At 35.1% G+C, this 144,179-nt stretch overlaps 1 protein-coding gene and 1 long non-coding RNA gene across 3 annotated transcripts; one reads left to right on the top strand and one right to left on the bottom strand.

The window, feature by feature from the left end:
• Positions 1 to 47,496: 47,496 nt before the first annotated feature.
• Positions 47,497 to 120,964, bottom strand: LOC149789203 (omega-amidase NIT2-like). Of its 2 annotated transcripts, XM_089975361.1 has the most exons (9): positions 120,608 to 120,963; positions 92,040 to 92,158; positions 78,719 to 78,842; positions 66,960 to 67,054; positions 56,622 to 56,715; positions 55,879 to 55,953; positions 53,859 to 54,036; positions 53,141 to 53,196; positions 47,497 to 52,364 (listed from the first exon to the last, which is right to left on the bottom strand). In XM_089975361.1, the coding sequence occupies exons 1-9, from the start codon at positions 120,615 to 120,617 to the stop codon at positions 52,261 to 52,263; spliced, it is 855 nt and encodes a 284-aa protein (XP_089831487.1). In that variant the 5' UTR covers positions 120,618 to 120,963; the 3' UTR covers positions 47,497 to 52,260. The 2 variants fall into 2 exon arrangements, with proteins under 2 accessions (XP_089831487.1, XP_089831488.1); XM_089975362.1 differs by lacking the exon at positions 53,141 to 53,196 and having other exon boundaries at positions 120,608 to 120,964.
• An 84-nt stretch (positions 120,965 to 121,048) lies between these two features.
• Positions 121,049 to 139,120, top strand: LOC149789202 (uncharacterized). Its single transcript, XR_016424321.1, has 4 exons — positions 121,049 to 121,203; positions 127,621 to 127,770; positions 129,857 to 129,936; positions 134,441 to 139,120. It is a non-coding gene; the product is annotated as an uncharacterized LOC149789202 (long non-coding RNA).
• The last annotated feature ends 5,059 nt before the right edge of the window (positions 139,121 to 144,179 follow it).

Below are 144,179 nucleotides of genomic sequence, written 5' to 3'. Positions count from 1 at the left end.
TTGTATTTACGGCGTTACAGTTCTGAAGCGGTAGCTTTTGTAACATAACAGTTTGTATGGTTTGAATATCTTTAATGCATTACTAGGTCCCATCACTTTATGATGAACTCCTTCAATGAGTTAGCCCTACTTTTCTCACGTTAATGCTATTAATGTAACAACTGGAGATACCTTCCAATGCATATATTTATAAAATGTGGCACCTGAGTTCTCTTTACAAATTCCAATGACTCATTTGATGCTGATGTAAAATTGCTTTGTTACTTCCGATTGCGATGTGCCCATGTGTTTAATTTTTTTATTTCAAGCCATTGCCGGTTTCAACATCTAATAGCACTTCGATCATTTCTTTAGATCATATAACTTACAAAACAAAGCATGGTTCGGATGCCGAATCTCCTCAGATAAGAGTTCACTTGGCACATGTAATTAGTGCCAGTGAATACATTATTGACAGATATTGTAAGGCAGGAATAAAGCTTTTCTTATTTGTATAGCAACGCAAAATCAAAACAAAACTAACAAATCGTTTGCGCTATAGAGAGCTATTCGTGCGATCTGGATGGTTGTGGCGTTCTATGACGTTCTGTTATGAGTTGGGGTGGGGTGCTCCCAATATTTTATTTAAATTACTATGGAAATCCCACCCTGGCTCGTTTTTGTCGGAAGTGAAATTAGTGATAGAGAGATGTAAAGCTCCGACACCCCAGTCAGCAATGCCGACAATTAAATTATTGAGAACACAAAGGTGAAATTCAAAAGAATAACAATTTAATACAGTTTAAACGTTATTAATTTCTCAAACAATCTTCTTCCTCTCGACCACGTACCAACCTATTTCATCACGTGATTATAGTGTGCGATGGCTTTCCCCTGTACTTGGTTTCTACTCATCTGTGTTCTACTCTGCCAATTCCTTTCCTCCTTACGGCGTTCTCCGTGATACGATTCATCCTATACTCTTCCCCTTCTTGTCTCCTTTTCTCCTTCTCCTCTCTCTCTATCTCTCTCTCTCTCTCTCTCTCTCTCTCTCTCTCTCTCTCGCGACTAGGCTTGTTCTCTGCCTACTGTCTTGTTCTATCCTGTCTCCCCTCTCTGAGACTCGGGACTTAACTACCCGGTAGTTCTGTCCCCAAAAGTTTCCTGCGAAAAATACAAGGACGTTAGCATGTTTTGTTAGCCATCTCGCCTCGCACTAAATCAACAATCAATCATCAGAGAAAGACTATCTACATCTTCGGTCACGCATTCGTGCACATCGAAAAACCCACACGTTCTTATAGAAAACAACGTTGCAATAAAGAGCGGTATCCTACTTATCATGCAGACATCACTATTCTGCGTCACATCTCATTATTCTGAACAATATCACAACAATCAAACGCATTTCTGTACATTACACTCCCACAAGTGTACACAAATATTCAAATATCCATATTATTTAATTGTACACACTGCAACCATTTCCAAAGTTACAATTCAATTCAACGGTTGCAAAATCTAGAATATCACATGAGTAAATATACTAGTTTACTACGAAGTAACCAAATAGCGAATTACAATATTAATTCTGACTACGAGCTAGCAATCTACATAATCATAGCCCATTTCTCAAGTACGCATGTAAATTAAACAATACAAAGGTAATTCTACGTAATAACGATTCTAGTAAGTAAATATACATACTGCACAAAATTACAATTACAATGCCATAACATTCTGCAACAATCGAGCAAATAACTCACTGACCTTTACGAAGCTTTCTGTCCTTAGAATGTACTAAGGGTTTTCCCGCCAGTTCACGAGTGGCTTCCTCGGAGTAGATAGCTGTTTGACCAGTACGATGGCTTACAATCACTAATTCGTTCCTAGCCCAAATGACTGTTAAATTCTTATTCAAACTGATGGCCCCAACCTTCCTCAGTTCCTATTGGATATCAATTCTACCCTAGTCGGTTCAGATTACCAGACGAGCCTCAGACCATCTGTCAACGAGGGGAGATTTACAACTGCAACAAGGGTCCTTTGTTCTAGAACAAAGCTTCCAACGTCTACATGTGAGTTTTGACACCCAACGAAGCGGGGCTCTTGTACAAACACGAATCGCTACGATAGCCGTAGGGTCTAGATGTACACATGGCTGCTGACCCATTCCTTTGCTCCTGACTTACGTAATCGTGGGCAGGCAAACGTGACAATGGTGCCAGCTCTCGTTCATGTATTTCAAGTCATAAAGTATTGGAGGTTTATTAACCTGAGCTGATTTAAACTTATCCACTGGCGCTGAAAGTCAAACTCTATACGTATACGTAACGTGTTTTAGACATTATAATGTGGAGCCTCTCTGACATTAGCACTAGCCAAAGTAGTATTTTTAGAAACTGTAGGCAGCATACGATCGATAATGAAAATGTATACCACATAAAATATTCGAAAGTATTTACCTGGTACAATTACAATCTAGCAGCTGAGAATTGTTTAACACCTTCATAGCATACAAATTTCAAACTATACAATTGTACGTCTGCGCAAACCTTTGTTTTTTGGAAAAAATAGTAGTAGTAGTAGTAGTATTGTAGTTGTTGTTGTTGTTTCTACATTCCATATTATTTTGAAATGTTAGTCATTTTGCTGACACGCCAAATAATATCCAAATATGACTTATTATTTTTTTGTTGCATTTATTGTAGATATTTGGAGTAGAATATAACAAGGAAAATAGAATATGTACTGTACATACATGGTATTGTTAAGAATAAGATAATTTTATAACTATGGTTTCATCTCCCTTTATTGAAACTGTAACCGTTGCAAAGACATGCATCTTGTAAGGTGTATTCAGTATACACGTTCTGACTTTTATCGCGTTCAGGAGATGGTTTGAAATGTGTACGGCATTAAATGATTTAATACTTCTCAGCCATATTGTAAATGTGCCAAGTGAATATTTGAAGAAAATGTAGTTTGATTCGAGAATTTGTGTTTCACTCACTGTCATTGCTTTTGGCATCATATCGTACAGTATAGATCGATCATGGCTATATAATGTATTTTGGGTAGTGAGTTTCGCAATATGTACTAACCTGTAATGGTATCCTACTCTGCTCCAAAACTAGGTGCTACGAATGGACAAGTGGTCTAATGCGCTCGCCTTTACCGACAACTGTTATCTCAGCTTTGTCCGCTGAGGTTTGAGTCTTGGGCTTGGTCAATGTCGGTATGTGAGAAAGCTTGCCAGCTTCACGTGGCATTCTTCCTCCAACAGTAATACTGGCTGCCATATATAGTCTACCATGTGCTGAAAATTGGCGTTCAACACACAACAGCAACATCAACTCTACCAACAATAGTGCGTGTCATCCGAATTGTGTAATATAGGATTTTGAAACCGGATGAATTTTTTGACGCAAAAGGTGATGTTGTTGTGTTAAATAGCTGATTTGGCTGATGTCACAGGTCACACCAGTGGCCTTCAATAACCTTGTTTCAAACCTATATCAGTGACCGGTTTCATCAAGTACATGACATTTGGGATTGCTGACATCGCGGGGCACACCTATCTGGCCTTGAAAGACCTGATTTGAATTAGGATCCTGACGTAATTGTTATGTAAAAGACTCCAGAGGGCAACACTTGTTGAACACTTTTCAATTCTTCAACCATTTTTATTTCTTATTTTACTGATTCTCATCTCACCATAAAATTATGCAACTGCGTCAGTCGGTAATTATCTTCAGGCGTAAGAAAAGACAATTTTAGTGACAGTTTCAATCCCCAAAGGGGCAACACGCTACCCAAGCAGACGTAATGAACATCCAACAGATATAGTCTACCTCTTGACGGATGCGGTGTGAGATTACTGTCATTCATTCGTATCAGCGGCGGTGCTTGTAAAGTTTTTGTTTAAATCTGCAACATTATGCCACGACTGTAAAATTGGCATGTATGTTTTCCCTGACGCGATTCATTCTTAATGCGCAGTAATAGCTTTGTGTATGCTATCAGAAAACAGTCCAGTGTTATCCAGTATTATCACACCCACATTGTGACTCATATGAGTTTCAGTGAATAGAAAAAATATATATTCTGGTGGTTTCAAGCTAGTATAAAAGCCCGTGTATTGGTCCTGAAGTCGAGAACTATTAATGAGTTTAAAATCCTGATGGTACCGTATGAGACTTACCTGCCCAATCACTTTAGCCTCAAGCTTAGTGTAATTTGCTGTTTAAAAACATGAAGGATTCAGCACAAAGAGAAATTGACAAAAACAAATTAACATTACTGTCTTATTTTGAGTAATTATTCTGGTTACCCTCATATTTTGGAAGCTTTGGATCAATGTAAATAATCTCAAGAATTGTTCCGACTAGATGCACATTGGAAGCTCTGACATTAGACGTGAATGCTTCTTTACAAACAAGAACTTTTCTCGCTGCCGTGGTGACATAGATAATTTTCGGTTATCTTTTTGCAAATTCAATGTAAATCAGACACCTGCGTGGACTTTATCTTAGCAAATATACATTTTAATTGTTTTTACAACGAAAACATTTTGGACATCTGGACACAACATCTAAGGGACATCAATTACGCGATTCTTCCTCCCTTGTCTGAAGTGAAAATGTTCAGATGACGGTGAGAGAAAAAAAAAGTTAAGCACGGTTGTATCACATACCGTTCTCCTAGTTCAAGACGAAATAACTAGGACAATACACGTGTAAGACTTTATTTGGTCCCAGCCGGTCTACGAGCACGCTCAAATACATACATACATACATACATACATACATACATACATACGTGCGTGTGAGCGTGCTTGCATATGTGCGTGCGTACGTACGTATGTGCATGTAGTCGCGAATTTTTTAAGTATAAGTGTGTTCAACCATGGTTTTATTTTTAAACTTAAGCGTTGATGTTGTTGTTCGTGTTATGTCTTACGTAACTGTGCCACGACTTGTCCAGACAGACAAGCAGAGCAATATCAGTACAGTGGAAGTATATTCTCTCTCGCTTATTATATTAATAAATATTATTTGCTATGTAACACTTAAACTATCAAAAAGGAGATGAATAATCAACTGAACAGCAGGCAGATGTGACGAAACTCGTACTATATGAGAATAAAGCTGGCGTGCATTGCACATGTGTACGTCAGATCATATTCGCATCGAAACATTTTAATCACGGAAATAGGAGAGTGACTCCGACTTAAAGACAAAGAATCTGAACCACGTGGATCTCAACTGTCTCGAGATCAGGACTGTTGAAGTCGGCTATTCCAGCCCAAGGAGGATCCTACAAACCGTGACTCAAGCGTTAATGTTCCAGGTTTTACAAAAGATTGAAAACAGAAATTATATCAAAAACCTTGAATAAGCTGCTTGTTTCTGTCTTTGTTGCTCTTTAATTACTGGTTATTTAACTGTATGTTGAAATTCACTTCACGAGGATTCCCTGTTGTTAGGGTTGTACAATTATTTTATGCTGCGTTTTTGTTTGGTCGTCGTTATCTAGGAGATGATCGACCACGGCATTATTGACCAGATCGAGTAATTAATGAAATAAAATATATAATAATGGATAGAATAAAAGCGATCAGAGCAGAAATATAGAATAAAACAATACAAGTCTCCATATGTAAAATATAATAATTTAATAAATTACATAAACAAAATAAAATTGAACATAACATTCAAAAGATACACTTTTTCTTAGAAATAGAATTACAAAATTTACAAAATATGCAATTAAATGTTCTTATGCACCAATAAAAGAAAATTCATCAATCAAATGAATGTTCGAATTCATTGCTCAGCATGCGGGCATAGCGTGGTTGTTCTGGTCATTTCCAGTTCAATGTCGATGACAGATCAGGGTCGTGCTATTTCTTTTCCTCTTCTCTCTATTTCTCCCGCCTATTCCGTCGTCAACCGTAACTTGGCTGTTTCTTCTTCATTCCACATCACGATACAGATATTGAACTATTTTTTCCTTCAAATAAATTAAATACAACCTAAACATTTGTCAGGGATTTTTCCTGGCGTCGAGCAATACTCCAACTCTTGTTGTTATGTTAGATGTCTTCTTTCATATCCTAAAAGGCTAAGGCTAATATGGTCATTTCACTTCCTGATATACACACAACCCTATACTCATGAAATTAAACTATTTTTCCTAGATACTAACTGCATTCCTAACTGGAACCATGACATGACTAGACAGCCTAGTAAATCACTAGCTGAACTATCTCTGTCGCCATGCGCCGATTTCTCACTTGAAAAGAATTTACAACTTAATTTCACGAATGAATAATTGGACTTCACTCCTCGTCCTAACTGCATTACTTGCTAACTAGCAATTCTATGACATAACATTTCCAGATGGAATAAAAATCAATTTTGTATACGTGATACGTATCATATAAGACATATAAATTCAACTATTAACACAATTTATATCAGATGTAATGCGTGAAATCCTTAGAATACATAAGTTAAATAACATTCCAGACAGATACTTGAAAACCATTGACCATCAAGGAATTTGGATGTATGAATTTAGAACAAATAAATGAAACAAATAATTACAAACTTAAATCAATGAACATATTATAGGTGACTGAGACTATACCTTGTTCTTTTCATAGACTCTCTCCGTTTTCTATGAAGCCGAATCTCTCTTTTCCATGTCATTCAACTACCAAGCATATTACCGTTGGACAACTAAACGTGAAAAGCAATTTGTACTGATCTCGGATTCGCCGTCTTGGCTTCCCACATAATCTTATACTAATTTATTGAGGAAGTTACTTAAATTCTTGAATTTCGTCCGGGAAAGCGACACCCCTCATTGGCTTAACCAATCAGGATGAACTCTATCCAACCACCAAAATTTTAGATTTAGAATAATTTTTTCTATTCCACTTGTCTGGAGAAGAAACAAATAATTGTATAGCACTTATTTTACAAATAAGGTACAAATTGTCACTAGATTGTCTTTACTTTGACGTTTTCCACTACTTAACCCAAGTTAACATACTGTCGGACCATTATCTTAGATTGTCCAAGTGAAAATTCAAACAAGGAACGTTAATCATCACAGGCTGGCTATTTATTGCGGGCCTAGCCCAAAACGTCAGAGTTAATTGCTATGTGTCCTGCTGACCACTACAAAATGTGCCGAGAGAGCATCTAAAAAATATTTTCACCATTACACCTGTTTTATATTGTCCATCTATCTTATTGTCTATGTTAGGAAATAATGAGTTCGGAAAAAATACTGATGGTAAAATAAAGTTGGCCCGATTACTCTGCTTTCAAACTGATATATTTTGGGATTACAGATGTGGCTTGACCGTTAGAAATGTCATAAGTCGGATAGTTTATACAATCTTGATGAAACATTTTTCCAGTCTGACTCTATACTCAGTTACGCTTCAACGGTTTATGCTCAACTGTGCTTTCATGGATTTTCAAATTCAGTTTGTCAGTGCTATGTGAATGTAATTGGAGGGGTTGGTATGGTCCTTCACATCCGTGGATATGGGTATTACGGTTCACACTTGCCTTGAGGGTTGGAATTCACCAGTTTCCTGAACTTTATTGAAAATGTTAATCTAATGAGAGTTTTCTCAGATAAGTATTTCAGAAGTTGATATTGGATATCATCTGGACCAGTTCAAGTGTCATGGAATCTATCTAAAGAGTTGTTAAGTTCTCTGAGATTAAAGATGTATTGTATTTTATGCGTAAGTAGGTCTGCACTTCTTTCAGGATTTTGACGAGGATCAAGTTTCACAATAGACCTCGGGTTAACTGTTTTTTTAACATGTTTAACCAATTTATTTAAAAGAATGGTAGGTTAGTGGTCGAATTAATAGACAGTTCAGATGTTTCTTACAGCTTTTCCCGTCCTACACATATAACTGGCATGCCGAATGAACAAAACAGTTGACAGAGTTGGAATACATAATGCAACCCTTTCTTAATAATAATAATAATAATAATAATAATAATAATAATTAATAAAAACCATAATACTAATAATAAAATAATAAAGAAGACTTAGTAGACGCCTAATCATTAGAGCTCTAAGCTCTTACAATATTATATAGCACATAAAAACATACAACTACAAGATTACGAAAACGACCATCAAGAAATGACAAAACGAAAGCATGCTAATTAATTAAGGAAATAAACATAACTAAATATTTTAGTCTTTTCTTGTGATCGAAGTCTGAAAGTTAATAAAATCGTTCGGCACACATTGATGCTCTTCATACCGCTCAGTCTACAAAAGACTTCATCTGATTGGCTGAAAAAAATTAGCAATTATCGTAGTAACATTGTGATCAGAACATAAACCCTAAGCGATTGCTATCAGATCGTCAGGACAGTAGAGATTTGAATTTAATCGTAATGTGTCTATTGAGTCACATGCCGCAGACAGGTCAAGGAGCGTGATGACTGTAATCTTTCTACTGTCCAAAGCAGAGAGAAGGTCCTTAACTACTCTCAGAAGGGCAGTTTCAGTGCTCTGGCGAGAGTGATATACAGACTGCACATTGTCAAGAAGACTATGAGTTGGTGTTGAAAAACATTTTTAGACTTTTTTAAATGAATGAGAGGTTAGAAAACTGGCGGTATTGAGTCAATTGAAACTGTATTATCAAGCCTATCTCTAAAGATTGAACTTTGTCAAGGAAGAAACTTGCAAACAGGTCCGGAAGGTCGCAGGAAATGGTGTACATTTCTTGCTTGGTATTAGCTTGTTCGTAATCTCGAAGATCTCTTTACAGCTGAAACTTTCGGTGATCTTAGTACCGTAGTAGGCTGATTTTGCTACATGAACTATGTTTATATCATTCTTCGTAGCAGCCTTATAGATCTATTTATGAATAGTGAGGCTGGTGGAAAGCCAAATCATCTCAGCCTAACGGCGTTATCATTTAGCAGTGCGAAAATGGTTCCTAACACTACTATACCATGGATAACACTCTTGAATTGATTCTATGTACTTGGTTGCTTGAGCATGTTTGACAAGCAATAAAGGCAAAACCAACTGCCTCTGCTATTAAAGGAACCGAAGTTGTTTGGCTTGTTTGGATGTTATGCATTATTAGGATTATATGCATCATACGGAGATTTTTCTTAGTAACAAAGATGGAGGGTTAGAGACTGATGCGTTGAGATAGCAATGACGCGGAGGTGATTTGATGCAAGTTCGTGGGACACCAATGAAGACAATAGAATATAAACATAAAGTCTATGAAGAATCCATTCCAAAATCTGACCATGTTTATATATGGATTGGCCAACTGAGAATTTGAGGTTGAAAATGGTTGAATTAAGGATCTTTTATGTTCATGGATTTCCAATATGGTCATATTGAAAGTTGAAAGCTCCAAGAATAATCAGGCTACCACTCAACGAGGTTAGGAAACTGCTTCAAAAATATAGAATTATTCAGCTTTCTTCGACTAGAAAAAGGACGGTTTAGGCAGAACAAAAGATGGACTGACCATTGTTCCATTGTGAGTGAGGTTTGGATCAGTTCAAAATGATGTGTGTTCGAAATTGAACCTTGCAGCGTAGCTGATACGGTGAGTTCTTTGCGATGACAACAATATCACCTCAGTAAGTGGCGTGGGAACGACTTAATGGAGCAAACAGAGATGTTATATACACACACTTTGGCTCATCTCCTGATATGTTTATCCATGTTTCTATTAAGAACAATACACAAATATCCTGACCGTTGATACAGTTAACTGTTTCTGTGCGCCTTCCTGGTGGTCCTGCTGATTGGGCGTTGAATAATGTGCAGTAGTGAATCAGACTTCAAGGTTGAAGATTTAAGATGAATGTGAATGAAATTTTCAAAATTAATAGTAGAGTTTGCAAAATGCTGTGAAGGAAAGGGGGAAATAGAGATAACTGGAATTCTTCCCCGTCCTCTACACCGGTCGCCACTGAAAGAAAGTTTCTTTCTACGTTGCTGTTTACATTTAAGTAAAAATGAATGTCGACTCCATGTCCCTTTTACCATTATCTCCACGTGATCTGAAAGTTAAATATCACAGTCGATGATAACACTGGGTATTTGTCATTGTATCACATAATATTTATTGAAAGAACCGTGCTTCACAAGAAAATAACATAAAACGTGTCAAAACTTTACGTTATAGCAAGAATGTAGCCCTTTGAAGCATAATTTGAGTGATAAATGACCTTTTCGTCAATGTCCAAGAGCTTTGTTTCGAGAAAACACTGGAACACTAAAATGGCTGCTCTCCTTTCAGGTTTTAAAAAAATCGATTATAAATCATTTACCTTTGTATAAAATAAGTACTTATTATTTAATATTTATTTTTCATTTTTATTATGTATTTGTTGATACCCAAAGTTTCAGCTTTGAAATCTGGTAGTTATGAGGTTTGGATCAGATAATGCATGTTGCATAAATTATTTGATGTCATTTTTTTACACTTTTGCTGGCTCCCGAGTAGTTTTTCCAAATAATTGAGTTGAAATAGCGCGCCTCGAACTCTCCATCAAAATACTTAAAAGAAAGCGTGTATTTTGAATCTGCATGGCATGATACAAAATAAGTTCTATCGTTTTATTTGTAGCTATCTAATGACAAGAATTATGGGGCAGATCACCGTCAGTTTCTTGTCAGCAAAAAAATTTAATCTACTTCAATCCGTATCAGTCCGTGTAGTATCGATGATTAGTTATACTATGATGCATTATTTTCGGTTTCTAACGTGTTTTATCTGTTTTGGCCATGTTGAGAACAGTATAATACGTGTTTCCAATACTAAAAAGACGTGATTTGCGTTTGCACTTCTTTTCAGATAAAATTAATTATCTCCACTTTTTCATACCTCTTTGTCATGCAAATAAAGTTTAAGTTCTTTCTCTGCAAGACGAACTGTAGAAATCATGTTATTTAACTGCAAAAAATATTGTGTGTGCAGTAAATGCGTAGTTCTGGGTAAAAGTTAATGATAGGAGATGCAAATATTTCGATGTTGAAGCCGAAATTACAATTAGAATTAAAACAATGACTCTGGCTTTTCTTAAAGAATCGATTTCAACAAAATTTCTTTCCCCTTTTACGGATTTTGAATCGGATATGCTTAAATTTTATCTTTATGTTTTTTGACAATAATTACATTATCTTATTATGTTACGTAATATGAGATTAAGTCTACTTTTATTTTGAAAGGTTTATCTTTCTAAACGTTTTAGATATTGCTACCTGTTTACCGTTTAACCTTTAATCACCACTTTATGGCCAGGATTTTTTTATGTGCAGTTAAACTAAATGCATATTTTCATACATAAACTCCATCCATCCATCCATCCATCCATCCATACATACATGCATACATAAACTCAATGCAATATACATACAAACATAACCTCTATGTATACATACATGTATAAACTATATGCATATTCACATACATAGACTAAATCCATACCTACATACATAACCTCTATGCATACATACATGAACAGCCTCTATGCATATGTAATACATAAAATATATGCATACTCACATACATAGACTAAATCTATACCTACATACATAACCTCTATGCATATATACATACATAATATATATGCATACATACATAAATTCTATACATACTCACATACATACACTAAATCCACACATACATACATAACCTATATTCATACTTACATACATAAACCCTATTCATACTTACATGCATAACTTGTATTGCTGCGAATTTAAAGTGAATCCCCAAATCCCGACTCACACTACAATTTATTTTGAAATGCCACCAGCACCTTGCCCTGATAGCATTCATGATTTGTTTTGTAGGGTCCTGTCATTGTAATAAAAGGCAAATCGCGTGCTAAATTGTCTTCCTCAAGAGTACATATTTGATCTCTATAAATGTTAAGGATAAGCTCCGTTGCCTCTCCAGCAATTCTTGAACGACAAAACTGTTCTATGTTATATAGACAAAGGAATAAAATTCTAAAACATTGTCTCTAGCTGTTGATCAGTTTGTATTTGCGGGGTGCTGTGAGAAGGATTAAGAGCAATGATCTAGCATAAGTTCTGGTCCATGAAAATGGACACGCAGCTAACTCATCCGTCATGCTGAAGTTATTGCTGTTCGAAAGCATGTCTTCTCAGATAGCAGCTTCACCTAGGCTTTAGCTGAGTGCTTGAAAGTATCAGTGTTGCCATGAATGATTCCACTAGGAAGCAAATCGAGTAATTCTAGAATATTCATGTCGAATTCGACCATATCACATAGGTTCCTGGCTATATTTGTTCTACCGTGATGTCTGAAGGTTTATGTCAACTGATAGTAACTGGTGATGACGTTTTTTCCTCAAAAAGCAAATAAACGTTTGCTAGCTAAGAAATCGGGAACCATTCTTGACAGAAAATCGGACAAAATAACAAGTTTACCGGTAGTGTGTCTGATGTGGGCTGTTATGGAGCACAAGAGCAGAAACTCCCATACCACAATCCGGGAGATATGACTCCCCTCCCACCCCACCCCCGTTTGAAGATATAAGTGACCTGTGCAGAATTGTCCGATATTACTCGGCTCACATTTGATCCCGCACATGTGATATCTACAAGAATACAAGTTATAGTGTTTCATTTGTAACAAGTTTGTTTTATATGCCTTCTCCATTTGGCTCCAGTGGCCATATACCGTGCTGTAGTGAGGCAACAGTTAGCCCTTCAGCTGTACCAATTTACAAATTGTAGCTAATTGTTTTATCTCAGTGGAGATGAAAACGTGCTGATCCAGACGGCCTGACAATTGACGTCATTGAGACAGCAGTGCCATCTGCAGAGCGCACATATAACTGTGGTTAGGAATAATTAAATCCATCGCTGTATTTAGTAAACCAACATATTGCAGAAACTCTCTTGCATAAATACACTTCCTGTTTGAAATATACATTAAGAGCTTGGTAATTCGTGACATTTTTATTTCATGAAATGAACGAAAATCAGATGAATCAGAAATGCCATGATCAGTTGCATGGAGTGTTGACAGAATAAATATAGGACTTCTTCCAATTCTCTAAAAGACCCAGGTGAATGAAACAAGGTGATCTTTTTCAAGCAGCAAAATAAGTCAGATTATTATTTTTAACATTATGAAAAATAAGAAACAAAACAAATAACGATCTCTTTGCTAAGTATAGTATAATACTGACAGCTGATGGACGCATCAACCAAAATATAAACATTAAATGTTTATATAAAATAATGCTCTCTTTCTTTGTGGAATATGTTTGGATACCAGCGTGCTGCAAAGAGTATTGAATACACTGGAGAATTTCAGTTCAATGTCTACGTGATATGAAAGAATACATCTGTTTGACAGCCAAATATTTCCAAGTACATGACCTTATATTGAGAAATTTACAAAAGGAAAACGTGTAGAGTTGATTTAATTGACTGGGACAGTTTACATATGTACATTTACAGTGTTATAAAATTTGTTCCTGTATGTTCCAAACTCACAGATACCGATTAAACTTTTCCATCCCAGATCCTGTTGTTGTTGTTGTTGGGTTTAACGCCATTTTTCAGCACACGATAGGCTATACATGGCGGCCAGTATTAATGGTGGAGGAAGAACCCGGGAAATCCCCGGATTGAACCACCGACCCTCGAGAAGCTACTGGCAAGCTTTCTCACATATCCACATTGGCCGAATCCGAGACTCGAACCTACGCAGACAGAGGTGAGATGGCAGTGATCCGTAACGGAGAGCGCATTAGACCACTCGGCCACTCGGGGCCCAGATCCCAGATCCCTTTTGCTTAATATTTCGAGGCAGTCGAGCTCCGGTAACGTCAATGTCGGTGTGGATTTTATCAAGCTTATCTTTGGTATTTCAAGATTTCAATTTGAAATATATATATATATATATATATATATATATATATATATATATATATATATATATATATATATATATATATATATATATATATATATACAAAATCAAAACGATAGAAAGATATGTAGAGAATTTGTAAGTGTGAAAGCAGGAGTTGTTACTTTATATGAGATGTTATCTTTTTTCTCTCGTTTAAGAGATAAACTGAAACTGCATTCTTTTGAAAACATTGCTTTGATTATAATGAGAGAAACGTGGCATAGAGAATTATTCAAGGCACGTAAAACTATAAAGCTCATCTTGCGGCCATTCAGATATAATCTAATTAAGTGTATTCAAGTTAGTTGTTTTTCTAAATGCCTTAGCATCCTATACTGTTATGTAAACAGAAAGCTACTTTGTCATAAGGACGTTTGTAGTTTTTATCTTAATTTGCTATTTAGATAAAAGACAATGAAAAGAGTTGCATCAGTATTTCGGACTCGGGGAAAAAAGCAACGAGAAGTACAGAACGACTCTTTGAGCTTCAGATGTAGTCGGTATTAAAAATCAGTCTGGTGGCACGGCTCCTATTCCAATTCTGGGACACACTACGCACGGTTTGGTAATCATCCTCTGCTGTTCCAAAAAAGAATGACTCCCTGGTTTTGACAGTGAAAGAACCTTATTTTTTGACCATATATTTCTGACACAATAGACCACAGACGGTCAAATTTAGTGTAAGATGAACTGAATGTGCATGAAGATGGCATTATTCTTATTTGATGTGTCAAGTACACTTCTAATTATTGTTTCAAAAAATGTTCCATTTTCAGGAAGTTGTAGCTTTTCTGATTTTCTTTAAATTTTTATGTATTTTTAGCGTAGTGGTGTGTTTCAAAATGGGTAATTAGAATTCAATTATTAGATTTAAATACAAATCTTTATCTTTTCATGAAATATTCATTTATTCGGGATTTCCAATTTTCATAGTTTGTGTGAATTGATACTCTTGCCAAAAACGAAATATCTGGTCAAAAGCAAACCAAGGGAATAAGAGGTCAATGAAATTCAAGAATAGGGATGACTGACAGCAATTGTATTTGCAATACAGTCATATGACTGAGGAACCTACTAACAGATTTCTAAGCATTCAAGGGGGAATAAAGATTTATTCGCAATGTCCCGCAAAGTACATTTGTCAATGAAGCACTGGTGAGTTCCATGCAGAATCTCTCATTTCTAGGACGAGTACAGTATAAACGTAGATCTGAGAATGAATTGATTTTATTATTGACAGGAAATTATTTACACTGCATGAACAGGGGTAAAATTACAATTACATTTCAACTTTTCCGGCGTTGTATTGAGAGAAATGAATTACACCTCACACCTAAAACAATGCCTCTTTTAGAGAAGATTTTCTGATAATTAGTTTTTTTTAAAAATTGCTAAAATGGGTCATACGCTCTATGTTCATATCAATTTTGCGTTTAACAGCTAGATCTGAATGAATATTCTTGATTTTGAAATAATGGGATGAGTTATATCATCGACCAATGTGACTACAATGAAATTTACTCCAATTTACTGTATTGCATTCCGCAAAGAAAATGGAATACTTGCGGTTTTTTGTAATAAGATGCTAAAACAGGGCCTCGTCAATTGGGATGATAGTTCATGGTATGTTTTATTACGGATCTAAGGGTAGTAATGTTAATCTCGACATTCAAAAATATATTTATGTTTCATTTTATTAGTTTCGTCTGATACGAATTTTAAGTGTTTATGTCATCAAAGTATATCAGTGTTCATTATTTTACAATGTCAAGGTCATTTATCTAGTAATATTCTTCTGTTCGTATAACCAATTTTTTTGTCCGAAACAGAGTCACTACATGAAGATAGGAAGCACGAAGTCCAATCATCTAGCACATAAAGTTAGCGCACAGTTAATCAAATAACGTCACTGAAAATGCTCTAACTTAGTTATTACAGTAACTTTGGCCGCTATTCCACAGCAATCAAAGTCACTCCTAGCAGAATATCCAGAATCCTTCTCCATTCACGAGCTTCATAACCAGTTTAGATGTTTAACCGCTCATCGTACTGTATCAAATATCAACGATAAAAGATTATCAATCACTAGCTAGGTTTGCAAAAGATATCACAATTATAATTATTAGGGTAAAAACAACTGGAAACAAAACTATTGCAGAGCATCTTTGCTATATCACGCACAGTTAATCCTCGTGTAATACTATTTTTATCCAGCAGGTACACAATGGCACTTCTTACGCAACAAAATCTATTCAGACACGATGAATTCGTATGCAATCGTTAAAAAGGCATTGATTTGCAATCCAGCTCAGGAAAATAAATTTAAAGTTGAATCTTTACATAATTCGAGGAAACTAAATCGTTTCACGAAAATGAGCAATTTTTTGTCAGAAAACACGAAAGGTCTCTACTGGCAAGCGTAATTTAAATAAACGCTGTCTTTTGGAGATGACTTGTAGTATGTGAAGCGTAAATAATCGTAGTGCATGCTGGTCTTGTTTCAATCCATAATCGTCATAAGCTTTGATGGCGACAGGATTGGATGCTTTAACGAACATAGTCTCTATTACCAAATATTCTGATTGTTCCATTGGAAATGCCAGTCTGGAAATGGAGCGCAAAAGTTACAAATGAGAGCGCCTTCCGGACAACTGATTAATCGGAAGGACGGTGTATAGGATTTCGGAAATGCCTGACTAGAGATATTCGCAGTGGACACGCATACAGTTTAGCGCAAGGAAGTGTAGGAGTACGATACAATTTAAAACTTACACACAACAAAACAAAATATTTCAAAATTACCTCCATATCACGTATGCTGTCTGGACTTCACAATGTTGAACAAAAAACCGAGAAGTAGGCTGGAAACAATGCAGTTATAATTGGGTTGTATGATCAAGGAATTTGAATAGATGACCCGTCTTTAAACTCTTTGATAGAGAAAACGATCATTATCTCTTGCTTACATAGCAACCAATTCTGTTTATAATAACGTCTAAATTTAACAGTTATTATTGCTCTATAAAAGCAGTCCATGCTAAGCATAATATTTATTGAAAGTTTCAATAAATATGCCTTTTGGTTTCTAAATAAAAAGGAAATAAAGGTAACATGAAACCTAATGGATAAATCAAGTACAAATAATTGCAAGTTAACTCGATCACCAGGCCAGCCTTATGAAAATCTATGTGCAAAAGTAGCATTTTATTGTGGGATCTGGCAATATATATATATATATATATATATATATATATATATATATATATATATATATATATATATATATATATATATATATATATATATATACCCAATACCTATTTGGTCCTGTAATTTCATTTTTAATCCGGCAATTCCATTTGTTCCGGTAAATGTAGGGACATGACTATGACATAAAAGAAGACAACCTAATTAAGATATCTGGTCTTTTCTTATCGCTTAAAAATCTAAAATTATATCAGATCATTTGTTCATTCGCAAGTGAAATGTTCTTAGCTTGTTTGATTTAACTAAAGCATTCATTTGATATCTTAAAAAATCACAACGTTATAATTTATTGGAAAGAACTGAGTTCTGATTTTTTTGTAAAATTATACGCTGAAAATTTACATAGGAAAACATAATGAATAAGAGTATGAAAGTATTTACAAACTGAAAGATTAAAATTGTAATTGGCAATAGGATCCAACCAATACATATTTCATAATACAATACACTTGGAACATTGCGCACACAATTCAATGTTTCAATCGTCATGTGATTTACTTAAACCTCACTTGCAAGCCACGTGATCTAGTTATGGCCAAGTTGGAGTTCTTGAACCCAGCTAGAATAATTTGAACAGAAATACTGGATTTGGTACCTGAAATAATTAATCAGTAATATTCATCGAATTTCGTTTATGAATTATTGAATTATTTACAATTTGCATGAACAAAATATCAAAGTTCTTGTCTTTCGAACGGCTATTTATTTCAATGATTCTGACTGGCTGTTTATTTTAATGATTCTGAATAGGGCAGCCAATCCAAGATAAATTAAGAATACAAGCTTAATGATAATATGACCACTTCTATGCAAATATCTTTCTTTAAAAGAGAAACTATGCTAGTAATTTTCAAGTTATAATGGAAACATTGCAATAATTTAAAAACATTACACCAAGAAATAAACAATGTACAAAACATATATGTGGAAAATATAAAATAAACGTATGTATACATAATTATATTGCAAGTAAAAAAAATGTGGTAATTTACAAACTTTAAGCTAAGCTAGAAGCGATGTTCATATATAACTCTTTCAGAAGGGAAACCTTCTAATTGTAGATAGACTTCCATCTTTATAGATATAAAGTTCTCCGATTGGATGATTGATATTTAGGGAATTTTTTTCGGGTATGCTTATACTGATAATTACCACTATCCCACAAGACATTGATGGATTGTAATTTCCACTATCCCACAAGGCATTGATGGATTGTAATTACCACTATCCCACAAGGCATTGATGGATTGTAATTTCCACTATCCCACAAGGCATTGATGGATTGTAATTACCACTATCCCACAAGGCATTGATGGATTGTTCAACCTTTCTTTTTCTCCAGTAACTTTCTTATCCCCTCGCCACTGAATTACTGAAGGCACTTTTCCTTTTGTAGAAAAGACATATTTAATCACAGATTATTATGAACTCAAGATTTCAGCAGCAGATAAACCATTCAAATGATATGAATGATAAGTATTGTATATAGTCCTGTAATTCATGGGAGAAGGTGAACTTGAGCAATTCGCGTATACTTGTCTCATTTTATCCATATAGTCACTTCGTCTGAAGCTGTACGATGCAAATAAGGGAATCCGTACTAATTTTTAGAAAGGAATTGTGTCAATACGGTTGTAATTTATGATAGGTGATAGATTTACGTCTCTTTACTTTGGCAGAGGGCGATAAGCGGGATCACTATACTCATATTTCAGCTTTCACAATTGTATACTTTCATAATAATGATTTTATAACACGGCTTTAATAATTTTCTACTTTCATACTACTGCAATCAAAATTTGGAAAATTCTTTAAAAAAATAGTTCTGTGTTACAGTATCTCATTGAAATTCAAATACGGTTATGGTGATAGACTATGGTCTCTATTTTAAGTCTGAAGCTGCACTTATACACTGTAATTTATTGAAAAGTTCTGAAAAGATATGTAATCCTGCAGATGATATATATATATATATATATATATATATATATATATATATATATATATATATATATATATATATATAGCTATTTACGTTCGCGATAGGACAGTTATGAAAGGTGTGATTGTGTCTACAATTTCCCGCCAGATTTTTCGTGTAACATGCTGTCAAGGGCCAATATATTTAAAGTTTCCGCCCAGCCACTCGCAATACTTTCCCACCGGCTGCGCGCAGAGGGATTCTCTCTGCTAGGGACGTTGGCGTCACTTGAGCTAATTTCCTTCTGGGGTGAGGACGTCTAGTCTTTTTCTATAGAAATTTTCCCACCTTTACCCCATCATACCTCCCTGTATGTAATTGCTATGTGCCATTTTGTTTTTAACTAGTTTTTTTTCACCATTTGTTCCGATTTTAGGCGGTTGCATCCGCAGTAATGTCTTACAAGATTATACGGCTTCTACAGTCTCGTTGTTTTGGCGGTTGCAGCCTCAACAAATTTCTGTATTATACGCTATGTCTCATTGTTCAATTTCTTAGCACGTTAATTGTATAGACTTTGTCCACATAGTTATGTTATGCTTTAAATAGTTAGCAAATATTTGGTTCGCTAATACCATTTATGATCAACACAAAGCCACGAAAGTGGCCAGTATTATACACAACGTTTGTCTTTGTTTTAATTATATACCCTTATACTTTGACTTTGTAATATTTGCACGAATGACCTTGGGAATTCGGTCTTTTCACTCTCTATCTTCTTTCGACTCTATCGATGTCGTAAAGAGTAGCTTTGTGTATGCACATTTAATTTTGCAATCTCGTCAAACACGTTAATAATACAGAACCCTGTGTTTTCATTCACTTTGTTTCTGACAATAACTTGCACCCGTCTTCTACATGCGTAAGTAACCATCACATGTGTGTGTGTGGTTTCCAAAAGAATATATTTTATGCTATCAAGGTACCAACGAACTAATGAAATATTTGTTTTGAATATCAGTTAATACATTTTGCTTGTCATATACAGTAGCTATTCAACTGGACAACTTCAAAAGATCTTAAATGGAGTGGGTTTATATCTTCGCATCTGATTTGAATAGTATTTAGCCTATAAATAACCTTTTCTCAGAGTTTTAGTATTCCAGTCACAATTGTTATCATTGTTTATGAAGACCATTATTTCCATTTGCATTTCAAACGCGAAAAATAACATTGTTTATTTGATTTAAAGGGTGGTTGGAAGCAACTTCGTTGGCATCTGTCTTTGATTAAACCTCGATAGGACTTGACAGGAATAACGCACTAATTTCGTAAAAGTCAGTGCAATTTATATTCGTTGCACCATTTTCTTGTCATCACATAAAGATTAGAGTCATAGTTCTGGGCATTCATTAGACAAAATAATGTTGTAATCACTGCAGCGCATTCTTCTACAAGTCTGCTGATAATGCCACGATAATATGGAAGTGCATAATTCTTTGCTTAAAAGTGGCAAGAGAGCTTCACATTTAAGTAACACGGAGGTGGTATCCTGTATATACATGCGGTTGTTGAAATTAGTGGGGAAGGAACGAATTGTCCGTGATATTTATGTTGTAATTTTCAAATGATAATTTCCTATATTCGGTTAGCATCTAATTATATTAAAGAGTTAATAGTCATGGAGAACAAATATGTTTTAAAAAATCCTTGAAGTTACCCAATGTATTAAAATCTAAAACTGGAATTGTAATGTCACTGAATAATTGATCCAAATAAGCCCCAAATTCTTCTTCAATCATTTTATAACAGACGTTTATATTAACGTAACCTGCATGCATGAACCTATGTTTATCATACACTACAAAGCTCATTTCACAGAATGAAAAATTCGACAAATTTACTTGTAGAATTTGTATGTAGGAGGTGATATTACGTAATTTGTGGGCAGCATCATAACTTTATAGAACACCGTGCAATTGTGTTTACATGCATTTTATCAGTAATTAAATTATGAACAAGTGGGGGTAGGGATGGGGGGGTCATTTTCTTTCAGACCATTTATACCCCTCTCATGCCGTTTAACGTTTTGGGAATCCTACTGTACTTTTACATGCGGTGCTAAATTGTTTCATTTGCATATTAAAATTAACAGGCGATTATTGCTGTGACAGATAACGAGTTTCCTGCATCTTTGTAAATTAGTACTAGTCAACTTTTAAACGTTAATGTGCATCATTTAAAGATTTGATTTGATCAGAATTGTACTATATTAAAGTTAGAGGTAGGCTGACAGCAGCAATATCTTACAACTTTATGCAGCCCAGTTTCCTTTAACGTCCAACTGCAATGTAATAATGGCAGCATGGAACGATTATTGAAAACATCTTGTACGCATGTCTTAAAGCCATTCTGAAGCAAATAATTTCTGCATATTTGTATTATTTTAGACGACTTATTCCGCTTACACGTTTTCCATGCAAAAGCATTTTAACAAAGAAACATTACCCCTTATAAGCATGTTTATGTTGATTATACCTACACAGATTGTGAAAAAATAATACCTATTTTGATATTTTAATTATTTAATAATTTTGGCAGCCATTTGTACATCTGGCCTCTGGCACAAGATGGTAGAAAGAGTCATTTGAAAATAGATTGACACTCACAATTAATTTGTTTTGATAATTTAAACATGATCTGGATAGTAGGATTTTACATATGAAACAATTTCAGGCTTATTGACATACGAAATGTTTTTAAAAAAAATTTAAAAGATTAAATGCTGACCATAAGGTACATAGGAAGTTTATATACTATTTGTTAGAACTGACAGGTCACTGTACACTGGGAGATTTTAATTTTGTTGTTATTACTTTTTCTCCGCTTGAACACATACTTTAAGTTTTTAACTATGCATTGAATATACTGAAGTTTTATTCAGTCTCATATCTTTTGATACACAGTTCAACAGACAATAAAAAAGGACAACTTATTTGCAAGTGCTAGGAATGTTGAATGAAATGATAGTGATGGGTAGACGTATAGAACAGATTTCAAATTACGTTTGTATTTGGATTCATAAACGTTCATTTATAGCTTTATTAATCTGCATAATAATTTATTTTAAGACAAATCAGGAATGTGTATATTTTATTGTAACGGCGCTTTGAACACAAGGTTGGCTATATAATGACGTTTCCAATAGCTCACACATGCAGCCGACACAGGCTTGTCAGGGCTAATAGTGAACCGCGACACTTGTATTATGAGCCCGACCCTCTGTCTACTTAGCTACTGCAGCTGCCACAAGACTGGAAGCTAATATATCACTACAGAAAAGCACGTTTCAGGATAACCGGCCTACAAGTGGTGTATGAAAGAATAATGTACAATCAATGAGAAACTGTCTAGACCAATGGGCAGTGATTGCTAACAAAATAGAAGGAATTAAATATTTTCTTAACAGTTTCAAGCTGGGATTTCCTAAAATCCATATTTCTCATTGTTTTTGGAAATCAGATCTGTATTAGAACTCTAACATATCTGCAATCCTCTGTACAACTTAATACATTCAGCTTAGTTTGTTTTTCTGTCTCGATATACAGAAATATACACGCAGACCTTCCTATTCTAAAGAAACAACCTACATATTCGTCACTTTATTTCGAAATCTCATAATTGTCCTACCATCATAATTATCATTACCACCACCATGACTACAACAATCACAACACAGATATCCAGAGTAAAACAATTGAATATGCAATTAATTGTCCAATAGGTGTTTTACTGGCGGTGTTATCTAATATGATTTATCAAATCAAAAAAAAGTTAAAAATGAAATCAAAATAAAATTAAAGCATCAGTAAAAATACGTAAAATAAATGACGTAAATTTGTATTTAATTTTCATAACACATTTGTTAATGAAGGAAAATATAGTGGATGCTTGTTTTTCTTTTGCTATGGGATTGGCATGCAGCACTCGAAGCTCATTTTAATCAGTTAGCAGCGGAACTAATGTATTAAGAATTATGGGAGCATCCAGATGCCGCCCATGTAAACAAGGTTATATCTCAATTAATCAAAAGGGTTTGCTAACAAAAAAGACATTAATTTTTAAAGTAATCTGACTAGAATGAATCGCTGCAAATAAAGAGAGAAACTCTTGGAAATTGTTACTATGAGTGCACAAATATCGGGGAGTGACTTTTTTCGCATGCATATACGAATTCTCATTTAGTTCCGTCATAAATGGCGTAGCATTCTCAGATGCATTAAATGAAACTATCAATTAGATGCTACGGCATCGAAAACAAAAAACGTGCTTTGAAATATTCTTTATCTGCTACAGTCAACTTATATCTTAACAGCCATTATCCCAGATCAAGATAAGAAACTCGATAAAATAAATGTTGTCTCTTCTCCTTGTGTCAAATACAGCTTTCAAAATATTTTTATTTTATTTGCCATTTCTAAACTTTCAGGGCCAATCGATGAATATAAATAAAGAAAATTGTATATTGTCTGCCTTGCTCTGATTATATTAAATATTTGAATGAGTAACACAGTACAATCTACAATTCATTTTCGTGAAGAAAAAATACTCGATGGTTGAATAAGATTAAATGACTACAATAAATAAAATCGCACTTCTTTTAAATATAGCTAACTCAAGACACGTCCAGTATGTAATGCATTCACACTTTCATATGTGCGTCAAAACATGGAAAATAAAAAAATGCAAATTAAACGATGATCGGGATGACATGACGTCCATTATACAGTAGTGTTCGGAAGAAGAACAAGCAAACGGCAAAAAGTCAGAAAAGAAAAGATAATGGTTATAAGTGACTTTGTAGTTTGCATCTTTTTATATTAATAATGTTGGCCATAAAATAAAACGATATGGCATTTGTATTTACGCATGTTAATTAAAATAATAAGACTCGGGGCGTGAAGGGGGTGTTTTGATTAAATATTTCAAAAACAATCCAGCAGCAAGCGAAACGCCAGATTTGGGGATAAAAAAGAAAATGGGAGAAATCTAGAAACAAAAGATGAGTTTTAGATATTGTCTTTTAGCGAATATTGATTGAAAGAAACGCAAAGCATTTATCTACTAGAATTTGGCAGAATTTGGCAGTACATGAAGATATGTAATAATGTGAATGTGGTACAGGTAGCAAGCAAGCTTCTTTCGCAGTTTGTCTCGTTGTTCATACAAATATAATATATGATTTGATAATCATTACACATTGTAAATTAGAGAAGAATGTGGATTAATCTCATTTCAAGTCGTATCCTGTTACATGGAAGTGAACGCAGTTCCGACTAAAGTAACCTCAATTCAAAACACACCTTATTATAAGGCATTGAACGATGTTCCCACGAAAGTAACCTCAACTGAAACTATATCCTATTACAGGCACGTTAACGTTGTTCCCACTAATGTAATCCGAATTAAAAGTAGATCATATTGCGGTACATAGCAGTGAACACATTTCCCAATAAAGAGAAACAGTGTAGCCAAAATTTGGAATAAATATTGATATTTATGCCCAGACATTAGAATTTCCAAAAATCAACCTTTTCAGCCGTGTAACTATGACGTACTATGAGCTGAATACATATAATTAGCCGCTTACAACAATGTTCAACACAAGTACTCAACCACTCGACATTAGGTTTGACATTTATTAGCGTTATCGCTACAATTGAACATAATATCATCAATGCTCTTGCTTGGAATAAAGCACTTCAAGAAAGACTGGAGATAAATACCATTAGATGATCCTTTGTCATGCATTCTGTATTACAAATTGATCGGTCAATCAGCTATGAAAAGATGTATCGACTTTGATGGAAACTATTCATCACAGATTGTCAAAATAACTCTACGATAGTGAATAAATACTTCACACCGTAAAATATCTAAAGGGGGAAGTAGTTTGGTTTTATTATAGTTATATTAACTGATATGAACACTTCATACATTCCACTAACTTCAAAAATGATATTCAAGCAGACACAATTGTGTAACAAATTTATGACAGTTGTGTCAATTACCATTAAGGTCACTGTCCTCTGTCATCAAAGATGTTTAATCAAAGTTATGAATCAGTCTAATGTAGAAAGTATAACAACTCTGTGTCGTGCTATAAACAGCAACACAAGACAATAATAACTCTTTAATCCATTCTTTGGATAAATGAATAAATTTACGATTTATCAATTAATTTTGCTATATCTTCATTTAAAGATAAATATATATTTGCATTAAGATGATCAAGAGAAGCTAGCGATGCCTTTGTAACCGAAATGAAGAAATTTTGAATAGATGGCAGACATTAGGGCTTATTAAGACACATGATATTTGATAACAATAACTATGACTGCCAAACTGCATTATAACCCTAACCCCCAAAAATTAAATATCGATCTTCGGTCCGTACTTCATTTGATACACGAGTGGATCTAATCTAGTTAGATGCTGTAGTACTGTGTTGTTGATATTGCCGCTATTAACTGTACATCAAAATTTGGGAACAGGTGTTGACCATTCAAAACTTTATTTTCTCCTTTTCTACGTCTCGCAGTTCGGCGAACTTTAAAACGTACTTAGAAGAAAATTAGAAAATTAAGCAGTTAGGTGGTTTTGTGGCCGCAAAGAAGTCGCAAAAGGGGAGGAACTGTATTTTTTTAAAACATTTGTTTATACCCCATGTCTTTCATGTCGTTCTATGAGTGATCGTCATATTTTCATCAATATGTGTATACAATTTGTTAGTAATTATTACTCATTTCCAATCAAAGTCAGTTCAACCAAATAATTCTGTCACATTCTAAGGTTGAAGTGGGGGAAATATGTATTCGAATGCAGTTAGAGATTTGACACTTAAATTTGGAAAGGTTTGTTTTTCAGGCAACTAGGAACAGACAACATTTTTAATTTCCTTTGGCTTCTCGATACGTCTTGGCGCGGAATGAACGTGGATACTTGCGTCTAATTTAACGTTAATAATAAACATGTTTTTAATTATTGCAAAATAATTCAGTACTTTATTAGTATATTCATCTGAATTCGCATATTATTATGACTAAATCGTTTGTAAAAAGAATATGGATTTTTTTGTGTGTGTCTTAAGTAGAACGTTTTAAATCATAGCTAGCATTTCATGTAAATTCCAAGCGATTCTCAAACCGAAAGAATTGTTTCATTGTCATGATTCTAAAACGTCTTCCTCCAGTCCAGTTATGTCTTATATTTAACCATGAAAAATATGCTTAATGTGGATTTCATGATGTGCCCGTTTTAGAATAACGCTGAACAGATCTGCCTCTTGTGCATATTTCATTTAGAATTATAGTGTGTCACGTGAGCATCGATAACGATGATGACAGACACTTCAACGTTACATATTGTATATAAACTGCGTCCCTTGGTCGATTAGTATCTCTTCGTGTACACCAACTCTGGACCAAACTCCTAACAAAGCTTCAGCCACCGTTACTGAATCAATGTTTTTCAACGCAACGGCCTCTGATTATCGGGTAGCATAATCGACAATCTGTAATACATAACGATTACCACTTTCCGACGCAGGCTTTATCGGACCTATCAAGTCCATCGCCACCCTCGAGAAAGGTTCATCAATCAGAGGGGTGGTTCCTAGTGGACTGGGCGATGTGAGGTCTTAGCTGCCACCCGCTGACACTTGTCACACGACAGACAAAACCTCCTTGCATCCCCATACACACATGGCCAGTAGAATTCCCTCACTAACCTATCTCTCGTCTTTGCTACGCCCATGTGACTACCAAGTAAACTCTCATGTGCTAGCTTAAGCACTTCTTCGCTCTTGGATCGAGATACAATCAATTGCTTATACCTCTCGGATCCCTTCCGGGCGCATCGATACAAGATACCCCGTTTTAGCACGAACTCTACCTCACCGTCTGCCAAGTTCCGCACGGACTCCTCCTTTGCATACCCGCGTATCATGTTACCGGTAGAATCTTCCTTTTGAAGTCTCCTTAACTCACCAGGTAGCAAATTGTCTATGGGCGAAGTCAAGGGGTTTAGAAGTTTCGACCCTGATCTTCGCTTCATAAACCACGTCTCTACGGACCCCACGTGTATAGGTGTACACGTCATAGGATTAGGCTGTGGCAACACATACCTACATCCTAGAATTACGTCGTGTGACAATGCGGACAAGCACGCTTCTTGAATTCGTCCTTTCACGTACGGCGAATCAAGGTCGATGTAGACAACTGGGAGAGAATATTTAGTCCTATTAGCAAATTGCACTTCCACTGTCTCACCTGTATAATCTGCAGATTTGACAATTTGCTATCCACCAAGGCTGGATAACTACATCCGGTGTCATAAAACACGGAAGCCTTCTCTCCATTTACCGTAGCTCTTGCTGTATTAGACCATTCTACTGGTTTACACCTTCCACCAATGCCTGATGTCACTGCATTTATTGTGGGACGATATTTATTGCAGTCTTTGAGAATATGGCCAGATTTGTTGCAACTGTAGCATATCACTTCAGCTTTCTTAGTAGGGGTTCCCTTATCCACCCCTTGGGTCTTTCCTGGCCACGGAACTGATCACGGCTGGGATTATCAGCCCCTGGCTTCCCACCATTTTGACCATTCCGCTTATGAGGTGCCATACCGTTAGCTCTTCTAATGTCAGTGATGCTGCGTCGATCCCTGCCACCCCAGGTGGTTGGATGGGAGTGTTCACACTCATATCGCTCCGGGATCACACTGATATCTTCTAAGGTTCCAAAATCACGCTCCAAGATAAGAATACGATCAGGTCTTTCCAATACGTACTGAGGACATGTTCTTTCAAGATCTCCTCCCGTATACCTTCATAAGTGAGTGCGGTGTCTGTCATTTTAATCCATTTATCAAAAAGCACGCGTACTCGAGTATGAAATCGCGCGTGTGTCTCCGTTTTTCGCTTAGACGATCCTCTGAAACGTTTGCGAAAACTTTCAGCCGACAACTGGTAGTGCCTTAACAGCGCTTTCTTGAGAGCCTCGTAATCATCTACTACAGTCAGTGTCATATTATGATAGACATCCTTGGCAGCTCCTTGCAAAAATGCAGAGATATTAATGACCCACTGGTCTTTGGGTACACATGCATTAAAGCTGACTTTTCAAACTATATTTTGCTTGTGGGTCCGGAATGTTCATTCAGTCCTTCACCCCACCTAGATTCCGTTTCGATCCTTAGTCTCTCCATGGCTAACATATGTTCTCTCTCCCTGGCTCTTTCTTCCGTCTGCAATCTGGCTGACTCGATTCTTTCTCTCTCCTCGGCTTGTCTGATTCTTTCTCTCTCCTCGGTTTGTCTGATTCTTTCCTTCTGCTCGGCTTGTCTGATTCTTTCTTTTTCTTCCTCCTGTTGTTCTCTGTATTCTCTGAGACACCGCTCTACAAATTCCGCTAATTGGGTCCCTTCATAACCTAATTCGTCTCTACTAATAGATTTAAACTCTTTGACCAACTGCCTATCAGTTGCCATTCCAGTACACGACTGTATCACCAACCTATTTACTTAGCTTAAGTATGTACTAACTCTTATTGCCTTACAGGAAACAACTTCCTTAAGAATACTTACCCGTATTCTAATCCAATAAAGTCTTAACCTACGGACTCACTTAAATTACTCTAATGCAACCTAACAGCGTTTGGCAGTACAAAATTCTGAATTTCTCTCTAAATTCGGCTTGCTCGCACCAACAATGTGCAATAGGTCCCTCGGAAGTTCCTAAATTATCTCTTCTCGCAAGAGTAACTAAAGGCAATATTTCTTTCTGAATTACTTTAATTCAGACAACGACCACGCTATCAAAGCAGTTCAGGTACTGAATCTTCATTTCTTACAATGTCATAACATACATTAAAGAAATATCAAACAATGGCAAGCACTAGCTACATAATCCATCGATTCACTCTCCTAATTCCTTGCTTAAACGATAACCAAATCTACCACTGCTACGGTACTCTAATTTCTATCCTACTCAGCCTCTGTCACTCATACCGTTCAAAATAATCCCGGACGATAGACCCCACTTTGTAACGTCGCCCTTTAATTGGATTTGGCTGGCATTATCTAGAATATGACGTCCCTCGATATTATAGCCCGGCTGGAGTGAAAGAAGAATAGAATTTCAACAGAGAACTGAGCGAGGATACTGGAAGAAAATAACAAATTTAATCAGAACAAATTAATAACGGCAATTTCAAGTTAGATTATATCAATAGAATTTAACAGGTGTCCAATTTGGATTCATTTCATCGTCATAACGACAGGTGAAAAGAGAGCAATGTCCACGATTGATTTGCATCACCTTCCTCTCTTTCGACCGTATATCAATGTCTCCTAGTTCATCCTTCCTAAGCTCTATGATTTGCCCCCCTCATGGACTTCATGGTCCTTTTATTCTGACCTCGTCCTTCTTTCCTCGGACTTCTGTCTTCAACTGTCCGGTCTCTCTCTTCCAGACAGCTGTTCCTTAAAGGACAAAATTACCCCATAACTTTGTATACCCCACTGTCTAAGACGTACATAAAATTCACCCACATTACTCAGAGCATTTTGGCTCCACACACTGCGTAAAGTCTGACTTTGTCCTCGCTTCCAGCGGAAGGTCTTAAATTACTACGTGAGCGTCTATCGAATATTACCGTATTATTTTACATATGCTACTACATGTTCGAATACTTCTGCATGAGATTCACAGATTGTAACTCACAGCAGTCCTTAACCTACACGATTATTCAAACATTACAAAATCAGATATAATTAGGTAGGTCTCGTTAACTCACGATATCTGTATAATCGTAACAAACAAAAGAAGTTATTTCATATAACCCTATGAAATCATACACATATGAACATTTGGATCGCATGCAATCAATTCTACCAATGAACTAATAACAGTATAATTAAAAGGTAAATTGCATAACAATTCTAGCATCAACACTTTCCATGAAATTGAACAAAATAAATTGTATCAACACATTTCCACGAAATTGAATAGATACATAACATGGAAACCTAGCCATATCAAACGTATGTGCATAAAACAAACAATCAAATTATAGAATATTACGTGAAACTAAAATTGCGCACCTTATTGCTGTTCTCTTTCAGAACTTGTTCGTCCCAACACTAAAACATGTCTTTCTTTTTACAAGACGGCCACCTCGTCCCTTTCTTGTTTAACAAGGAAAACACTATTCTCTTTAGGCTTTCCACGGAGTCGACTACGTTTTCTCTTCCACGAAATTTTCGACTAAAGAATTTCGACTAAGGTCTTCACTTTAAAATCTGATTGCTCTAAAGTGTACGCCCTAATTTATTCTGCCCAATCGTAGGCAGTGGTCCCTAATTTTTCCCAAAGAAATAATTCTTTTCATCATGTTTAGACAGCTCAGAATCTGTGAACGATCGTGCGTAACAATATCCCTTTTAAAAAATGATAAGTGGACATAGTTTCCTATCAAGCGGTTAGGGTTGGTAGCTCAAATGTTTACTTTCTAAGGACCGTGTTAAGATACCCCGTCAATTTCACTCATTTGGAATGATGCCCCTTTGAACATTACACTGACATGGGGCGAGATGAACGAAGAAAGGTCGAAGTGATCATTCACAAAGACTTTTCTGGCTTAAATGCGATATATTTTTAATGCTCAATGCATTCAACTTTATAGTTCACTGCAATTCAAAATTTGACATTTCACATGTGGATATTGCTTAATGGTGAAAACTGTGGATATTGCTTAATAATGAAAACTGGATATTTCTTAATGGTGAAACTGTGGATATTAATAATGGTAAAAACTATGATACTAATTTGTGATGGAACTATATTGCTTAATGGTGAAAGTGTGGATAATGATTTATGGTGAAAACCGTGGATATTATTTAATGGTGAAAACTGTGGATATTATTTAATGGTGAAAACTGTGGATATTATTTAATGGTGAAAACTGTGGATATTGCTTAATTGCCATTGCTAAACATTTAGGAATTCTGATTGCAAGCTTCAGGCATCATCATTTGAATAGCTATTTCATCAATTTCATACTAGACGAGTGGTGAAATTCTCTCCAAAAATGCTAATTTTTAATATATATTTTCGGTATTATTGTTGTATATTGTGTCTGTAACATAACCAGATATGATACACTTTTGTTGTATGAACTGACCGTATTTGTCTTAAACTCTTCAAATGAAAAATTATCAGCATCAAAGCAGGGTTGGCACACTTTTAATTAAATAAAACTTATCTTATCTGCATTTAAATGTTGGCGTTAATTCCAGTTAACAGCAATAATAACTGGCTTTAATAAAAGCAACAGCAGCAGAGATTAATGAGAAATGGTCGATGGGAAATAACTCAAGTTTATACATCATCGTAATTTTAAGAGTTAGATCCCAGCAAACAATAGTTTTATTGCGGTCGAACTATTTGCATGTGCAATTAATTAAATTCAAGCTGCTGGAAGAGGGGAGGACTTTATCTTTGACTTTTGGAATCAGAGACACATCTATAGACAGTGCACCCTTTCATCCAATCCTCTTTTTGACCATTTGTTCTTTACCTTGTATAAGGTAGTGCTATAGATTGTTTTCCTATTGCAGCGAATATTCATCATGCTTTCCAGATATACGGTATTCTAACGCTTTCATGTTTTTTTTGTGATTTCCAACCCCAACCGATTTTATAAACAAAAGGCATCAAATATAAATATGCAGAAAATTTAGTCACTTCATTCTTCAATTTATAATTTCTCACCTCGCCGGCGGTGGGGGGGGGGGATGCCCCAAACATTGTCAACTTACTGGCCTTTCAAACCAAACGGAAGCTCTCGATGTAAACACGAATAAGTTATTCGTGCATGTGTTTTACCTCAAGCGCAATGTCAACCAAATATCACCCTAACAAACAAACTATTGATGCACTTAATCTTCAAATGTAGCACATTTTCTGAAGACAAGAAAGCGATGATTGGGTCAAATCTAAGTCTTAAGTGTGTTAAAACTTGATGCCTATTAAAGATACCTAATATAATTGGACATGTGTATGTGTCATCTGCATTTTATAATTAACACACGCATAACACATACGTCACATTCACGGATTTCTTGTAAGAGTTTATTATCGTGCATAAAAGCGATTGGTGGATGAGTTAGAAATTTCGAAAAGCGCAACATTATTTATCTAACAGTTGATACACTATACACATCGTATACACAGTTTAATATTTTGCATATGTTAACATATTGAATATTACTTTATGTGAATCTGATTGGTTCAAATAAGCCCATGATTTTCTTATGCAGTACTCTCTTTAAGGATTTGCTGTGACAGTGAGAACTTTCCATACCCCGCCTTCTAGAACTTTTTAATACTATAATTACCCGAAAGTGCGTTGGGATTAAGAGGTTACTTCTGTCAGAATATAACAAATTTGCCCCATCTTGGCTCGTTATAAATTAAATTAAGGATATTGGTCAATTGATGGAGGGTTCGGGGGTTGGGCCTGTAACATGGAATATACCATATGACAAGCGTGGTTTAAGCGTTAACTTACAGGAGTAAAGAAACTCACCTCCGTTTAGAGAACAATTCGGACACATGCCGGTCTCCCAACTGACAGAAATTTATTCAACCATAATATTTATACGCAGTAAAATAGCTCCAACAATGTTTATGTTCATATTATGCAATTCCGACTCTAACTAAAATTTGTTGATGTCTATGTGCTTGCCATCCAATACTTGCAAAAGCTGGATATAATTCAGCTCGTTTCGTGAATTCAGTATGACGTCATTATCTATCTGCGATCCTCTAAGTACTTACTCAAGCAATAACCCTGAACGGTATCCCAGATAAATAGTGGCTTTCTTGTTTGTTTATTATCAGTTATACACTAACTGATCGTCGTTGAGGCAAGATAGCTCTCTAGGTGATCAACCAATATGACATATAAAGGGCAGCTTATTGTATCGATCTTTGCACAGACAGGGCCTAACGTATCGAAATGTTTTACAATAATTTCATGTTTCATGGTTTATCAACGGGTAAATTAATCGGTCCATTTCTAGAGTGTTGTAAAACACATATCCCCACTCTTCGTCAATTTATCTCGCACTCCTCCCCCCCCCCTCCATTGTATGCCAACATTATCATGCACTAAGGGGTAAACATGAATCCAGCTATAATTTATGTTGTTTCATACTGGAATAAGTCGTCTTTCCTTGGAAGGTTTGTATATGGCTAGTTGGTGTGGATGTCAATAGTTTTTAAGATATGACCCAGAATAAGGGTCAATTGGGGTGCAAATAAACATATGAATATGGTTGGTATCATGAGCAGTTTAAGTATTTGTCTTTGAAATTGTGAATAGTCCATTTTCAACAACTTATCCAGACCAAAAGATCTCTGTGTGTCTCTCTCATATGATAGGTATATAGCGCTCACCGTTACGGATCACAGCCGTCTCACCTCTGTCTGCGTGGGTTCGAGTCTAGGGCTCGGCCATTGTGGGTACGTGAGAAAGCTTTTGGTGGGTCGTCAGTTCTTTCTGGGGTGTTTCCGGGTTCTTCCTCCACCTTCGATACTGGCCGCCATGTACAGCTTATCTTGTGTTTTAAAACCCTACAACAACAATAACTCTCTCACATGGGTACCATACGCACGCTGGTTCAGCTCTAGAACCTTTTATCCGCTCTGTATTTTTAAAAACAATGTTTTTAACAAAGCAATGCATGTCAGAAAATAGGTAATAGTACCTAGTTAAGACAATAAACTAAAGCTGAGAAAAAATGAAACTGTACGAAGAAGTAATATGATGCATGAGGCACAAAAAAGAGAGAGTTTGCATGCACTTGTTCATTATAAGTTATTGTTGTAAGAGGGTAAACTTTAATACAGTAATACATGTACCATTATTAAACTTGTAAACATTTAGATTTTAGTTTTATTAAGAATAAAACCAAGAGAGAATGAGAGGTACCTATATTAAGTGGTAGATGCTGTTTAACGTAACTGAACATTGCCACTTTTTCACAGAAAAAATACCGTAACTAACAGAAAGATAGGTCAGTATAGGAGGCTAAACAAATCAATGTGAGTGAAACTACCGTTTTATTTACTAGACCCTTACTATACAATACTGTCTTTCTTCAAACAGTTGACACATAGAAGGCCATCTTGAAATACAACTAGTATTATCTACTGAGTAAAGCAACAGTCAAGTTATGTTTATGAACATTTTATTCAGATGACGTGTCTTCAAAGTTTTAAAACTGCGTCGTGTACTGTACTGTAGTACCGTAGAGTTCACAACTAAAGGTTTGCTTGCAGATGTACGATACACTGTACAAATGTATAAAGTGTCTGCAGGAAAGAAAATGTTATGCATAGATTTATTGAACAAAAAATAAAGACAACAAATAGCATCATAATAGTACGATAGTCAGCAAAGTTAATGGCTCTTTGACAGAAATACAGAAACCTATATAGTGTAAGCCAAAATATATCTGCAACCTGTATATCTAAGCAGCATAAGTTTGGGACCAACATGGCAGAACGTCTGTCTTCTAAGCCGAAGAAAATGGTTCGAGTCACAACTGTTTTGGTAGTGAACATTTTTCAGTCCAATACCTCCAGCCTCCTTCATTATCCATTTACATGTTCGAAACTCTACTGAATGTTGTATATTTACAAGCTGGTTAAATCATACACAACATTTATTTCTATAAACAGAAAGGGAAAGAGAGGTAAATGCTTGATGTGCTTGGATCTGGGCATACAGCATTCAAAATTGCTGCCTCTCCAGCACACACACTCTTAGTATTGTCATATTAGAGTGGTCACTATTTTCGAGGATATTCCTCATTGTATCAAAAGTTGCTGGCCGTACGTCCAGCAGTTTCTGAAATAATTTTTGAGAATTAATAACTGGTTTCTGAAATTAATTTTGAGAATTAATAACTGGTTTCAATTTTTTCCTTCTTCTTTATTTCGTTGTTGCATACATGTCACAAACAGTGATTGGGTGGTTTTGATTTGGTATCATCTATACTGGATGTTATTTTACGTGTGAGTGAGAGAGAAAGATTTTTGGGGATCCTACAAGGAATATATATATATATATATATATATATATATATATATATATATATATATATATATATATATATATATATATATATATATATATATATATATATATATATATATATATATATATATATATCTTATTTCTAATATTCTCATTTATTAACATTTTACTTCAATCTTTGGCAATCGAAATTCTCGCTTGTGACAAACGCGAAAGGCGCAAGTATCAGCTTGATATACTGGATTGTTTGCAGAATTGATGGTAATTTTATTTAGTATGGTTATGTCGTTATTAGTGTCAACTGTTTATTAGAGTTTAGAATTTAAAGTAATCTCGTTTTCTTCGGAGAGAATGCCATTTGTGCGAATGAAATAGAACTGATAGAACTTGACGAATTAATTATAAATGTTCATAGATGGTCAACAATTGTAGAATGTTTTAAGAAAAGCATTACGTGAAAAGGGAATATCTAGAAATAGCTCAAATGAATAAACTCAGAACGTGGGGAGCACAGAAATGATTATTTGGCATGCCAAGACGTTCTGTGCTGACTCACGTGCAATGCTTGGATAGAATGAAATGCAGTCATTGAGTGTATGTGTGGTATTGACTCAGAAGTACAGAGTACAATGAGCCTTTATCATATGCATGACTTGTGATACTGGTAATTCTACTTTTAACGTAATAGACGCATTATTCAGCACTATATTCGCTTTTTAACTGATACTCCATCTTTTTAACTCGATACTTGCTTTTAGCAACTACTCACTCACTCACTCATTACCTCGACGCTCGCCTTTGTAATAAGATACTCGTTGATTTTTCCAACATGAAAATCAATTTTCTCTGCTCCACACTTGCTACTGTTGACTGGTTAGTTAATACAAAAAGAAAAATATGGATTTATACATATAGCAACGCTCTTGAACATGATAATTTCTAGCAGCAGAGAGGGCGAACCCAAGAACTTTTTTGAGGGCTCACCGTCAAGAAATAACGTATCCTAATAAAGATGTCGAACCTTACAAATGTATTGGAGTGCTCACCGTTAAAAGGTAAGGTTTCCTAATAAAAGCAAAATATATGTGATATTTGATGAGAAAACTTCTTGAAATATATATTTTTACGTTTTGTTTTTTGTTGGGTTTTTTTGCTCTCTAATTTTTTTTCGTCGCCCTCTCTGCTGCTGTAAATTAACCAACTATTTTATCAATTCCTGTTCTATATCTTGTTCTATGATCATGTAAATTTATTGTTGCAAATCCGTGTGGAGCAGCTTGTGCCACTGAAAAAATGTTCTTGAACTTAATCATGTCCATATCACCACTACACCAAGTTTGATGAATATTTCTTAAAGTATGTGTGTCAACTCCATTAAATTCAACTAAAATATTGCAGTTATCTCTTATTACTTTTGGTATTTGTGTGTACCTTTGTGTTACATAAATTATATCCGTATTTGTATGCCTACCTCGTGAAATTATTCTAGCTGAATTTGATTGTTTATCTAACATTACATCGTCATATACAACTAAATTATTAATAAATCCATCTAACGCATCAATACTTAGTGCTTCATCAATATCAGTTATAAAACTAAAGATATCATCGCCATTTTAATTTAATAATTTTGCATTCTCATTAAAATCTTTAAGAACATCATAACATCTACAGATGGTGCAATTAAATATAATGTATCCCATTTTAACCATCTCATTATCAAATAAAGTAATAATTGTATCTTACCACTTCCAGATGGCCCTATTATAATCATCCTGATATAATTTGGTAATGATGAGATATGTTTTACTGGCTCTTGTTTTCGTGTCGCTGAAAAATCAATTACATTCATAATTATAAATATACATGAATCTATATTGTCTGCGCTGCAAATTTAAAACTCCAACTACAGATTTAATTACCGTTTTGACAAAAAGTAGAAAGAAAGCGCATGGCGGATTATGTGCAATATGTAGCAGAAAAAAATCTCGTTTTCACCCGGAATGCAGCGTAAAGATGGCGGTAATATTGCTTCATTAATGTCAAAATTTCCAGGAACTCCATGGGTTAAATATCCAGGCGATAAACATCTTCCAGGATATAATTACTGTGGTCCTGGTACCCGACTTGATATTCGACTTGATAACCAGGATCAGCCAAAATCTGGTGAATATTCAATAAAGCATGTCACGTTCATAACGTCACTTATAAAAGTAAAGATCTACAAGATAGACACATTGCAGATGTGAAATTGATTCATTCGCTACATTCCATAAAAAATAAGAATATTAAAGAACCACTCGCTAGTTGGTTGATAAAATCTGCATTGAAAAGTAAACTAGCATTAGGAGCAGGTAATTAATCAACTAATTATTAATATAATGGAATCAATTTATTATGGTCCAAGAGGATACTGGAAAGGTAAAGCAGCAATTAGTAAACTTGCTGATGCAGCAGGTGTCAAACGTTCCACCGCTGCAAACTGGTTATCACGACAGGCAATAAGGCAAAAATTATCTACCACCACCTAAACGAACTCAGCATGCACGTTTTGATGTCAGCACTTCTAATGAAGTTCATCAACCAGATATTTTATTTTTACCACATGATACTATCAAAATTGGCAGACGTCAAATAACATACAAATACGCGTTAACTGTCGTTGATGTTGCAAGTAGGTATAAAGAAGCAGAACCACTATCGGTTAAAACAGCTACTGAAGTTATATCTGCTTTTGAGCGAATTTCCCAACGAGGACCATTACGATGGCCACAACTATTACAAGTTGATCCTGGCAAGGACTTTTTTGGTGCAGTATCATCTCTGATGAAAAAACATGATGTCAAAATTAGACGAGAACATACTGAAATACATCGTGATCAGACAATTGCTGAACGATTTAATTGAACACTTGCTGAACGATTATTTGTATATCATTATGCAAAGGAAATAATTCAGGATAAAAGAATGGGTTACGAGATTACCAAATGTGATAACTGCATTAAATAACGAGATTACTCGAACAACTGCCATGAAACCTGTTAATGCATTCACACACACAAAAAAAAACATGTACCAATAAAAGGAAATGATTTCTCAAAACAACTAGTATTAGGCAATGTTACTGTCTGGTATTTATATGAACCCGGTGAACTTGAAGGTGGTAAAAAAAAAGAGAGACTGATCCTATTTGGAGTGTAACAACACATAAAATATCTAGCGTGGTAAGATTTACGGGTAGACCTGCAATATACAGATTAGATTCAACTGCTCCTCAACGTGGATTTGTGCGCTAAGAATTACATTTAATTCCTGAAGACACACAATTACCACCTCATTCACTTAACTAGCACCTCTACGTCGATTACATTCAAGACAGGTTAACATTACGTTTTCATGTGTATGACCAGTCTCATTATTAATTCTGTCTACGGTAAATTGCTTTGGATTAAAACTTGAGTATCTCCACATCATTACTGTATTACAATTCGCACAATTATTATTTTGCTGCTGTTTCATCGTTATTATAAGTTCAGCATCACGATCAAATTCGCGTTTGTTTGTTTGTTTGGTTGTTTTTTGTTGGGTTTTTTTTTGTCACACTAATTTTTTTCTTATTAAATCATTGTCGATAACATGACCAGTGGTTTCTGTAAAGTCTATAATAACCCTCCGCAATTGAGATATTTTTCAAGCTCTAGACACTGCGAGATAAACTAAATTTGACCATTCGATACGATCATCGACGACCCAAACTCGCGTATCAAAAATAGTTAACCCTTGAGATGAGTGAACCGTCATCGCGTATCCTTGCGTCCACGGAGATTTGTCAATTTTTAGCGCATCTTCAACAATATTGACAGAAACCAAAACAATATCATTTAACACGAGATTTTGTTTTTCTGACGATTTTGGTGTATCAGCTTCGATATTATGTTGTCGCGTATCTGCTGGTCGATAACACAATCGTACGGGTAATTCTGGAAACTTTTCTTTATGTAACGTAACTAATTACTGCTGAAGTTTATCACGAACTATCTTTCAACTTGCAACTATCAAATCATCCGGTTTCCATGAATTCCAGAATTTATTCATAGGAGTTTCTGAGATCATTTCGCGCATCATTACACTTTGAACTTTATCCGGTGGTAGTCCTTAAATTCTGCTAAAATTGGATCAAGTGATCTATAATCATCATTTATTTCTTTGTAATAATCCACATAATTATTTAACCGTTTGTGTGAAGATAATCCAGCAAAAGGCGGTGGTTAACCATGATCACCAAACGTTATTATAGCAGTATTCTTCAATAATAACCAATTAAGAAATGTTTTTAACGTTTTTAAAGATACCGTGCATATTTCATCCCAAACAATTATTCTTGGAATGTATTTCTCTCTCTCATTCGATCAGGAGTCCATTCTTCTCAATTCCATTGAAAGAAACAGTGATAAGTACACGATTTAATATTTTTCTCTCTCATTTCTCTTACAAGTCAGTGCGTGGGAGTTAAAACAATCATATCAAAATTGCGATTTAATTCAATCACCCTCCTAGTCCATTAAGTTAACTGTTTTATGTCTAGCTACAGGATCATACTCTGACGGCGCAGATGATATCTTTAATGTCTGATATTTTCCGTGATACATATCCTTAAATTCAACAACAGCTGATTCAGTATAATCAAGTATATTTTCATTGAATATTCTCAATTTGCCACCTGATTCATTATTATCAATATTTAGTTTTTCCAACAATCCTGAGAATTTTTGATTGATATAAAACGAATATGTAGCAACTCTGACGGCAAACTTAGGAACCATGTTTATCATCGATAATAGATTTATTGAAACATAAGCCAACATTGAGGATCTTAAATGAGTAAATTGCGGTGATTCACCATCAATATAACTCACAATTGTACCTAATTTAGTTCCATTTGACCAGAAAGCTCTTTCTCGACTTACAAATATCTTTTTCTTTGTTGTATCAGAAATGATGTAATCTAACTCAGCATCATCTATAATTAATCTTGTACAATGACGTTTATGATCTTACGTAAATTTTTCAATTATTTTTCTACCAATATCCTTTGCAACTTTATTTTCGTGATCAGTTTTATCAGGATTTTCATCATTAGAATATTTTTGTTGCTGTGGTAACCAAACTTCGGTTTGTTTTCGGTATGATATGATTGCTTCATTCACCGTCAGAAATGTCAGGATTTTTACATCAATCATATATCGTAATAAAATTATTGGTACCCACATTTTTTCTGAGAAATGTTTACCAAGCCACACGTAACAAATTGAATGAAGTTCTTTAGTAAACTCAAATGATTCAACACAAGGCAATCCAGTTAAAACAAAATCAGGTAAAGAAGATACGTTTATCGATACTCTGGTCATTTCGTGTGTCGGATGACCGAATCTATTAAAATACTCAGAATATTCTCCCATCCCAAGAAAACTTCCTGGATAACATGCAATCATATCGACTGATTCAGAAATAACATCTCTGTGATAGTATTTAATATTCCATAATCCACTATGTCCAAGTTCAATACAATTCGATATTATATTATCAAGAAAATCGAACCGAGTTGGTTTCCGCGAATTTATCTCTCTAGGAAAATGCCCCGCGACTGAAGGAACGGTGAAGCAATTACTTAATAACTGTTCAGCATCATCAACATATCTTAATGCAAGATTTTTCATTTTCGCATGAAGAGAATCTGTTCGATAAATAACGCCATCTGGTCGTACAAATTGACCAAACTTACTTCTTTCTTCGATACAAATACTTTCATCTGTTCTAATAAATTCATTGTCATTTTCAGAACTCTGAAATAACTATACTCATATAAGTTTATTTTTACTTTTTTCGTTAATAAAATCGAAGATATCTCCTTGATAAAATTTAACATTTCGATTTCGTGGGAATATTGTTATTGCGCTAGTCCACGCATGAGCATTGTGATTAATAATTTCAATTGGAGCTCCATTTTTCTTATGCTTCGACTTGTACAAAATCTCTCCTGTTATTGTTTTCACCATTAATGGAAATCAGAATGTTGTTTTTTTCTAACCCAGCGACATCTTTGATAGATGCTCCGGTATCTTTAACTATTTCTGCCCAATCGTTTATTTTTTCCATCTTATATCTGTTAAACCATTTCCACGTATCGCATTTGTAAAATGTTCAGTTACTCTTTCGGCCAAACAATTTATCTTTGAATATCTCATCGCCATAGGATCTTCTATGCTTGGATTATCATTCATTAAATATATTCCATAAACAACTGCAGTTACAGGATATGCTTGATCATAATACGGTTGTGAAAATGTGAACACGTTTATCACACACAATCCAAATAACTTCTACGTTCATAATGAATTTATATTGTACGGTCTATGGTATGTGTAATCAGAAACGTCTTTGTAGAAAACTATTGTTGGGCCAGCTGATCTTGTATAATCATCAGAATATCTTGCTAAACATATTATCTTTATAGCAACATCAACGTCTTTTTGAATTGATTCAATATTTATTCCATCAATCATATACGTGGCACTGTCAAATAACGCCATAATACCGTTGTGGACAAAACCAACTCTAACATCAGCTGCGTATTCAGTATCATCTGTTTTTATAATTTCACTTTCTACTTCAATAAATAAGAATATCTGCTTGTATCTTGAACTTGTAATTCAGTTCGGCCACGCTGATTTGGTTGTTGTGCATCATAAGAATAAAATTGATTATCACGCAGATTCATCCTTGCGGACTGGTACGTCTATGTCGAATGCCGGATCGGATACACGTTTGAACATTTTATAATAATTGTTATCGTCTAACACAAAGACCACTTCCTGCTATCAAATTTGAAGCCATATTTTTTTCTGCTTCACCAGACAACTCTAATAGTTTTTTATTTGCGACTTGATTTATTATCCTACTGACATTCACAGTCATAACTTCAGTGCTAGGTAATTTTAATTGATGTAGTTATGTTAGTGGTTGCGGTTTTCTTTGTATTGATCGAGATATTCTGTCCTTGACTGTTGAAAACACTTTACCGGCAAGATTACCAACAGTATTAATAGCTTCATCACGAATAACATCAATAACCTTCATCCCTAATTGTTTTACAATCGGTATTGCTTTTGGAGTCATCCTCCTAAAAAAATCCCATAATAGTATGACTGAGTCCATCTCCGTAAATCGCCTTGTAAGTTGGTAGTCGTGAGTTTACTAACCTAACCATTACAGGTCTGCGTTGGCATTGTGTATAATCATTTTTATATACAGATTAAGTAATTGTTTAGTCGCAAGGATAATTGTCAGCAATTTCATCGATGAGAGAACGATAAATGTTGCGATTCATAATACCGCCAGTAAATAATCTTCGACAAATATCAGATATTTCATTATTTCCGGTGAATTATTTCCAGCACGTTGTCCTCCAGTCAGAACTTCTAATCTATCTACGTCAGAAAGAACAAGGAATAAGGGCGCTTCCTGTTTTTGGACCAAAATATTTATCATAAACTGAATCAGTTACTTCTTCTGCTGCAGGTTCTCGTTCTTCCTCACTTGTTATTTGTAATTGTTGCAGTTGTTGTCGCTTTTGTGATTGTTGTAAGCTTTTATAGATGTTTATTAATATATTCAGTATATTCTGGATCATCATTTTTGATATTATCAATTCCATAGCGTATTTTATAAATCCACTTATGCCAGGTTTCTTGACATATGTTTATTAAAGTACTCAGGTTTCAGAAATACTTTTCTATTATAATAACTGTGCATGGCAAATGCAGGTAATCTTAGGAATTCAATACTTCGTATGTAAGAAATATTCATCTCGGAAAATTTATTATCTGATTTCGTTTTCATTCCTGCTTGTTTTTTTTTTTTTTGTTTTTTTGTGGGTTTTTTTTGGTTTATTTTTGTGGTTCTGGTTCTCAACCAACAGTACTTTCAAGTTCTTCTTCAAGCTGAGGAGGAGGTGGAAACTGAGCAGCAACTATATCAGTAGGAAGATCTCGTAAAAATCTTCTTTGTTTGTTAAGTTCTTCCTGCTTTCAGTTGGCTCTCGCTGTCTGTTTTAAGATTGGAAGAAGATCTTCAGTAGCTTCCACAGTAACTATTGTAAAAGGATTGAATAACTTTTTTGTATCTCCCGCGAGTTCAACTTCCGTTTCTTGAGGCTCCTTTAGTTTTTGTCTCAGAGAATCACGAACAGGTAAAAACTTTTTGATTGCTTTTAATCTTTACCTGGCTAATTTAGCCGTGCGATATTCAGTGCTATGTGCCATTATTTATATCAATACTAATTTAATTTACAGCAGCAGAGAGGGCGAAGACAAATATTTAGAGGGCCAAAAAATAAAGCAAACGTAAAAAAAAATATATTTCAAAGTATTTTCTCATCAAAGATCACATATTTTTTACTTGTATTAGGAAACCTTATTATTAACGGTGAGTACTCCAATAAAGTTGTGGAGTTCGATATCTTAATTAGGAAACGTTATATTTTAACGGTGAGCACTTTAAAAATTTACAGGATTTAATATCTTTATTAGGAAACCTTATTTTTTAACGGTGAGCACTCCAATAAAGTTGAGGGGTTCGATATCTTAATTAGGAAACGTTATATTTTAACGGTGAGCACTTTAAAAATTTACAGAATTTAATATCTTTATTAGGAAACCTTATTTTTTAACGGTGAGCACTCCAATAAAGTTGTGGGGTTCGATATCTTAATTAGGAAACCTTATTTTTAACGATGAACCCTCAAAAAATGTGTAGGGTTCGCATCTCTGCTGCTTTTCTGCATACATGTCACTCCGTGCTAATTACTAATTTTAGTTTCTACCACGAACCGAAACAATGTTTTTACCTCCTAGCATAATACATTACCAGAAAAAGCAAAGCTCTTACGAAAGTAGAAATGCTGATTTATTGAGAATATTGATACCGGTAATATAGATGAGATAGTAAAAACACTAACAACGCACATACTAGTGGACATCTACATTCATCATTCGCATCATTATTTAAAGACACTGCATCAAAACGTTTGTAATAAATCATAGCAAGCCAGTTTGTAATAAAAATAACTAACGATCATTTGGAACTAAATACCAAAAGGTCAACAGAAAATATCACTATATGAGACATACACTTAACAAGATCCAAACACAAACCAATGGAATAAATCTTATGATTTTTCTTATCTATCCCGATTTAAGTTTATATGTATCAGGCAGTCCATTATAGTCTCTACCGCCATTTAACTTTTGCAAAAAGCAAGCACGCACTTCATTCGGTGATATATTTGCATGATATTGTCTTGTTCCTTCGCTGCCATAGTATAGTGGTTATGCCAACCAGATATTTGCACACGCTTAAGCGCGACTTCAGACAGGGATTCTCCGACGATCTATAGTGGTTTATATAGACGATACAGATAACATCTGCATTTGACACAATCTGACTATAGGTTTCATTTAACATCAGGCCAGGGATGATTCTCATGAAATGCTTTCTCCAAGGTCTGCTGATTTAGATGATAGCCTGAGATGAACTATTGTGCAGGGGAGTCAGCATATAGTTCTAGCAAGAGATCAACCGTTCCGAATCTAACTATTCTAGAAAATGTATAATTTGCGCAGTAGAAATGGAGATGTGGAGAGAGAAAGAGAGAGAGTAGTTCTAGAAAGGGATGAACAATTTCAGATCTTAATATTCAGGTCAACTGGGACATTTTTTAACTTACACAGTAGAAATTAAGATGTGATAGATAGCACAGAGAGAGAGAGAGAATCTGTCTTCGAATTTTAGCACATACTCCGATATAAATCTTGTTTCTATAGTAAAAGATAGGGAGGAATAAGCAAGGTAGCTAGCAAGTTAGCTGTCAAAATATTATTGTTGACAACCAATTAGGCAACATAGACATCTAAGTACATTTCTAAAGCACATGTCACACACACACACATTCTTGTAAAACATACGAAACGCAGACACATGATTAAAATTCGGGACATGTTTGTTTTAACCGATTTCTGGAGAGTTACATCGTTTTTATTATGCTTTGTATATATATGTGTCCTTTGCAATCAATTTGTAGTCGAATTCCAAACATTACTGCATTTTAAGTTTTACAATCAGAACGGGGACTCAGAACGGGGGACACGCAAATAAACACGCAGTGTAGGTCAGGGACATTTCATAAATATGCATTTTGATTCTACACAACTAAAAATACAACCTAAAACTTACAGTGTGACATGATGAAACCGGGTTGGGGATGGATTTAGTGAAGATCCAACAAGCAGTTTCGTGAACGAAGTGTTTGTTTGTCATATAATTAATTCAACGATGCATAAAGTCGACGGCATTCTCGTGTACATCAAGTCCAAAAACGGATTCAATAATAATAATAATAATAATAATAATAATAATAATACACTTTCTTTAACGAGGATAACACATTTGGTCATGACTTTCCCATCTGCTCTGTGGTCCTCAATATTTGTAATCGGTTATATTTATATATAAAAAAGAAAAAAGAAAGTAAACAAAAACTTCAATTTAAATATCGTACGCATACTCAGATATAATCGCACACTCATTGACACATATTTAAAATGAACGAATATGTGTCACTATACTGGGAAGCAGATACAGATATGAATAATATAATATACACAGGTACATATATTCCAACATAATATGAAGTTTCAAATGACATCAAGTTGCTTATTTATTCCTCATTTCCTATGTTTACCGACTTAACATCGGCCAGATTCGCCAGAGCAACTGGTTTCTACACGTGTGAATCTTTCATTGGATACAAAAGACAAACTCAGGACACCACATGCTCGTAAAAAGACAAAATGATATAATTTGGATACTTTACTTTTTCTGCCTGTTTCCAAGCTTTTTTTAAAACAAATCTATGCGCCATTCTTGCCTGAGCATTGTGTATGCCAGTCTTGCCTGAGCATTGTGTATGCCAGTCTTGTCAGAGCATTGTGTATGTCAGTCTTGTCAGAGCATTGTGCATGTCAGTCTTGTCCTTTTCAAGCAATATTACATACTGTTCTCTGGTTTTAGTGCTATTCCTAGCTTGTTTAAGCTATGTCATGTGTCCACTTGATCTCTCCCTTTTCCGACCTTTCGAAGTTCTCCAAGTGCTTTATTAGATTTTTTACATTGCATGAGATGTCACAGATGTTTTATGATGCATTCCAAGTTATTCTCATTGTATAAGTATGGCATCGTGTGCTGTATCCATTGGTCGATCTGGCTGCTAAATTACCTCTGGATTTTCACCTTTTGTTTTCAATATCTTTTTCGGCTTTCTGATCTTAATCACTTGTTTGTGAACTCGATACCTTATATCACTGACAACTGCTAGCGTACGCCAGTTTATCATGCCGATCTTATAGACACACTGGGCTATCTTGCCACATTCATTCTGATTAACTGGCTCCTCCTTGCTCGTGCGCATTCTAGACAATAGTGAGAGGCCATGATTTTATAAGTTTGCTTTCATCTTATAACATGACTGTCAATGTATGTACTTCCGTTAACCGATCCAGTGGCCTAGTGGTTAGTGCATCCGCTACAGATGCGGCAGGTCGCTGGTTCGAACCTTGGCCGAGTCATACCCAAACAAAACTTGTAAAAATGGTAGTAACAGCTGCCTCATTAGGCGCCCAGCATTAAGAGGTTAGTGTGGTGTCATGATGCTACATGTCTACAGCATGATGACCCAGTGCTAGACATAATTATAACCTGTCACACTGCAGTCATCTTAGCGATTTGACTGAAAAAGTGTTAAAGCTACGTTAACATCTCTCTCTCTCTCTCTCTCTCTCTCTCTCTCTCTCTCTCTCTCTCTCTCTCTCTCTGTACTTCCATTACAATCCTTCTGTATCTTTCCATCTTTTGTTCGCAAAGCTGAAACCATCTTCAGGTGCACCTACTGACTTTTTGTTTTGTGTTCCTTATAAACTGACCATTCATAGTGTATTCATCTTCTGCTTTTTATTCGTACGGTTTCTTTGCTGCGTGAAACCATTCTTTGTTTTGTTTCATGTTCATGAAGTTAGGCTTTCAATACGATTTATAAAAAGACGAAAACAACACACCCAATTTTACGCGAAGAAGCTTTACTTTAACTGAAAAATATAACAAATTGCAATATAACAAGTAACACTCTAGGTTAGTAATAATTATATAACATGACTCTGTAAAAAAAAATTATTACAATTTTGTGTATAATAAGGAAAATAAAACTTTGTGAGAATTTACTAATAATGCAGTGCAGCCGCTAGGTAAAACATCTAAACGCGGATGTAACCAAATCATATATCGTTTCTCGCTGACGCACACCAATAAATCTATTCAAGTACCATAATGTATGTATCTACGTCTCTATCTAGGTGTAATAAAAACAGTTTAATTAAAGCATATTTACTGTAAACACCATGGCCATGTCTATAAATTTATTTGCAGATAATTATTGTTACAGGGTTCTTTTTAAAACACAGTGAAATAATCACTGTTTAAAATTATTTAATGATCACCCAAACTATGGCTTAAGATGACTCCACCTTACACATAACATATTGGTATTTTGACGCCAAGGATGATAGCTTATCGAAATTAAAGAACAGAGCCAAAGACATAGTTCATTCACAGTATCAGTTCTTGTCTTCACAGTGATGACAGACACAGACCCAAGTCCTATGGGTCAGCCTGATAATCAGGATCAGATGTGTGAAATTTGTAGAATTTACTTCTAGCATTACCATATGTTACCGCTTAACGTCCTTTAAACTAAAACTACCATATATATCCATGGCTCTTGTCTTAATGATAATCAGTATTTATACAATACCATGGAGGAAAATCTTAGGCATTAACATGATGGCAACATACTGCAAGACATTTTCAATTCTTGAATATTTTAAAGCAAAGTTTGATATCTTTAGTTAAGTAGAATTTGACAGCTGGTAGTATTGTCACATTAAGGTGCGTGAAACGTGTCTTTATATGACATATATCTATTAATATTGCTCATGAACTAATTTTTTTATTTTTGTCTACAAACCAATAGTTTCCTTATGAAACAATAAATTATGAAAAATAAAGAAACCCGTGACTTCAAAAAGTTTTTATTTAATCCTGAGAAATTAAGAGGCCTGTCCAGGCTGATTAGATAGTGTAAACCCAACTCTTTGTCTGGGGTTTTCAATGGCTTCCAATTTACGACTCCTGAGTATAAGGAGAGTCCCAACACAAATTAACTTTGTTTGAATACCAAGTATGTGCATATAGTTTAAGAATTGGAACTGTGAACAGTTTTTTGCTATGAATCGGGTCTTCGTCCCCAGTGGGCAGTAAGAGATGCAATTGAAAATTCAGGATGCACTAATGACAACCTTTATATGGTCTGGAAAGATTAGTGATAACAGTATCAATAGTTTGAAGTTTTACGGCACAGCAACACAGGTAGATTATTTAGTGCTGGAGCAATCAGAATAAAGTTTCTTTCCCAAAGACACACGAAGGTAACCGAGAAACCGACAAGGGGTGATCAAGTGATAAGAATCGAATCTAATCCTTTTGGTCGCGAGCCAAGCTGGCTAATAACTGAGCCACCGCATATCTCTCTCTCTCTCTCTCTCTCTCTCTCTCTCTCTCTCTCTCTCTCTCGCTTAGTCGCCTCTGTTTACATTTAGGAGACCTCGTCGTGCCTATTATTCGCTCTCGGGTCCGCAAATGGTCAGGTATTATCAAATAACTTGGTCAACTTTTATTTCCCCTTGATATTTTCAACAGGTATGTGAACTTGCATTCACAAGCTGACACATGTCTACAAACAGGTGAGCCAAATCAAACTACTTTACGCCACTTCTATTAGTTTCTCACTCTTGATGCTTCCAGTTGCGCTCTAGTAGTCGATTCCCAAGCCAGTTTAGATGCTAGGTTACAAGCCTTGCTGTGTGGACCAGGTATTCTATTTCATGATTATTTATCAAATATTTTAGGCCGCCCATAAACAGCATATGATTAATATTTTAGTTCTTGTTTTGTATTCGTCCATTTTCTGTCTAAGCACTCGTTTTAATGAAACCGGATAGACCGTGAAGAATACTGGTATAAAATCTTTGTTACTGTATAGATAGTTTCTGAATGACTTCATCAGTCGCCATATTTGTGGTATGCTGGCAGATTCATATCGTCTTTGGAAGTTGAAATAATTATTTGAATCTCAAAGTACTGTTACAAAAAAAAGACGTTCATGAACAGAACGCAAAATCAGGCTTTCGGTTGGTATCGATATTTGTAATTTATATGTTGATTAGGCTTCAGTGTGCTTTGTTCAAAATGGTCAATTTTGATGGTCCCATATGGGAGAAACTGCCAGGTTGCTATCGTCCAGGTAAAATGGGCAGTATATCGTCCGCTAGTGACCTTATCGGAAAGCATCTATACATGGATCAGGAACTATTATTAAATTAAGTACATGACCATAATAAGCAACAAAAAAGCTAGGAAGTGCTTTAATGTTGAAGGAGCTTGACAATAATTCCAAAGATTTCTTACATGTCTGCGATTTTTGACCTTGTTGTAGAGAAGTATAGAAAGGGAGTTTATTGGGTATACAAGTTTGCTTCAGGCCTTTTTCAAAACTGATAACATTGAGAGTATACGTTCATTTACAAAATGTTATTTTATTTGTACTGATTTTGTTTGATATATCATATGGTTAATTCATGCCTTAATATTTTTAAAAATTCTAATTATGCAAGTGATATTCGTTATGCAGAGTGTTTTTTGAAATAAACTTTACCAAACGAGGCCGTATACTCTAGTTATTCGGCTTGAGTAAGGGTACAGCTGATTTTATTCTAGTGAAAAGAAACAATCGTTTTTTTTCTTCGACAAATCTTTGTTGTTGTTATTTTATCGGGTGGGATTTAACATTTACGTTTAGTAGCTCACTGACAAAGTAGCAGCATATACAAACGGTGATGACAACGACCTCATCTTTAGTATGCTAATCATGTAGCTACAGGCATAATATGGAACAGTATTTATGGAACTATTCATAAATCTATGCAACAAAACAACATATTTATAATTGACATATTTTTCATTCTTAGAATATGACAAATTATGAGTATACGTATGTCTACACGTAGAAACACAAAGGTGGAAAGAAACAAATGTCAAATATAAACGAAGGAATCTGTCAAATTAAAATATCATTTTAGTGGAAAAACGTAGTTGTGCCTAACTAATTATTAATAATAGATCAATAAGTCTACAGGAAATTATTATATATATATATATATATATATATATATATATATATATATATATATATATATATATATATATATATATATATATATATATTACCCCTCAAATTCTACAACTGTTGTGCACATGTATATATCCCACATCACCACACCGATTCATATCCCAAAGTTTAAAATCGTTGTCGTAAAACATTTAGAAGGAGGTCTTATTTACGCACAGTAGGAAAAACAGGATAATAATCTCCACATCTTCGAAAAGTGGGATGAAAGCGTAAAAACCGTCGAGTATATAAATGGGTTATATAAAATATTTCAAATACTAAAACGCGGTAAGAAAAGGTATTATCCCGCTAAAAAAAAATATCGTATACAAAGAAATACAACTTTTACTGTTACAAATTGGGCTTCCATCCAGCAAACTACACAGTGCACAGTTACAACAACGGCATGCGTTAATTCAATGTTCTGTTTGTGTTATGCAATTGTTTTCGTTCGTAATTATGGGACGGGTATACCTGTTTTGATTTCAATTGATTAAGAGCATAATCTTATATTTATGTGAATACATTTTTCATGCCGAGTTATCTGACGTCCTTGTAAAATCTTTCACAAAAGGGAACTTAAGCGCAAACGGGCGTGCCTTACGTTAAGATCTGATCATGCATATTAGACCTATTATGCGTGAACAATTTGTTAAAAAGTCAGTAACATGTCACAGTTAACCAGATTACTTGACGTAGAACTGAATTTTCAGTAATACTGAATTTATTGCTAAAGAGATAAGTTTACCTAAGGTTGTCTAATAACAAACAACTTCAGAAATATACGGTTAATGTAGAAAATATATGGCATACATAACAATCTGTTGGAAATGGCAAGTTCTTCATTTTAAAGTTAAGTCATATGATGTTTCTGTATATTTTTCCTTCATTTTACAGTTAACACACACTACGTTTGTAAATGGATTATTTAATTCATGATAATTCTGGAGATGGTACGCATATCGGAAAACATACGCATCAACAACTCTTTTAACCACAAAGTGGACCATCATCTTTAAACTGTTTATCTCTCTAACAAACATTCAGACAAGCATATGTTCCACAACTTTAAGCTCGCCACAAAAGTGGAAACATCATCTTGTATTATCCTTGTTCGTCCGTCTGCACCTAGGAAAATTCGTTCGTACGTCGGATTCAGATTTATGTTTACAATATGGTGCTAGGGTAATAGTTTTCCTTAAATACATTTAAAGTTTAGTTATAGGTGGACAGAAGTCTCATTAATTTTTAGAATAAGTCTTATGAAGTGTATTTTTTGTTAAGATGTCTATTCTTCAGGACGTAGTATCGTCCTAAATATTAGTGTTAAGCATACAGTTCATGACGGTTGTACGTGACTGGATGGTTACCATCCAAGAATGAAGGATACAATAATGTATGAATGTATTAGAAATCGATTATTGCGTTTGGAATACTGATACATCAAGCTCACACAGATTATCATGCAACCAGAAATATGGAGCATTCAGTGTACAATATCGCATCTGTAATTACAATAATTTATCTGACTTTTATATAGACAACTAGACAGGTGTGCCATTTGTTAGGTCAACGGTTTTATACAAGTCGTTCCTTCTTTGATTTTCAATCGGTAGCATTCGTCTCACTTCCTTCAAATAATCGAAATCTGAAACATAATACATGAAGAAACATACACATTATATATATATATATATATATATATATATATATATATATATATATATATATATATATATATATATATATATATATATAATGATGATGTTAAGCGAAGTAACATTTTCGACAACCAGATTTATTTCCATTGATCTGCGGTAAATGGAACAAAAACATTGCCTAACACATTAAATTATTAGATTAGTTTGCAATCGATAATTTACTGGAGATACTGAAGCTCAGTTTGAATCTTCTTATTTTACCATCTTTAGTTGTAAGGGGCATAAAACAATTCTAAAGATTCAACAGGCTGTACTTGATTATGTTTTCTGTCTTCGTTCTTGTTATAAGCAAGGTTTGTTCTTGTGTTAGGGTTTTTTCATATACTCAAACACTAAAACAAATATGAAACTGCCTAGGTCCGATTAAGAAAGATCAAAAGAACAAAGACGATTGGACTTTATTTAAATCCATTTTCGTCTATGTATGTATGTATGTATGGAGGTAGGTAGGTAGGTATCCATTTTATAAGGGAGTGTTCCAAAACTGTCTTCAATTCAACAAAGAGGTGATGTGTGTTTTCTCCACCAACTAAAGTATTAGATACTCAATATAGTGCTCATATCAACATACCTATATCGGCATATCTACATACCTATATCGGCATATCTACATACATATATCGGCATAGCTACATATCTATATCGGCATATCTACATACCTATATCGGCATAGCTACATACCTATATCGGCATATCTACATACCTATATCGGCATATACGATAGCTTCTTCTGATTCACATGAAGCAACAATTTCACCCCTGTGAAAAAAGAAAGAAATCGAAAACCATCTTCTCTCTCTGTGTAACATATTGGTTTATTTCATTATACAGTTAATGCAATATAATTCCAGTTTTGAGAAACACTTTGATACATATATATATATATATATATATATATATATATATATATATATATATATATATATATATATATATATATATATATATATTGATTGATTGATATCGGTAGTCCCGACAGTTCCAATTATTTGCAATACATCAGAAAACAGAGGGTAAATAAAAACAACAAATTACTGATGTCATACTGATTATGTGACAAAATAAAATATATGAATGACTTTTGTGAATTATTTCAGCAATACCAAACACACGAGGCTGATTATAGCAGCTGAACATCGCAAGCCCGGAAAACAATATAGCGTTATCTATTTTTCCCCTCATTATTATGTGTATTTGGTTGTGTGTGTACATGTTTTCTTGCAAATGTATATATATGTGTATATGTGGGTGAAATTAGTGGGTATCATTAACTGAATAATGAATATTATATAATAGCCGATGGTAAAAGTGGGTGGTAGTGTAGAAACAGATCCACTAAGTTTATTATGTATGAAATATACGAAATTACCATATCATCGAGAGAAAGAAGTAATCTGACGACATGCAAACTTTAACTTTACCATGGACTGACGACTGAGCTATGGCCCCACGTGACGTAAGGGGACCTTTCATCCGTGGCGGGCCCCACAGAAGCCACGTAAACTTGATTGTCCACAGCCCGCGCCTTGTTCAGTACATCCCAGTGAACCAGTCCAGTCTTTCTGCTGAAGGCGCCCATATAGATTAACAAATTGCAGCCTAAACGATAATAATAATAATAATAATAATCTCAAGGATCACACTATGACGATGCATACAATTATCTAGTCTCATTCATCGACATTCTAGCGATACCTAAATAGGCTCATTTATAGCTTTTGAAGTCTCACTGAAGTTTCATTGTATTAGAGTAACAACTGGCAATCACCCAAGGCAAAGAACCAATCCGATGTCTTTGAAAAACCAGTTATTATATGCTCATATTTGCTCCGTTAACTTTATATTGAAAGAATCGTGTATTTTTTTTTCTCATAATGTTTCATACGTGTGTCAAAAAATAGTGTGCTGTATTAGGAACCACTTTGTAAACAAACAACGTACGTTCATCTAGCACATGATTTAGCTTTTGGTTTATTAAATTTTGTTTGTAGGTGAACTAAACCAAAGGTTCGTCCATTTGAAAGTAGAGATGATAAAGTTAACGATGTGGATGAGTTAAGTGAGTCAGAAAAGAAACTTTCTGATAAGCCAACGAATGAACGTGATATTCGCAATGTCAACGACAAACGTGAGAGACGCAGTAATTGAAAATACCATTCGGATGACTTAAACGGTTATTTAGGAGAAATATTCGGAACTTTTCGCAAATGGAATGGTTCAGACTAAGACCAATGGAATGGTTCAGATTTTGACCAATGGAATGGTTCAGACCATGAACAGTGGAATGGTTCAGACTATGACCAGTGCACTCTACGACCTATACAAATAGAACAGAAAAGAATATTGAGGCCAAGGGCTATAGCATATCAGAGACGAGCCATAGATGTCAGTCAGAACACTTATTTCGAGGGGGAAATGGAACAGAAGGTTTGGGTACGAAACTAAAAGCCCCAGAGTCCAGACAAGGAAATGTATTTTATATTTCCGCTCGCTAAATGTCACGTGCCAGCTGCTTTGCAATTTTCACCGTTTAACTATTGCGATTCATGTTGGGCTGGCAATAGAAGACATAACACTGTATGGTACAGGCCATACCTGGGGTCCTTCCAACAGCGTGTATTTAAGTGACAGGGCATAAACATGTGTCTTCTTTACCTGGCATTAAAAATGGTAATACATATATTTAAACGTATGCACCTTGAATTTCCTGCAAACGTACATTCTTAGTTTTGCAATCCGAATGAAATGATCTATATAATGGAAAATCTGATACACACTGAAATTGTACTGTAATTTTAATTTCCAGCTGAAATCATTCTCTTTACTACAGTGCATTATCCCAATAAATACAGTCCATCATAAGCAAAAAAGCAGAATTGAGTAGGATCAACAGATAAAAATCCACCTATTCCTGACCAATGTAAACGTTTTTCAATGCACATTCATTTAAAATAAGACTCAACATTCCAAATGTAAGTAGACCACAATGAGAATTTGTTTTAAAACAAATGCCAAGCGCGTGACGGTTTTCAAAGGACGATGATCAGTGCTAATTAATAATGTCACTAAGAATCTAAGGGTGTGTATTTATTTTGAAATACAGCTTAATTTCAAATACTTTGTTTCTTATAGCGTATTCCTTTAAGCCCTAGGTAGGAAAACAAAATGAGTACATAATAAAAAGGTTACTGCATTTGTGAAAATATTAACTAGTTTTTTCGGACTAATACTTCACTCCCCGTGTCATGTGGTATTACCCAGAAAAATCTCGTTCATATTTTGCCATACAAATGCAGTAACCTATAAGTACTGAGAGCAGAAAGCCGAAACGATTTTGCGCAACCCTATCTTGGTCAAGCTCAGTTTATGAAAATATATCAAATGACATCTCACAACTCGTTTTAGTCCCACCACTTTTCTTTTTTCTCTAATCGAACATACCTCTCTGTCCGTAAATTCTCGCCATTTCTGGAAACCGTAGATCGAGACATATGCCAACTCCGATTTTGCAGTAATCTGTAGTCACACGAAAACATTTGTTCTTTAGGTTCATTGATTGAGAGAGAGAGAGAGAGAGAGAGAGAGAGAGAGAGAGATTAACTCATCGATGCAGACCTGGAATAATTTACTTTGAGTATGTGTTTATAGTGCAAAATATGTTATACCTAGTTCTATCTTAGCAACAAAAATATATAATCTATCCATAACAAACCCTATTTTTGAAGTTACATCGAAGCGTTCAGCACAGTAGATCCACGCCTTGTCAACGTTGATTAAATAAAATAAAAACTATTCATAAAGCATTTGCTCTATGTTGGACCTTACTGAAAGACCACTGAGCAGATATGTGGGAACAGTAGATTAGAAATTTTCGTGTTGAAGCAATGTGGATACAAATATTTAGAGAATACTTAATGCGTAGGTCCATAAATTGGTCACACATTAGTATGAACTTTAGACATATACTATCTGCCGCCTATCTTTGAGGTAACAATGGGCTAATACAAAAGAAACTGATGAACTAAAATGTCGGTAAATTAAGGATTTTAAAGGAACCATAAACGTGCAATAAGATCTCAAATTTAGTATCGGTTACAAAGTAAAATCACTGTTTCAGACTAAGTCATAGTAAATCAAGGTTCATACGAAGCTAAGAAAAAACAGCAACAAATTATGACCATTACCTGTTGTAACAGAGGTCAAATGTTTCCCAGGAATAACGTAACGTGACTCTGTTATTTGTAAGTGCGGACCCAAGTCGACGTCAAACAAGTGGGTCTGTATGATGAAAATTTCGTATTATAGAAACATTTTTACGCAAATAAATCTGTGACCAAAGAGATGTGTTTGTAAGAGAGGATTGCATTACTTGCAGAGGCATTTTTAATTTGTTACTGCTAATAATGAATATTCCTTATAATAGCAACTTCTATGCAAGAGGACTGACAGTTCACATCAAAGATTGCAATCCATGGATAAGACAAAAATACAAAGTAAGTATGCGATAAGCAGAAATAATATCTCATTTTTCATTCAGAAATAAAAGAGTTACATAAAACTATTTAACAGAGTAGCCTAGCTCAACCGACTAATTGTTGATCTCAAGTCTAGACCCACCGGTCAGCCACCTAATGGTATGGCTTCGTTTTGGCCGTTATGTTCTATTTGAAATAATTTTCAAAGTACGCATATAAAACTATTTAAAACAATAGTGCACAAATTTCAATAGTTTTGGCCAAGCGCCTAATGTTGATCCTAAACCCCAGGAGACCCAAGTTAATGTCCTAGAGCCACCGGCCCCACCCACACATCAAACAGTATGGAATCAAAGGCCAGAATCCATTCTCAACAATGTTATTAACGTAATTACCTGTGAAAATGATTATATAAATGATCACAGAATACCCGAGCACTCGGCATTAAGAGGTTAGTGTTAGGACTGGTCGGCCTGTTGTCAGGATAATGTGGCTGGATAGGATATCATGCTACATGTCTGCGACGTGATGCCCAAGTGCTAGACATCGCTATAAACTGCCATACTGCAGTCATCCTAGCGAGATGACTTGAAAATTGTTAAAGCTGCGTTAATAATCCAAATCACACACAAACGTCTAGTAAATGAAGCGGTGCACTCCATCCTTGTTCTTTAAGCCGCGTTGCACTAAGTACCAGGTGATAAAGATATATATTTTTAAGGAGCTGAACTATATTATCCACAATTGACATTTTCGGACATACAGACCTTCCAAAGTTTGATAATGATAATAAAATGAAAAGATATATAAAGTAACGTGTGATCTAACATTTAAAATGATTGTGCAATAGCGGGACATGGAACAAGTTACATGAACCTTTACATCTTTGAAACCGGATTAATGGCATCGATGTATAAGTTTATCATGTATTGTCAGCCAAGAAAACTTCTGTCTGAATGTTCACAACCATTCCGATAAAATAAAGCATTAAATCCAACAAAAAACAACATAGGTCTAAATAAATTTTAATGGATTTGTGTTGTAATATGCCATATCATTATATTGAAGATGTCTAAGTATGAATTCAACCGCTGTTTCTACTACAATAAAAATTTAACAGCGTATTAAAGAGAGGCTGGTATGAATAAAGTCGAAATATATTTTTGTTTAAAAGGGTGACTTGTGGTGCAATACAGGATGGTTTATGTATCCCCGCGCGGAGTTTTACAACAATGAATACAAGACGTATAAATAGGTTGGATATACGTCTTTCGACAAGTTCTCAGACTAATAGAAGACGTAATATTGCGTCCAAATTAAAGTATTGGACCAATTGTGATGTTTATTTTAGGTGGCCAAGTATAAATGTATAATTTGCTTCTCTGGTCATAGTTCTTTCTGGAACAAGTCTTAGAATTTCAATCTGATTTTTTAAAAAAAATTAATTATATAAATTTTAATGTATTTATGCCGTCACATCGAAAGATTTTATAAAAATGTTTAGCAACACTATTCATTACCTGTTCGCCTTTTGTATTATCTTTTATTGTAGGAATTTCTATTTGTGGAATTTGTTCTGCCTTAGTCCTTTTATTTTCTATTCTTTTCTAACATGTTGATTACAAGAAAACCCGATTCTGTTTTTGCTACCGAACTCGTTAAATGATAGCACTTTTGGAATTCCCAAACGTATAGCATCATGTTTACCAAGTTCTTCGTAAAATACAATGTTTCATCTTTAATTTTAAAATTGTTTTAGTTAAGCTATATTCTTCTCAACTGAACTTAAAATTATTTTGGAAATGAAAGGACATTTAAATTTAATAAAATGTATATAAATAAGGCGAAACAAACAAACTAACGCTGCTTGCCATACGGCATTAAACTCTACTCTTACAGTGTGCTCTTGAAGAGAAGAGGATGTTTAGTTTTAAAATAGATTCTCCAGCTAATATGGGTATGGACTTAATACAACAACTGGTTATTACGCTTTCTTTGAATCAGTCTACGACTATCTAATATCACATACTATATTAACAGATAAACTAACAAATAGTTAAATGATAGAATAATCACATAACAACCATGAAATTAAATTTATGAAAATAATGAAACTAAGAACGATTCAGCGAAAGAGACAGGTGAAAAATAAAGGTATAAAACAGCAGATCAATTTTACAACTTTGTAGAAGTATTTTGTTATGGCAAGTGTATTTGGTAGAATGGGATTTTGCAGCTGCTGGTTTAATAGTTGTGGCGGGCAGTACCATATGACGTATCACACATCTAATTTTACTGGGTTTGTTGCAAGCTATTTTAAGAAAAACAATTTTTGTAGACAATAACGTTTGTTAAAACATAATAAGTTTATACGCTACTATATAACTAAGATGAATAATATTGATGAAATGACGAGTAAAGCAGCAATAAGCGATAATGAAATAAGTCAGGATCATATTAATGGTAGTAAATACAAGAAAAGAAAAGAACATAACTGAGGAAGAACGACAAGACCGCTTCACTCTTAACTATTTGTTAAGAATTTATAATCATAAACTGAGTAACAGAAAGGAGAACAACCAACAAGTTTTTTAAAACTTAGCAGACAATTTACGTATACAAGTTCAAGAAAATGAAAATTTATGAGGAACTTGCAGTATTATGTATTTAATTGAAAATTACCCTGGTAAAGTTCCATGAAAAGCAAAAGAATTAAATGTTCCGTATACATTTCAGATCTATGGTCCGCCAACAGTCGTGACGTGTCAAAATGAAGTTGTCCAGAAGTCCTTTGAATAATTCACAATAGTCCCGGATCTTATGTCACTTGTTTATGCTCGAATAAACAGTAACACAAGAAAGAGTGAAAACAATAAGCTTTGAAACAAAAATACACTAATTTAATTAACTGGAAACAATCTGTAAAAATTAAAAAATATGAACCTACTGTTTTATGGAATCAAATCCAAAATTAATCCAAGAATAATCCACGAATACCATTTCAGTAGTCATAATAACAAAATGTTCAACTGATTTCACGTTCGGATCCCGAGGAAGAATTCAAGATGGAAGACAATGACATATGGTGCAATATGTAGTATTGAAGTCTACAGTCCCATTGTAGAATCAAGAATTATCACTGCGGTTACTGATAGCTGAATACATTTTTACATTTTTATTTTTTTTAAACTGTTCTTGTTCCACAATATTACATGAGCACACGTATTTTCCAGAAGAAAAAAAAACAGAATTAATCCTTCTGAATCCAAATAATTTGAAATAACTCCAAAACCAAGCAATTTGAAATAACGCCAAACAGCACAACATAAATTTGAAATAACTCAAAACAGCACAACTTACAACTTCCAGTTTAACAGCCCAGCTTCTAATGAGATTAATTCTCCAAAACATGGTTCATATGGTCTCTCTAAAACGTAAACATGGGGTCACGTGATCACCTTCTGGAATGTTATAGAAGCAAGTGCTTGTTATAGATCACGTTTACCCAGTGTGACCCTGACGAAAACAAATCAATCATTTTAAAATAAAACAGAACTTGTTTACGATGGTTGCTACAAATTTTGAAATAAGGTCAGCATTTAGATCAACGCCTGGTGTTTATAAAATAACAATCAAGGTCAAGACATTTTCTGAGAAAAAAAGTATCATCTCTAGTGAACAAATTTATATTACAATATCATGTAATGAAAAAATGTTTTTTACAACTGACAAACAATTAAACTGAAATAAATATATGCTAAATCAGATACAAGGAAATCAAATATACATAACACCAGAATAATAGCACAGACTGCATACTTGATGTTATAACAAAAATACAAGAAATAATAATAAGAAAATTGCCCCCAACGATAGGTACTTATATACACGCGTAAAATGTAAAACATGCATTCATTCCCTACTTGCTACCTGAGAAATTGCAAATCTCAAGCATTGTACAACAAACACTCACTTGCGTTAACCTATCCAAAGGGAAATAACTTAATTATTCTAAACAAACCACCTGACCGACCTGTCCTATGGGAAACAGCTCGAAACTTTTCAGGATATTTACTAATAATTATAGTACTGGTAACTGTAAATACGTACGTAAGGGTCTATTTATAGAGCCTATACAATTTAACGTTCTTAATATCTTAAAATAGACCCTGTGTATGTACGACGTTTCAACTAAAGATAATGACTACAATAGTCAGTCATGAATAGAATCTACAAAAATTAGAGATATACATATTTCAGGATGACTCTCGTTAATTAAATGTCAAAGCCAAGTTACATAACTGTGGCAGGACATTATACAAATGTTTCAAATTCTAGAGATGGTAAATTATACAATTTGTTATCAAAATTATATTTTATACTTGGGTATTACGAGATTTCAAATTATGAAAAAACATCTTCTGTTATATAACAGATAAGAACGAAATCAAGGCCATATCAAAGCCTTCATCATTCTATATCCAGAGATGTACATGCAAAAAACTCAAAGAAGGAATGAATGTTAATGGCGAAAACGTGTCGATATGGAATGATAGATACATAGTTCTAAAGTTTTAATAACTCCGACTTAACACAACGTGGAGAGAACAAGTTAATACAAAATAACAACTTTGGATAAGAATATCAGAGAAAATCCATTAAACCCTCAAAACTGCAAAGACGAGCAGATGATAACAAGATAATAGTTAAGATGCTTAACATTTATTTACCAGAATTTAATTACTCTATCAGACGCTTAACAAACTATCAGAGAGAATATAAAAACCTGTAGAAAACTACACAAATTGTACTAACCAGTCAATGAAAGCATAACTGAGGAAATATCATCGTGAGAGAGTGACATAGAGGATATAAACAAGTCCATAGAACAGTATTCCGTTCCGGTGTCATAAGTGGTTAGAACTTCCGCCTCAGATGCCAAAGCTCGCGGGTTCGAACCCCGGCTGAGTCATGGCAAACACCTATAAAAATGGCATTAGCAGCTGCCTCGCTTTGAGTTCAGCATTAAGAGGTTAGTGTTACAACTGGTCGATCTGGATAGTGTGACTGGGCGGGACATGACGCTACATGTTTGCATCATGATGTTCCAGTCCTAGACATCACTTTAAACAGCCAACCTGCTGACATCGTACCTATATGACTGAAACAAACGATAAATTACGTTACAAATCTATCACACACACGCACCCTAGAACATTATAAAATATTACAGTCACACCTCCAAAGGTTGAAAAAATAATCAAAGCAAATATAACGATATTAAAAAGTTAGTTGAGAACTTTCAAGTTGATGAGAAAAAGTTGAAAGATAGGCTGACATCTGTCAGTAATAGTTTATCACAATTATACAAGAGTCAATGACTTTGAATAAGTAAATAGAAAAAAGATGACTTACAGAATGTGGTTAATGTGTGTGAAAGTGAGACTAGATCTATGAAAATAATCCAAGATTGATCGATTGCACTTTTATGGAATAACAATATGACTTAGTGTCTCTCAAAAATGAAGCATCTGCTTGTATTAGAAATGTTCTAAAAGATAGTGAAGATAAATAATAAACAGATAAACAACTCTAAATAATATTAGTATGGTAAATGAAGTATCGAAAACTATAAAAAACGATAAAGCAAAAAAGACGAGATTTAATGACAAAGAGCAAACGATAACAACAGAAACAATGAAGAAAAATGAATTTAAAAAAGGCAGGAAAAAGCAAACGAAATTAACAAAGAAATTAGTATTGAGACAGATAAACAGACTCACTATTCAGTGAAAGATTTGACACAGCTCAATAGGAAATAGAGATATCATTAACTAAAACAAACTTAATCATACGAAATAGAGATATCATTAACGAAGGCATGGGAATAAAGACTCTTCCAATTAACTAAATCTAAAAAAGAGACTGAATGTTCACAATACAAGGTTGAAAGATCATAATACAAGGTTTGAATTATCATAATACACTGTTTGAATGAGACATAACACAAGGTATGAATGAGACATAATACAATGTATGAATGAGACATAACACAAGGTTTGAATGAAACATAATACAAGATTTCAATGAGACATAATACAAGGTTTTTATGCGACATAATACAATGTTTTAATGCGACATAATACAATGTTTTAATGCGACATAATACAATGTTTCAATGAGACATTAAACAAGGTTTTAATGCGATATAATACAAAACTGGATAACCTTGTTGATAAACTACCTGGGAGTATATTACGTTTTGATATTCGTTATATACCAATGGTGTTACTGTGGATGATTCAAGACAAGAACCTGTTGCTTATGCTAAATATGAAGAAGGTACAAGGTAACAGATGCAAACGGTTCTTGTATTCAGACTCTGGTTTCACAAGACCAGAAACATAAGGTACATCTTGATAATTTTACCCCATGTCAATATCCTTTGCAAGTTACATGTTATCAAGGTCATCGAAGAGTATTATATTATCAAAATAAAGAACACAAGTTTACATGCGATTTATATAAACTCAGACCTCCAGAATAGATACAGTTTAACATGTTTCAGTGTCTCATTAGTAAATAATGTCATTCTCATGAAGTAAATATGAATGAAGACGTTGTAGTAATATATTTACAAGAGGAACAAAAGAAAAAAATAGTATACAACAAAATAATCAAAAACATGATTTAGAAACAAAATTTTTTCGTATATTTTACTGTTGGACTTGATATTCTACTATAAACGTTTATTTTAAAGTTTGTGACATTACAAAAAAATTGCTATCATAAAACATGAGGATTGAAATGTAAGCCAATCACTCATTCTTTACACAAAATGTGTTCCTTTCATCCTTTATTTTTTAATCATCCTTTATTTTATAATTAAATAATTGCAGAAATAGTACTAACATCGCGAGTAAACCATTTAATCGGTCTTAGCGATTTAATTTTCAAATACGGAAGGAAATATGATAAGGCAAACGAACTATATCTTTCAAAAATTGGGGAACATAACCGCATCAAAAAATTTCGAGAACTTATAAAATCAATTGATGCATCTAGTAGAATGTTTTTAAAAGAAATACTGACGGCCAAATATAAAAGACTTTGGAGGGTAACATTTTGAAAGATATTAAAAACATGGAGACAAGAGACTGATACAAAATTAATGATTATTCATGGCAATACAAAAGAATCCTAATTATGTTATCAGATTAAGAACTAAATAAAAAATGTATTAGTGAATTATACTAATATGCTACACAATTAGAGTCATCATCAACTGACTTAAGCACACAAGTAGGATCAGAGATAAATTCAATTATTGATATTAAAAAAGCAAGATAAATTTGATGATGATCCACAAGGATGTATATCGTTATATCGTTATATCGTTATTTAATTTGTGTTATACACATACACTTATCGTTAGTACAATTGTTTGACCACATATTCATTATAGACACGAATAGGTACAAAAACTAACAGCATAAATGAAACGGTGATTTGGATATATTCTCGCTGAGTTAGCAACACTAGCTAGTTCTTTTGAACTTAACATTTTTCAACACATAGTCCTGACAATTTTATACAAAATAGAGCTCTAGAATGGCATTATGATATTAAAATAAAAACAAAAAAGGATTACATTCCATTTCTTAATCATAAAATTGCAAACCGGACTTGATTTTACATTTTATATTGAATTCTTTCTAAATAATAAAACTACTTCTTTTTATAGTGACTATGAATCAAGGATTTATAATGCTATGAATTTTACCTGTAGGAGATCAACAATTTGAATAAGAAAGAATACAACAATCAATTATAGCAATTAAATATGTATGAGAAAAGAATATTTTCCTTTTCAGTTTGAAGAGTTTGTGATCATACTCCTAGATCATTAATTTACATTTTGATAATGGAGACTGCATATAAATTTACTATCATTAAATAAATGACAAAAGCAACAGTAATGATTAGAGAAGTAACTGATTTCGTATTCACGGGAAGTAATTTCCTCTTTAAGATATGCCATCCTGGTGAAGCTGATTCAGAAAGAGAAAGACGCGATAATTTAGTTAAAGAATTAAAGACAAATAACTAGTCCAATAAACTTATGATTGCATATGTTATGTATATTTAATTTGCATTGTTTGTTTGAAAGTTTTTTTTTTTTTTTTAATTGTATTTCAATATATGGTGTTAGGGGGAACATTTTATATATTTGCTGACCTTGTCCAAAATCAGTGACAACCTCCTTTTAGCTGAAAGATTGAATTCTAATCTCCCTACAATTACTACACCAAAACTGCTACCTGACAACTCTACTGCAATTCACACTAAAATAAACAAATACCCTCCAACAGTTTTCATACCTTTTTCATATTACCACATTACGGATCCGAAATGCAGCAACGACTTCTGCCAGTTAGACGACTCTAATAATTTTGTAAGATACTATTTTCTGAGAAAATGTTTTCGTCTTTCCTTAAGTGTTTTACCGATTATAAAACTATTGTGAAATCTACCTTTTATGATTTAACATTAGGCGTCTTGTCAAAATGTTTCTGCATTCAGAAGTACTTTTCTGTTGAGTGTACTTTCTGATTTTCTTATCTCCTCCACTATAATACTCTAAAGATTTTCATTACACTACATAATTAATCTTTCATGTGTACTTAGTATTTATGTGCTCCATTACGACAACGGACTTAATTTGATTACACGCATTACTGATTACTGATTATATTTATACAGTACAATTCGTTTGCATATAGCTACCATGATGACTCATAGGACTATGTATCTAGGCCATGTCGGACCGTCAGGACAGAGGCCTTAAGCAGTAATGACTACTTCGCTAGTGAGACAACATTTTTGTCAGGCTCCCAACGAATGACAGGTCAGTTTAATTTATCGAATGTGTATAGCATAGTTCAGTATATACATGTAGGATACGTGTATGCATCAACAGAGGGAGAAAAAAAATTATGGCATTAAATGTAGTACTGAGGGCAGGACGGAAATTTTAAGCCGCTTCTCCGTAGATAGTATTTGAAATAAGCTATTTGTCTAACTTAGCTAACAGATGGGTAGTATATTCAATCCTTATGTATGCTAGAAATTAAAGTATTTATCCCTGCGTGCTAGAAGCGCCATAGTTATAGACTAAAATTTAAGAGTTTGAATCAGGTTTCTGCCTGAAATATTTACTGCCTAAAGTTAGCTGCATACAAAGAAGATCAGATACCTCCCCACCAATTAAAAGCCTCAAATTTAAAAAAATACAAATTAAAATTAAAATAAAAGCTATACTGCTAAAATATAATGAGCATTACCCAAATTCTTAAATGCAATAAAATAACAAATCCCATAATGCTAAAGTTTGATGAGCTTGCTACAAAATCGAGTGTATGCAAAATAACACATACAAATAAAAAGAACACGCCATACTGATAAAATATGATAAATACGACACAGAATATCGTTAGTGCAAAAAGAGGCACAACATTTCGATAGCGGAAAAATTGATCAGCAAGAAGGAGGTGGTACCTCGTCAATATCGGAAAGTAATTTGTTCCCTATGTCTATTCACAAGAGAGTGACTTTAGACAATATGGTGGGCATTTTGTTACTATTTGTCATAATTACGTATTTAATAAATTGGGGTGGGTAAATAAGCGCAGGCTTTTCATTCTATATTTTTGGGGGGTATGTGAGTGGGACCTGTAGCCCTAAAGCAATGGCTGGGCCGGCCTGGGATTTAGAACCCAAAATAGAAAGTTGGAATCAAAGTTAAACATTTGTACGAAAAATGTTTTAAGTTATTTAATAGAAAACATATTTAAAACAATGTTGTAGCATTTTATCCAAAATGGAGGAAAACGGTAATCAATGGGCTAAACTAGAAGGTGGCTGAGCCTAGAGTCTAGATTTTAGTATCAAAAATTAGTCGGATGAGCCATGACCAAAGGGTTATCCACTACTAACACAATTATCATTCATGCAAATTGAATTCATATATTTTATTATAATACTAACCTTCCTATGTTGACCTATGAGTTCTCCTCTTGGGTTAAAAATATTACATACATTGCCAAACATGTCCGGTTTTCCAGAGGCTTCTGGGTATGTACCTGAAAAACAATGACATTGCTGATTTACTATCCAAGAAAGAGGGAGGTGCCTGGTTTTGACATGCCTGTAGTGCCTGATTTTAAACATGTATTACAAAGTTTAGGAGATAAATACTTATAAAGTTATCTTCTCAATATTCTGGACTTGGTGACATTTCTCCTCAAATTTTAGATTTTGTATTATCTTGCTTAAGGTACATCAGACTATGAATACTTTTTGCCACGGTGAAAAAGAATGCAAAACAACTATTTATTATAAAGTTCATGCTTTGAGTAATTATTCAAATCATGAAAACGTTTCTCAGAAATAAGGCAAGGCTCCATTAGGTAAAATAGTGGATTTTATAATTGTATTTTAATCTCGGATGCATCCTAAAAGTTCTCAATTTGGGAAAGAAATTTGGCGATGTTTAGTAAAATTGGGACCTGAAGCCTATATTCATCTTGAATGAAGAATAATGTAGCAAAGTGATGTTCCACCGGTTAAATACTGATCCCCTGTGTTCAGACTCCACGATGAAGAATCGCTTTCTCTTTCTTAGCTAGTGTAGAGTATATACAGGCAATTAATTTTTTCCGAAAAGTTAGCTGCTTTCACTTTTTCTGTGACATAAGTTTGCTTCACTGGAATAGCCCGTTACATTATTGCATTGCAAAATGCGTCAGTGATACCGATGCAGTGTCTAAGGATAGAATAAGGGAAAAGGAGGTTTATGGTCAATACCTTTAGAGAACTGAGTGATAGTCCCCCTGTTTCATCTAAAACTTTACCAAATATAGTAGCTGAAAATAGTGCATTATCTCAACATATGAATGTGATGTATTCCATTCAGGTACCGACAGGAAACATTCCTATCCTGTTTTATTAAACTTGGCCGTCTAGTAATTAACACGATCTGAAAATTTTGTTTTTCACCAAAAGTTGGAATAAAGTAAATAAGTCGAAAACGGGGGGGGGGGACTTATATTGTAAAAGGCATTAAGAATATTGGTATCATATTTGATCAAAATAAGCTGGACAGTTTGAAAGCAAAGGTCAAAATACAGTTTATTCCTAGTTGTTACGAAAAGCAAACATTTGCTGGGGAAGACAGGTCCAAAAAACTTCGATCGAATCGGCCCAGTGGTTCTGAAGATGGTGTCAAAGTGTAATAAATCTTGACTCAAACACTATAAACATCAGCAAAGTGCGACGGGCGCAAGGAATACCACAACCTCACGTTGACGTTTAAGTGGGAGCCACAGTGACTCAATTGTTAGAGTACCAGACTCGTGATCGAATGGATACGTTTTCGAATCCTACCATCGTATCTTCCCTGGTCACTTACCATGATGTGTTCTTGGGCAAGGCACTTTACTCTAACTTCCTCGTCACCAAATCACCTACATGTGTTTATGTGCCGTACATCACAAAACAAAACCATACCAAAGCCTTCTAAGCTCGAGAGAATGGTTACTATCCTGAATCTAAACTCCTTCTGCGAGTCCAGTGATTTGTATCTTGTATTGTCTTTTGTCTTCATTATGTTATTATTCTTCCTTAAATTAGAGATTGATTACTGAGAGCTTTCGGTCTCGGCATTTCATTTCAAAACAGTATCAGTTATGGAAATAGAAAGTTAGGCATGTAAATTGTGTCTTTGGGAGGATTTCGATTCCATCTTGATATTCAGTGTCTTGCGCTTCGTCTGTCGCGATATTAACTACTTCAAGCCTGGCAGCCCAATTTGAGACGTCAAAACTTTGAATGTTCAATATTCGGTCTTGAAAATCGATATTCATTGCTCTGAAGATTGTCGTTTGATTCTCTTAAAATAAAATCAATAAATCGGCTTTCTTTTTAGGAATTGGGAAAATGGCAGAAATGTTCCATAACAATCGGAGGTAGAGTAGCCACACTGGTAGTCCGGCGCACGTTTCCATCTGTTCGTGAATTTTATTTGTATCCAGACAAATTTTTCACTTTTCTCTTGACAAATTTTAGATGTAAGCAGTTGTCTATGGTTTGTCTATAATTTGCCAGCAGAGAAGAACAATGGTCATTTTCAATACATGTATCCTAAAATTATATAGCTGAAGAGGAACATTTTGTCCGAAATTTGCACAGTTCGAGTATAAAGATTTAGCAAATGTAATTCCAGTGTAATCACGTGCTACTCTTAAATGGCAACTTCACGTATCTAAAAATTCAGAACAATGGATAGTGCCGGCAATGCTGTTTCTCACTCAATACTTCACTCCGTGTAATAACGATAACATAGTGCATGTATAATATATTAATAGATGTCCCAATGAGGCAACATTCAATCAACTGTAACTTAAAAGAATTGCAATCCGATTGTCAGAGAGAGCATGTAACGTTGCATACTAAAATGGACGGGAAAAAGCAAATTAGAATGAATTGACTACATAACATTCAAATATCTAACTTTATACAACTTTGACGTCCTGCGTCCAATTTTAATGATATTTCCAGACGTTTCAAAATGATATCCTGGTTGTATAAAATCAGATATACAAATGACTAAGGAAAACATTTTCCATTTTACAAAGGTTATTTTGCCAGAAATATTGAGTTTTAGAACAGGCTATTAAAGAACGGTAATATTTGTAGAATCTAAGCCAACGGGCCTGGCAGGATGAAAATCTTTTGCAAAACAGAACTTGTTTAAAATTTTGTTCTAATATTTTACACAATATTGCTATTAACTTTGCAAGAACTAAATGAAGGAAGAGGCATGTACCCGGAGACACGCTTTACAGGAGAATCGGAAAAAGTAAAATAATATATCAGCTATCAACCGTTATCAATATTTCAGTACTGACAGTCGTTCGAAGGAAACTGACACATATTGCACGAGGTAGAAAACATTACATTTATTTCACAGAAGAGATCCAGGTTATATCTTTGTGCCGGATTCAGTTCAAGAAAAGTGTGGGATTATCAATCCAGAAACTGTATGTGATACCTGTTTGTGTGTTCCTTTTGTTTTCCTTTTTAAAATTCCATATTTTTCTTCACATTTTGTTTGTTTTAAAAAAAGATCCATTTCTGATAAATGGGCAAAAATGATACAGATAACAACTATCCCCCATTTAAAAAAAAATGGAACCCGATACACCTGTGGAGGAAAAACAACAAGACAAGGTAGACCCGTTGGAGGATCTTGTTGTTGCACTGGTTGTTGTTGTTGATGTTGTTGTTGTGTTTAACGCTATTTTTGAGCACACGATAAGCTATAAATGGCGACCAGTATTATTGGTGGGGGAAGAACCCGGGAAAAACCCGGAAAGAACCACTGACCCACGAGAAGCTGCTAGCAAGCGTTCTTTCATACACACAATGGCCGAATCCAAGACTCGAACCTACGCAGACAGAGGTGAGATGGCAGTGATCCGTAACGGAGAGCGCTTTAGACCACTAGGCCACTCGGGGCCCCTGTTGCACTGGTAATGTATGGGGGAACATATATAAGTGTTAGACCAGGTAGACCCGTTGGAAGGTCGTATGTCTAAGCTTGAGAAATGGCGGGAAAAATCGTTGTTGCATTATTGCAGAAACAGAATGGTGCGGGTGTGCCTCGAAATATAGCTCTTGTATATTTGTGGCAGATGTAACCCCCTTCTTCGAAATTACAATCTTGTAGAAATTTGTGTTTCGTGGCACTTCCACCTTTTGCTTTTGGATTCCCAGCACTTCTGCAGTATGGTCCATGGAGCTCACAAATTTTATTGCTGTATCGAAGGCTTTGGCAAGCCTACATATATTTTCCTGTTCCTACTCGTTCGGTGTTTCCAGTACACTTAGCTTGTTCCAAAATATTTCACCGCCGTTGCTGTTGTAGAAGAAGCATAGACCATCGATCTCAGGCAGGACACGTCAGAATGGTTGCAAGTAGATACTATAGAAGATCGTATATATATTTCTTCAGTCCTGTTATTCCACAAAATGCTTTCCGCACAACTATAGGATGTCTTCAATACATTTTGCTGTTGTGTGTTTTCCTTGTACATCGCGGACTAATTTCGCTGAAGGAGTATTATCCTTGTTTAGTCGAAATCCTAAAAGCTGAGTCTGCTTAGTTGTTTTGGATGATGTTTCCGATTTTATCTGTTTCTTTTATTTGACAATGCCTTGCAGACCATCTCTAGCTTGCATTTGGAAATTATTTTCTATTTTACTGCACAACCAGAATCTATTGCAGATCCTCTATCTCCTTTTTCTTCGCGATCGGGACTGTGCTAGACTAATTCTTTTATCGCCATAGTTCCAACGTCTGGCATGTGGAATCTTCTGCAACCTATGTTTCTATTTTTTTGTAAACTGTAGCAAAGTCTCTCAATCGAATGCAGTTTATTCTAGCGGCCACACTGGTTGTTCTCCGCCCATAACGTGATTCTTTCGAACGCGCAAAATCCAAGATAGATATGTGGAATCTTAAACTGTTATCGATGAGTCATGAGGGATGTGTATCTGTACTTGATAGTTGTAAGCGGCAAATGATTTTGCTTCCTGGTCTTTTGTATAGCATCGTTGTTGTTCCAACGAAATACCATAGTCGTCTCCCGGGAGAATGTCTTATCGGCAGATAGGACAGCAACGAAATTCAAACTCCGTCATTGCCAATAGCACAGCCCTCTCCCATTTGTGTTCGTCTTCGACTTTCAATTTTGTAGATCGTATGCGGTTGGTTTTGTATATATGTACCAACCATGTACATTGTGCTGTTGTGCCGAACAGCTAGCGCCATGTAACAATCCAACGCATTGGCGAAATTTATCCACTGTCGCGATGGTGGTTGTACAACAAACAGTTTTTTGCTCGTGGGGCGCAACGAAAAGGCAATACGTCTTCTACAACGATTTCTACAATTTTTGAATTGCGTTCGACACCTTATCAGCATTTTTACAACGATACATCTATTCGTGTGCATCATCATGCAAGCTTGGATAGTGAGCGTGTTTCCCCAGCTTAGATATTTGAAACAATTTTGTTCCAGAGTCTACTCTATATCCGCGAGTTTGTCTTAGATCCGAAAGAGTGTGTTGGCTAACGCTGTTTGCACTATTCACAATTGTGCGTTCTGCATTGAACACAGATGTGTCGTCGTTTTTCATTCGATAAGCTTTGTCGAGAAGGTATTGTACAAGACACGGTCGATCGAAAACACCATAGAAATCTCGTGTGTAGTCGATGAGGTAGAGTCCATGGGCGAGTGGTCGCTCTCGAAATTGGCCCAACATGTCGTCAAATGATCCATGAGGATTTCGGAAACGACCACTTTTGCCACAAATACGGCAACCACAGGTGTACTCCAAACGGAGTTGTTTTGCTATTCGCACGCATATCGAACTAGTTTGTTTGTATAGAGTTTATTCTGCTCATTATTCGATCGTACTATACCTGAGCTGCAGACCAAATGTATGCAAAATACAAACCTTTGGGTGGGTATTGCGGTTTGCCGCTATGATTTTCTGCACCGCTAGCAGAATATCTTCAACAATTGCTCTGCAGACCCACCATCCCCGGTTGTACAGAGCACGCTGCCTTTGGTGTATACTGCACATTTACGGCGAAGGTATCCAAACACGTATACGCTTTCCACAAACGCTGGAAGACCGGAGAGCGACTGCAAATGTGTGCGACCGTATTGCCCTTGGATATAGTCAACAGTGGAGTTGTCTGGTACAAGATTGCTTTCATATGTGTTTTCTTGCAGCATATGCAGTGCTACCGATGTTCGCGAAAGGAGACCCATACATTGGCATGTGGCATATATTGTTGGAATACAAGCATCTGCTTTTGACACTCAAGCTTATATTGTATTATTGTGTAGTACATCTGTGATTTGTATGGTTGCATAGTATTTTGGAGCTTCTTTGTTTTCCATTTTCCTATACAGGATACAGTATTTCTCCGATTGTTTGCGTGCTGTATTAACTTTGATGTCATTGGGTTAATGCTGTATTCGCTTCGACGTCCTTGGGTTTGGATTTGGGGCTGCTTTCGGTTTTAGTTTCGGTGTCAAGATAAAACTATACCGAAAACATGATACAAGTCTCTGAAACAATAATGATAGCCCCAAATCAGGGTAGCTTCCGCAGAAATGCGCTCTAATAACTGTATGACTCTGGCTGCTTGCTTGGGCCACTTCACTTTGATGAATCATTAATACTAATAGTCCACGGGTTGCACAACGTGTGGCTTGCTTGCTAAATAATAAAAACACATAGAAAATAGAGGCTGTGACCTAAAAGAGTAATAAATATGAGATCCGAAACCACCAATACATACGACTAGTGGCAGTTTTTATTGCATGTTGTCAACAGACCTATTAATAACGCTTGTCCCCAAGAATTAATATCATAAAATGGAGCACAAACATGCAAAAGTAGCAATTCTCCACTTTCATAATATTGGAAATAAAATATATATACTTGAAATAAATGTACGTGTAACTGTGTAAAGAAATTATGATTCTACCATACAACACTGCACATAATTAATGAAGTCGTTTAGAAAGGAAATTTGTATTCGTTAATTTAAAAAATGAAGTGTATCATTATAGTGGGCTCCCAAAATTAAACATATTTGTCAAACCTTAAAACACTAATTGGCTGACAATTACACTTTACCGAGATTGGTTGATAAATTGACAAAGTTGAATGCACAAAACACTGGTTCTTCAGCTATTGTGTTTGAAGAATACGCCAATAAATAGAGACTTACACACAATTTCCTGATGCTTACAGATAATTTTCTGTGGTATCAGTTTGTTTTCGCTCGGGATTTGAGATTCACCTTTGCAAGGCCCCAGGGCACCGGCTTAGTTGCAGAGGGTGGTAACCAAAACAACGATATTTTAAAATACTTTTCCATCGTGTTACGATTCAATGACTCCGTGTGCTAACTTTAATTACTGGAACGTAATTCCTGTCTTCTGTCAAAGGCGAATGAATGATTGGAAGGATTACCAGATATGTTCTAATCTCAGGGGATTAAAAGAAGGAAAAAACTTGGGGCAGAAACAACGACGGAAGGGTGAGTATTTAAGTACACAACGTTTTGTTCAATTACATTGTTTTAACTTCTAATGGTCGATTTTAATCTAGGGGCTTGTTGTTATTGTTAGGGATGATACAGATGAAACTTCACATTAAATGACCCGGATACGGGGAAACAAAAGGAGTCAACAGAATTTATCGATGTGTAAAATTTCCAGATCAGCATCACGCGACAATTACATTCAATCAAACTGTATAAGACGCGGTGAATTCATAAAAATGATAATTAAATACTTGTCTTTGTCATAGCAGATATGGCGACGGAAATGGAATTCTCATCTAAAACTATAATGTAATACCATCAGGCATCTGAATATTGTTTCAACCGAACAATTTCATCCTAAAAATTAGATCATATTTATATATCAATATAATTAGCTTGATTTTATACTGAAGTGAGTCATTAAACTTCATATTTTCTGTCGACTGTAAAGTTTCTTTTTTTCTCAGATTGTTCATAACTGTTACAAGAATCACAGTACTCTACCAAGCATTTTCGTGGTCTTTAAAGTCTGTTTAACTGTTAACAAATCGTTTTGTTCGTCGCAGAGCCATATCTATTCTTCATAAATTAATAGCTCAATTTTCTCTCCATTCAGATAGACAAAGAGGTTACTCACATCGCCTTTATGATTTAAACATTTTACAAATTAGCAAGGTACACTTTTGCAACATGTTTGGTCATATTTTGAAATTCTAACCGTCTAACCTATATCACATTTAGCATCAGGCATCAGGTGTCAAATAACAAAAAAGTTAATTCATACTTTAGACGTTTTATTTGGTGTCGCTACCTTAAACTAAAGGAATTTTTGGACTTGTTATATATTGTGCTTACATTTTATCTATTATGTTAGATTCTAAGGGTCATTTGAGAACAATATATTACATAACTAACTTTTGTCCATAACCGAAGATGATTTTTGTTGTGTTCAGTTATAATTTGAGAGGAATCATTTATTTCAATTATTCGTTATAATTACAAAATGTTCATTGATTAATTGGACAAAAACATTTTTCTGGGATTATTGTGAATTCATTTAAAGACAATCTGGATTAATTTTTTTTTAAAATAAAAAGACTGTTTGCATATCGGTACATTCAAGGTTATTGGTATGTCAGCACAATTAAGACCTGAAATTCAATCGAAGCACGCTATACTATTCAACTTCTGATAGAACTTTTAGGATTATTTGGGAATAAATTCACAGTGCTCTAAGTATCTGTGATATTTTCACTTTGTATTCAAGGGAAATACATTATTTGTTGAATTATATTACACATATTCGTTTTGCTTTTTCTGTTGCTTAGTTTAGGACAATAGAATCGTAGCAAGAAATTGAGGGCGTTTGTCCCGGATCTAAATTTTAAAAAATATTTCAATTATAATTGCTTTTCGAATTTAAATTGATTTTGTTTCGGAATGTTCTTCTTCCCTGGTAAAGATATTAATTTCACATATTTGAGAAATCTTTAGTGAAACCAACAAGTCTTCACAATGTAATCTAATGTGAAGAGCTTTGTTTTAAATCCAACCCAGGATGGGTTAGAGGCCTTGAAAATAACAAGTTGCATTAACTTGCCAGACATTATGATCGTTTTGAAGCGAAGTTGTTTTTTAACAAATCAATGTTTTGATTCATTATTTGATAGAAAAGAATTTGTTGAATAAAAGTGCTTTGGGTTTGATTAATAAGCCTGTATCTGGTTTTGAATGTTAATTAACAGATTTGCACTTACGAAACACCGAACGAAAATAGAGATAAGAAAGCTTAAACATTAGAAAGAATGATGGAAATCCAAACTCATAAAGACATTGAAGAGAGAGAATACAAACAGAGAAAAAGAAGAGAGGCTGACGCAGAGAGACAGGGTGGGGGAGAGAGAAGAAAGAAATCCAATAACATTAAAATAAATAGGATTGGCAGAAGGACCACATACACACACACAAATACACACACCTTTTACAGCTACGTTCAGGAGTAGCTGTTACATAACCATTAGGTTATTACCCACTTTTATATAATAGGAAGTAGCTCAATACATTCCTCATTTCAAGCAAACTGATGCAAATTTCAAATAGCCAAGGAGCATTGGACTTGATTATTACAATCTGTACTTATGGGCAAAGATCGTGATGTTTATACGTCACTGTCATTGCAGCAAATACTTCACAGTCAATATAACAAAGCGCTGATTATGATGTAGATAATTCATATATCTTTATGTTTTACGATTTGGCAATTGAAGCATATCGACAAAGGGTTTAGGAATTGTAGAAAGGAAACAAGACAAACCTATACCAAACTTGATAGGGTAAAAGGACAACTATTTGATAGAGAGTGCTCAGCCAAGAAGGTTGATGAACATTATGATAACCTTAGACCATTCACATTAATTGAAGAGTTCAATAATTCCATCCATAGTGACGTGAAGACATACCTTGATGAGCAAAATATTGAAACTTTGGAAAATACTGCTCATACAGCTAATGAGTATTCATTGACTCACAAAGTTTCATATGTCAATAAGTCTTGCCCTCAGCAATGTTTAGTTTAGAAAACGTTTCTTACGAGTGCTTCCCAATCTCCAACTATTGAGAATATCATTTCTGATAAGACTAACCAGGAATCCCTTATTTCTTCATACGTGTACTTATTGGAAAAAGAAAGGGCATGATCTTTATGATGCTACAGATTGAACAATAAGCAACAGAATCAAGACAGAGCCGTTAAAAATTATCTTATTCAAAGAAGCCAAGGTAATAGTAATCGGTTGAAAGCAATAAGTTTGTTGTGTCAAATAAACCCCAGTCTGATTTTATTATGAAGAATTATGAAGCATTCATGTTGAAAGGTTCTGTTGGTGATTCTGCCAAGCCTATCCCATATAAAATATTAAGGGACACATGAGCTTCTCAGTCTTTTATTATCAGGTACTTTGACTTTATCTGAGCCTTATTTTAATGAAAGTGTTCTTATTCAGGGAGTAGAATGCAGTTTTGTTAATGTTCTTATCCGCTGTGTAAATCTGTCATCAAACGTAATCTCAGGAACCGTGATAGTCGGAACAAGGTCTTCTTTACTCATCGAGGGTATTCATTCATTACCAGACAATCTCCTAGCTGGAGAATAGGTTGTGGTTAATTCACCCGTGACTGACAAGCCTTGTTTCAATCAGAAAGTTGATCTTATTTAAAATGAAATTCTTGATTTATTCCCTGTTTGTGCAGTTAAGACAGCTATGGCATAAAAAGCTCTTGCAAATGATTTTAATCAGGAAATTATTCCGTGAGCTGAAATTGGTCAGTCATTTGATGAGGTCACTTCTTCTCCTCGTATTGATCAATCAATATGTGTTGATCATATTGATCCTCTTTTAACCCCTCGATTATGTTTAACGATGGTAAAAAGAGACAATCGCTAATTGTCAAACAGGGATAAGATACTGGGACCTCAAGTTTGATTCCGATGGATATTAGTGAAACTGAAGCGACACATGTACCAGTCTGCTATTTTGTGCAAGAATGTTATCCTTTATGAGAAAATGGAGACCACCTGGTGTATCTGCGACGAGTGCTAAGTGAGCTATCAAACTGTTGTACTTAAATCATAATGAGAGGAAATTTTTAGTCTAGATCATGAAACTCCATTGGCTGGTCATTTATATGTCAATAACACTAATCACAAGAATTTGAATCATTTCTATTTGCCTAACATTTAAAGTAATATTTGTAAATACTGGAGATCTTGTCGCACTTTTCAAGGAAACCCAATCAAGAGATACCTCAGGCTCATCTGCAGGCTATTTCTGCAGTTGACAAACCATTTAACAGAATAACAATAAACTATGTTGATCCCGAACCTAAGACTCAAAAAGGCAAGCAATATAATGTTAGCGTCAACAACACTTCCAGATGCAATTCCTTTGATGAATATTAAAACAAAAGTAAATGCTTTGATAAAGTGTGGGTTTGTCTTACAACTTGTGGCATTCTGATCAATTTGAAATTTTATGTCTGAAACGTCCCAAGACGTTGGCATGAATTAGGAATCCAAAAGTTTCAATCTTCTGCCTATCACCCAGAAAGTCAATGGGTTTTAGAAAGATTTAATTAGTCGTTGAAGAATATGTTTAAGTAATATTGCTTTAATATACTAACTTACTGGGATGAGGGTATTCATTTGCTGTGGTTTGCTGCAAAGAAATCAGTTCAAGAACCATTGGGTGTTAGTCCTTTGAACTATTGTTTCGAAATAATGTCCGTGGATTACTATTTATAACTATCGGAAGTTCGCATATTGATATGCACATAAATCAAACTGCACAAGGCAGTGGGGTTTTCATTGATAGCATGCATAGACAAACATAAATGACGCACGTCATCCCTTCTTGGCATACAGACAAATTTCAATGAAAACTGTCCTCCAAAGAGCCCATACTTTCTCCAGTAACATTTACAATGGTTGGACTATTCGGTAGATGTCAGGAACTTCAAATCTGGATTTGAATTCTATAAGCAAACACTAATGTAATGTAGACCACCAAAGGTTTTAAGCAATATATTCGTATGCTTTAGTGTCTCATGAGATGTCTTACCTCCAAAAAGAAATATTTTATTATCCCTTGCAGCCTCAGATAATAACTTAAATGTTGGTCCTTGTGGAGCTGGTTCCATAACTTCTAGGAAGAACTTGGGGTCACATCGGGAGGTAAAAAACTCCTGGAAAACAAAATATAGTTCTATGTGCATCTCGCGGATGTTTCTGACGATTCCTCCCTCCTCTCTGTATCCCTCTCATTCTTTCGATTCTGCTGATTTTAACCATTTGGGGACGGTACTATAATTTGTCATCCCCAAATGGTTAAAGTCTATGCTTTTGAATCATCCAATAATACATTAAACAGAACACACATAAGCAAGTAATCAGTTTAACGGGCGAGAGAGAGGAAGACAGACAGAGAAGGGGGCTTTATGTAAATAGTGAGGTCACTTAGGAGAAGCTGAGTGAAATCGTTAGTACTGTAGAAAACCTTCATACCGAATCATTTAATCAGTTATATCCATTTCAAACCGCCTTATAAATTCCCTTGTACTTTAAACCGGTCTTCAACTTAGATACGACCATCCGCCATTTTCTCAACACCGCTATGCTTATGAATATTTTTCCATTCAGAAAGAGTGAATCAGCAATGACAACTTCATTATCAGCGATCATGGGTGAAGTGAGTAGCGTACATGTGGGGTAATCTGATAAATTTAATTACAAGTTTTTCCTTATTTAGCATCGTCAAGCTGTATTATTTTATATTCTATAAAATGTATTCTTTATCTGTTTACTTAACTCGTACTTATCGATTTTAAACGATTTTGTACGTCACTTTAAACTGGCTTACTTCGCCACTGACCTTCGCCTGATTTGATTGGTCCTCTGATTTTACTAAAATACCTGGGTCACAGACATCTACAGGAAAGATTCGCTATGGCTCAGTACTAAGATTTTTTTTAAAACTCTGTATCACTAAAACCAAAAATGCCTAAACAACAAAACACATCCTTACTAAACTCCAAATGTTAATGGGCGTTACATTTGGCTCAATGGTCTTTAATTGTTTGTGAGAAAAGCTTTTCAAAATAGTTCTTATGACAGCACCACCCACAAACCAAAATATACTGGATAAAACTGCAGCACTTTAAACAGCATCTCGGTTCATGCAACTTGTCTTAGCAAACAAGATATGGGGATCTCAAATAGATAATTAAATAATACTGAATTTATTAAACGAGTTAAATAATATCCAGCTTTTGAAAACATTGGTTTGCAAAAGCTGAAAATTATTCCATGAGTGTCATAAATTCAATTTTAAATCATTACGAATTTGAGATTTGGTTTATCACTTAGTCATTACTGTGAGTAGAAAGAGTTTAGACAGAAAGAAGAGCAATTGATTTTCAGCATTTAATTCTGGGTCATTAATGTGACTTTTAGCATTTATTTAATTCTAGTCATTAACGTGAAAAAATAGTCATAGGCCTGAGTTAAAGCAATTTTCGACAATCCTATAACCAGTAACATTTAGAAGTAGATGAATTTTACAAATCATAGTTCAACGAGCAACTGCCCCTCTAATCGATATAATATTTCCCAAGGACATTGTTTTTCAATACTGGATCTCTGACTCAAAATCCAGTGTGATGTGTGATGTCACGTAGTTTACTCAGTCAGATCAGCTTGATGCGTTAGATACGTGTTGACATTATTACCATGCTAGTCATATGAATGAGTTGCAAGATTCATAATGGGTTTAGCAGCAACGTAAAGAAGGTTGTCTTCATTACAAGGGGCTGCTAAGTGTTTCCTCTGCAGAGACTCTATATACTTGTATTGGACAGGGTTTGGGATTTTCTTCCACATTTCCCATGTTCTATTTTAGCTTGGCATTCGGATAATTTTAAGCAGGGGAGTGGGTCATAGTTCGACATACGTAACAACTACTGTGAGTTAAAGTAATAATCGGCCTTTTATTTTCAATGTCCATCCGGATACCAATTGATAAATGCCATGTAATAAAAATATATTACACAGAAAATGAATATTATGAACACAAAGTACTAAACATGTTCAAATACTAAACTTTAAAATTGAGAGTGATCATATAGTGATTAGACATGATAAAATGTGAGCAAAGTCAGCTAAATTGCGCAGTATGGATGGCATCTTCAGGATGTGGAATATATTACGGGCTTATTTCAGATACAATTACAAGAACCTTAATATTTCTACTAATCATGAATTTAAATTTACTAGTGTAAAAATACATATCGTATTGGTTTCGGCACTGAAAAACATAAAACTGTATACCAAGGCCGTGGAGAACCGACCACACCATCTGCGTTACTTGCGAGTAAACAAAATTGTATTTACCAAGCTGGAACAGTTGAATAATGGATAACAATGTCAGTTGAAGAAACTACTAAAATGGAATCGCCCAATGAAGCTGCAAGATGGACTTATTTCCTTCTACAAAATAATAAATTGCTCATACATGAACGAATACAGCACCAAAATCGGAGATTATATTATGCAATCTCTATTTTAGGTGCTCAACAAAAAAATACAACAAGTATTACAGACTCGTTTAACTATCAAAACTACCCGCGCAAGAGTTATTTGAAAACTAGATAAAAACATTGCACTACTATTTCAACAATATAATTCACACTAAAATGTAAGATAACATTATGCAGTTGGTGGTGAGTGCGTTAATATGGTTATGTGTTATGGTATAAAATTACGGCTGCACCAAGAACCACACATTACGATACGAAATGTACAGCTCATGAAATAAATAAACAATTTAAATTAATCAGAATTAACTTGAAACAAAATACGGTTTTTAGAATGTAAACAAGATATTGTGAGACCTCGATTGAGTTGCAGCTCTGCTACCACTAAATGGGACATCAGGGCTGCCTAGCAGGACTTCTTCGTAAATGAGGACGAAATAAAAGAAGTATAAGAGTGGAGATTAGCTATTAGAATAGTACATGTGACATACATGCACATAACTCGCATAACTGGGTAACATATCCAAAATCATATATGCAGATAACTCGCATAACTGGGTAATAGATCCAAAGCAAATCAAGACAACATTTGACATTTAAGAAAATACTAGATCAGCGGAAGTATCCAAGACCGTGTAAGATGTAAAAATGATGGAAATAATATCTTTGATGCGTAAATTTCTTCTAATTGATAACATAAAAGAATTACAGAAGAGCTGAAGGAAGGCTACCTAGCAACAAACTATATACTTTAGCGGATTGTTTCTTCTTTAGCTTTGTTTTACCAGTTTCAGCAATAGGACTCACGGTACTAATTCAGTCCCCAGAGTAAACCTATGCAAACACCATGATATTAAAAATTCAATAACTTAAAAAGTTTGAGTGCTCATGATCAAAACTGTATTTAACAGTATAGGTGAAACCTGTATGTCAGCTTCTATGAAGAGGAAAGGATATGATCCGCGGCATTTTCTGGACCTGCGTGTGTTAGAAATATGTGTTTTCAATTCAGCACCAAAGTCAGGTGCTAAGTTTAATAATGAGTGTTCCAAACTCAAGAAAGTTAAAGGACTGAAATTCCATCAATAAAACAGTGTCTCTATTTTTTTCACTTACAACTAGGATATGCTCTCAAAAAATTCTTTTTCCTACAACATAACTTACATTATTAACCAATCCTGGCCAGCTAAACCCATATATACTCTATTTTATGTTCACCCATTTACAGGCTGGTTTCCATTTTTCCATAACATTAGGACCGTGTGTCCTATATTCACCCCTGAATTTCTTCACAGCCCTAAGAATAGTAGTTCAATGCATAAGTAAGCAATGTGCATAGGTCTGCTCGTCAAAGATTACGTTAGGGAGTATTATATTATTTTGCAAGTTCATCTTCACCTAAAGACCAACGGTGCGTTTCATGCAACATTTAAATATTTGAGCTTTTTTTAAAGAAAATCAGAATAAATATTGAAATAAAACTCTCTAATAAGAATCTTTTTTAAATATCACCATTTATCGCTCTTCAATTTAATGCTGAATATGGTACCAGCCTTGTCATATTATGCAATTAATGAGCATAATGTGACCATGTACATGTATTATTATGAAAAAAGAGACTTAAATGATAAAAATTACCTAAATCCCCCCAGAAGACATATACTTGAAAACTAAAGTAAGGTAGACATAAGTTCATTCAAATGCAAAATATGAACTTCAAAAACATTCACTGAAAAAATTAGTGAGATGAAACGTCATGAGAGATCATGCCCATTAAGCATGGTAGAAGAGACCTAAGTGATCATATCTGAAGCATTATGTTTCAAAACAAAACTAGGAAATATCATACTGCTTACTGTAATTATTCTATAAATGGTAAATTGTATAAATTTATATATGTATTGCTTAGATATAAACAAAAGTGCAAAACACTCCACCTAACATAGTCAAATCTACACACTGTTCTCCCTCCTACATTCTTGGCAACAGTTGATATATCTGAATATGTGTTTAATATACCACTGAAAGTCACTCTGGGGTTTACAAAAGGTAATAATTTTACTTGGTATCCACAAATAGAACCATATGGTTGCATTTATAGTAAAGTGAATTGCACTTGCATATGTGGAAACACTGTATTGCTGTGGCTGTTTATAGGATTCACGGTACTAATTTAGTTCCCATAGTACACCTATGCAATCACCATGATATTAAAAATTCAATAACTTAACATTTTTGAGAGCTCATGATCAAACCTATATTTATCAGTATAGATGAAACCTGGATGTCAGCTTCTATTTAGAGTAAATGATATAAGCCGCGGCATTTTCTGGACCTGCACGTGTTTGAAACATGTGCTTTCAATTCCGCAACAAATAGTCATATGCTAATTTTAGTAATGAGTGTTCCAAACTCAAGACGTTAAAGGGCTGAAATTCAATCAATAAAACAATGTCTCTATTTTTTGTTTCACTTAAAACTAGGATAAGCTCTCAATTGATTCTTTTTCCTAAAACATAATTTACATTATTAACCAATCCTGGCCAGCCAAACCCATATATACTATATTTTATTTTCACCCATTTCCAGGCTGGTTCCCATGTTTCCATATATTAGTAACGTGTGTCCAATAGGTGCCAGCTTGGTTATTTTTAAGCACATTTTAAAAAGGAAAGCATGCAGCGAGAATAATATCAATAAATTCAGGATCTGACGTAACTTAAATAATGTATAAGATAGTTCCAAGTTAAAAATAACTCAAGGGTAACTTGCAAATATCTTGAAGGTAATTTGAAGAAAACAATGAAAACTATCAAAATACATTGACAATAACTTGAGGGTAACTTGAAAACTGTTTATGAAAACTTTAATTTCGAAGCAAAATAAATAGACGGTAAACAAGAAACAAACAAGCTCTTGAAAGTAAAAGAGGAGAATCCCAGAATTTAAAAACTCTGGGGCAAAATTAGTTCTAGAATGGAGACAGGCAAGCATGGCTTAGATGGTGCTAAAATATTAAAATATGCTACAATATATATTACTTGTAGCTTTTGATGTGTGTGTGTGTGTGTGTGTGTATATATATATATATATATATATATATATATATATATATATATATATATATATATATATATATATATATAATAACCCAAAACAGAGTTACAAAATTAGTGACTGGGACATCGGGACTGACTTGCGAGATTGCGAGATTATTCACACATAAACTAATTAGTCAAATAAAATAAAACCATTGCCATAAATGCTGGCGATTAACACATTTGTTAATGGTCGAGTCATTAGTAAATTTAACAACATTTATATTAATAAATAGCAAGCGAAACGAACAACAAAGATAACATTGTCTTGGAACATTAAACTTAACTCTAATAGTAAGTTACAGTATACTTTCTAAGATATATGAATAGATGATAATATGTTTAATAAAGTAGATCCTTCACCTTACATAGATGTTGAAGAAGTACTAAAATCGGTTTTTCCGATTTCTTCGAATCAGTTTACGATTGACTAGCTTATGGCGCATACTATAATACCAAACAAACGAATTAAGTCATTAAACTGAATTTATGTTATTTAGTTAAAGAGTTGTGTTGTTGGTGTAATGGTTATGGAAACTGGTAGATTAGGAGTAGCGACGACTTACACAATAGGGCGCATTACACCTCTAGCTTTCAAAAGGGTCACTTGGAACTTAACCATGGTTTGTTGCAAACTTGATTCCAGTTATATCAAAACGATAAGGGCTCAAGTCAAAAACTGTACATCCCAAACAAAACTCGAATGCAGCTAACAAAAGTTTTATTAAAAAATCATGTTCACTCTCAAATATAATTTTTCAGTGTAACAATTTGAAACATATGAAAACATAGAAATACAATTTTATAACAATGCAACAGCTGAGGACAAGAAAATCAACAAGGAATTCAGATGTGGCAGTATGCAACTTCACTATAATTAAATGACTGGAGCAAGAGTGGTAATCGAGAAGCAGTTGCTAATGCTTCAGCATTCACGGAGTGGGAGGGGTGTATTTATTTGTTTAATTCATCTGATTCTAGTAAACGTAACAGCGAAAAAGAAGCATATGACAAATCACTTGAGGATATTCGGTTTGAATAATAAATTCAATGGGGAAAAAAACAGACACTTGATTAGGGGCCCCGAGTGGCCGAGTGGTCTAAAGCGTTGTCCGTTACGGATCACTGCCATCTCACCTCTGCCTACGTGGGTTCGAGTCTCGGATTCAGCCAATGTGGGTATGTGAGAAAGCTTGCCAGTAGCTTCTCGCGGGTTGGTGGTTCTTTCCGGGGTTTTCCCGGGTTCTTCCTCCACCATTAATACTGGCCGCCATGTATAGCCTATCGTGTGCTGAAAAATGGCGTTAAACCCTACAACAACAACAACAACAACAACAGACACTTAATTACCTGAAAAAAACAAGGTAAGATTACAGACTATTAGTAAATTGAATATAATTTTCATCTATATGCTTCTGCCAAGCCATGCGACAGCATAACTTTAGTACAACCTCAACATAGCCGTTTTCATAAATCTTCTGATAAGTAGAGTTCAGTTATCTGTTTTTGAGATTTTATAGACGGCACCAGATTTCAGACCGAAGCTTCTTGACAATTATTTTTAATTGACGTCTTTAGTCAATATATCCTGAACTGGAATAAAAAGAATTAAAGAATGTTTATTCAAGGGTATTGCCCACATATCCGTTTTAAAACCATGACTGCATGTCAATAACAGAATATACACATATTGTGGATAAATAGCATCTTTGCGTGTTTTGAAACAATACCTTTTCTAAAATTACACAACATAAAGCAAATGAAAGTTATTTCTGATGGCAATTTCGATTCTGTACCAGTTATGGGATTTGTTAAAAGTATCAATATTTTGGACTAGACCTATCATTCTTTTAATATGTACTCTTTCACTAAAGATTGATGGACCTGTTGCAGTCGAGCCACCTAGGTAGGAAAGATAATTCGAGATACTAACAAATCACTGATCGTTGTATTGTTACACGCACACGGGTATTTACTTGACCGAGCGGTTGTCAAACCCTGGCGCGATTCTCGCTAGAAGTCATAAGTTTACCCCGACTTTCCAAAGACTTCCATACAACTTCAGTTGTAAATTAGAAAGCCCGACGTGTCCATTCTATACCTAAATTTTCCTCTAATTAATGCAAGACCACAGATAAACCAAACTGCCAACTATCTATCAACCGCACCTCTGCGTGTTTTGGCTTCATCATCTTTCCGTACCGTACCACCAACCGTTCACGCCTTAGAACATATATGAGTACTCCCTAACAATGGGAACTATTTTAACTCCGCCACCTTAGGCCAGTCAATGTATGCTTTCCAAGCACATTTCGCCAACATAACTGCACCATATTCGCGACATAAACGGTGTCTGCCAAGTCCCTTTTTATTTATTCCCTTGTGTAATTTACCGGTTTAATACCGTTAAGTACTGTCCTTGCAGTCACGCTACCAATGTATACCACTAGATTTTAATATGGACTATTTTAAGACAGGGACATTCATTCGGTTGTGGTCGGAATTCACTACTAGTGAACCAGGACATCATGGAAACACACTACCACTTCACTCCGTGACGTTTGGTCCTAATAATTAGCTCATTAGTTCGGGCTAGGAATATTTCCATGGCGCCGAATTCCAATAATCACACAAGTAATCACACAAATCTAAGAATTGCTTAAAATGGGGAGCTATAACCAAGTGCGCATACTCTAAATTTATTACAGTATCATTGTGCTCTTTCTCAAGATCTGAGACTTGTGACTACGCTAAAAAATCATCTAAAGCGGTAAAAGGATAAAAGATGCAAATCAAGACTATGAGTTAGTCTCCAGTACATACGGCTACTACTCAGCTATTGTCTAATTATGTAATAGAGAGTACAGATATGGAATTATTTTTATCTTACGAATATATGAGAAGAGTGAAAATTATTTAGACAGCTGCTGATGGTTCAAGGGCAATTACCCCCAGTCAATTATCCTTCTCTCTGTCAATCAACCTCCTGGTCAGTTTTGGAACTTATCCAAATTATAAGCAAACGCGCCATAGTTAAGGTCATAAACCTGTTCTTTACAAGTAATATATTGTACAGGAGCATGTTTTTGTTTGATTAAAGTACCTCTCTCACACGAAGGCATCTTCTTGTTGCTGATATCGTACGACCGCCTCATGCACAGTTTGTACTTCGCGTGATGACTGACAGAAGATGGGGCGGAAATTGAGCAGTGGATAACTGACGAGGGATAAATGACTGGGGAGCAATTGTCCTACCACCGGTTATAATGCGACCTTAATTAATAGTGTTATGTATTTTTGATTCACTAGTATCTGACTTAATATATATTTATTTCAATTTAATTGTTTGTCAGTTTTAATTTTTATTTTTTATTACAGGCTATTGTACTGTACATTTATTCTCTAGAGATGATACTTTTTTAGAAAATAATTTGACCTTGACTGTAGGGTTTATAAACACCAGGTGTTGATCTAAATCCTGACCTTGTTTCAAAATTTGTGGCAACCACGTAAACCAGTTCTATCTTTATTTTAAAATGATTGGTTATTGTCGAGGTCATTATGAGACTTCGTCTTTAAGAGGCAAACAATTTTTGCTATATTTTATTTCTTAGAGTAAAATGATTGGTTTTCGACAGGGTCACACTGAGTAGACGTGATCTTTAACAAGTACTTATTTTCTATAGGCTTCGAGACGATGATCACGTGACCATCTCTTTACGTTTTTGAAGACTATATAACCTCTAATTTGGAAGATTATTCTCAGTAGAAGCTGGGCTGTTAAACTGGAAGTTGTATGCTGTGCAATTTGGAGTTATTTCAAATTGGTTGGATTCAAAAGGATTAATTTTGTTATTTTTCTGGAAAATATGTGTGATAATGATTCTTAATCAAAGACAGTTCTTATAAGAAATGTATTTTGATTTCCAAAACCGGAGTGATAATTCTTGTTTCTACAAGGAACTGTAGACCTCAACACTACATATTGCAGCATACGTCATCGTCTGCCATCTTGGAGTCTTCGTCGGGATTCGAACTTGAAATAAGTAGGACATATTGTTATTAGGACTTCAAAAATTGTATTATTGTATTATTTTGGAATTGATTCTATAAAACCTTAAGTTCATATTTTTTTCCTTCTTCATTTTTACAGAATTTTTCCAGGGAAATAAATTATTATATTTTTCAAAGCTTGCTGTTTTCACTCTTTCTTGTGTTACTGTTTATTCCAGCCTAAACACGTGACATAAGAATAGAATACTTTTTCTAAAAGTATGGGTCTAAACGGAGTCATCTTGGGAAACTGATCCTGAGAAGAATTTCAATCCAGCAATATAAAAACACCAATGATTCCTGCGAACGGATTACATGTTGTGTTTGCTCACGGGGATACAGCTGAAACAGCAATTTACAGAAGCCTGCAAGTTTGTCTGCGATTAAGAACAAAAAGACACTCATATGAGTAAAACAATGAAATCAGTACGGATCACCGTTGCTTATAGTTGGGATAAAGAAGCACACTTGATAATGCATTGCATGGAACAGTACATGGCTTAGCACATGTTCAAGAAGGAATACAGCTTGAGATTAACAGGAAAGAAAACGCAGGTGAACACCAAACTGTATATTTATTTTCTTTCTGATGCACAGGTAAATATCTAGAGCTAACAATTAAAATCAAGTATGTTCCACAGTCCCGTCCTAATTACTACCAAATATACGTAAACGAACTTCAATATGATTTTATGTGATGTTGCAAATTGCTGAAAAACAAAGTTTGCACTAGATTTGATTGAAACGGAATGTACAAACTTGTTTGATTTTATTATAATTATAATCCAATCCATATGTAAATGAAAATTACAACAAAAGCGCCTTTTTTGAAACAACAAACCCAATGAAATTCTAATGAATCCAAATGATAAATTATATACATTGTTAGACTCATTTATTAGTGTAAAGCAGGAAACATACAACTGTATTGGAGTGCGAATTCAAATGATGTTGAAAAGAATTAACAAATCAACATTCAGTACCAGAAGGTATGGAATATCTTTAAGGTTAATAGTATAGGAATACAACTCATTGATATGATATCATCTCGCAGGTGTTCAATTTATAGCAGTCAAATAGAAAAACGCGCGCGCGTGTGTGTGTGTGTGTGTGTGTGTGTGTGTGTGTGTTCGTTGATTTTCTTATCTCGTCCATTATCAATGCCATTTAGATTTCATTATATATGCCAAAATTTTACATCGTGTGTACATAGCAGTTAAACGTTCTATTTCAGTAAAAGACTTCATTTATAACGCGCCAATCAGATCAATAGTTCCATTTAGATTGTGTAAATTCTTAACATGTAACTACGATACTAATTTAGACAGGACGGGACGTTATGAATATACTTCGCTGAGATTCCGGCTTTAAGTCATAATGACGGCCTCGCTCAGACTCCTTCAGTGAAAGAACAGTTTCCCCCGACTCCTCTTTGATCAACGCATACTCTTTGTGCCTTTCTATTCTTTGCATTTTAAAACTGTCTTGAAGACGTCGTCTTGCTTGTCATATTGAGAAAACTGAACCTAGTAAAATATTCCTTCAATATTCAAGCCCTTCTTTTAATTTATATCATATACAGTGTCCTAATAATATTTGCTCAGTACAAAACTTCTTAAGTGAAGTTAGAAGTTAGTCTAAAACTAGACTTATATTTTGAGCTTCCGACTTTCCCATTTAGTTTATACTTATGCATTTCATAACCATCTGTTGTAAGATGACCAAATAGGTTTATAAATACTTTCGATCTATTTTCTTTCTTACTTATTTTGATTGGCGACATGTCCACGGAATAATAGGCACACTTATTAAGTCCATCAATAAGGTTTTGTAATATATTTCCCATTTTTGGCATTCATTCTCAGCAAAATATTTCCATAACTTTCACAATATAGTCTTATGAGTCTGATTTAATCATTCCCCTACATACGCTTTTTTGTCTGAGTGAGTGGAAAGAATACTAAATATTTTCCTTCTCCAATAATTTCTTCCTTATTTTCCTTCAATGAACTATATTTTCAGGGGTTTTCCCCATTCATAACTCAGGTTTTTGTTTTGACTTTCTTAGCCCAAAACATATTTTCAAAATACAGAATTCACTGTCAATATATATGTGTATATATAACCGTTATCATTGGTTATTAATTTTTTTTTATATTCTTGTAAATGGACTATATTTATCTGAAACTGATAACATACTTTACTGTTATAAACCCTTGCATATGGAAATCATCTCAGGTCTATTTCTCTGGTGTATCAGTAGATTGTTTTATCAATTAATCCTTAAGATACGAACATCTCGTTTCTTGTCAGACCTTCTGTCCTTGCTTCACGACCAAGTTTCATTTGCCTCCACAGCAGATTAATATTCGACAAGGAAACCGAACTTTATTGATCGTAGTATGTTATTTGTTAGTGTATGTCTTTATTACTATGAGTTATATAGCCTTCAACTTACTTACAAAACAAGACCCCGCCATACATGAAAATAACATTGCGTATCCTTGAATATATATATATATATATATATATATATATATCATGATGAGTGTAGTTATTAACACATTAACCCCTGGAGCTTTTTGTCATTTTTGCCTAAAAATCGAGTAGGAAACACATTTTGAAAGCTATTTCTGAATAGACATGAAAACACCAAATCCTCGGTCATCTTTCAATAGTGGTGTTAGAAACATCGATTTTAGTGGCTATTTGACTCGCGCATGAGCAGAAGGGTTAAAAAAATGTGTTTAGCATTGCATTTACAAGTGTGGCACCAATATAAATGACCTGTTTACGAAACGCTGTGCGAACTTTATGCGAATACAGGACTGGTTCGCTTATTGCAGAGGTTCCATTCGTAAAGCAAAAGAATTGTACAAGATTGCCGTTTACCACCCATTTAATATTGTATTTTCTAAGTTAGTATTACTCTACAATTGTCTTGTTAATTATGAGGGATCGTAAAGCGTTTCATCGACCTGTGTGAAAAGGACTTCGACTTCTTTATGTGAACGAACAAAGCCAGTTCCTTTAAATGTGATTTGTACTGCAGATACATGTCTACATGACTTATTCGCGTATTTCATAAGGCAAACTTCTTGATTAATTAGAATATATCAAATATTTCTTTCAAGATGACAATTAAACTAAAACATTCTAAAGATACTTACTATTATGAATGGGATAGTATTAAATGTACATCGCATTTACGCACATAAATATGTGTTTAATGGTGAACCACGTTTCTCCAATAAAAGAAAGCAAATTGACACATTTAGTTGTAAGTGAGCCAGCCAAATTGGGCTGGAGGTGCGGTTAGATGTCCAGCGAATTAGGATTTTGGCGGCATTTTCAAAACCATTAAAACCGAGTCGAACAAGTTAAGTAAACCAAGTCTGGGTTATGGAGTTTTCAAAAATAAAAATGGCGGCTGTTACATGTTAGTTGAAAACAATTTTAAAGTGGATGAAAACTAGTTTACCTGTTAAAACTATATTACTTTAATACTGTACTAATATCATTCAACAATTCCTTGACGATTAATTGGTGCTCATAATCATAAGTTATGTTTAGCCACTGACAACTTCAGTAAATCAAAAAGTGGACACTTTCTATAACAACTAATTTCAATATAAGCAAGTAAAATATAAAAACGAAAGAGTGATTGAAAAGACAAAGGTTAAATTGTTTAATACCACACCGGTAGGACTACTACTTTGGCTCCCTTTTTCGCTGCGTCATGGATAAGTTTTTTCGCCTTGATATGATTCAACTCCTTTGTCCCTTCCACCATCATCTGTACCAAGGCAAGCTTGAAACCTAGAATCAAAGTAAATAATATATTAGTAGTAGTAGTAGTACATGTTAAGTCAGGAAGATGTGTCATTTGGGGGTTTGCAAAATGAAAAATTTCGAATGATCACAAGAAAACTGGTTCAATGTACATAAGAACTGATTTACCGTTTAATGTCGTGAACAAATGACCATCGAAGGACCAATCAAAGTTTCAAGACCATCTTAAGAATATATACTTTATTTTTGGGACAGTCATGATCGTCGATAGTATAACTCTCAGGGAGTACAACTAGCAAAGCACAATACTAATTTGATGTTTCTTTTCACAACACAAATTATCGTACAAAGATACATTATATTCCGTTCAAGAGTTTTCAGACAGATGATATGTGTTTAACATGAAAGCAATAATATCTATTTCAAGACACAGGATGAATTTGTGTTTTTTGGATGGAATAAATGTGCGGTCAAACAAGTGAAACAAATTATTTTTTTTATTTTATTACTTTTGTTTCTTTTATACCGTGCACCAAAACAAATAAGCTACAATGCTTTAAAATTATGAATAAATCGAGATAAGCACTTATCGATCCTGATAGAGGGTTTAAGCAGTATGATACAAGGAAAGGGTAAATTATGTTGTTGTTGTTGTTGTAGGGTTTAACGCCATTTTTCAGTACACGATAGGCTATACATGGCGGCCAGTATTAATGGTGGAGGAAGAACCCGGGAAAACCCCCGAAAGAACCACCGACCTACGAGAAGTCAAACGTTGTAGGAAATGTTTCAAATGAATGCATTAACTGAGCATACACAATGACTAGCGAGGCAGCTGTTAGTACCATTTTTCTAAGTCTTTGGTATGACTCGGTCGGAGTTCGAACCAGCGACGTCCCGCATCCGAAGCAGGCGCTCTAACCACAGCCAAAACAACGTTTGACACGCCAAGTAGACTATTTGGTGATAACTAAACATCTGAAGTCTTAAATCACAGGAAACGGGCACTACTGTTCTCAGGAGTTATGACTATACAAGAGATGCCAAAGAGCCATATGACACGCGAACACGTCTCCTTTAAGCTATCTACAGAATCTAATCATGACCGTCCCACTGATACATTCGTTAACTTTACTTCACTGGCTGACCTCCGATCTATTTCGTGGAGATTTCAGGTGAACCAAGCAATCAAGAATCTGTGTGAAAATCATGTCATATAAATTTCCTCAAAATAAATCCGATCTAGTCATTGAACATCCAAAGTGAAATTTAGACCCGTTAACGAGGTATAGTTAAATCATTGTGCAAAGACTACTCTGGTGGCAATCTATATGTGGTCATTTACAAGAAGTTCGTCTTTATGTACATATTTTGTTTTATGTATAAATGAGACGTATCAACCTTTATCATTGTGCGCAGATATATCTAAAATACCGAAATTAGTTATGTCGACCTTGCCTGAGTCAATACGGGTTCTGAAACATTTATGAACAGATTTCCAACACTATCTGCAATATTAAAATATGAACTCGTATGTCCGAAACGCAACGCATATTTCTAAACAGCATTTGGTACCCCCAAATAGTACACAATACCGATTTTGCAGACATTATTGTCAATTTTCAGCTACTATTACGGAAAGAAAATCACTTAATTTCTAGAAGGTATGGTCCGCTTGATCATTAACGTAATATTTAAAAATGCAAAAACAGAACTCATCATATGATTTCAAAGTCTTTAAATTAAATTAAATCTGCTTTGTCAACGGAAATATATCAAGAGCACTGATCCTTGATCCTGTCTGGGCATCTATAGTATGCTGATGCAACAGGGTCATAATTTGTTGGATGATATGTGTACCTATGGACGCTATGAAGTCCATTCATGTGACATTTTTACATACCAACTTTGCGAGGTCCTATCGTGATTTGTTTACACATCATCTTTGAGAGGTAATATATATGACTGGTTTATATATCAACATTGAGTGGTCTTAGCGATAAACTTGTGTATACATTTACTACACCAGGAGGAAAATCTCTTGCTGACAGTCCAACATTAGAATGTCATATGACATTGGGCGTTTCTTATTTTTCTATGATTTTGCGATAACTACTGTAACAAGGACAGAATACATGCCTGTTTGTTACATTCATCTCAGTGTTGTGTACACATGTCATAGAATAAAACCTTACAATGTTGATGTGAAAATCCATATACAAACACATACGCACACCTGAACACAACTAAACAATATCCACTAATAGTAGTCTTTATTTCACTCTCACTATGGTGTACTTATCTGCCTATTTCACTCGTCACACACATACGCGTACGCACAAGGTTAAAGATGTACTTATTCATACTCCTCTCGCTTTTTAAAATTGCTGATGCCACCACCACCACCTCTCTCTCTCTCTCTCTCTCTCTCTCACACCTTTGAAACTACATACAGATAATGTGTCAGTATTTTGGGTCTACGAATTACATCTCAAAAAGACGGATATCGGGAGACGATTAATTCACGGATTGATACCTCTCATATATAATAATAATAATGACAATAATAATAATAATAATAATAATAATAATAATAAAACGTGTACTGTAAATGTCATTATCATATTCTTACTAACTGGGTATAAATTCCGGAGTACTATCGTTGACACCTCAGGATGTTGATTGTTGATTTATTATGTTAGTCCTAGCTGTTATCACAGTTACCAGCTTTAAACCAGAATAAAATTTTAACAATTACTTAGATTATGCTTAATTAAGTGTGTCCTTTTCTATTGTACCACAGGAAGCAATAGGTCCTGAACGTTGCAGATATTTTGACACGTTAATATATTTTCTTGAGCTAATCAACATGGTTGGAGATGATTGGTAATTTCTGGAACTGAGTCAACCGTTGTATTTTCTCTGCTATGAACGAATGTTCACCTTAGCCTCGAGGTGCATGTACGTGAAGCAACAAACCCCATTAATGTCTCTTCCGACTCTGAGGCCTTTTAATTCATCCCTAGATTTGGAAATAATGACAGTGTTATAATGATTTGCAGTCTTTTTCTTCAGGTCTTTATTTTCATCAAACATGTCAGAACTGTAAGCAAGTACTCTCGAGGTTTAAAATAAGATAATAATAATTTTTAACGTGGCTTAACAATTTGAGTCATATTGCTACGATGTCTGCAGTGTGGCAGTTTATGTGTCGCTACGATGTCTGCAGTGTGGCAGTGTGTGTGTGTGTGTGTGTGTGTGTGTGTGTGTGCGTGCGTGCGTGATTTGGATTTTTAACGTAGCTTTAACAATTTTTCAGTCATATCGCTACGATGTCTGCAGTGTGGCAGTTTATAGTGTTGTCTAGCACTGGGGTATCATGCCGCTGACATGTAGCATAATGTCCCACCCGGTCACATTATCCTGACACCAGGCCGACCAGTCCTAACATTAACCTCTTAATGATGAGCGCCAAGCGAGGCAGCAGGTAGCATCATTTTTGTAAGTCTTTGGTATGACTCAGCCAGAGATCGAACCCACGACCTCCCGCATCTGAGACGGACGCTCTAACCACTAGGCCACCGGCGCGGTCATGCAGTACAAATATAATATTTATTACATATACATACGAAATATTGAATATAATAAATTTTATTCAATTATATTTAATGGGATTTTGCAACATTTTACACGCCATTCACATCAGAAGTTTGATATGAGAAGTTTTGGACCGCGGTTATTCAACTAGGTCGCAGGTTGCATCTCCTTGATTTTTTTGCTAATGTTGGCAAATACGCCATGTTACGGGCAACCCGTTTATTATAATCAATGAAGGTGAATGTCACCAAACAAGCGGACAGAGTCATTGGAAATAGAGCCTGTTGCACTAGATTAGTAATCATAATAAACGTTATTATTATACTACTATGATACACGTCTTTGAAATCATGACGTGATAAATACAAGTCTAATAACGATTGTAAACGGAAAAAGCAGCGAAGACTGTACACGGTGAAAGATACAACCAGTTTGAGCAGAGTAGTTGTCAAGGAAACAAACCGATCGATATCTTAGCCTTACACGAAAGCTCTCTGCTGTGTTTAACCAGCTAGATGGTTTCTGTATAGAAATGTGTTCGGTCAATAAAATCTTATCTTTGCGTGCTGAACTCAAAAAAAAATAAGCTATTTTCTTGAATTAAACAAGAAATGTTTTAATTCCGGCAGAAACATTTGATAGACCTAAATTATTATTTCAAGACTGCGATGACTGAAACATATTATAGGATAAAGTCCGCTCAGAAACTGATCAATATCTTTACCTCCAATGAGTGGACTTTGTCCATGCGAGGCTTTGCCTCCCAGCGCAATCCTGGCCTTCATACCGTGTCTGATGATTCATCGAGCGATTAATTTTCCTATTGATGAATTAATCGCATTCTAATAAACAGATGAGATTTATATCGGCGAGTTGTCGCAGACGGATATCAATTGATGTTTTATTAGCATTGTGTTAAGAAAGCCAAGAGAGCAGCTGCAGAAATTATTGGACACTTGTCACATACGACTGAATAAGTCAATGAAGATTTGGGAAACATTGCAAAAATTAGTCTCGTCAATGACAGGACAACAAAAAGACTTTCAAACAGACTACATGTTAGATGTCAGTGATTTGAAATTGAACATTTTAAGCCATATAAGGCTGTTCCATCTGATCAGAAGCAGGACTCAATTTAGCCATCAGACAGGGATATTTTGATCAAAATACGTTTACATCTTCATTTCGTTTTTTCTTTCTTTTTTATTCAGTTTATCTTAACCCCGACTGGGGAATGGTTTTGTAGCACATGATTTGGGAGGGCGCAACTGTTTGAGAAAAAAATTAAAACTGCGTTCGACTTTCACAACGAATTAATTTTAATTTGATTTGGTATTCTGTCTTTTCCACATTTTTGCTGAAAGGGTGATTGACCGGCATACTGTCTATTTTTGTAAATCCAGCAAGTACATTGGACTCGTATTGAACACCATTATCGCGATCAAAATCACCCACTGGTTTTCTCCATTAACACTTTTCCTAGCTCCAATAATCTGATATACTTCATAACTTTAAAAATTATTGTCATCCTAATTACACTGGTCAACAGTGAAATCATTACTGACTTGAAAAGGCCCTAATCTGTAGTATTTTGGTGTGCCGAACACGAATATAACCGTGAAAAATTTGTATTGGCTCTCGTTTTGAAGATATTCATATACCTCATTTTCTATGTTTCACTGTGTAAATTTCTCCAGTAGGACTGCAGCAACATCCGGAATAATGATGTAACATTGCATAATACCATCATGCTCACATCATCCACAGTTGATTGCATCATTTTCTGATGCAATGCAATACTAATGCCATGCGGCTGCTGAAGTAAGTTGACGTCAGCAGTGTACTATACATGTGTAGGCCTATTATACTAATGCCAGGCGGCTGCTGAAGCTGACGTAAGCAGTGTACTATATAAAGCCCAATCAGATAGGTTCAGCATTTAAAATATTTTAGACGTTGTGCGAGACAGTTCAAGCTACTGTTACATAAAACTTATTATTTTATCCATTTACGTACAATAAAGAACAGTAATGCCTCGAAAGTGTGTTAATACCGCGGACAATTTTTGCTATATTTGTGGGGAAGTGACATTTGTCAACCAGAAGAAAAGTATCAATTCTCAAGTGAAGAAGGCATATCATCTTTACTTCGGATGCAAGGTTGGTGACCAAGACAAGCCTTGGGCTCCGCATATATGCTGTGCTACATGTACAACACAGCTTTCACAGTGGTTGAATTGCAAAAGGTCATCAATGCCGTTTGCAGTCCCAATGGTGTGGAGAGAGCCAAGCAACCACCTAAATGACTGTTACTTCTGCTTGGTTCCTCCTCTTTCCGGCGGAATAACGAAGCGAAAGAAGTCGAGAATAGTCTACCCAAACATTCCGTCTGCATTGAGACCAGTTCCACATGGTGAGGGACTTCCTATTCCAGAACCTCCAGCAGAATATTCTCTTGATTCATCTGACGAAGACAAAGGTGAGTCGACCTGTTCTTCTCCTGGTCCATCAGCATGCAGTGATCCAGATTTTCACTGTGGTGCATCATCAACCCCACACAGAATAACACAGGAAGAACTAAATGACCTGATTCGTGATTTGGACTTATCAAAGAACAAGGCAGAATTGCTAGGATCAAGACTCCAACAATGGAATCTTCTAGAAGAAGATGTCACAATTACTGCATATCGAAAGTGCCACCAGCAATTGGAGCCTTTCTTCAGAAAGGAAAGTAATCTGATATTCCTTTCCGATATTGAGGGCCTCATGAATGCTTTAAAAATCACTCATGACCCACAAGAATGGAGACTATTTGTGGACTCTTCGAAACTGAGTCTCAAGGCTGTGCTTTTGCACAATGGAAACATTCTTCCATCTATTCCAGTAGCGTATGCTGTCCACATGAAAGAGACATACGATAACTTAAGGCAGCTACTGAATTCCATTGAGTATAACAAGTACAGCTGGCACCTCTGTGGTGATTTGAAGGTAGTTGCCCTTTTAATGGGACTGCAACAAGGATATACAAAATACATGTGTTTCTTATGCGAGTGGGATAGCCGAGCAAGGGAAATGCACTACATGAGGAAGGAATGGACTCACAGGCAGAATGTAGCCATTGGAGAGAAGAATATGCAACACCCAGCTCTGGTTGAGGCTCAGAAAATCTTGCTACCACCCCTTCACATCAAACTAGGTTTGATGAAGAACTTCGTGAAAGCCATTGACCGGACTTTGCCAGCATTCCGATACCTGCATGAAAAATTCCCTCGACTCAGCGAAGCAAAGATTAAAGAGGGAGTTTTTGTGGGTCCTCAGATTCGAGAGCTTTTCAAAGATGACCGGTTCAACAACTTGCTGGAAGGTGACGCGAAACAAGCATGGAATGCTTTTCGCCTAGTTTCTACAAACTTCCTCGGAAATGTTAGGGCAGAAAACTATAAGGAACTAGTAGAAGACATGTTGATGAAGTATAAGAAACTTGGCTGCAATATGTCTCTAAAGATTCACTTCCTTCATTCCCATTTGGATTTCTTTCCTAGCAACTGTGGTATTGTTAGTGATGAACACGGCGAACGTTTTCATCAAGATATCGCAACAATGGAACAAAGATACCAGGGAAAATGGTCCACTACAATGCTGGCTGACTACTGCTGGACACTCCTCAGAGATGCTCCCGAACAGCTGTACAAGAGACAGGCGAAGAAATCTAAGATGTAGTCAATGACTTGATTTTTTATAGGTAGGCTATTACAGTTGACCTTTTACTATTGGAATGCATTTCGTTATGTAAACATTAATTTCTTGCAGATTACAAAAAAACTAGAGCCAATTTTGCAATTTGACTGTCATATTCGTGTTCAGCACATAAAAATTGATAAGAATTGACTAATTTTATTTCAGTAACATGACTTTTGTAAAAATTTGTTGTCCAGTGTTATCATCATCCAATATTTGCCGAACGAAATCCTCATCTGAAGATCAACCACACTGGAAATCAACCAATTTGGGTATTTCTAAGTAGCCCGTATTTTAAACATGCATTTGTGAAACGTCCATTATGCAAGTTCAAATTACAACATAACGCTTGTTCCAGAGCACAATGTGCCAATCATGCTTTGTTTTACAGCCATTTATGTCACGTGACTAGCAATGCAAATGTCAAGTTCCAGGTCATATTTCATCAACGCTGTAGTTTCGTCTCGTCTCTCAACTGAATAAAGACGTGCAGAATCTTATACTTACAATTTCTGCGAAAAAAAATAATCTTCCTATCGATTTCATGCAGACATGGCATGTTTTAAGGGCGTTCAAGTTTGCTAGTCTGGCTAATGAGTGGCTACCATATGCCGACACCGCATCGTGACAGCGAATTTCAACTTTATGATAGGCTATTGGTTCTGACCCTACACTCCTACACAAATGTCCAAATATCACTATCGGAATGACAAGGGTCAAAAAAAAAAAAAAACTCCTACTACTTTATGCCTAACAAGCTCTTACAATAAACTAATTGCCATAGATTTGGCGGGAAGTGGTGGGGGTCAATATTACAGACCACGTCATTTGGTGTTATTTTGAAGATAGCGAATGAGTGTTGTCACAGTTATTCGTTTTAATTATAACAAAAATGGGCGCATTTGTCTGCAACAGCTGTCTCAGACGAATTTAAAGGCAACAAGGCAAACGATTAATACAATTTTGACGACTCTTGACGATTAAAATATCTTGCATAAACTAAGTATCGTTTTGCATCGATTTTCCACCACTTGTATCGATAAATGTATCGTTACAGGAAAAGTATCGATGCCCCAATATATCGATGAAACATTTCACCCCTCTTTTATATACACCCTGGCTGGACCAATGAACCAACAGAGAGTAATGAGAAAATGTATGGATCAAGTGGATCAAAAGAGATCTTACTGGCTCTCGAAGAGCCTCTGGTATTCTGTTTGATTTTTATAATCAAATACTTACTATGGCTTAAGCCGGAGAAGTTACCCAAGTCAACGAAGTTAAGAAAGATTTCATAGAATAAATACACCCGAAAAAACAAGGTCCTAGGTCGCAAGCACCTCTACCAACCACTGAAAAAACAGTCATAGGCGGCAGTTACACCAAAACCTGAATACACACACTCAAATAAGTGGATCAAGCTTTTGCAGAGCAACGACAGCAGGAACTTTTATATGATTCAGAAAAACGTGTTTATCAGTTGGAATAAATGTTAAGGCAGCAACAAACATCTGCACCCGAAAATATACATATACCTAGAAGATACACGTGCAATTATTCGTCATTCAAAACGTGTATCACCTGCGTAAACACCAGAAGAAGAAGAAATCAAATTTGAGACCAACTGAGAACGGCCAGTTGATGACGTGGATCGAGCAACAACATTGGGATACTGTATACATTTCGCACAAAGGAAGATCTATTCCAGTGGGTAGAAGAGTAAGTAAAAAGGTGGGCAAAACACCAACCATTAACAGGAAGACGTCTTGGTGGACTGTGTGACCCTAACGAGCTTTCTGCAATCAGATTAAATGAATATTAATTTAAAAAAACACGGGAACAAACTGACGTCAAAACTTTTGCGAACGGATGAATTGTTTTGCATTCTAAGTAAAACAGCGTTGATAGACCTAAACGACACATCTTAATGGTGCGCGAGTCCGCTTGATACCTCTTTATTATAACCGGAAGTAAAAGTACGCGGGGTCGAATGGTAATGTTGATTAAAAAATAAGCGACATTTCGATTTTTGTTACCGAAATTCGGCGAGGTTGTTCGTCCTAAATTTTGTACGTTACCAAGCCTTCGTATATCCAAAGCAGTAGTAATCAGAGATACAATTCAGTTTGAAATATTCAAAGTCTATCTGAACCGTCTTCAGGGTTTATGTTTTAGATTTGTCATTAAATATACGTGATGTAATTTGAACCTAATGATAATGTTACAGGATTTGCGGATGGAGTGTTGAATTAGCTGACATCAGATGTTAAGATGGTGATCAATTTTGTTTCACTTACCAAGGAATATCTGCTTTTGAGTGGTGTTACCAAGCCCTCGTATACAATCAAATATAATCTAAGCAAGGGCAAGACTGAAATTGACTGCTGGAACCATGATGTGGGACTACCAACTCGAGGTCAGTTGGAGTCGTGGCATTTGCACGTGATATATTCGACCCACATGGCAATCGCCTCTCTTACCCACTTCTGGTGACAGAAGAAGCAAGTAATAGGGGAGGGGGTAAGTTGTTGAATTCTCTGCAGCAGATAATGTTGCTTAAGATTGTTTGCTAGACATCATCCTTGCATTGCACTATAATGTTGCTGTAAACGACGGAGCGATTCAAGGACTGGTTTTACAAAAAGAAGTTCACATAGAAATTGATGGAAAATTTTGTTTCGCTCTTAGTGTATAACAGTAATTAGATGTACCCTTAAATGGTGGAACTAAGTCTGAAACAATATATATATATATGTGTGTGTGTGTGTGTGTGTGTGTGTGTGTGTGTGTTGGAGCTTAGTATGTAACAAGTTCTATGATATATATACATGAATGGTGGAGCTAAGTGTGTAACAATAGTTAGACAAATACATGAATGGAGGAGCTAAGTCTGTAACAATAAGTATATACATGAATGGTGGAGCTATGTGTGTAACACGAGTTACATATATAAATGAATGCCGACTGGTGGAGCTAAGTGTGTAACACGAGTTAGATATATATTTATATATATTTATATACATGAATGGTGGAGCAAAGTGTGCAACACGAGTTAGATATATACATGAATGGTGGAGCTAAGTGTGTAACAATAGATATACACATATGTTAGAGCGTAATCTGACACAGTACTTAGGTATACACATGACTGCTGCGTACTCATAATGGTTTAAGATTCGGAATGGCAAAGCTTGCCCCAGTTTCTTAATATGCGGACTACATTATATATTGTGCACAGAGATAGATACTCGTCAGAGATTGTAAAACGTGGATTGTAGAAAAAAAGATCAATACACTTTTTTTTTCATCGCCCGGCGGCCTGGTGGCGAGGTCAAGATGACAGAAATATCCATTTTAAATGATGCATACGTTGGAGCGCCTGTCAAAAATGTTTTAGAGTATTTTGCAACATTTATACACAATACTATACATTTCCCAATTAATAGACAAAATACTAAATATGTTCATTTTTTATTTATGTTGTTATTTTGTAATTTTCTTTAGGCTTTCTGATAAATCTGTGTGACAGTAGCAGCAGAGAGGGCGATCAGACCACTTAAGGGAGTGGACACCCTTGTGTTTGGACCAAAAAAAAACAGTGACCCTTCATAGAGGTCAATACCACGTCTATGATTATTGTTTGTCCCAAACAGAATTGTAGACGAACCCTCTCTGCTGCTATTTATGTTGCAAAAGAAATTTTTACCACCATATCAAGTTTGATGAATATTTCTCAACGCGTTCTCCTCATCTGAATCATGGGAATCTTTTGTTTTGTTCTTCAAGTAATATTCAAGTTCTGATGGTGGTTTTTCTATTTTTGGATTTATATTCTTTCTGTGTTTATAATATATCATCAAACTTCTGTATCGATCTCCACCGCAATGTTTGCAAATCTGATATAATCCTCTAACGCCGTTGTTACATCCAACACAACTTCGTGGACCAGCATGAGGATTTTTCTTTATAAGATAATTATGTTTTTTGCAATATTCTCCACGGCATTTTTTATCACATTTGTAAGTGGTTCCTTGACGCAGCCACGCACAGTTGTTCATTATATGAATGATATCTTTTTAATTAAATTTATTAATTTATCCAAATATTTTATCAAGACCCACACGATATCTTGTTCTTGGATCATGTAAATTTATTGTTATAAATCCGTGCGGAGTAGCTTGCGCTCGTGAAAAGAAATTTTTGAATTTAATTATATCCATGTCACCACCACACCAAGTTTGATGAATATTTCTAAGTGTGTGTGTGTGAGTCTACGCCATTAAACACAACTAAAATGTTGCAGTTGTCTCTTATCACCTTCGGAATTTGTGTATATCGTTGAGTAACATAGATCACGTCTGTATTTTTATGTCTACCTCGGGAAAATATTCTGGCTGGATTTGATTATTTATCTAGCATCACATCGTCGTATACAACTAAATTATTAATAAATCCGTCTAAAACATCTACGGATGGTGCTTCATCAATATCGGTTATAAACTCTATAACATCATTACCTTCATCCAGTAATCGCGCGTTTTCATTGAAATCTTTAAGTACATCATAACATCGTTGATCATCAGCGGATGGTGCTACTAAATACAATTTATCCCATTTCAACCATCTCATTATCAGATTAAGTAATAACTGCGTCTTACCCGATCCAGATGGTCCTATGATAATCATTCTGATGGAATTTGGTAACGCAGGGTGGTTTTTTAACTGGCTCTCGTTTTCTTGTTGCTGAGAAATCAATTATATCCATATATATTATGTCATGAATTTATATTGCTTACGCTGTAGAGTTAAAACTCCAACTACTGATTTAGCTACGGTTACAACAAAAAATAAAAAAATAGCGTATGGTGGAAAATGATCTGTGTGCGGTAGAAAGAAATTTTCGTTTTTACCTAATAAGCACGGTGGTGATATTGCTAAAATGATGTCAAACTTTCCAGGTGTTCCATGGGCTAAATACAGCGGAGAAAAACATTTACCAGGATATAATTATTGCGGTCCTGGTACCAGACTTGATATCAGGCTCGATAATCAAGATCAACCAAAACCAGGCGAGGAACCAATAAACGCTATTGATCGAGCTTGTCACGCTCATGACGTAGCTTATAAAAGTAAAAATCTACAAGATAGACATATTGCAGATGTGAAATTAATTCACGCGTTAAATTCCATAAAAAATAAAAATATTAGAGAATCATTAGCTAATTGGTTAGTAAGATCCGCGATGAAAGGTAAATTAGCGCTTGGGGCTGGTAATAAATAATGGAATCGATTTATTATTCACCAAGAAGATACTGGAGAGGCAAAGCAGCAATTGGTAAACTTGCTGATGCAGCAGCGGTTAAACATTCTACTGCTAAAACGTGGTTATCCAAACAAGCAATATGGCAAATTTATCTACCACCACCGAAACGAATTCAGTACGCGTATTTCGATGTCAGTGTTCCTAATGAAGTTCATCAAGCTGATATTCTGTTTTTACCGCATGATACTGTGCGTAGAAAAACATACAAATACGCGTTAACTGTTGTTGATGTTGCAAGTAGGTATAAAGAGGCAGATCCGCTATCAGCGAAAACATCATCTGAAGTAGCCGATGCGTTTGAACGAATTTATCAACAAGGACCATTACGATGGCCACAGCTGCTACAGGTTGATCCTGGTAAGGAATTTCTTGGTCCAGTATCATCGCTGATGAAACAACATAATACCAAAATACGACGAGGTCATACTGCAATTCATCGTGATCAGGCAATTGTTGAGCGATTTAATCGAACACTCGCTGAGCGGTTATTTGGATATCAATACGCGATGGAATTTATTCAGGATAAAAGATCTCGCGAGTCGGTTGCAAGATTACCAAGCGTGATAGCTGCATTAAATAATGAGATTACACGAACAACCAACATGAAACCCATTAATGCAATTACAAAAAAAATATACCAACACAACGAAAAGATGTTGAAAAACAAAAAATATTGGGTGATGTTACAGTTAGATATTTATATGAGCCTGGTGAACTTTAAGGTGGTAAACGAAGAGCGACTGATCCTATTTGGAGTGTTACCACACACAAAATATCCACCGTGACAAGATCCTCAGGTAGACCTGCAATCTACAGATTAGATTCGGCTGCTCCTCAACGTGGATTTGTACGTGAACAACTACAAATAATTCCCGAGGATACACAACTACCACCGCGATCACTTAACTAGCGCCGCGACGCAGATTACACTCAAGACAGGTCAACATGGTATTTTCTCGTGTATGACCGCGACTATTATCTTTTCTATCTACGGTAAATTGTCTTGAATCATTACTCGAATACCTCCACAGCATTATACAATTGCAACTTACGCAATGATTATTCTGCTGCTGTTTTAACTCAATAATAAATTCAACATCAAGATCAAAGTCACGTTTATTTTTTTATCAGATTGTTTGTATCCGATTAATTTTTTTCTTATTACATCATCATCGATGATGTTAAATTTATCAACGATTTCAGGAATTATAATTCTACGTAATTGAGATATCTTTCTGACCCTCGATACCGCTAAATAAACTAAATTTGACCACTCGATGCGATCGTCTACAATCCAGACTCGTGTATCAGAAATAGTTAATCCCTGAGACGAGTGGATCGTCATGGCGTATGCCAACACCCATGGAGATTTGTCAGCGCGTAATGCATCTTCGACCACACTGATATCAACGGCGACAATATCATTTAATACGAGATTCTGTTTTTCAGTCTGTCCTGGAATATCAACATTAATATTCTGTTTTCGTGTATCTGATGGTCTATAACACAACGGTATGGGTAATTCTGAGTATTTTTCTTTATGTAGTTGAAATAACTGTTGTTGTAAATCGTCTCTGATTATTTTTCTGCTTGCTACTATCAAATCGGTGGGTCTCCATAAATTTAAAAAATCACTCACTGAGGTCTCTGAGATCACTCCACGTATTATTTCACACTGAATTTTGTTTGATTGTAATCTGATTAATTTTTTAAACTCCTTTAAATTTTCATCGAGAGCTCTATGATCATCATCTATTTCTTCGTACTAATCAACGAAATTTTTTAACCAATCATGTGGAGATGGTCCAACAAAAGGCGGCGGTTGACCATGATTGCCACACATTATTATAGCGGTATTTTTCGTCAACAACCAATCAAGAAACGTTTTTAATGTATCCAATGACACCGTACATATCTCGTCCCAAATAATTATTTTACGTATATATTTTTCTCCCATTCGTTCAGGAGTCCATGTATCCCCGCGCCATCGAAAGAAACTATGATACGTACACGATTGTACTTGCCGCTGTTTCATCTCGCGTGCAAGTCTATGTGTGGGTGTCAGCACGATCATATCTGAATTTCTAAAAACATTAATTGCTCGAGTCGTTTTGCCGCATCCACCAGGTCCATTGAGATATACTGTCTTATATCTAGTTATTGGATCACTCAATGATGGCGCTTTCGACATTTCTGATATTTTATTACCCTTACGATAAAAATCTCTCATTGGAACATCTGCTGATTCTGTATAATTGTGTAATAATTCTTTTTTTATTCTCCACGAACCCCATCGTTCATCATTACTTGTAAATTTCATAACAGACTCTAAATATTTACTCGAAATATAAAACGAATCTGTTGCGACTCTGACTGCGGTCTCAGGAAATCTATTAATCATCGATAATAAATTTATGGAAACATAAGTCAACATGGAAGATCTTAGATGAGTATACTGTGAGGAGACGTCATTTATGTAACTAACGATCGTACCCAATTTTGTTCCGTCGGATAAATAAACACTTTTTCGATTTACAAATATATTTCTCGCTTTTGTATCAGCGATTATAAAATCGTACTCGGCATCATCTAAAATTAATCGTGCGTGATGTCTTTTATGATCATATGCACCACCTTAAGTAAATTTACCTATAATTTTTCTACCGAGATCTTTTGCGGTTTTGAGTTTATTCTCGAGAATTTTAGGAATATCATCTTCGGAAACATCAGGATATTTTTCCTTAAACTCGCTAATAACTTCATCGAGATTGATAGAATCTGACATGGGGAACCAAACTTTCGTCTGTGCATGATATGATATAATCGCCTCACTGACTACCAACGATGTCAGTATCGCACAATCTAGCATATATCGTAATAAAACTATAGGTGCCCAACGTTTTTCACAAAAATGTCTACCAAACCAAACATAACAAATCTTGTGAAGATTTTCGTTAAACTCGAATGATTCAACACAAGCGAATCCAGTCAGATCAAAATCAGGTAATGGTCCATTAACTGCCACTCGCGTCATCTCGTTTGTAGGGTGACCAAATCTTTTAAAGTACACAGAACAATCTCCGTATCCTAGAAAACTTCCCGGATAACATGCAACCATATCAACCGAAATAACATCATTGTAATTATATTTGGTATTCCATAATCCACCGTGTCCGTATTCGACGCAACTTGCGCGTATGTCCTCGAGTAAATCAAATCGTGTTGGTTTCCATGAATTTTTTTCTCTAGCAAAATGAGCCGCAACAGATGGAACGGTAAAACAATTAGTTATTAATTTGTCAGTATTTTCCGCGTGCTTGCACTCTAAAAACTTCTCTGCGAGATTTTTCATCTCGTCATGGAGGGATTCTGTTCGATATATTTCACCATTTGGTCTGACAAACTGATCAAATTCACCTTCCTCATTACTTTTAAATAACCATACCGATACAGGATCGTTTTTCCTTATTTCGTTAATAAAATCAAACATACTCATATCTGAGGGGTAAAATCTAACAGTTCGATCACGTGGAAATATTGTTACTGCGCTAGTCCATGCATGCGCGTTATGATCAATAATATTTATTGGAGCTCCTTTCGATTTATATTTAGATTCGTACAGTACCTCTCCCGTTATTGTCGCTACGGTTATTGGAAATTATAATAGTTTTCCTAACTCAGCAACATCTTTTATTGTAGCACCGGTATCCTTAACTGAATCAGCCCACAAGTTTATTTTTTCACGCCTTAAATCAGTTAATCCATTTCCACGCATCGCGTTTGTAAAGTGTTCTATTACTCGTTCGGCTACACAATTTAACCTTGAAAATTTCATTGGTGCCAGTTTATCAACGTTGGGTTTTTTATTTATCTCATAGATTCCATAAATAACCGCTGTTACAGGAAACGCTCGCTCATAATACGGTTTGTCAATACCCGTCAGTAGACCCGGTCTGGAATTTTTACTTAATATGACAGTTTTATTATTGCCAAGGACAGGATCATATTTGTCACGGATAATCCAACTACCTGTTTCTGTTAATACAATAAATTTTACTCTGAAGAAATATTTTTGACTGCCCTCGTATTCAGCGATGTAGTTAATGATAGTTGCCGCTCGCTTGTCATTCATTGTGGCGTCCTTGACAGTATTGCGTATAATCTTGAACGTTGACCATGTATGAGATGCACCATCCGTGTAAAATTCTTTCTTGGCGTCGTGAATTTTATTGATCAAACTTTTATTTTTCGGATCAACCAAATCTCGCACTGGCAAGTCTGGAGATAATCTGTCGAGGTTGAATTTATATTTAACAGGCCTAGTTTGGGATAATCTCTCAAACTCATTCATATAATTAAAACAAATATTTAAATAAAGAAAATTATATATATACAATGTCTCAATGCAAATGGTTGATGATCGGCTCAGTAAATCGATGCAACAAATCCTGCAGAAAGGAATTTTGTTGGATGTACTCACAAAGCATACGACGAGGAAGTCTAGGACCAATACCATGTCTGCGGTGTGGTATTGGAGTGCGAGGAAAAACAGGATTATGTGGAAAGTGCGGTGGAAAACGGTTCAGAGAACTTAAAAGATATTATGACAAAAAAAATAATAACGGTGAAAACGCTATAAAATCCGCGGAGGATTATATATCAAGATTTCAGACAAACAATGATTTAAACAAATAATATTATTGTATATATGGAGCAAAATATATTTGTCCCACATCCCACAATAACAAACTATGAATCAGATATTAATGGTGTCATCAGACACTGCAGGTTAAAAAAACCAGTTGGTTATATTAATAATCATGGTTATCTAAGGTTCAGCGCTGCAGGAAAGAAACATTATTTCTGTCATCGTTTCATCTACGAATGTTTCTTTGGAGTGATCAATGACGGTCTTGTTATTGATCATTTTGACGGGGATCCTCAAAATAATAGTTTATCCAACCTTCGTGTTATCACGCAAAGCGTGAACTCTGCATGTGGTAATACTGAAGATGTAAGATAGTTTCTAGAAGGGCGGTAAATTCTACAAACACAGAAACTGGTGAAAAAATAATATTTCGTTCAATATGTTCTGCTGCGAAATATTTTGATATTCACCCGCATTCAGTATAAAAAGTAGCAGAAAATATATATAAAACCGCTTTCTCGAAAAAATATAAGCAGAAAATTACCTTCCGATATCAATAACTATCATTACCACCTCGAATTAATTTTTTTAATTTATGTCACAGAATTTCCCCCATACACCACTTATTTTTTGATTCATGAAAGGGAGGTAATTTTATGATCCTCGTATATGGTCATAATTATCTACGGTTTCTAACTTACAAAAATATGCAGTTCGTGTATTTTTCTGTTCTATTCGTGAAACATTTAGAACGACACAACACATAGACAGCATATACATTACATCTAAACTACATAAAACCGACATTTATATTCCAGCTTACTGAGTGTAGAATCCAGCGTCTAGTATGTATCGATCGTGGCGGGTTAATTTTAGATCTACAGTACAGGGATCCTGCATGTATTTACTCGATTACAGAAATACGTGTATATAGTGTTTGGAATTAAAAATCAGTTGCATTTTCCTTGTTCAGAGCAAAATATATTTGTATACGTATGTGTGATTATGTATTTGTGTGCGTATGTGTGGTTACTTTTTTATCGAGTAATATTAACAACTAAATACTCCCTTGACCATATGTTCATGGATACAGATTTACGAGTGGGAAATCTCGTAATATATATTTCTGCATAGAACAGATATAGAGAGGACTGAAAATCTCGTAATAGTCATAGGAAGGATGAAAAAATCTAGCAGTTATGTTATAGGAAGGATGAAAACATCTAACAGTTAGATGTTCTATTATAAATGGCGTGGTATAGTAAATAGGACATTCCTTAATCCAGCTTTATAAATATAACTTGTTTGGTGAAAACGTATTTCTTGAATTCAGAATTGTATTTTGAGCGAGTATATTTGAAATTGGTTCCTTAGCTATATATTAACTTCCGAAACATATGTTTGTAACAAGATTCGATGGCTCAATCAGTATGGTATTGGACTGTGACGCTCTCGGTCCAGGATCGAATCCCCATGGCTGACAACTTGTCGGTGGTGCGCATAATTGCGATTTTTATAATAATGAGGGAACCGCAAAACCCCCCGCTCAGCAAAATTCAACCATCATATTGACCGGTGGTTAATACATATTTTCGTATCACCCACGGGATTAATTATTGTGGGTGGGATTTTGCTGAGCGTATATGTTTGTACTGTCCTTGCATATATTCATTGTATATATTCATTTCATTGTATATATATATATATATATATATATATATATATATATATATATATATATATATATATATATATATATATATATATATATACATTTCCTTAGTTAAGTAATATGTTTGTGCCGTCCAATGCATAATCTGAGCTCGCTACTACACTCGATAGGGGCTCGTCATTCATAATCTGAGCTCGCTAATACACTCGATAGGGGCTCTTCATTCATTGTATATGTTGTACTGTCCTTGAAACATCCCGACGAACTCGCTAAAGACTCGATAGGGGTTCTATCGGGATATTTTTTCTTATTTTAAAGATTTATATATTACATAATGAACCATGAAAATATCAATGATGTAATTGTTGCTATTAAAAAAATTGAAAAAAGATGGAATTAATATATCCGATGAACTAAATCCTGAAAAAATAGTTTCTGATTTTGAAATTTTACAAGAACGTAAAAACCAGGGAACACACACACTATCATCTGAATACAAGCTCATGAAACGGATTCAGGCGGCAATGTTTCAGTCGCTAGCTACCGTAGAAGATAATCAGGTGAAGGAATTCGTTCCTCTCTCTGCCGCAGTAGAAAGAATTAGATCGCTGTTATCCCACGAGTACGAGGAAAAGAAAACAATTAGTACTCGCATAAGACTATTAAGAAAAATTATGTCAGCGAGTAACCCCGTTACTGGTGAAACGATCCAAAGTAATAATTCTGGTGAAAATGAAAATGAAAGTTTTGGTAACTGGGGTCCCTGTCAACGCTGACCACGTGCAGATCTTTGATCAGAAATTGATGGGCTAGAATTATGTAAAATGATCAAATTTTCAGAAGAAAAAAAAATATTTCTGAATAAAAACATATTTCAAAATAATTTTTTTGCAAGGCTGATTAATTTGTACCAATCACCATATCAATAATAAAAAAAATATTTTATTTATTTTGAAATATTATTTTTTTTTAAGTTGATCGAATTTAATACAGCAGTAAGTCTGATCTCTGTTACAAATGTTCTCGACGGAGCTCATCTAACTGTTAAGAAATCCTCGTGTCCGTGTTCATCGATCCGTGTTTTCAAGTGTATAAAAACCATCACGTGTGGTACATTACATAATATTTAAGATTTCACATACAGATTTATCACAAGTTCTTCTCCACGTATGTCAATTAAGCGATTAAGGTGGTCTGTGAGCTTAAAATTTATTCGTGTTAACATATTATTGTGACACCGCAGATACACAGGATTAGTTGGTTCTTGCACGATTAAACTTCCGGGGGAAACTTGTGGTGTAAATGTGTATAAAATATATCCTTGTTGAGCCTGATTTGATCTTCCGAGATCTATTTGATAACTGCCTTCGATTACGTAACAAACCAGATTGACCACGAATGTCGATGTTATATTAACGATTTCCGGAGATACGTTTCTCCCGCCGCCATGTGGATCATTATCATATCTAAGAACGGTTGGATATGGTGCTAGTTTTTTCCACGCATCGAGTATTTTAGGAAAAAACTCATCAGTGACATCTTTGACAGATTTTCTTAATTTATCTGGATTATAATCAGGAAATTTAAACGTTACAATGTCAGCTTCGGATATTTTGTACTTGGTTGCAAAAAATATTCTATGATCGCCCGATGATTCAAAAACCAGGTTTATGATTCTATTATGAAAATATTCAATAGTATCAGCTATATTATTTAAAATTTCTACTCGTTTAATAATTTCTTCACGCGTAGATGTCAAATCGGACAAATATTCATGAAAAAGAATACGTAAATCAACCAGTTGTTCTTCATGATCTGAATTTACGATATGAATGACATTATTGATATTTATATCGTAAAATGAATTACCACCATCAACGTTGTGTAAGAGCCAGTAGTACTCACCAGTTTTCTCGACACGAAATTGATCCCGTTTATCCCATACACGTTTTTCTATGTTCCACCAGAAACTTGTATAATTCATTTTAATATTATGATGAAAACTTTTCGATGATGTAAAATCATCCCGAGTTGGTTCTGGTAGTCCTTCATACACCGGGGGAATTTCAGGCCAGCCTAATACAGATCTGATTGAAGATTGATAAATATCAACGACGTAATCGGGAGAATGTATTTCAATCGTCGAGGACAGGGTCGGTTCATAAACATTAATTGATATTTTTGCTTCTTTTCCCGTTATTGATTTTATTCTACGCTGAAATTCTTCACTGATTTGTTCGACCTCATAACTGCCAGTTGGTATTCCAACAACAACCCAGTCAGGTGTTCCATCGGGTTTATTTTTACTAGCAAATACAAGCGAATTATTTGCTGGTGTACCATGAAATGATTTTGATCTGATATTTGGCCAGCTGTAATATACCCGTAATTGTGCTAGTGCTATTTCTTTTACTGGAATTGCAGTAGGAAAGTTAACACTAAATTCAGGATTAGACGAACTTACCGAGATCATCGTTATCTTTGGCGGAGTTGTGTTGGTCACGATCTGCTGGAGTAATTCTGTCATTATTAATACTTGTATCTTTAATACCGATACCTTCGTCGTATATTTTAGTCATCATTGAAAACTCGAAATCAGATATAATTCCATCATTGAGACTCGCTGATAACAACGAAGATAATTTCGAGTATGCTAACGTCGCTGTGTGTAATTTTATTTTGTAATCGGATAATTTTTCGTTCGTGCAAGTACATATTTTTTTTGCGATGATATTAAGCACACCTGCAATAGTTGTTGCTGCTGAAATACAAATAGTTACAGCTGCTGGTGCCATCATTGTCACCGCTGATAATATGACACCGGTTCCAGCAACAACAGCGGATACTGAATAAACAATTACATCAACGATAACTAATCGTCGTCGATATTTTTATACTTTTACTGTATATTGTTCGACTCGATCCTTTAGCGCCGCCTGCCATTCACGCGCTTGATTGTACCTGTATTGTGCACCGTCCATATATATTTTTATGCAGTAACCAATTGAGGTGTTTCAGCTACAAATTCCAAACACCACCAGTAAGATGTTGCGGTTAATTTCTCATCAGCTGCTTCCAGAATAAATATTTCTTCGGTTCCGCTATTTAATATAACAGATACAACCCCCGAAAACCTATCGGTTGAATGACGCCATGGAAACGTTGTAAATATTTCAAATTTTTCAGCACTAAACTGACAGCCTGTACACGCCAGTGACTGTTGCGGTATATTTGATAGTGTTATTTTGCTGCGACCATGTTGCAAAACCCGATGATACCGTGTATACGATGTTTGTGATATGTCCGGGAGTTATTCCAGCTGCAATTTTAATCAAATTGGTTTTGTTGACGATCTCAGGAATTCCCGCTACGATGTTTTGCTGTGTTTGTTTGATCGTGTCTAGGTTAGTTTTGATATCAACGAGTTTTATGTCAATGGTGTGCGGAGTGCCGAAGAATTCTTCTGCGGTTTTTTGAAAATTTCTTCGAAATCTTGCAAAAGCGCCCACGTGAACATCATACTCGGCCCGCAGCGTGGATAGTTTTCCATCCACGTTGTCGACGTATTTTTTTGTTGCTGCGTCTTCGTCAGATGTTGGATCTCTTAAAACTACTATTTTATTTCCGTTCATGCTGAGTTCACCCGTCATTATGTCGCCGGTGTTTTTCACGCGATTAGCAACGCTTCTTGCAATTTCATTTCTAATTGTTGCTAATGATACACTTGAATCTCTGATTTTGCCGCTGTCAGTAAACACGGGAATATTATCCGTAACTGCACCGAGTACTCCTCGAACTATATCATTCCATTTGATATTGCTCGTTTTTAGTTTACCATATCGATCTTGAAAAATAACAACTTCATCTGGGTCAACTCCAGCCAAGTTCATGATATCAGCGAGGTCATCTTTAGTCGCATACTTCGACAGATCAACGTCGGATTTATTTTTCTTACTGATAGAAGAAGATCTTCCGTAAATATCAACCATTATAATAAGACCTGTTGTTTAAAACGCTTTACGCGCAACGAATCGGTTACTTGTGTAATCATGCACAACTTTATGTGGTGGTTTGGATGATTTTGATATAGCGTCGAGTACATTAATTACTTCACGGCCGCATATTGGCGGATCTGTCATTGTTTGTGTGGGTAGCGTTGAATACCAAACTTGCGCGTGAAGTGGTGCGACATACTTGATAAATTCAACGGGTGGTGCTAACCCGTACGAGTCAAAATAAACGATTCCACGTGGATCAACCGCGTATGATACCCAATGAGTACCGGGTCCTGAATTCGAGTCAAGATTAATAATACCTGTTTCGAGTTTGTTTGGTTGTTTTGGTAATTGATTTCACAAAAAAACACCTCTAAAGTTTTTTATTTTTAATTTTTTAGCAGCATCAAGTAAATCAAAATTTGATGCTGGAACGTCTAACGTGGAAGCCTTAGGCCTCTCCCCCAACGAGATCCTGGCAATCTTAAGCCGCGTCCCTTTTTTTGTATCCATTTCCTGTTGCTTTCTTTAGTGCCATTCCAGCAGCTGTTCCAACAGCACCTAACGCGGCTGCTTTTGCTACGGCTCGAGCAGCAGCAGCTATTAACGCTGGAATAGCTGCAAGAAGTGGAAATATACCATCTATTTTAACCATGTCTTTGATGGCGCTCGGGGAAAGATGAAACTGAACTCCAGTTTTTGATTCCAGAGCTTTATTGAAATGTTTAATCTGATTATTTGTCAACGATAATTTGTTTGGACCACCACTAATCTGATCTCGTTTTAGTGATATTTTAGTTCCGCATTTGTTGGCGGTTTTTGATTGAAGCTTTTTTACCTGACCAGGAGTCAGAGTAACATTAACATGACTATACGACATTTTATATAAATAATATTTTTCTGAATAATTAAAGATTTTCCACTGTTGCATCAACGACTCTCATTCGACCACTACCACCTTCAAGTAACATGGCTTTATCGCTAAGTATGACCGCGATTGCTCTATAATTAACATTACCGGTATCTAATGTTGCTTTGAGATGTATATCAACGACAGATTGTTTTGATAGATCAAGATGTTCTAATGAAAAATAATAAATCGGATATAAAGTTCTGAAATCATGTTGCGATATTTGCAATCCAGTATCAACATTTTGATCACGTGCCATAAATGACATCAAACGATGATATGCACGTCCTATATGATTTTGTGCATAATTTAGTTGTATATTCTCTGTTGGTTCTTGTTGTCCGTTTATCCGTAAGGAAATATTTGTGAGACCTAGTTGGCCAAATATCATATGAGAGTGAGTTTGTGAGTTTAAACGATTAGTTTCCTGAAAAGCAATAAAAATATGTCGTGGTGCAGAAACACCCTGTTGTGATGCTATATGCCATGTAAACTGACCGTTAACGTTAGTTTGCATGCTATCGTTGCTTGTTGTTAACCATGACAACAAGAATTTACCACCAGTGTCCATGAAAGAAATCAACTTTTGTTCTTCTGCGATCGTTGGAGTCATTACCGGCATCCACAGTGAAAGTTTCGATAATACTACTTTACCAGCATCACCAGCGGGTCTCCACAGAGCATCATTATCATCATTTTTTATCACAAGAACAACCGTGTGTCTAGCTCCAAAAATAACCTTTCTAACATTTCTACAAAATCCAAAAATGTGCGATAGTGGAATTGTACATGAAAAACCTCTATTGCCTCCTAGCAACATATTTCTACGTGCTGCAAATCCCAAGTTGAAATTTTCATTAGAACCATGAACCACCGGCCACACATCAGCATCATTGTTATTGGCAAAATTTCTTGGTCGTCTTATATTATACTGATCGCTTTCAGGGTTATTAGAATTATCTTTCACAAACATCATTGTGGGACCTGCTGATCTTGTATAATCATCAGAATATCTTGCCAACCCTATTATTGTTGTAGCAACATCGACATCTTTCTCAATCGATTCGATATTTTTTCCATCAATCATATACGTGGCGCTATCAAATAATGCCATGATCCCGTTGTTGACAAAACCAACTTTTACTGGATCTAAGTAATTAGCATCGTTTGCTCTTACAACTGTACCTTCTACCTCAATAAAAGCATCAGCGGGTAAAAAGTATCTACTTGTGTCATGAACTTGTAGTTCAATTCTTCCACGTTGATCTGGTACTCGTGCGTCATAAGAATAAAACTGATAATCACGTACCGATTCATCCTTAAGGACGGGTGCTTCCATGTCAAATGCTGTGTCGGATACGCGCTTGAACATTTTATTATAATTATTTTTCGTCTAACACGTTGATTACCGCGTTCGGGAAATTCCACTTCCGGATATCAAACTTGAGATATTATTTCCAGATTCACCGAGTCCTTGATCTGCTAACGCTGCTAGTTTTTGATTTGCAGCTTGATTTATTATTTTACTGACATCTGCAGGCATCACCTCAGTACTTGGTAATTTTACTGGTGGTTGTCGTTTTCGTCGCAATAATCGTGCTAGTCTTTCTTTGATCGCCGAGAACGCCTTACCAGCAACATTGATAATTGCACCAGGAGCTTTATCACGAACAATATCAATAGCTTTCATCGACAATTGTTTTGCAACTGGTGCTACTTTTGGAGCTATCCTTGTAAATAATCCCTGAATAACATCACCAAGTCCATCTCCGTAAGTAGCTCTGTAGATTGGTAATCGTGAGTTTACCGCTCTGACCTGTACAGGTTTGCGATGATTATTATGTATTATCATCTTATTTTTATTTACCATTTATCTAACAACTAGTCATCAACAAGTTCATCGATAAATTCTCGGTAAACTCCGATATCCATGATACCACCTTGAAATAATCGCCGACAAATATCAGCTGCTTCATTAATTATTTCTGGTGAATTATTTCCGGCACATTTTCCTCCTATGAGAACTTCCAACCGTGACACGTCATTGATGGTATTATCAGGACATAAACCAGATCCTGTTTTAGGTTCATCTTGAGGTGTTTTAAATACTGGTGGTTGCATTACCGGAGTAAGTACTTCAGTGATGACCGGGGGGGTGTCAGGTAAGTCACTTCTTCGAAGTCCAGGTGGTGTATCTATCGGTGTAAATGTCATTTCCGGCGCAGGAATTATTTTACGTAAAGGTGGAGGAAGTTTCCGCCGGGAGGGTTGTTCTAGTCTCTCTCTGCGAAGTATTTCTACTTCTTTATAAAGATTTTTATATTTCGAATCATCATTTCTAGCTTGTCCTTTATTTGCATGTATGCGATATATCCATTTAATAAAATTATCATCTTTTGTTCTTTCATGAAGGGGGTTTAAAACAGCAGATTTGTCAGATATATAACCTAATATTTTTTCCGGTAATTTTTCTATTTCAGTATTTCTAATTTCTTCACCAACCCCTTTCTTAAATTTTGCAATTAATTTTATATTTTCTTGTACTGGCTTGAATTCAGGTGCATGTTCTTTTTGAACGTCGGCGAATTCAGTACGAAGTTTTCCAATTTCTTCAAGTATTTCCTCACCAACAGGTGGAGGTTGAGCTGCAGCTATGTCAGTTGGAAGATCTCGTAAAATCTTCCTTGTCTGTCTAGTTCTTCTTGCTATTTTTTTAGTTTGTGCCGCAGTTTTCTCTAATACCGGAAAAATACCCTTTTTCCTCCTCTCATCTTCCTCCGCAATATCTCCCCATATAGTTTTTTCAACAAACGCTGAAGCTTTCTCAGTAGCTGCAGTGACGGGCTTAAACAGTTTTTTAGTTTCTTCTTCGTATTCAACTTGTGCTTCTTGCTGCGCTTGTAGATTTTTTCTGAATGAGTCTCTGACAGGAAGAAATTTTTTAATTGCTTCTAATCGTTCTCGAGCTATTCTTGCAGTATGAGATTCCGAATGTACCATTATTTTTTAATATAACAATCTTTTAATTAATATCAGCAGAAGGGGTGTAAATTTAATTAAAAAGATATCATTCATATAATGGACAACTGTGCGTGGCTGCGTCAAGGAACCACTTACAAATGTGATAAAAAATGCCGTGGAGAATATTGCAAAAAAACATTATTATCTTATAAAGAAAAATCCTCATGCTGGTCCACGAAGTTGTGTTGGATGTAACAACGGCGTTAGAGGATTATATCAGATTTGCAAAAATTGCGGTGGAGATCGATACAGAAGTTTGATGATATATTATAAACACAGAAAGAATATAAATCCAAAAATAGAAAAACCACCATCAGAACTTGAATATTACTTGAAGAACAAAACAAAAGATTCCCATGATTCAGATGAAGATTCCCATGATTCAGATGAGGAGAACGCGTTGAGAAATATTCATCAAACTTGATATGGTGGTAAAAAATTTCTTTTGCAACATAAATAGCAGCAGAGAGGGTTCGTCTACAATTCTGTTTGGGACAAACAATAATCGTAGACGTGGTATTGACCTCTATGAAGGGACACTGGGTTTTTTTTGGTCCAAACACAAGGGTGACCACTCCCTTAAGTGGTCTGATCGCCCTCTCTGCTGCTACAGTTCTGCACATATTTTTGTTTTCTTCTGAGCACTTGCTATGCGACTTTTGACATTTGTCTTCGAAATAGTGAGTAACGATTTAAACCGTACAAAACCGTACCAACTCTCTCTCTCTCTCTCTCTCTCTCTCTCTCTCTCTCTCTTGGTGACGGGGAGGAGCATAATAGACTGTTGGAGGAAACAAAAAAACAATTATGGACACCAAACAGTTAAAACAAAATAATCTTCCAATTATTTTTTGGATGGAATGAAATTCCCAGGCATCTCCCTGCACCTTTATGAACATTAAATGTATGATGCCTTAAGCAAATCAAAATTAAATTAAACGACTGGAGAATGAGAACGGATAATGATTGATATGGTAACGACGTGGATTATATAGACCTACGTGTAGTCTACAATACATATAAAGTAAGATTTAAAGCGTGCACCTGTTTTTTGTTGTTTTTTTGGGGGGGGTTGGGGGGTTGTAGCTAGTATGCTTAAAATTATGTCCAGGAAACGTTTATAATTATAAGGCTTCTGTGGGCTTCGCCCCTCCCCCCACCCCCACCCCCTTTTGCAGGCCTCTACCAGGGTCTTATCCCAAAGAACCCGTACCTATCTGTTTATGCTGTCCCTAACGATATTCATATATCCGCAACTGTACCGACACGGTAATTAAAGTTATACCATACCGCTGTTATGAAGTTACCGGAGTTTAGGCTTACATACAAATGTGCACAAAGGAGAAATGGTTTTAATTAAAGTTGTCATATTATGAACTAATGATACAGTGTGAACTCTTATAAATTAATATCAATAACGAGAGATGGTGGAATGCGGTTAGAAGGGAGGAAATAGAATTTAAAGTAATCTTCACAAGTCCATATTCGCGCATAGAAAGAAAATTCAAGAGTACACATATGCAATACGTCAAGAGAGAGAGAGAGAGAGAGAGAGAGAATGAGAGAGACTTACGTGACGCCATCTTCTCTGTTTAGTAGTGACTGCTTCAGTAAAACTTTCATGTGATTCGTGTACGTTAGCCTAAACAACCGATCCTTTCACTGCAGTGTGTTTCATTGGTTTATCGATTCGATAGCTCACATGAGCTGGCGATAATCTGCTTCACTCATTCGCTCTCGTTATGAAACCACAAGAGTAACTAGGGCAGTCTACATTGACCTTTTGCATGTACCTATTTTTTATAAATGTGTTCGTGACTCACGCTGACTCTCTATGAGGCGCCGTAGCGGACAAAAGCGGTCCAAATAGAACGCTGCAGTTGACATTTCGATGTCGTATGTCGAAAAATTCAATATCACGTGTTGCATGGGTGCATAACCCCCCACTTGGGATAATGGAGAAATCCTACCAGTTATTAAATATTCATTTATGCAAATATGCAAATAACTTTGTTGAAACGATGGTTTTCATTGGACATTGTGGTTTATAGAAAATAACATTGACGTTGAGACTTGTGCTGCTGGAAATTTAGTATTATGTTATCAGACCGGTTGTGTATATACTTGAACCGTTACTAATAATGCATTGTACGTTTCATTTCAGCGCTGGTAATTACATTTTATTTTGTTTATTATTAAAATTTTTTAAGTTCTATTTGAAATTAGACCGCCATCGGTGGCGTTATCAATTTTCGTGGATTGGTTGAATTGCAAGGTTATTTCGCTAGTAGTTTTAGTTTTATTATTATTATTATTTATTTTTATTATTATTATTATTGTTATTATAACCGTATCTATGAATTCTTTGTACGTTTATATTTTTTAATAGACACGTTTTTAAATTAGAACTGAAATTAAACGAAATAGTACGCCTCATACCCATTTATGACCGTTATCAGTTTTCGTGTTTTAGTAATAAGATCGCATTATTTTGTCTACACGGCAGTACTCGTATTAGTATGTATACTGACAGCGTTACTAAGAAATAATTTACATTTTATTTGGGTACTGGCAATTACATTTCTTTCCGATTAAAACACTTCTAAGTTTATTACCGTTATTAATTTTCGAGGACTGGTAAAAAAAAATCTTTGAAAAACCCACAGGGGCTCGTATCGTTGTTTACAATGGACCTGTCATGCATGTGCTATATTGTAGTTATTATATAGTACATTAGTCCGAGTTTCCTCTGACCCTTGCCTCCCCATTTTAGATATTTCGACAACATAAATATCGTATAATAGTACATGTATGACAGGTCAGTTGTAAGTAACGATACGAGCCCCTGTGGAAAAACCAATATGGTGTGGCCTAGCTTCCGACGATACAGGTTCTGTGGTATCTCGATATTTTTTACCTTTTCGGTATTTATTTTATCTATTGCACCACATATTGTGTACTTATATGTACCACATGACCATAGGTTACTAGTTCTAAATCACCAGTTTATTTTGGGAAAATGTGAGGATTGCTGACGCGTACACTATTTGATAAATAAACCCATGAATACTATGTTTCAAAATAATATCCTTAACCTATGTTCTCAGATAGAATCAATATCTTCTTAAAATTTCTATCACTTTAACAAAATGTTTAGCCAGTTTGTTGTCTGATAATGTTATACAAGAGTTAGATCAGATGATTACTGTGATGGTCAATGACTAGGAAATCGAATCTTTGTTAGCAAATAAGAATCAAAATGTGAAGCATGTTAATGTCGTTTTTTTGGTGGCTTTTGCATTTAACAGGTGTTGACTTGAAAGCTGCATTATACACAATTTATTACTTTTCATTGGAACACCGGTTGTTGTTCAAACAGTCTTAGGTTGATATGTACTTTCATCCTCATATTGATTGTTCATTCTCAGCAACAATCACAGAGCAACTCCAGTCATTGTGGGTGGTTATTTACAAATGCATTTCTTTAATTCTTTCTTATAAGTTTCTCTTGCTGTAGGGCACAGGTGGCATAATAAGTGCCATAGAAGTAGCATCCATTTTTCAAGTTCATTACACTTTGTGCAACACAATGATACATTAAATTTCCAACATTAACACAAGTATATGCCATTATCAGATTATTTTTTTTGTTGCTGGTCTTACTGCAATATCAGAGTAACACCCCTTTCACAACTAGGACTTTACATAACGTCTGTTTATTGTTTGTTTCCACAGCCATCTGATTTATAGTGGAAAATAAATTCATTTTAATACAAATGACAACAACAGACTTAAATTATATCCTGAGGGTCATTGTTTTTATTAACTTACTTGCTGATTGCAGACTTTATGACCTGAAATATCAAAGCACTCATGTATAGTAGACAACAGAAAATCAAAACAAAAGGAAACAAATAATTCGAATTTTAATCATTTTAAATCAAAAACTGAATTGACTGAGTCTCATAAATTTTGTGACATAACTACACAAGTTTTAAGACCCTTTTTGGTCTACTTAAATGATAAATATACATTATACAGCTTCATCACTCAAATGTATGTTACCGTAGTAATTGTAAAGACTTTGCTGGGTCTATATACTGGTCCATATCTTCCCATATCCTATGTGTACCAACATCCATCCAAAAATCTCCTAAAACAGACATTTTACAACCTTTATGGTAATCATATTGATATTTTACAGTCAGCTGATCATTAACATCAGAAGTCTGTTCAGCGGATGCATTAAGTTGAATGATAACTTTGTCAGTGCATATCCATATCTGGTGACAATAACAATCAGTACTGTTCGAGTTTTACAAATAACTTGTCCATATAAATGTACATTTGCCTGTATATTACAGTATGTGTTTTAGATTTTTAACATAGTTTTAAAACAATTTAAGTCATATCACTATAATGTCTGCAGTGGCAGCTTATAGTGATGTCTAGCACTGGTTTATCATTCCCCAGACATGCAGCATCATCTTCCACCCAGGCACATTATCCTGACACCAGGCCGACCAGTCCTAACACTAACCTCTTGATACTGAGCACCAAGCAAGGCAGCTGTTATTACCATTTTTTGAAGTCTTTGATATGACTCAGTTATGGTTTGAATCCACGACCTTCCACATCCGAGGCAGATGCTCTAACCACTAGGTCACCAGAGCGGTCACCTGTATATTATATAATGCATGTACTGGTAAATCTTGTGATAATGATATGATTAGTTAATTCTGTCACTTTATTTTTTCTGTGACACTAATAGGTCGAGCATAAAGTATGTATTCATTGAGTGGAGGTGGGATGTGTTGAAAAAAATTCAAAAAGCAGTAGCCTGTATATGTGGCAGGGTAACTGCTAAGTATGTTCTGCAGCGATAGGGGTCAATATTCCTTGATAACTGTGATGTTTATGAAGACTAGTCAAGTCAGAAACATAACTAGCAGATGAGTTAGATGCAAAGTGGCTGGTATGCCATGTCAGGCAGAGTCAATATCTGCTTAGAATTATGAAGTGTGATATGTTGTAGTTTTCTTGCACATGGTGCACTTTGCAGAAGACATTTTTTCCTCTTCATTTTCTGACATGACCAGTTATTTTATCTCATGATTCCGACAGATTATGCATTCCAGACCATGGTGCCTCATGCGAATTTGTGAAGCCATACCTTGCCAGACTGGGACAGTATTGTATTTGGATAGACACATGGATTGCCTTTTAGACACGTATTGTCCTTTACTTTTATAAGCGTGAGATTCAGAAGCGTGTCTTAAATTAATTACTCATCCTAAGCTATCATGAAATGTCACATGATCGCACACACCTTACAAAAATTGTCACCTGAGAAAAGAACTGTTATGGTTCATGATTTTGATGATATCACTTGGGATAACGGAGAAATCCTGCCAGTCATTAAATATTCATATATGCAAATATGCAAATGAATTTGGTACAAACGATGGTTTTCATTCGACATTGTGGTTTTAAAGAAAACCTAGTTCCTTTCGCCATTGAGACTTGTTCTGCTAGAAATATAGTATTGTGTTATCTGGCTGGTGGTATATATACTTTAACCATTACTAATGATTCATTTCACGTTTTATTTAAGCGCTGATAATTACATTTTATATTGTTTACTATTACAATATTTAACTACTAATTCAATTGACAACACCATTGTTCGCGTTATCAATTTTCGTGGATTGTCTCAATTTCTCAAATATTATTATTATTATTATTATTATTATTATTATTATATTATTATTGTTTAAAACATAACTTTGAATTCATTAAACGTTAAAAGTTTATATTTTAATAGATAAGTTTTGAAATTAAAATGGAATTTAAACCATACATTATATACGCCAGACTGTTACTGTTATCAGTTTTTGTGAATTGGTAATACGATCGCATTGTTTTATTACTATTTAGTACCATTATATATAATGAAACTGTTAGTAAGAATTCATTTACTTTTAGTTTGGTTCTTGCAGTTACATTTCTTCCTACGATATCGCGGGTTTAATATCTCGAAAATTTAAGTTTTTTTTGCATAGCACCACCTATCATGTACATATTTTATATGCACTATAGGACCGTAAGATACTAGTTCTTCTTTGCCAGTTGATTTCTGGAAAACGAGTATGTGCGTGTGTGTGTGTTTAACGTAGCTGTAATAATTGTTCAGTCCTATCACTATGATGTCTGCAGTGTGGCAGTTTATAGTGATGTCTAGCACTGGGGCATCATGCTGCAGACATGTAGCATCATCTTCCCCCCACCGCTCCGGTGGCCTAGTGTTTAGAGAGTCCATCTCGGATGCGGTAGGTCATGGGTTCGATCCCCGGTCAAGTCATACCAAAGACTTACAAAAATGGTACTAACAGCTGCCTCGCTTGGCGGTCAGCATTAAGAGGTTAGTTTTAGGAATGGTCAGCCTGGTGTCATGTCAGGATAATGTGACTGCGTGGGACATCATGTTACATGTCTGCGGCATGATGCGCCAGTGCAAGACATCACTATAAACTGTCGCACTTTAGACATCATAGTGATAGGACTGAACAGTTATTAAAGCTATGTTAAACACACACACACGCACATTTTATCAGTCCAAAGAATGTCTTATTCCAAGCACTTTCATACATTTAGATACTGTGTCATCTGAACTATCAGTTCTAGACTAGGAACTTGAGTACTCTTCTGAATCTCTTTACAGTCTTTGTCAGTTTGCTGTTTAACCCCAAAATACTTATCCAGATTTGCGAATGGTATTTTGTTTAAGTCTCAGCATGTATTGATTCCGAGGTCACATGCACTGCTTATTCTACTTTGCTCAGAAATTAAGACAATAATAAAATATAAATTTATTTATTTGATGTACTCTTATAAATGACCACATTTACATCTCTGGTTCTTTCTGCCTCTGAATTCATTCACAGTAAATATCAATACATTGTCCCACCCAGCCACCAGTTAGAGCCTTTGAACCTGCCACCCAGCTATTGCATCGTGTTCTTTTTTAATGTACTCTTATAATGGCAACCTGTATATCAATGGGTCTTTCAGCCACTAAATTATGTCAATGTAAATATCAACACAGCTAATGAATCAACACATTTACCCACTAAGCAGGTGGCTGAAGCATGACAGGCAAGTCTTTGATTGTTGCCGCCCACCTATTACATCCAAGATAAAACATTGGCGTCCAAATTCGCGTGATTAAGCATTTCTGAGACCTCTGAAATAACATGTCCATATAAATTTACATTTACCATTATTATATAATGATTTATATAAAGCTTGTGATACTGACCTGTCTAATTCATTCTGTCATATATGTTTTTTCTCCTAACTAATGGGTCATCCATAAAGTATGTATACATGGAGTGAGGGTGAAGTGTTTTGAAAAAGCATTAGCAGCAGGGTGACTGTTAATAAGCATTTTCTGCAGCTGCAGTTGTCAAAATCCCTTGATAACTGATGTTTATTTAGAGATGTTGAGCCAGTCAAGTCAGAATCATAACCAGCAGATGAGTTAGATGCAAAGTGGCTCCTATGCCAAGTCAAGCAGAGCCAGTTACTACTTAAAGTTATGAAGTGTGATTACCTTGTAGTGTTCTTGCCCATGGTGCACATTGTGGAAGACATATTTATTCTTCATTTTCTGACAGGACCGGTTGGGATATCTCATGATCTGACATATTATGCAATCCAGACCCTGATGCCTCATGAGAATTTGTGAAGCGGTACCTTGCCATTTTTTGACAACATATTGCATTTGGATGAACCAAGAGGCACATTGATTACCTGTTTGACACATATTGTCCAATTACTTTTATAATAGTGAGATTCAAAAGCATGTATGTGTTGTGTTTGGAATTTATCACCATTTACAGTTCAGCATGAAATGTCACATGATTATACACAGCTTACAATAGTTGTCACTCATGAAAAGAACTGTTGATGTTCATGATTTCGATGATGTCAAAGCTGGTGATAAAAATTGAAATCGGTCATTTTGTCATTCCAAGTGATGACAAGCCTGAAAATATTCCAGTAATCCAGTTCGATTGGTTGAAATCATAAATTTAGTCACTTTCTGATTTTTGACTATTACACTTTTTAACCTGATAAAATCTACTAAATATTAGTTGCTGTTTAACACTTTCATATTTTCATTTGTGAAGTTTCATTACTTAGTATTAATTTAAACCTCTGCTTATATTTAATGAATATCCTAATAACTTCATCATTCAAAATTCAATTGTCCCAGCCATTCTTGGAAAAAGGATGGTGACTCACCAATATGTTTACACAGTGGGGTGTACAAAAATATATTCTGTGCAGTCTGTAAGGGGAAAGGTGGTAAAAAATCACAGTTGTTTCATACATACTTTATGGAGAACCCCTAACATCATTATCACCATATTATAATCACCAAACTTACTGTTCTTAGGTTAAATTATTTTATCAATTAAGCATTATTTTTAACATGTTTTTTCTTTAGACCATAGTATCTTTACTGTTCCTTTGCGCATAAAATATCATTGTAATTTATGATTATTTCCTTCTTTATTTCAGCTGATAATTATATGGATCTTTACAGAAGGGCTTTGTCACCTTATAGTCAAAAAGATGTTCACATGACATCTTCGCTGTGTTGAAATATTATAGATGAGTCCTATGCTAAAGACAAGCTAACAAGAACATTTCAATTTGTCATAAAAAATGGTACGTTTTCCTTACCTTAAGCGTTGTATGGTTATTTTTTAATTGTCTATTATTTATTAATATAAACTTAAAATCTTTGTCACAAGTGTTCAATTGCTCCATTTTACAATAAAGTAAATATTTTACCCTGTATCAGCCACAATTATTAATTTTTCCTACAAGCACTAAAGGCAACAAGTGCTATATATCTGTATTAAAAGCAATAGTTCCATTAAGTCTTATATATTTCACTTTCATTTCATCATGTGTAAGTTATTTCACATTATTATTATTAAGTGCATTATTCAAATTTTCAATGTTTGTTCACATTGATGATTTCATATCATTTAATTTTAGATTTACATGCTGGTTATGCAAATGAATTTGAATGTTCATGATCTGCTCTTTCATTTAGCAGCATACTTTAGCTGCTATGGTACACATATTGATACAACAGATGGGGAATCGATACAAAACAATACATCTTGCAAGTTATTTTAGACTTCATCAGTCATGAACCGCTCTGGTGGCCTATTGGTTAGAGAGTCCACCTCAGATGCTGGAGGTCATGGGTTCAATCCTGTGGCCAAGTCATACCAAAGACTTACAAAAATGGTACTAACAGCTGCTTCGCTTGGCGCTCATCATTAAGAGGTTAGTGTTAGGACTGGTCGACCTGGTGTCAGGTTAATGTGACTGGGTGGGACATCATGCTACATGTCTGTGGCATGATGCCCCAGTGCTAGACATCACTATAAACAATCACACTGCAGACATCATAGCAATATGAGGGAATTTTTTTTAAAAATTCATTAAAAAATCTAAACCACACACAAACTCATTAGTCATGAATAATTATTATTAGTTTGCTTTGTTATTCTTTACATTATAATTCATCTTAAATAGTATTTACAGTCACAGGCACTTGTTTGTTTTAGTAAGGATAAAGACTATTGAGAGGGTTATAACTCTACAGTGCTTTGTTTGCCCGGTTTTCAAATATCAGACGAAAAAATATAGGAAAAATGAAAAAAGAAAGATAAAATAAAAACTGTTTTGAAAAGTTGGCAATGCCTGTTTTGATTTCTTATTCCACAATTCATCCATTGTCAAGAGATCATTCTGAAAGAAGGAACAAAATGACCAGCGTAATTTGCAGTATTTCCCTTTATGCTTGTTTTCCAGAAGTGTTTCAATATAGAATTCAAATAAACTTTTCTACCATTTTGTTTTTTTTACTCGATATCTCTGCTTCTATTAAAATTTTATGGTTCAGTATGTAATTGATAACATCATGAAATGAACAGAAATTTTTATTTTAAGGGCTGCATAAGGTTTCACATTCATACCCATTATCCATAATACTGATACATCAAATGAGCTTAAAACATGAAGCTCACAATTTTGTGAAGACAATACAGAACTGGATATATAATGTGTGTATGTGTGTGTGTCACTCATTGACAGTTATTTTGGTATATTTACATAAACACTCTGTGAAAATATAAGCAAACTTAATTCGAAAATCAATGAAAACAGTGAAATGTAGAGTCACGTTTAAAGTTAAAGAGTTCAAGCAGGTGAAAATTATGAAACTTAATGCTGTCTGCATCAGTTTTTAAGTTTATAGTCAGTATATAAAAGCTGACCTTTTTCTTTTCCTTTTCATGTTACATGTATTTCAAATCAAAATACTTAACACATAGACCATATTTGAAATTGGAATAAGGCAAAGATAAAATCAAAGTACACAATACTGTGATAAAGCTTAATGTGACCACCGATTTTTCATATTGAAAGTTACATTTTCAATTATAACAAAGTGACACTGTTGCAAAGACCAGCTGAAAATCCTTCATTCACCAGTCCAAAAAATATGATTATGTTGTTGTGCCAGCATGAGGGGTTATTTTTTTAAAGAAATGTAGGGACTTATTTCTGAGTACTGACTTAAAGTGGACTCCGATGTAAATAATATGATCTAATATGTTTCATAAACAATTTTATGTGTATGTTGTTATTCCTTTTTGTTTTGACGAATAGTATGCAAGATTTATAGACATCTAATGCAATATATTCTTTTTCTTTCATTTGTTCATTTGAACAGTAATGGCATTGGGCAAATCCAGAACGACTGCATCATCAAAGGCAAAGAGAAATCTACCAGACTAAAGTCTATTTTTTAGGGTATGTTAATCAGAAAGATGAAGGTTCATTCTTACGTTAAGTTTTTGTGTTTCCTTATACTTGCTACTGTACATTTTGCATGAGATAAGGTAAACCATGTTTTCTTATTTGCAAGTGTTTTTATATTTTGTTAATGTTGAATTCTTCAGTGTATCTGCTGAAGAATGTTCTTTTGTTTTGCATACATCGGCCAGTTTTATGTGAATTAGTGTCATTAGGTTTTGTTAAGTCCATTGTGTTGTTGCAGTTACTATTGTCATAATGTGCATCCACTTTGGGTCCCACTAGGATACCGTATACATTCTTTATTTTCACCCTTATCTATGTAGAAATCAACAAATCATTGCAAACTTTGTAAATACTTACAATAATCTATTCATTTTTGCCACATGCTGCTTGTCAGAGGAAAATGGTGGACAAAAGCAATGCCTGTAGGTGTGTATAACTTACACTCGCTGATTGGTTAATTTGATAGGCATGATTGACAAGTGGTGATAGATCAATTTATTTTAACAGGTACATTTTAAATTGCAAACTATTAAGTGTGCGTTTTAATTATTGTTTTTTCACAAATGAGTTATCTTGCTGCTATTAATTATTATACAATATTTCTTAAAGTATCAAAACGCTTCGTTAGATTTGTTTCACTTTCTGTAATGCAAAAAAAATCTGAATCAAAGACTTGTAAACAACTATGGATATATTAAACAATGAATAGTTACACACTAAATAATTTACATCAACAGAATCTAAACTGCTTACTGCTTTCTTCACATTTGTCATTTTTTTAAAAGATTTATGGTGGGAGCATTTATTCAGTAGCATGCTTTGATGATAAAAATGATGAAAGTGATGTCATGGCCAATCATTACCTGCACTGATGTTACTATTGGTGCCACAATCAAGCATCATTCTTCAATTTTATTTATTATAGGACTTGTTCCCAGGATAGTTCTTAATTTTAAATTTGCCAGTGTCTAGTGGGAAAAAAAGCTGGTTAATAATTTCTTGTCTTGCTCACTAATGTTAGTTTCAGTACCATTAATAAGTTGACAATAGTTGGAATTACAATGGTTATTGAATTTTTGGTAGTTGATCTTTTAATTCCTATGTGTTATTTTTTTTTGATAACAGTTTATTTGATTTCACAGGTAACATACTAAGTTTAGGCTTGCACCAGCTTCTTTGGTGCCATCCATTTAGTATGTATGCAAAAGTCTGGCAAAGCTTCACCCCTACACCCCTCCCTGTACACATGCATACTTTTTTACACACACCCCAACCTGTGTACGTATGCTTGACCACCCCAATTCTGTATAACAGCCTAAATTTAATTCACGTATGAACAATCAAGGATTAATAGTATTTATGTTTTTTTTATAAAACAGATAGTCCACCGACATTGAATGTCTGGCTGCATCCAAGAAATAACTGTGTAACTTTAAAAAGTTTGTCTCATGTCCGCTAAAATTCAAATGCCAACTGAACCCAGTTGAATAGGTTATGCGTACGTACGTTATCATTATACCACTCCATACGCAAGTGTATGCATTACGGTTAACCCCAGCTCTCCTCCATGCATATGTACTAAATGGACAGCCCCTTTCCAAATCTCCAATTTTTTTAACTACCAAAACTTTCACATTTCAGTCATGAATTTTGCCAATATTTTTTAGTTTCATTATAAAGGCACATTGCCTCAGTCAGTCAGTGCAGTGAGTGACAGTGAATCCTCCTGTTACATTTGACATATACTGCTTCTGTGTCATATTTCAGTGTCACATGCCAATTGAGTTAGAAATGTTCTGATAATATTGCATCCATTGATAACCCATTTACTGGTAATAGCAAATGCTTTGAGGACATTAATGTCTATGAGTATGTTATTTTGCCATGTCACTGGAAATGTAGTCGGTAACATTAGCAGACTCCTGTTACCCCTTATTTGAGCATAAGCCATTAAAACCCCAACATCCTCTGTCCGGGGCACTCTGTTGAAGCACTTTCCAAGGTTCTCCTAAGGTGATTTCAACTACATGTATCAGCTATCATGGTTTCATTATGCTATTGGCTCCAGAATTTAAAAAAATTTAAGTTGATCAGCACTTTACCATAATGAAGATGTCTTATGTTTTCAGAAACTTGTATGGGATGATCTTGGTTATACTGGAAATGAAAGTGTTCAATCTACTAACACATTTTTCTTATCTCATACAAGTGAAATAAATTTTCATTGGTTATTTTAATTAGTGATACACTTCAAAGGTATCGTCCATAAAGAAGTTATACAGGGATTTTATGGGTGAGGGGTCATGCAAAATTGTGCATAATAATAAATTTTATGACAATTTAGAAAATGTGACCTATGAAGGTCGGATTTAATACATACCTACAGTGTAAAGAACATTAAAGTAAAGTGACAGTGACACAGATAATCTTTAAAATTCAGTGATGTGTTTGAAATGTATCATTATGCTTTATTATTACAATAATCGATGACATTTTTGTAGGACATTGATAATGAACATTTTGTGGCTACATAATTTTGAGTCCTGTTAAAACTATAAATTTATTTATACTACATACACATACATGCCAATCGTTACGCTTTTATTCACTAAATTACGCCTTACACCTAAACGTATATGGATTACGCTTTTTCGGTATAACCACCTTCCAAAAACAATCAATTGTTTGTTTTCTCGCTTTTATTAACATCCCATTAATCCCACATACCATATTTTAGAAAAGATGGCTTCTACATAACTACAATATAAGAGTAAACTTGTCCATGCTATTTCTTAACAGTATTATGTTCTATTTATAGCAACTATCCTATTACCCAGAAACATGCTCTACTTTCAAACTTTTGACCTCATATTCTATACATAGCAGCTTCATGGCTTAGTTTACGAGACAACAGACTGGTTTTCTAATTTTTAATCTTTACTCACAGATTCTTTTTTCTAATTTATATTTAGTACAAAACCAGTCTATAGGTATTTGGTGCTAAAGTGTAATTTATTTTAGTCGATGCGTGTATGAGAGCAAAATTATCTCCTTTCAAATAATTTCACAGATGGATTAGAAAAAGGCCAAAAGTAAACGAAACAAAAAATAACAGAATCCTACAAAGATGAGGACACAAGGGCAGCATCACGTGACATCTATTGCAGGCCATGTAGAAATAATTTTACTATTTGGCTCTAAAAGTTTTCAGATGTATTCTAGTCGATGTTTGTGTTAGAGCACATATATTTTTTCAAAAAAATTCACAGGTGGATCAGAAAAAGACAGAAAAAACCCGAATCCTTCAAAGATGAATATATGAATGGCTCATCTTACAAACTCCAATACTAAGGGAACTTCTTATCTGCAGCAGAACTAAAGTGCGGACATGAATGTTATAAACACAGAGGTGTTATTTACCAAGTTCTTAATAGAAAGATAATGAAGATCTTGCTATTGGTGCAGAAGCAAGAGAATTCATAGAACACAGTTCTACTCTAGCTGTGAACGTGTTGTATGATAATTTTTTGAGATTATTATGCTACAGCCTGTGATTACATGCTCCAGAAATTCCCCTATGGAGATGAAGTGCTTTTAAAGCTTCAGTTGCTGATGTAAATGAGAGACAGCCAAAAAGCTTCGAAAGTGTTAGATTCTTTTTCAAGAGATATCACTTTCTAATACCCTCGTCTGCCTTGGATCATCTGGAAGGAGAATTCCTGAAATATAAAGTTTAGATTCTACCTGACAATATACTTAATGCAGATAGAGTTGATGTGCAGTGGCACCTTATTTCCCAGCTAAAAGACACAATCACTTGAAGATATAAATTTCCTCTTCTTTGTCAGGCTATGAAAGGAATATTGGTTCTTTACCATTCTAATGCTGACAGTGAGAGATTGTTCAGTATTGTTAACAAACATGAAAGTGAATACAGATCCAGGCTCAGTAACCCAGTACTTTGTGCTCTACTGGTGTGCAAAACATTCATGGTCTCAGCTGGTACAGTGTTTTAAAATGCAACATGAAAATCTGTTGCTTTCTAAAACTAAAAGTGCTACATATGAAAACTTGAAGCAGTAAAGGCTGTTAAAAGACTAGAGGGGCAAATAAATCATTGTTTATTGAAATTGTAGCATGTTATATGTGGATTCCTCTTTTTCTGCTTCTATTTCTCTTTTTGTCCACTTGGATTACACTTTTTCCTCGTCAGAGGTTGGTATGTATTCATACATCCTAAAACATGGATTTAAAAGTATTATTATTAAACAATTTGATATACCAGCAAGTCTTGTTTCCTTTTAATGAAAAATTTATACATCTTGAGGTATATCATTGATACAGCATACATACTATACATATTTTCTATATATATATATAGTTTTTATTTTTCTGCATTAGTTACAGGAACCTATAAGGCACACAGTAAAATATATAAGTATTATAAATATGAAACCCCTTAATTCCTTACTTACTGGAAGTTTTTATCTTTCAGATCCAGTGAAGAATGTCATTCTTATGATGGAGAAGAACTGTGTTATTCTCCACGGAAAGCCATGTACAAGTACTACATACAGCAGATTTACACAGAGAATGTGACCTCTACTAAGTCTTGGAGCACAAGCATAATTCCTCAGTCCTGAACAGCATTAACTTTTTACGGCTCACTAATTATTAGTACTAGACATATCTGTATTAGCTAATTCATTGTACATTAATATTCAAAATATTGCATTTCTGATCACACTTGCTGATGCTTCATGCTTTTCCTATTAATAAAGCAATTCAGTGTGATCCTGCTGTAACAATGTAGTTTGGCTCCACAGAACCCAGTTGTGTTATAAATCAAACCCTGTTTTAACCAACCAATTAAGTTACCTAAAATATGGTGGGCTGGAGGGGTTATAAAAGCGTTTGCAAAAAGGGGCACTTTTGATTATATGTAGACTATATGGCTTCAAAAGTCTGGACATTTAGTTTGCGTTTTGTGCCAATGTTTTTAGATTTCTGTTGGCAAAGTAATGCTGCCTTCCATCATACATTTTTTTTTTAGAAGGCCATCATAAAATGAATACACAGGTGTTCCGTTCTGTTGGTAGTGATTACTACAGAAAATACGAGTGTTCTTTAATTTTACAATCCACTTACAGAGTTCAGTGAAAATAAAAATATTAATTACTAACGAGCGGCCAATAAACCAACACTATTTCTTCCAAAACATCCATTATGAGCTAGTTCCTTGTGAGGATGATATCCACTACCAAAAATGATTTAAGAAAAAAAAGTAATGAGATCTCACGGAACATACAGTACTCAGGCCAGATGTCAGGATAGGCAGATTATGATATAACATGCATAGTGGCCAGTATTATTGGTGGAGGAAGAACCAGGGCTAACCCCATGAAGAACCACTGACCCACGAGAAGTTACTGGCAAGCTTTCTCACATACCCACATTGGCCGAATCCTAGACTCGAACCAGCGCAGACAGAGGTGAGATGGCAGTGATCCGTAACGGAGAGCACTTTAGACCACTCGACCACTCAGGGCCCCTATGAGAAGAGTACATGTATATTTAATTTCAGAAGCCATGCCATAGCCATGTCATATCCAAATTCGTGTTACATCAAAGCAAGCTATAGCGGGGTCACACTGTTTATTTGATATGGCAACATCTGTACAAGACATTGTGGAAATGTTCAACAATTTCTTCATAAATATCTCCAATAAAAGTATTCAGAACCAGACTAGCATAAAAAAATTGAACTTGATGCTCTTCTGTTATTTATAATAGCTAAAATTCCTGGTGATAATTAATTTTCATTAGCCAATGTTAGTGAAGCTGATGTTTTTGATATTGTAATTAAGCTGAATATTAATAAATCCTCTGGATTGGATGGTATTGGTCCACGAATTCTTAAAATGGCTGCACAAGTAATAACAAAGCCACTAATGCATATCATAAATTTAATTATAATGATTGGTAATTTTCCAGAAACACTGAAATGTGCAAAGGTTACTCATATCTTTAAGAAAGGAGAAAAGAAGGATCCAGGAAATTACCGACCAATATCAATTCTATCAGTATTGTAAAAACTATTTGAAAAACATTTAGCCATTCAGGTCTATACATTTTTTGAAACATACTCTCTATTTCATAAAATGCAATCAGGATTTAGAAAATACCAATCGTGCCAAACAGAACTTACCAAATTAATTGATCTTTGGCTGAAGGAAATGGATAAAAATGGATAATGGACATATGGCTGGGATTGTTTTCCTTGACTTCAAGAAAGCCTTTGATCTTATTGATCATGAAATTCTGATTCAAAAAATTGAACTGTCACAGGTTCAACAATCCTTCTTTGAGCTGGCTTAGATCATACCTAAACCAAAGGTCTCAACAAGTAAGCATTGGCAATATTAGCTCTCAAACTCACACTAGGCCTTCAGGGGGCCCTCAAGGCTCAGTTTTGGGCACTCTCCTCTTCCTTATCTATATCAATGATCTACCATTAAATAATGAATCCACAATTACGTATTTGTTTGCAGATGATGCAACCTTGTATATGTCTAGTTATGATAATGAAGTTAACCAAACAAGATTAAACTCAGGCCTTATTTGACTCCATAACTAGCCACAACAAAATAGGATGGTAGTTAATGAAGATAAAACAAAATGTGTGATTTTGGGGACATCACTTAAGCTACACAGGTAAGGGAACTCAAAACTGTCTCTTGCAATAAATAATCATCCATTAGAAAATGTCAAACATGAAAGGCTTGTAGTGTGTCCGTAGATAATAATTTATAATAGAATGACCATATTGATAAGTTTTGTAAAACACTGTCATCTAAAATTGCCCTTCTCAGCAGAATCAAGAAATATTTACCTACGGAAACTCGCAATTTATACTACAAGTCATATATTGTTCCAAAAATGGATTATTGTTATAATGTATGGGAAAATTGTGCTAAATCTGAGCTTGACATGATTTATAAACTTCAGAAACGAGCAGCACATGTAATTTTAGATGCATCTGTTGATCATCCTTCAAAAGCATTATTTACATAACTAAAATGTTTCACAATATATGACAGGATAGATTTTCACAAGACAGTTCTTTTATATAAATGTCTACATGGAACTGCACCAGAGTATCTTCAGGATTTATTCAGGCCATTTTCAACACAATACCAATATTCTGGTTCAGTTATGTGGAATAAGCTTCCACTACATGTAAAATCTGCTGAAAATATTAGACTATTTAAGAAAAGATATCATGAGCATGTATGTGCTTCTAATAGCTAATCGAATTTAGTATTTTAATACTAAACATGTTAAAATAAACAGCAATTATTGCTATCTTCATATAATGTGCATTGTGATGCTCTCCATAAGAGGGCCTCAAGCAACATTAGTCCTTGACTAATGAGTCACCCTCTAAAAATAAAGCATTATTATTATTATTATTATAGATGTTATTGTCGGTGATAGATAATTTTATAAAGACAAGGAGCTAAGTTATCTGGGCAACTAAAAAGGAGTTAATTTAATAATAAGTAAAAAATAAAATAAAATCGGTGATTTGCAAAACAAAAATCGCATTTTCTCCTATCTGCATAAAAGTAAAATAATCATTTTCACATAATTAACTAAGTGATTATTTTCAACAGATTAATATCCCTAAAAACATATAAATTATGGACAATTCAGCAGTTCATAATTAATAATAATTATTCAGATAGTTACTGGGTTGATTAGCCGAGTAAAAATGTTGGACTTATTAGAAACGATTTTAATTGTATAGTTTAGAAATATAAAAGATCTCGTTGAAATATTTTTGCATTAAATATAGATCTGAAATATTATTATGGTAATATCATATCTCTATTTTATGCAACTGTAAATTTTCTTCTTCTCTTTGGTTGCTTATCTGCGTTAATAAGTTTTTCAAAGATGTGGTCCTAGACCAGGAATTTTATAAGTCACATAATTAAAAAAAGTTTTATATGTTACTGGTGCTCTCCTATATTTTTCAGTTAAAAGAGACAAAGTATTATTATCTTTGTTGTGCCGAATATACTTCTCATTTAAATTGGGTTTAATTTGATATTAATCCCTTTATTGTTAAGAGAGAGAGAGAGAGAGAGCAAGATAAAGTGGATGTAGAGGTATGTTTTTTGTTTGTGCAGTGATATATGTCATAATTGCTATAAGTGAAATGATCTATTTTCATTTTATTCAGACATCCTATACATTAAATATTACTTCAAAGGAAAATAAGGAGAGAATTATCATGGTCTAAATAAAGTTGTATTGTTCTTGTACAAGGGTACCTGTTGACACATTGATGTAATAGTACATTATAAGTGTTACTTTCTGCAACTTAACTTGGCAAATAACAGTTCAGTATATTCCTTGATAAAAAATTATGTGCATGCAGATTAAAACTAATGGGCTATGTTCCTTGTGAGTATATATGTTTTTCACATGTCAACAGTATTTATCATAAAATCAATTTATCGACTTTTGCTCTCTTTACAATAATGCAGTGAAAGTTATATTAATAGGGTGCTTGCAAATGAATGTTTGATGAATCAAACTTGACCAAACATTTTGACTCAATCAGGCAGAAACTGGAATTTAATTTTTACCGATGAAATTCCCTTCTACAACTTTTTTCAAAGCCACCTATGACAGGCTGTATATCCTTCAGGTTGACAACAGTGATTTATATGACATTAGGCTAAAAGAGCACCAGTTGTGAATCACACCCAGCATGCTCCATTGACACGTATATGCTCATGTTAGTACCCTGTCCGCTTGGTAAGAGTAAGGTTACTAATATTAGTACTACATTTATATTGTGATTTATAAACACCATTAATTTCAATAAAACCATAACACAATTTATATACTAAGAGATTGCATTTTTGCTGCTAGCGCTTTGCATTATGATTAAGGCTTTTTTTTCACATGTTAACAGGTCTGGTAATAATTATTAAAAGGAGAGAAATGAAACATATGTAATATTTATGTTCATCTTAGTTATATTTTAACTCTTTTTCATTGTTAAATTCCATAATCTGTTTGTATTTAGATATTGTTATTGTTATTGTTACTGTTTTTCTGTATAAAAAAAATATTGAATAAAACATTTATCTTCGTCAAATATTTCTTTAGTACTTGAATATACAGAGGCCAATGTCAATATAATGCGACTGGGTGGGATATCATGTTACATGTCTGCATCACAATTTCCCAGACACAAATAAAAACAGCCTCTGGTGGTTGAATGGTTTAAGACATTGTTATTTGCACCCTGGGTTTCATAAATCTCATTAATAATGCCTCTACATAAAGCCCATGAGGGTGTTTGATAAATGGTATTAACAATATAAAGTTTAGGTGGACTTAAATAAGTCATATATCAGCAGAGGATGCTATGTATCCTTATATTAAGGCACACACATTTATATAAAAATGCAAGTCCTTGGTTAATCTAGTTGCAAAAAATGAGCAAACATTTTGTTTTCTCCCTCCTGCTATTTAATACAGAATTTACTGTATGCATGTTTAAAGTTCTCTTTGACATGTCAGAAATTACATCATCATTAGTAAGCAAACAAAAGTTTTCATGCATTATTCAATTCACTAGATGTTCTGCTGGATCACAAAGTTCATACTTCACTCCATAATTCATTACCCTCGGCAGAAACCCAAGTAACTCTGTCATTATATTCAAATGCTATTCAATTCCTATATTTGCATCATACAAATGATAGCAAATTGATGGTCCTCAATTATTGGTGTGAGACTCCTCAGCCGATTTCTATACCACCATGTATATCTTTCTACTATTGTACTATTCTATTCTCTACTTCCACCCACCCCCACTGCTTCCTGGAAAGATTATTAAAAAACATTGCATTATTTTGGCTTGGTGATCGTCAGTCAGGACAATGGAAATTTTTGCACATCATGAATTCACATACAATAGCTGCATTTATTTTCATTTTTTTTAGTTTAACATTCAAAAATTAACTGTGGAATTGTAGTAGTCATACCGAATACTTTTAACAAAAAATGTTATTAGGAGCTGCCTCTGTTGCTGCTCAACATTAAGAGGTTAGGAATGGTCGACCTGAGGAGTGACCTCCTGAAGAGCCAAACTTGCCCTAAGTTCGACACCTTCTCTAACTATGATGACTTTTTGCGAGAGATGAGGATGGTCAAAAAGCAGCTGAACTTGCAGAATGACGCTGGGCCAATTCAAATTTTAAAAAAATATACATTATATCTCAAGCCCATTGTAGACCAGACAGAGTTAAACTGAGTAGTAATATGAATAGCAGCCTGTACAACTATCAACGGTACCGAGGAAAAGGCAATCAAGGTAACAACAACCGATGGTTTGGCTATGGCAGAGGAGAGCATCGTTTAAAAAGAGTAACCGCATCTTTATATGGCCATAGGGTGGCAGGTAACCACCCTAAAGTCCGTAATAGGGGCCATCCATTTAGTAAGTACGCATGGAGGGGGAGGGTGTTTAACCAAAATGCATAAGCTTGCGTGTCGGGGGGCTAGGGAGTCTACAGATAACGTACGTACGCCTAGGAAACGGGGTGTGTGTGTGTGTGTGTGTGTCGTGAAACCTCAATAATAATTTGTTTACCTGTCTTTGGTATGCCTGGGAGCGAACCCACGACCTCCCTCATCCGAGGCGGACGCTCTAACCACTAAGCCACCGAAACGGTCTCGATGCATAAATGTGGTGGTAATGGTGTTCTGGGGAGAATCAGGTGTGTTATAATCCGCGGGTGATGACCTACGTGTTCAGTCACGACATTACCACTACGGAAGTAAAAGCAACCCGCATTTGTTTGGTTTTCATTTGGTTTTGGTTTATTTTAAACAAAAAGCCGATTTTATTTTTTTTTAATAGTTTTTATTAGGTTGCTTTTAAATTTTGATATAATGTTTTAATTTATGTGATTTGGATGTGATGTGATTTGGAATTTTAACATAGCTTTAACAATTTTTCAGTCATATCGCTACGATGTCTGCAGTGTGGCAGTTTATAGTGATGTCTAGCACTGGGGCATCATGCCGCAGACATGTAGCATGATGTCCCACCCAGTCACATTATCCTGACACCGGGCCGACCAGCCCTAACACTAACCTCTTAATGCTGAGGTAGCTGTTAGTACCGTTTTTGTAAGTCTTTGGTATGACTCGGCCGGTGATCGAACCCACGACCTTCCGCATCCGAGGCGAACGCTCTAACCACTAGGCCACCGGAGCGGTTTTAATTTATGAAGACATGATGTATAATACTGATTGTTGTTTTTTTTTGTTCCTGTAAAATAATTTTTTATCTATGACCTACAACGCTCACTGTAATGTGAAATGAGCTTTTTGCACTGTATCGAGCGGACAGATTATAGTAATTTTACGATACTTGTGTCCCAAGACGAGCGTTGTCAAGAGTAATCCAACGATACATCGTTGATTAAAATCAGCTGAGTCATTTTGGAGAAAATTTCATTCTTGTTAATTAGGGTTATGGTTTAGTGTTGTGGTTTTCTGGTAATAACGTACGGACGGACAAGATGATTCGGACGGTTTTCACCGCAATCCGTGTCTCATGGAGCCTTATCGATATTTACTTTTTCATCAAAATCAATACAGATGTTTCGATTTGAAAATGAATATTTGTCATTTAGGGTTGCTTTTATTATTTTTTTATGAAATATCTCTGTAATTACTTGGAAATTGGTCATGCGGTTTCCTTTCCTAGATCGACCTTGGCGAGATATTTTGTATATAGTGGTTCGTCTGTCTGCAGCACATAGCGCCCCCACATATGTAGGGGTTAGGTTTATGGTTAGGGTTGTAGCTATCGGACAGATCATCCGAATTTTATAACAGTTCTGTCAAAAGATGCGCCTTGACGAGATACATCTTTCAAGAGTTTGGTAATTTTGTCATTTTCCTTGTATTTTTGCTTTATGAAAATCTTCCATTTCTGCAACATAATCTATGTGTAACCTAATAATATGAGATTTCAGAATGCAAATAAAAGTGTGTTTAGAATAGAAGGAAGGTATGTGCAAGAGTTAGCGCGTGTAGGTTGGCTTTAACGTGTCAGATATTTGTAGGAACCAATTACAGTTAAATTAAAAGTTATACTTTTTAAAACCCAGCTTTAACAATTTTTTAACTTCTAAAACGGGTTTTTCTGGTCGTGGTTATTCTTGAAATAGTTCCCTAACACTTAGTTTCTGATACGCCATATGTTTAGCCGTCAAAGGGACCGCCCCAGTGGCCTGGTTGTTATAGCTTCCTTCTAGGATGAGGTTGGTTGCCGGTTCGAACCCACGCCGAGCCATACCAAAGATTAATAAAAATGGTACACACAGTTGCCTTGCTAGTTGCTCAGCGTTAAGAGGTTAGTGGTAGGACTGGTCGGCCTGGTGTCAGGATAATGTGACTGGGTGGGACATCATGCTACATGTCTCCGGTATGATGCCCCAATGCTTAAACATTGTTAAAGCTACGTTAAAAATCCAGTTCACACACGCCAAAAAGGAGTATATTTATTCCGCAATGTTATACGATTCGCTCACTATAAATGAACGATGGGCCTTCATGTGGGAATTTTAGAAGTGACTGACCAAGATTGAAATTTCTGAATTTTTAACAAGGTGTTAATGTGCCTATGTCTAACATTATCGGGTGGGCTTAAGTAGCCGGAAATTTTATTTGCAATAAATTTATAATTTATTAATCTTTGCACAATCACATTTATCTCTTTGCGATTTTTCGGGTATATACTGTGATGCTTGCATACAAGTTCGTTCTGTTATTTCCATCACAATTAATCGCAGGAGGCTGAATGTTGCGGGTACCAAGAACTTTATCATTACAAATTATGTTTTCGTTATGTTTTGTTTACCATTTAAAAACTTCATTACCGTGAATTTTCTAGTAAATTCTTTACCTGTTACTGAAATTTTCTATGTAGAAGTTTAGTTGTTGGCTTGAACTTCAAACCCATGTTTAGGAATGCATGTTCTGGTTATGTCTATCTCGGAGAGCTTATGTTCATATTCGCTCTCCCTACCTGTCCTATTAGGGTTTTGTTGGCATTTTCCCGGCCAACAAAAATCCCCATATTTATCACTATAGTTTTCCACCCAACGGCAATGTTGGTCTGAAAGGACATGCGATTTGGTTGCTGTTTTCACTACAGTATTTGTATCTTAGAGCCCTATAGCTTTGTTAATGACAATAAATCAAACGATTTAGGAGTAAAATGCAGTTGTTTACTTTATGGTTAGGGTTACTGTTATCTGTGAATTAACACACACACACACACACACACATATACACACACACACACACACACACACACACACACACACATATATATATATATATATATATAGAGAGAGAGAGAGAGGGGGGGGGTCGCCCGTAAGTGATGGAAGAAAATTATAACTTAAGTTTTATATAATAATTTTTTAAAAGTTTATTTCCAAATGCCATGCTCACGATGGTGGTCACCGCACATAAGTCTAAGGGACCTGGCCAAAATGATCCAAATCAGGCCCCTCGTTTGCTCTTGCAGTTACTGCTGATATGCATTGAATCGATATTTATTATCTTAGAACGTTTATTTAATTGAACCAATGTCAATAACTACTTAGGGGCCGTCCATTTAGCACGTACGCATGTAGGGAATTGGGGGTTAACCACCGACCCACGAGAACCTACCGGCAAGCTTTCTCGCATATCAACGTTGGCTTAGAATGAACAGGACACAGCACACAGTCTCTCAGAATATAGTTAGAAAGGAGAGAGAGAGAGAGAGAGAGAGAGAGAGAGAGAGAGTTATTGTTGTTGTTTTCATTGTTATAGGGTTTAACGCCATTTTTCAGCACAATATAGGCTATACATGGCGGCCAGTATTAATGGTGGAGGAAAAAGCCGGGATATCACCGTAAAGAACCACCGACCCACGAGAACCTACCGGCAAGCTTTCTCGCATATCCAAGTTGGCTTAGAATGAACAGGACACAGCACACAGTCTCTCAGAATATAGTTAGGAAGGAGAGAGAGAAAGAGAGTACAAATGACAGCGATCGAGAGAGCGAGTAAGAGAGATAAAAAAAATTGAAATGTTATTTTGGAAACTTTTTTTATTTATTGACAGCCACAATAATAAT

The sequence above is a fragment of the Sinohyriopsis cumingii genome, chromosome 11 (genome assembly GCF_028554795.1).
Source record: "Sinohyriopsis cumingii isolate HCF-2022 chromosome 11, ASM2855479v2, whole genome shotgun sequence".
NCBI classification, from domain to species: domain Eukaryota; kingdom Metazoa; phylum Mollusca; class Bivalvia; order Unionida; family Unionidae; genus Sinohyriopsis; species Sinohyriopsis cumingii.
Note: the sequence above shows the minus strand (reverse complement) of the source record. Positions and strands in the feature narration are given on the sequence as shown.

Bases quoted from the DNA above. Each gene is read 5' to 3' on its own strand.
- LOC149789203 (XM_089975361.1), bottom strand. The intron at 67,055-78,718 runs GTAAGACATCTC...ATTGTTTTTCAG, and splicing joins TAAAATATTTCTTTTTGGAG to GTACATACCCAGAAGCCTCT. The intron at 56,716-66,959 runs GTTAGTATTATA...TTCATCATACAG, and splicing joins TCATAGGTCAACATAGGAAG to ACCCACTTGTTTGACGTCGA.